The 144,179-nt window shown below is 42.6% G+C and overlaps 5 protein-coding genes, 1 long non-coding RNA gene and 1 other non-coding gene across 7 annotated transcripts; 4 read left to right on the forward strand and 3 right to left on the reverse strand.

Moving 5' to 3' along the window:
- Positions 1-4,081: 4,081 nt before the first annotated feature.
- On the reverse strand, positions 4,082-47,070 carry Rgsl1 (regulator of G protein signaling like 1). The gene is made up of 21 exons (XM_076872937.2): positions 47,058-47,070; positions 44,063-44,145; positions 41,743-41,817; positions 40,376-40,505; positions 36,317-36,421; positions 35,196-35,357; positions 32,791-33,755; positions 28,846-28,908; positions 28,180-28,402; positions 25,663-25,770; positions 23,460-23,565; positions 20,553-20,746; positions 19,074-19,191; positions 18,578-18,695; positions 16,539-16,668; positions 11,457-11,631; positions 10,951-11,089; positions 10,584-10,708; positions 8,372-8,481; positions 5,161-5,250; positions 4,082-4,152 (listed from the first exon to the last, which is right to left on the reverse strand). The coding sequence occupies exons 1-21, from the start codon at positions 47,068-47,070 to the stop codon at positions 4,082-4,084; spliced, it is 3,303 nt and encodes a 1,100-aa protein (XP_076729052.2).
- A 4,757-nt stretch (positions 47,071-51,827) lies between these two features.
- Positions 51,828-52,667, reverse strand: LOC143412140 (transmembrane epididymal protein 1-like). The gene has a single exon (XM_076872938.1). The coding sequence runs from the start codon at positions 52,608-52,610 to the stop codon at positions 51,828-51,830; it is 783 nt and encodes a 260-aa protein (XP_076729053.1). The 5' UTR covers positions 52,611-52,667.
- A 3,890-nt stretch (positions 52,668-56,557) lies between these two features.
- On the reverse strand, positions 56,558-86,262 carry LOC143379429 (uncharacterized). Its single transcript, XR_013088480.1, has 4 exons — positions 86,193-86,262; positions 59,734-59,814; positions 58,538-58,642; positions 56,558-56,724 (listed from the first exon to the last, which is right to left on the reverse strand). It is a non-coding gene; the product is annotated as an uncharacterized LOC143379429 (long non-coding RNA).
- Positions 68,402-68,534, forward strand: LOC143379733 (small nucleolar RNA SNORA51). Its single transcript, XR_013088518.1, has one exon. It is a non-coding gene; the product is annotated as a small nucleolar RNA SNORA51 (small nucleolar RNA).
- Positions 86,263-88,326: 2,064 nt separating the features above from the next.
- On the forward strand, positions 88,327-89,226 carry LOC143379608 (transmembrane epididymal protein 1-like). Its single transcript, XM_076832231.1, has one exon. It carries the CDS (start codon positions 88,327-88,329, stop codon positions 89,224-89,226), a length of 900 nt encoding a protein of 299 aa, XP_076688346.1.
- Positions 89,227-101,071: 11,845 nt separating this feature from the next.
- On the forward strand, positions 101,072-101,989 carry LOC143379611 (transmembrane epididymal protein 1A-like). Its single transcript, XM_076832233.1, has one exon. It carries the CDS (start codon positions 101,072-101,074, stop codon positions 101,987-101,989), a length of 918 nt encoding a protein of 305 aa, XP_076688348.1.
- Positions 101,990-108,876: 6,887 nt separating this feature from the next.
- Glul (glutamate-ammonia ligase) lies at positions 108,877-118,367 on the forward strand. The gene is made up of 7 exons (XM_076832025.1): positions 108,877-108,996; positions 111,791-111,969; positions 113,195-113,356; positions 114,962-115,108; positions 115,476-115,603; positions 115,818-116,017; positions 116,593-118,367. Exons 2-7 carry the CDS (start codon positions 111,804-111,806, stop codon positions 116,909-116,911), a joined length of 1,122 nt encoding a protein of 373 aa, XP_076688140.1. The 5' UTR covers positions 108,877-108,996; positions 111,791-111,803; the 3' UTR covers positions 116,912-118,367.
- The last annotated feature ends 25,812 nt before the right edge of the window (positions 118,368-144,179 follow it).

Below are 144,179 nucleotides of genomic sequence, written 5' to 3' on the forward strand. Positions count from 1 at the left end.
TCCTGCTCCTCCAGCTGAAGTGCAGGAGGCAAGGCTGAGGGACGGCTGAAGGAGATGCTTATGTTTTCTGTCTGGGGTTGAGAAAGGGGTGAAGGAGCCAAAACTAGTTTGGGATATATTAAATTTGCAGTGTCTCGTTATGTAATTGGAAATTTGGATTCTAAGCTTGGAGGAGAAACTGGGAGTAGGGGTTTCGATGCAGTGCATTGCAAGAAGATAAGCTCGAGAGTATAGCTGTGGGAGCCTGATATTCACAGAAGAAGCAGGGGAAGAGTCAGGGCGACTGAGAAAGGATAATCAGAAAGACATGGCAAGAAGACAAGGGTGCACCCAAGGTCTAGGAGGCAGGGATGGCCTTGGAGGCCGGATCTGAGTTTCCACATTCTTTTCTAGGAAGGTTACTCTCAGGACTGTAGGAGGCAGTCTTTGTTGTGGCCACACCTGATCCCTGGAACCTGTGAATACGCTATCGTACATGGAAAAAGGAATTTGGGATATGAAATCAAGGTTAAAGAACCTTAAAGCAGAGATTATCCTGGATTATCCAGGGGGGCTCTGACAAGGGGATTTGGGGGGCGGAGGAGGGGACTGGAGAGGTGTGATGGTGGGAGAGGTAGAGAAACTCAAAGTATGAGAGGAGTTTGTTTCACCATCGCCAACCCTAACGATGGGGGAGGAAGGAGGCCATGAGCTGAGAAATGCAGGTGGCTTCTGAGAGGCTGAGAATGGCTTCAGCTGCTGCCAGCAGGGGATCTCATGGCTGCTACTGCAAGGACTGGGTCTGGCCAGCAACCTGAATCAGCAAGGGAGAGGTTCTACCCTGGGACCTCCAGGAAGGAACACAGCAGCCCTACTGACACCCTGACATTAGCTCAGGGAGTCCCAGGTTGGGCTTTTCTTTCTTTTTTTTCCTTAGTAGAAGGTAGGCTGGTTGGCTGGCCAGAGCTGGCCGTCATGGTCCCCTTAGAGACTCAAGTTTACTCCCAAGTTTACACAGTCTCTACCACTCCCTGTTGCCTCTCATGGGCTGCTTTACTAGAGCCCGCACTCTCTAGGGGATTGCCTTTGTGGTAGCGGCTGAAACTGGCATTAGGACATGTTAGAACTAGAATCTCTCAAGTGAGGGCATGAGAAACCTGAAGAAGCAATCAGCACGACTCGATGAAGAGCAGATTCTTCGCCTATCTGGGTTGGTCCTCGCAAGTGTCACCAGCCCGTTTAAATAACATGCTTGGGAGTTCTTCCATACCTGCATCTGAGTATGCCCAGGTGAATGTGGAGAGGGAGGGAATTAGGAAATGGAAAGACTCAGTTTCATGTGGGTCAGCTAAACTCTTTTTTTCTTTCTTAAGTTGAATCTGCCTCCTGTCAACATTGGCTTCAGCCATGCCTGAGCCCCATACCTGAGGGCCTTTAGGCATGTGACCCTGGGTCAGCATTTTACTAGATCAGTCACCTTGTGGCACTAGCCTTACATTCTCTCTGGTCCAATGAGCATGGCTCTTGACTTGTTCCTTATTTTTTAGTGGGGGTGGGGTGGGGTGGGGCTGGGGTCCTGGGGGATTGAACTCAGGGGGTGCTTTTACCTACCAAGCCCCATCCCCAGCATTTAAATTTTTTTTTTTTTTTTGAGACACGGTCTCTTTAAGTTGCTGAGGTCTCACTAAATGGCAGATGCCAGCTTATAGGTCGGCTTTGAACCTGCAACCCTCCTGCCTCAGCTTCCAGAACCTCTGGGACTACAGGTGTGTACCACTGTGCCTAGTTGACTTATTCCTTTTTGACTGAGCTCTTTCCTGGTACCTCAGTTCCATAACTAGACTCTTCTCCTTTTCTTTCCTAGTTCCTTGTCTAAGTTTTGGCCTGATTTTTAGGTATTCTGCTTCATAACCACTTTTCCTTTGGTTAACTGAAGTCCTGCTTTGGAGATCTAACCTCATCACAGAGGAGGGTGAAGAATCTCATTTGCTGCTTCTGGAACTTCCTTCTGGATGCTTGCCTGGCTGGGCCTTCTTCCTGGGTCTGCGAGGCACCCCACAACTCGCTCGCCTACCTCACACCTCCTCAGTAGTCATGTCTGCCCACAGTTTTTCTGAACCTCCTGAAATCACAGCCCCACTGGATGATCTCAGTCCTTTTTGGACATCACAATATTTTCCATCCTTTGGAAAAGTCTAGGAAATAAAGGTCATACGCATAGCAGGGCACTTTGGCTGGAAAATTGAAAGGATTCTCCAAAAAGCTTTCTAGTTCTGCTGAATTCTGCAACCCATAGATACGTCAAGCCAATCTCTTCTCGGTCATCCCCGGTTCAGAGACTGTTCGGGGAACCCTGTCATTTTACATGTCACTCTTTTTAAAGGACAGAAAATGAGCCTAGTTACTCTAAAATTAAGACTAGTGTTTGAGTCTTTAGGTCAATAACTTTATGAAGAATCTGTTAGTCAGCAAATGAATGGAATTCCAGGGCAGAGCTATTCCTTTTGTGCATGAGAATTTGCATGGATGGCTACCACAGAACAAGAACAGGACAGGGTGTGCAGACTGCCATTTATCACCTAGTGATCTTGGAAAGTCACTCGCCTTCTCCATGCATGTTTGTTCTTCATCTCTGAAAATAAATGATTTCTGATATGGCTGCTCAGAGAGTTGTTGGGATGATTTTTCTGAGACAATAGATGCCTCATTGTGAAAATGGGAGATTCTAGCATTAAAAGACCCTGCTGTATTACTGCTGAGAATAACAGTACCTTGCTTCCCACAGTGTTCAGTGACACTTCCATCCATATGTCACGGGATTCTTCAACAACCCTGAACCAGAGTTTGCACAGGGCCACGCAGCTGCAGAGTGAGCCTCGGAGCCCAGGGACCCAGCTCACTGTGGGAAGACCATCTCCAACAGGACTCCCAGGCTCAGGGAGGCCAGGAACATTCTCTTATGCTCTCTGCCCACATCTTACCCACTACGGTCTGCTCCTGCCATGTCTGAGCTGTTGTCCTAGTCCCTTCTTGATTTTTCTAGGGGCAGATGGCATCAGGGCATTTTATTTCTGACCAGAAAAGGTTCTGACAGCATTGGGAGGCGTCTGAGAGATGATTTGCCTCAGTGGAGCCTGACTTGATTACTTCTTCTTTTTGGGTTGGAGCAATTTTTGTCTAAAGGAGAGAAAAGAATAGCCTGTTATCACCAGGGCAACAAGGCAACTGGAATTGCTCTGTTTTCTAGTTCACTCTTGACATTTATTTTATTTTATTTTATTTTTTTTTTAAGAAATAGCCATGGCCAGACCTAGAACTCCTTGCTTTGGGGACAGGGCTTCCCGAATGCTCATTCTCACCTTCCCATGGTTTTTAACCTCTGAAGCCATATGCATCTCTTTCCCAGTGTAAAGAGATTCAAAGTTACCCAGATGATTCCCAGGCACCACCACTGGCCAATGACACTCAGGAAGCTCCAAGTCCTTATTGGAGCTTGGAAGCTGGTCAGACAAGGTGGAATGGCTGGCAAGAAAACAGGCCTGCCATCCTCGGAGGCTGCTCTCTATAACCTTGAACTTCAAGCAACTCTTTGGCACTCTTCAGCGGTGGTTCCCATGACCCCTGGACGTCCTCCCAGAGCCCTAATTCAGCACCAGTTTCACTTTGATGCTTATGCAGAAGTGAGTTGGACTGAATTTGATTTTGATCAGCTCAAATCCTTTCTGTTCTTATTGCTGATGTCCTGTCAAGAGCACATCTTGCTTTCTTTCCTACCTTACACATCATACCCTAAAGAGCTAGGCCAAGTGGAAAGCTGGTAATGAGAGATCATCTGGAACACTCTTTGTCTCCAACCATAGTGTGTTCTGTTGAAAAGTGCGGCAGGGACTCCATATTCCTAAAAGTGCCTGTCCTAGTTCAAGATGAGCAAGGATCCCCCACAGAGGGGATCCCTGCCTAGCTGCCCCTGCCCCAGGTGCCCTCACCCCAGAAAGAAAGGTCAGCCTGGTTCTACATGCTGAACTGTCAGAATGTGGAGCTAGGTCTCTCCCATTGTAATCTTGGACAGAGCCCCTCAGAACTGAGGATTTCCAGCTCATGCCTACCCCAGGAAAGGACCCAGCTGCAAGGAAGATGGTACAGCTCTCGGTTGGGTAAGGTTTCCAGATGATGCTAGACAAATACAAAGAAAAACTTGATCAGAACTCATGTCTCAAACTCTACCACTTAGGGAATTGTATTCTAGGGAGGAGGATCCAGGAGAGCTTCCAGGAAACCCTCCAGGGAAGGTGTTGGGAAAGTTCCAGAGATGTTTGAGAGACATGGTTTGCATGCAGTATTATTTTCTGCCCCTGCTACATAGACCCAGGGAGGTAAAATAAGGAGGTTAAGCCAGATCAACTCTAGACTCACCAGATCTTAGGGCTGTTTGGACTCAGAGATCATAGCAGTGTTCCACAGTGGCCTCCCCCATTCAGCTACAACAGAACATACACAATGCAGCTCATTCCAGCTGGCATTTCATGACCATGAGAAGCAGAAAATCAGTATCCCCACCTTCTTCTCCGATTAAAAGCTGATAATTGGTATAGGAAGGAAAGGTTTATTGGGAGAGGCCATACGGAAAATAAGTAGGTCTACTGCTTCAGAGTGGGGTTGACTCCTTGTCAATAAAGCTGGGGGAAAAATATATGATATGCCCCCCCCCAACACAGAAGGCAAGGACCCTGGGGTTTGCTACAGGGATGAGAAGTCAGTAGCAAAAGCCTCCCATAAGAGGACATATAGGATGGAGGCACTGCCCAAGCCAGCAGGAGGTCTCGGTGTGAAGGGGAAGTAGCTGTGAGTGGTCTCTTAAGGCTTGCCTTTCACACTGAATTGGGCAGAAGAGTTAGCAGAGATAGAGAGAAGCTCAAGGCAGCTGCTTCAAGGGGCTAAAGAAGAATCAAAACGACACAATTATTCAGATAATAGCTGTGTATGGAGCCCTCAAAGTAGGCCAGGAAGAATTACTTTTCACCCCATCTCTGCCACTCACAAGCTGTGTGACCTTGAGCAAGTCACTTCCTATTGTGGGGTCTCAGTCTCCTCCTAGTCAGTAAGTGGGCAGGCCAAGCTGGCCTTAACCAACCTCTAATTGAGTAGTAGTGGACTCTTGAGAATAGTGGATTTCCAACTCACAATTTTGGATTGAACTTGCATCCCCCCGCTGTTGAGGCCCAAACCACTCCACACCTCTGAGCAGGGTGAATCTTAGGACGCCCTGGTCTCCTGGAGAAGGAGGAAAGCAGTGTGTTAAAAATCCTACGACACCTAAGAAGATGAATCTTCCGAAGCAAGCAAAAAGCCCTTCTCTAACATTTCTCACATTGCAGGTATTGATAAGTCCAGACCTTTGTATCTTAAGTCTGGCAGTGGGTGGAAAGAATGCTCAAGGTCCTTCAGCCCATGTGAGGGCTCTCTGGGCCTGGACCCCAATCCCTTCATTCTGGGCATTCCACTGCCTTCTCCTCCCTTTTAATACCAGAGAAGATTTAGGGATTTACTTCCCTGGAGCTCAGCTACAGGAAATATGCCAGAGGCTAGGAACTCTTCGGCTTCCACTATAGAGCACTTCTTCTCTGCCCAGGTTTGGATTACTTGCCCCGCCTATCTGCTTCTCTCTCCCTTTTTCCTCCTTTCTATTTCCTTCCTGGTCCTCCATCCACACTCCTGTTACCGCCTAAGGGTGTTGGTTTTTTTTTTTTGTCTCCATTCAGCAAAGAATTGAAGAACAGGACACAGAGATACAGGCAAGCAGCAGGTTTATTGCAAAAGTGACAGAGACTGACTTCTCCAAAGAGAAGGGGCCCCAGAGCTGGGAATCTGGTGGAGGAGTTTTGGCTTGTTCTTTTTATGGTCTCTGGAATTTCTTCCTTCCCTTATCTCCTCCCCTGTCCATGCTCTCCTCACTGTATTGATAGGTGCCCATCCATCCACACACCTGTTTCAGTTTTTCTATTGGATCCCCACTTAGAGCACAAGAAATGTCTGTCTGTTTGAGTCCCCTGCTTGTGTCTGTGAGCTCTTATTTTTTTCTTGGTACTGGGGATTGAACTCAGGGGCTCTCAACCACTGAGCCACATCCCCAGCCCTATTTTATTTAGAGACAGGGTCCGACTTTAGCCCCTTGAAGGTGCTTAGCACCTTGCTTTTGCTGAGATTGGCTTTGAACTCAAAATCCTCCTGCCTTAGCCTCCTGAGTCGCTGGGATCACAGGCCTGCCCAGCCTGTGAGCACTTTTGTCAACAGGATGTTGACCTCATTAGAAGACTCTCTCCATGTTCCTTTCTTCTGGCCCTGTCCCTAACTTCCTCACTCACCATCTTGCCCTTGCTGCCTAAGTCCTTCTACATCTCCCTACCCCCATCCTAAATAAGCCCTCTGGTCCATAAGGACACTTTGCCCCAAGTACTGGAGAGGTTCCTGATTTCCAGCTGCTGACCTATCATTTTGCAAGGCACAAGGCTGTTGAGTTAATGGTCATCATGCAGCTTCAGCTAGGGAGGTAGGTGATGTACTTCCTAGGGGTGAGATTGAAGGATAATGAAATTGATAAACCCCCAACACAGAGTGTGACCTGGGAGGAAGGAGGGAGAGAAAAGCCAAAGCTTTGATCTTTTCCATAACTCACTTCTCAGTGATATGACAGTGAAACTACACATTGAACTTGTTCCCATGGCAATACAATGACCCCTGGAGGTCAGATGAGCACTGGACTCTGAACCCGGAACCCTCTATCCCTGTCCTGTAAAAATACTGCTTAATTAAAAACTGTGCCCAGAAGGAAACAAGTTCCAAATATTTGCAAACTTTTGTCCATGTCCTGTCACAGTCTGCGAGAATTGAGACACCCCCCAATGTAACCTATATAGACCCATACCTCCCCCATAATCAGTACCATTTTCCACCCAAAAAGTGAGCCCTCCGCTGCCTGACTTCACTGTTGAATAAAGGCTTTGCTGGATTCATGAGGTGGGCACCCGTCTGGGTCACTTCTGTGCTTACAGAGATTCCTATCAGAGGAGCAGGAGTCAGGCCCTGCAGTGGGCCCAGGGCCGCTTCCCCAGCTGTTCCCAAGGGTCTTTGCTGGCACGCTAAGAAGCGGGTGGTATGTATGACATGAAAGCTGGCATGGGGACAGGGCTGGGTATCTGGGAAAATGGATGTGAGAATAAGGCAGGTTTCAGCCAAATCAAGAGAATGTTCTGCTCCACCATAGCGCCATGAGCTGCTGTTTTTAATATTCCTGTCCTATCTCTGGTTTTGTTCTGATGCTGGTCTTGTCCTTAAATTCACAGACTCTGATTTCCAGAACTTTCTACTGAGAGTAGACTGACCTGTCCCATGCTCCTCCCTTCATTAAAATTCCCTTTCACTAAAGTACTAATCTTAGTTGTATTTCCATATTAGGAAAGGGACTGGGTTTAATGGCTTTGTGCCAAGAAAATGTGTGTGTGTGTGTGTGTGTGTGTGTGTATACACACAATTACATATATATACAAATTATATATAATATACTTAATATAAATAAGTACACATGTATAAAAAAGGTATAGATATATACTTATTTATTTAAATAATAAATATCTTTTAAATATATACTTAAATATATATATACTTAAGTTATGCTTAAGTAAAAGTACATATGCTTATTTATATTTTAAATAAACATATTAATAATATATTTTAAATAATGTAACATATTATAATAAATATTAAATGTTATATATAATTTTAAATAGGCATATTAATAATACATGATTATATGATATATGTAGATTAATAACTATATTAATCCCTCACAATCACACCTCCCAGAGATAACTCAATTGACACTTTTATCTTTATTTCTAAGGTTTTTTCCTATGCTTTTATACAATTATATATATACACACACACACACACACACATACACACATATGTATGTATCACATTAAAACTATGCCATTAATCCAATTTAAATTTTTTTTCTCACTTAACTCTTTAAATCAAATGCTTTTCAAGTGGTAGGGTTTAATGGAAAGTTGGGGCAAGGAGCCTCTTAAACAGCAGTGAGGCAAGTTACTGCCTCCAGGCGCCACCAGGTGGACCGTGGCGCCAGGCCCCGAAGTCTCATGGGAGCTAGTGCTGGGGAGCAGTAATGAAGGAGGTATCCTTTCGATAATGCTGGAAGCCACAGATAAGATGTACTTTACCCTGAGTCCTCCCATTTCTCCAAGGACCAAGTTAAGGAGCTATCTACTATTCCAGCAAACATCCCCCTGTGCCCTGTGAGTCTGACAGTTGGCCCTCGGGCCCTTGCTCTCTCTTCTCAAGTCTCAGTTGCTGCAGGACGAGGATGAGTGCTTACCTCCACTTGAAGGAGGGTATTTGTATGCAGGTTTAGAAGCACATTTTCTGTCTTTCATCCCCTTTCCCATGTGTTGCAGGTAAGAGCGGGCTGCCTTCCAAGTACAAAACCTGTGGGAAGAAGGGCCTTCAGTCACAGGGAGAAAACCCCCTGTGGAGGGGCTAGAATAAAGAGGCCAGGGGAAACCGGAGAGGACCAGTCCTCAGAGAGCACGGGCATCCAACGGAGAAGAGAAGAGCATCATGGCCTCCAGTGTTGCTCTCAGAGGCCCTTCTTCTGAGGTCTCTTTTTTGTCCAGAACTGGCTTCAGCAAGGGCCTGGTCTGGGCAGTACAATGGAACTTTCTTCTGGAGCCACTAGTGAATGGAGTTGGTGAAGAATCTGCTGTGCCTGGTCCTGGAGCAGGGATAACTCTTGGGATGCTTGCTTTATTTAACCCCAGCTGATGCAGCTGGAATGTCCGCCCAGGTTTCCCTCCGCTCCTTCCTGAGGTCCTGGATCTCCTACCTTCTTCTCAGCAGGCCTTTCTCTGAAATAGCCAGTGGCTCCTGAATCACTGTGACCCGAGAACTTTGCTCCCTAGGGCCCCCCAGCACTCACCGTAGTATCCTCCCTGGCCCCCTAGCTCCTCGCTACCCTCTGCCAGTCCTGGGGTTGGACCGCTTGTTCCGTCTTGGCTAAGACTTTATTTATTCTCTATGCTCCCCTGGCTCTGGTGGTCTTGCCTGCTGCTGTCCTCTCCACTCCCCGAGGGGCAGCTCTTCTATCACCGTTGCTTTGTCCCACCCCACCTGCTGCACAGTGTCCCCTCCCCTGACTTTCCAATATGCCACAGGTGCATTACTTATGCTGGAAAGAGACCAAGAGAACTGGCTTCTAATCCTGGTTTTACCACTTACCAAGTGGTCCTAGGCAAGTCCCTTAACTACTCTGTGCCTCAGTTTCCTCTTCTGTAAAACAGGGATAATAATGCTTTGCATACCCACCTCATAGTGTTGTTGAGGGATTCTTTGAGATAATACACATGAACACAATTTGCACAACATAAATCTCTTTGCAAGTGTATAGGAAATCAAGTAAAGAACCAACAGCATGCGGATTAAGGATCAAAAACCCCCTGAAGCAACTGTAATCTTTCTTAAGACAGACTGGGAAGCAGAGCACTGAGTTGGACCAGGAGAAGCATATTTTTCAGAAATTTCTGATCCCTTAAAAGGTTCCAGGATGAGTTTTCTATTTAGTCCTGGTTAGGAGAGCTAAAATTAGATGCCATCAGATAGCAATTGATATTTAAAAGGTTAACTGCTTACAAATTAAGATTTTTGTATTTATGTAAACCTGTTTTAAATAATTTATTATCTTAGGGATTTTAAAATAAAGGTTGGTAAGCAGATTTTATAATTTTATTTCATTAAAGTCACATTTTAGATAGAGTCAAATCATGATCCCCATTAGTCTTGTTTGGGGAAATACCACAGTTGTCCTCTGGTCACTGCCACATACTATGTGGAAGACATGAAGTGGGACTGTGGCAGAACACAGGGGAACTGGGAGAATGGAGGCCAGTCTGCCAGCCCACTCCTTGGGGCTGGTTAGGAACCAGTGGGCACAGGTTGCCTTTGGTCTGTGGATATTTTGTTCCTTTTCACATTTTGGCCTTCACAGGCTCCTCACCACATTTTCATTTTGAATTAGTTGCCACATTTACCACTTTAACCTTGGAAGACGTGTCATAAAGTTCTGAATTTCTACTTCCTCTTGAAAATTGAAATATTTAGCAAATTATCACAGTGGCAATAATTTGGACGCAGCAGTAAAATGCTTCTCTGTGACTCTTTCCACGAGGCTCCCAAGCACAAGCAACTGTGTTGGTCAGCCTTGACACAAGTTCTCCCCAAGGAGCTATGATCCACTTCACCCTTAGGCGAGAAACCCAGGCCCAAGAAAACCTCACGCTGTCACTCCAGGCAAACCCAGGGAGAGCAGAGCCGAGGAGCCCCGTGTTCTGCCTCCCTGTTTCACTCCTCCTCCATCCTCTGATTCAGCCTTCAGTGTGAGGGACAGAGTGCATCGAGTAGGATAAGAACCACCATCGTATTCCCCACAAAAATGGAAATTAGGAACGAGAGGCCCCGAGGAAGACAGCAGTCTGTCCGGAAAGCTAAATGTGTTTTCCTGGCTTGGCAGTTGCTGGGTAAAGGGAGATGGTTACCTTTTCCAGAAGTACATAATGACGGGGAAGATGGACATGACAGCCCCGTGGAAGGTGGTCCGATCTAGGTGGCCCTCTGAAACTGCAGCAAGGATGGCCTCCTTCTGAGACTCAGAGATATTCACCTACCCACAGAGTGCGAGCCCGTTACCCGCAGAGCTTCCAGGAAAGGCGGGCCGTCTCTCCTAGTCCCTGGGACCCTCAAGACCACCCCATTCCAGAAGGCAGAGCTTTCTGTGGGCTTGCTGCTCTGCAGGACACTGAGTTGGTCCAAGACTCAGGACATGCCTGGCAATTAGCTTTCAGGGTTTTTAATGGGAGAATTACTTCTTGGTGAACGCCAAAGCGGAGTGGGAGTCCCCCTTACCCTCAGCTTTGGAGGGATGTCAGAATTCAGGAAGAGCCTTAGGATAATGTTGATTTTGGCCCGCAGCAGCAGTAGGTCATTCTCAGTGTATGTCCTGTTGACCTGCAGCATGTGAGCTGAACTCACCAAATCATTAAATCTGAAGAAGAGACATGATGCAAGAAATCACAAGGAGAAGATGAGAACAGTGAGTGTAGGGCACCAGACTTATTTCTGGCTTGAAAAAGGCAGGGCCAGCTCTGGGCCAGGTTGTGACTTCATTCAATCATAATTCACTCATTGACAAGTATTAATTGAGCACAGATCACATGCCAGATGATATGCTAAGTGCTCTTTCAATTGCATTTATTTTTAGGAGATTTTAGAGGAGTTTTTTTTTTTTTTTTTTTTAACTGCTTGGTGGGGCTGAATCACTATACTTCTTACATCAAGCCAATCTATGCCGGGAAGTTTTAAGGATGGAAAGTCAGGAAAGGAGGGAAAGTCAGGAGAGATAGGGAACTTACCTCTCAATTTCAGATAAGAAATATAAATCATTAATTGCAAAGTTGACAATGATGACCCTGTGACCATATATACGGCGCTTTAGAAGGGTCATCTCTCCATTCTCTGGGTCTGCACTCCGGATGTTGGTGGACAATGGGATTGGACGTACTGATAAACTGGGTGACCCAGGGAAATCTGGGGGAGAGAGGAAGTAATTATAATCTGGTGTGACGAAGTCACTCTGAAGTCTGAAGCTTTCAGCCTGGGCATAATTACAATGAAGAAAGGAGACAGGGACCCACCCTCTGAGCCTATTGAAATAGTCATTCTCTACCATTAGGCAAACAGCCCCTTAGACTTGAAGGGCTGCTGAAAAATCCATCTGCTCAGATTGTGTGACAAGGCACATACAAAAAAGCAAAAACTCAGTTGAGCACCAAAGGATATTTTCATGGTACTTGTCGGAGAGAGAGATAATCACAGTGTAGTTATGCTAAATCCGAAGGTTTCTGCAGAGACTGTGAAAACTGAACCAGCCAACTTGACTTTCTGCTTATCAAGGAAGCAATTTGGAGTAAATGGGGGAAAACAACACAAAGGAAAAGACAAAACGTAAAGGTTTACTAAAGAAACCGAGGGTGGAGAGCTACAGTAGTAAAGAGGTAAGAATAAATAAAGGGGCACATAGAAGCTTCTAGAAGATTTGGTTTCTTTCAGAAAGTTTCTAGACTAGAATAAATCCAAAGAGATCCATGCACAGGGATTCATGTCTGAGAAGAGAACAGTTTGAGGCTGGATCTGACAAGCAGATCCTGGTTAGTTACCCGGCTGGGATTAAGAAAATTGTCTATTCCATCTCTAGGGTTCATGCTTCTTTCTGTAAATACTTTATTCTGAGGTCCTTCAGGAGTGACTGATGGGGGTGTGATACAAGCAGGATTCCTTTTGGAATATGTAGGACAGGAGGGTGACTGCAACACCCAGCACTTGTTCTGTCCCAGGTAATGTGCTGGGTCCAGGGGTTACTGCTGCACTGGCTAAGACACCTGTTCCCCGACTTACTATTTTATAATCTCTCTTTATTAGACTTGACTTTAAAGAAAAAGAAAGTCTGGATAACAGTGGGAACTGAGTGAGGGTCACAGGTAGGAGGAAAAGAAGGCACTAATTTCACCCAGGAAACATAAAAGCTGTGTTATGCTTGTAAACTGGCTTTGGTGGTAGAAGGGAGAACTGATTTGTGTTATCTGCTGATTTCTATAGCAAATATTACCCCTGAAATTAATTTCAAGCAACTGATGGCATATCAATTGGCTCAAAAATTCACGAATATTTAATAATTATCTCTCACCCACCGATGTCAGCAGTTCCAACTTGCTGTTATCTGGGAGTCATAGTTGACTGCCTCCTCTTTCCACATCCAAAACTCAATTTACTCTGTTGCTTTCTAAACATATTTCAAATGTACCCACAATTTTGTCTTTGCTACAACTGCATTTTTCTAGCCATCATCGTTTCGTTGTCTTTCAGTTATTGTGAAAAACCACTTAACTGAGTTTTCTTAGGGTCCAGACTAGGTAAGGAGACTGAGGTGCCCAGAACACAGAACTGAAGGACACACCTTCACTTAATGTGGTACAAGTGTAGAGTAGGCCTTGTGTGACCCTGAGAGTCACAGCCTTCTTAACTTTTATGCCTTATATGGCCACTGGCCTCACCCTGGTCCTAGCCCTGACTGTTCTTCTTCTACTTTGCTTCCTTGTGGTATATTCTTTACATTATAGTCAGGGCAATCATTCTGAAAGACAAATTGTTAAATAGCTTGGAATTTTCTTATAAAGTTAACATACAGTTAACACATGACCCAGCAATTGTGCCCCTAGGTATTCACGTAAGAGAAATGACATATCCACACAAAGACTTCAACTTGAATATTTATAGCAGCTTTATTCATAGCAGCCCAAGAGTGGTCACAAGCCAAATGTCTATCCATTAGTGAACGGATAAGCAAGTTATGGTGTGGTACAATGGAATATGACTCAGAAATAAAAAGGAATGGACTACTGAGACACACAGTAGCACAGATGAATCTCAAAAGCCTTATGCTATGTGAAAGAAGCTAGCCTCATTCCATTTATAGCATATTCTAGAAAAGGCTAAACATAGTGAGAGAAAGCAGATCGATGGTTGCCAGACCAGACTGTGGTAGTAGAAGGGGGAGGATGCTGACAAAAAGGGGACATGAGGCAATTTTTTGTGGTGATGGAAATGTTCAATAACATGATGGCAGGAGTAGCTGCATTCGCCAAAGCTCATCCCCATTCACAACGGGTGAATTTTGCTATATGCAAATTGTAGTTTTAAAAAGTGACTTTTGAAAGTAGTCTAAAAATGAATGGGAAGAAAAGAAAAAATAAGTGCAGCCCAAATGCATAATTCTTGAGTTTTTGTTCAAAAGGGAAACAGACAAATATGCTAGATAGCTGGAGTGGAATATAGACCAGGGAGAAATTATTATTAATTTTTAGTTGAGAAGTACTATGCCATATTTGGTGCTGAGTAATTCAGAAACAACAACAAAGCAAAGCAAAACCAAAAAACCAAAAACCCCTAAACTTATGCAAGACAACAAACAAAACTGGCTCAGTTAGTGGCCTTGGGAAGACGTGAGTGGGCTCACTGAAGAGGAAGCAAGGCACTTCCTCCCGGTGACAAGAGCATTGAGTGCAGGGGGTGCTGAGCAGGCAATGTGGTGGAAGAAAGCTCCGGAAGTCTCTTCTGGTTGCTTCTGTTTTCTCGGGCAAAACAAAAAGCACAGAATGACCCAAGACAATCAGTAACAGGAATGGAGTGGAGGTTCCAAAGGGAATCAGAGACTTGTTTTAGTCAATACAGGGAGGGTATGGAAACACGTGCATTTTAAAAGACAATAATCAAACACTTATGTTCAAGAAAGAGGTTCCGTCTGTGGTGAGTGAAGGGAAGCCCAGAGTGTCATCTGATTTACCCATTTTTCTATTTCTTGGATTAAACAGGAGATATTCAGTTGTTTCTACTGTCACTTGTATGTATCTGTACTTTAAAATAAAAGATGTGAACCAGCGGCAGATTGAGTACCACCAGGCTCAGCGCTGCGTCTGAGGGGAAGTGGGGCCAGGTAGGCCTCCCATGGAGCGGAATAGGCGCTCTTGTTCCTAGGCCATCAGACAACGCTGGGAGGTGGGCATGAGGCCTTGAGCCGATTTTCATTTAAAAGAGAAAACAGAAGAGTTAGATTTATTCCTGAATCCTAATTTTTTCTTTTGGTGGTGCTGGGGATTGAATCCAGGGCCTTGTGCATGGCAGGCAAGCACTCTACCAACTGAGCTATATCCCCAGCCCCTTGAGTCCTAAACATTTGGTCGTAAAGCAGTTAGTGAAAGATACACATAAAAGTTTTTGCAAATTAAAAAATAATATTAAAATTTCTATAGGGGAAAAAAAAGACAAAGAACACATACAAAAAAAGTCCAAAAAGGAATACAAATGGTTAATAGATAAAAAGGCTTAATTACTAAAGAAATATAAATAAAAATGGTACATTATTTTTCATTTACAGGTTGGCAGTTTTCAAAAACATTTAATATTCCTTACTGGTGAGAATTTGAGGAATCAAGACACTAGATGATGCTGTTGATGAGAGTATACATTAGTGGTTTTGGAGGGCCAAAATTTAACTGTTTAACCCTGTACCTAGTACTAACATTTTAAGGAATTTATTTTAGAAAAATTCTCTCTCTCTCTCTCTCTCTCTGTGCCTCTCTCTCTCTTTGGTAATTTTAGGTGCATGTTATAACAACTCAAAAGTCCTTAAGAAAAATATAATTTGTCACTGTTGAAACTCTTGAGTCTCATCTCAGGGACTTTCCCCATTGCATTGATCTGGTTCAGCTGGTCTGATTGCAGTTCCTGATTTGCCACCCTCTTTGCATACTAGCAACCATTGCTTCCATTGTTCCCTCCTACCCAACCTGTCTAGCTTGATCATTCCTGAAAACTCAGCTTTCTGCTGTTTTCTGGGAGAAGTCTTCCCTGAGTACTCCCCCACTCTTCATCAGGGTCTCCCTGTAACAATCACTGGGATCACTCATCAAAATTATGTAATAATAGCAATATTCTGGTTAACCCTTTTAGAACACAATGCTATTGCCAATAGTTCTAAGATGCTTTAAATGTATTACCTTGCTTCATTGTCACAACAACTGTATAGGATAGGAATAATTATCCTATCCTATGGATTCTAACCTTCCCATGGATTGAGAAACTGAGGCATAAAGTCACTTTCCCAAGTCTTTGCAATAGAAAGTGGTAGATTTAAACCCAGGCAATCCAGCTCCAACATCTCTGGCTCATTTTTTCTATTTGAAAACTACAGGTGCCTCAAGAGCAGATTCCCTTGGTGCATGTTCACCCATGTGTCCCCAGCACCTGGAGTGTGTCAGAGTAAAGTCTCAAAAAGTATGAAAGAATGGATGAATGAAGCAGTTGGATAAATTCATACAAGGGACACTTTATGGCAGTTGAAAACAAGGCAGAGAGATGTATACTGACATCAAATAACATCTAAGATATGATGTTAAGCAAAACAAGCAAGTTATAAAATAGAGAGCACAAGGCATTTTGTTGGAAAAATATGTTAAGAGATACATAAAAAATAATCAGGGGGTAGATTTGTGAAGCTTTAACAATGTTATCTCTTGAAGGATTTTCACTTCTACACTATATATTCCTGTAATTTTTTAATTACTTCTTTATTAATATTATGTTAATTTTACAAGCAGAAAAATTTAAAAAAGATTTTTGAAAGATCAAATTAAAACAACACCAGGAAATCGTCTTATAAACGTTGAGACCTTGTTAGCCATCCTTCATATTCACTGGCTCCCTGAGCAGAGGATGCTGTCCAGGGAGGCCTGGGTGAGTCTCAACACTCAGGACCTGGGGCTCTTGCTAGACTCCAGGCTGACACAGTCGTGACACAAAGCAATAAGCTCTGTGCTTCTTATCAGGGCTAATTCTAATGGCTAAAATACGTCCAGTGGGTAAACAGAGAAGTAACTTACTGTCTTTGCTATTGCACATTTCCATGTGAAGATAGTCTATAAATTCCTGGCGCTTACTGGGATTTGAAATAAATTTGCGGTACTTGCAAAAGCTCTTGATAAAGCTGGTCATTTTCAGCCACCCTTTTTTCTGGGAAAAGAAAGAGAGGATGTTGCATTCATTAGCATAGCTGTTCACTGAGAGTCTACTGTGTGCCAGAAACTCGGCATTCATTATATCTAATCCAACATTTCTTAGGAATAATTTTTAGCTCTAACTTACATGTAAGGAAACTCAAGTCAAAGAGCTTGTTTAACCTGTCTCAAATCAAGCAGCTGGTGGGTGGAAGAGTCCAGTTTCCACCAGGTGTAGCTGGGGCCACTGCCCATTCTCTTTCTACCAGTCTTTCAACAATGACTCGAGGTGCCACTGGAGAGGGAGCATGAATGCTCAAACAGGAACAAACATGGGACATAGGTAAGGGCAGCTTACAAGAAAGGAATGATGGTTCAGGCAGATTTTGAAATGTTGAAGGAACACGGAAATGAGCAAAACCATTGCCAAACATTTAAAAGTGAAAACAAAAAATTGTATGCACCCACTAATATCTACCCATCACACCCATAAAACTGTACCCATAAATTTTATGTTTCTTCCTCTCTCTCTCTCCCTCTCTCCCTCTCTCTCCCTCTGGTGGCCCATATGGGGAGTGAATCTTCATCTCTTTTTAATGGGTACCTAGTGATCATTATCTAGTTTATTAACTCCTAGGTAAATGGATATTTATAGCCATAAAGAATCTCGCTGATTAACAACTAGCTCAATTGTCTCATTCTACCGAGAGGGGACCTCAGCGTAAGCCTGGTTTTAGACAGTCATAGTGAGGTCTGAAAAACACTGGTTTTGGCATTAGAAGCATTGAGTCTGGAGCCTCGTTTCTCCCTAATTATGTAATTTAGTTCAATTCCCTTGACCTGTACCCAAACGTCTCCATATGTAAGACAGAAACAATAGCCTTCAGTGTAGTGATGATGTGATGAAGTAGTAGTGTAGTGATGAAGCTTAGTGGTTATAAAGGTAAACCCTAACACAGGGCTTAGAAGATGCTGGTTTCCTTTAATCTTAACTAAGAGCAACTGGAAGATCTGAAATGAAAACAAGTGTCCTAGTTCTGAGTACAGAATTCTTTTAAACATCATATGTGATTGTTCACAATGCCCTGACAAAAAGGCAATCCAGATATAGAAGAAATACAAAGGAGAAAGGAGAGATCAACACTTTTTCACTTGTGGAGTTGTGGATCAATGGGCTTTGACACTATTTCCAGAGATACCTTAGCATGATCTTTGGCATTATACAGTTGGGCTCAAATTTTTATGGTTCTAACCAACGGTGAAACCCATTGAGCAAGTAATTATTGCTCAATGTGTCTTTTCTCAAACTGTATGAAGAGATTTTTCTGAGTAGCACTCTATCTAGTCTCTTCTTCCTTTTTTCCTTCCTGCTGTGAGAGATAAATAGGCTTAGACAACATGTGTGAGAAAAGGAAGTGGGCATGCACTGCATTCAGCCCTTGGCATGTGTCTCTGGAAGTTGCTCCTCTATTGATCACTTGTTTCAGGCCCACCCCTTGTTATACAGTTTGGGGCTCACCCTGTTCAGTGGAGGCTTAAGTTGTCTTGTTATGCCAGTGACTAAATGTGGAAGTTGGTCTAATTGGGGTTCAGAGAAGATTATAAAACCTCTTGGCTTCAGTTCCTCTAAAACAGCCTTCAGCAGTGAAAACCGGACCGTTTGATCCTGGGTGCCCAGCTCCTGGGTGCATCAATCAGCTGGTCTTGATCATAGGTGGAGAAGGGAGGGACTTTAGGTTGCCAGTGTAACCATTTCTCTGAGCCCCAGATTCCTCCTTTATAAAGTGGGCCTTTAAGAACCTAGCCCCAGGGGTCATTCTTTTGGTGGTTAAATGGGTGAGTGGTGGTAATCATGTGCAGCTGATGATGCCTAGACAGTGGCTTTCTTGTGTCCAGTGTCTGCTTTGCACTCTCTTCTCACTGACCTGGGATTCCTGCAGGTACATTGTTATCTTTGAGGGCTTCTTAGGCAGAGCTGGTGCTTCAGGCTCCACCTCCGGAGAAGGAGGAGGAAACGGGAATATATCTTGGTAATCCTTAAACCTGCCAGAAGGGAGACCAAGAATATTCAAAAAGGCAAAACCTGGTACATGAAAAATAAACAATTGAGGCAAACCTAGTTCAGCTTTTGGAGGGAGCTGCAGTGGGAGATGGATGGTGAATCACTCAAAAATACCCATCTCGACAGCATTTCAATCCTTTATGGGTGTCAGTCTACCTTTACTGATCAACATTGTTCCTCTTTAAGGCAACAGAGCAGAAACGGTGTGCGCGCGCGTGCGCGCAGGTAGACAGAGGGTTCAAGATAAGCTTGGCTTTTCTTTGCTTGGGGGTCTGGAGCAAGGAGCTGTGAGAAGGGATTGTGAGACCCTTGATTAATAAGGCTTTGGAAAGCCCAAGAATCTTTGCCTTCATACTCACCACTTTTCATCCAGAGATTTCATGACGTGGCTCTGGACCATTAGCAATGTGGTTGTGCTGACTTGACTCATTTCAGTGACTTCTTTGATGAGAGGGGCATCGCACTGCAGCATTTCTTCTAAAAAATGCAAGAAAGAAAAAAAAATGGCTGTCATCCTCATCTCCCAGCTCTGAGGTAAGGTTTGTTTTCACCTTAGGGACTCACAGTCCCCGATCAGTCTGGTTTAACTCTGAGCCTTCTACAATTTGAACATCTTTAACGCATATTTGGAATGGTATGTGCAAGTGTATTTGTGGATAAAATAGCAGTCCTGCTTTAGTTCCATTCTAATTCAAAGATGAGTGCTTAAGGGAAAATGAATTTTTTTATTTAAATTTTTTCCCCCATATTTTTTGGAAAATAAAATTTTAAAGGATTCATTTCTGCAGCTGGTGGGAAGTTTTCAATTTAAGGAGAGCACATACAAGTAAAGGACTAAAGTCTGGCAGGGCAGATGGGGAATCCAGGATTACCAATAGGCAGGTAATGTCAATTGGTGCTCCAGGGGCAGGAGACTGTGGTGCTGGTTAATGAGGCTCCAAGATGGATCAAGGACAGGATCTGAGTACTCTTTCTCTTCTGGTTCATTCAAAGCTATGTATAGAACTCAATATTCTGAGGCTCCACAAATAAGTATTTCTTACAAATAAAGACTTTTACCTCTTTTTCTATTTTTCTGTTTATGCCCTCTTCTTGGTTAACTGAAAACAAAATCTCCCCTAGACCCACTTCTGTTCATCTGTGCTTAAACAGGGAGCTCTGCCTTCATGATTTTTCTATAGATTTGATCACCTTCAGGATAGGAATGTGCTCCCCCCCACCCAGTCAATATTTTATTTGCAGCCTTTGCCTCTGGCCAAGGTAAATTTACATGGACCAGGTTTACCCTCCTGCCTTAGGTAAGAAAACAGGACAGCCACACACTTCTCCCTGGTACAACTGGAACAACTGTCTTCTCAATTCCCACGGGTGGGTCAAGGTGGCCCCGGAGGGTAACACTCCAGTGTGGCATACACAGCTTGCCTTGCCTCTGCATCTAACTCCAGCCTAGTTGACTTGATGATCGGATGACTTGGTGCTGAACTCAAGTTCTACCTAAACTGGGTTTTCAAACTGGTCAACTTTTCATCTTCATGTAGAAAATGCAGCAGATCATCCCGACCTCAGAGGGGGTTACAGGAAAGTCTGCTTTTAGGATTAAATAAAATCAAATGAGAGGATGTATGTGGAAGTATTTTACACTTGACTTCCTTTACTAGTATTACAACTTTGGATTTATTGATTCTTCTCTGCTTTCACTGCCTGTCTTGGTCTTTGTCTCAATTCTGTCCCCCTGTGGCCACTGCTCTGAGGGGCTCTCTCTGGGTTAGGTGAGACAGGCTATTTCTCTGGACATTAAAGGGAGAAGGAAACAGGACTCTGGAGAAAAAGATGCATACCAGGAGGGATTTTGCCGTGGAAGAAAGTCTGGATTATGTTTTCCAATGAAGACATGTAAGTCTTTTCATTGGCTTTCGCATTCATCCTCTGCACAGCCATCAGGAATAGTAATGGGCCTTCCGCGTTATGTTCTCTGAGGAACTCCCTGAAGAGCTCCAGGTATTGTGAATTTAGGAGGACTTCTGACAAGTTCCTGGAAGACAAGAGGAGCGTGGCTTATGGAGAAAGGATGATGACCCTGGGTTCTGCTCTCATTAGGGACGGGGAGGGCATCTCAGGCTGCAGAGCCTCTAGCCATGTGTGAAGAGCACGGCTGACAAAATGGTTAGCACTGTTTCCTTTGGAGGTTAACTTGGATTTTCATCTGCCCTTCTTAAACCTGGTCCAACTGACAACAGGTCGAAGAGGAGGGGAGGAATTTTGAAGGAAGGTAATTTTTTCCCGAGGGAACTCTATTTTCACATCATGGATTTAAAGCAGCTCCTCATTGGAGCGGTCATTTCTGTGAGACAGAGCATGACTGATCAGCAGTTTTTGGTCCATTATTTCAAAATTTCCTTTACTGATTCCCTCTTTCACTGCTCTTTAAATACAAGTGGCTTTAGTGTTTCATTTGCAGCCCTCTTTCTTTTTGACTTGTAGTTTTTTCTTTTTGTCTTGTAGAGTTTTTTTTCCCCTTAATAAGACTCCTTGTAGCACAAGAATTAAAATAAAGAATCAATAAATGGGATGGATTCAAACTAAAAAGCTTCTTCTCAGCAAAACAAAAACAAAAACAAACAGACAAACGAAGAAAAACAACCAGTGAGATGAATAGAGAGCCTGCAGAATGAGAGCAAATCTTTACCACAAGCACATCAGATAGAGCATTAATCTCTAGGATATATAAAGCCCTCAAAAACCTTAACACCAAAAAAACCAAATAACCCAGTTAATAAATGAGCCAAGGACCTGAACAGACACTTCTCAGAAGAGGATATACAATCAATCAACAAATATGTGAAAAAAATGTTCAATATCTCTAGCAATTAGAGAAATGCATATCAAAACCACTCTAAGATTTCATCTCACTCCAGTCAGAATGGCAGCTATAAAGAATACAAACAACAATAAGTGCTGGCGAGAATGTGGGGAAAAAGGTACACTCATATATTGCTGCAAATTGGTGCAGCCAATCTGGAAAGCAATATGGAGATTCCTTGGAAAATTGGGAATGGAACCACCATTTGGCCAGCTATCCCTATCCTTGGTCTATACCCAAAGGACTTAAAAACAGCATACTACAGGGACACAGCCACATCAATGTTCGTAGCAGCACAATTCACAATAGTTAAACTGTGGAACCAACCTAGATGCCCTTCAATAGATGAATGGACAAAGAAAATGTGGCATATATATACAATGGAATATTACTCAGCAATAAAAGAGAATAAAATCATGGCATTTGCAGGTAAATGGATGGAATTGGAGAATATAATGCTAAGTGAAGTTAACCAATCTCAAAAAACCAAATGCCAAATGTTTTCTCTGACATAAGGAGGCTGATTCATAGTGGGGTTGGGAGGGGGAGAATGGGAGGATTAGATGAACTCTAGATAGGGAAAAGGGGTGGGAAGAGAAGAGAGGGGCATGGGGGTAGAAAAGATGGTGAAATGAAATGGACATCATTACCCTAAGTACATGTATAAAGACATGAATGGTGTGAATATACTTTGTATACAACCAGAGATATGAAAAATTGTGCTCTATATGTGCAAATGAATTTTAATGCATTCTTATATATAGCAAAATGGAACAAAAATTAATTAATTAAAAAAATAATGAAGAGCACTAAAAAGTAGTACATGTTACATGCTTGGGATTATATTTCTGGGATGTAGGGTTTCAGAGAGGAAGAAAGTCTTAGCAGCCTTGGCACTTGGAGAAATTTTATGCATATGTATCACTTGCTGTAAGAGGAATGAAAGGTGAGTGGGAAGCTGTTAAAGAAAAGACCACAGAATCTTTGCCTAGCAGAAGCTCACTCTCCTATTGATTAGAAAGCAGAAGACATGAAGTAGGGAACCAGTTAGGAAGTTACAAGAGTAGTACATAATTCAGAAAAAAAATGGGTAAGGATAACATGTGCAGAAAATGCTTATAGTGGTACGATTTATAGCAATGAAAAATTAAAGACAGTGGAAATGTCTATGTTATGGTTTAGATCTGAAATGTCTCCCAGAAAAAAACTCATGTGTTTGGCATTGCAGCAATGTTCAGAGGCAAAAAGACTGGGTTAGAGCTGGAACCACATCAATGGATTAATCCATTTGATAGATTAATAATTTGAATGGACTGGGTGTTAACTACACACAGATGAGGTGTGGCTGGAGGAAGTGGATCACTGGGAGCTTGTGCTTGGGAACTTGGAGACTATATCCTATCCCTGGCTCCCTCCACCCCCACTTCCCAGATGCCATAAGCCAAGCAGCTTCTGCTGTCACAAACTTTCATCATGATATTCTGCCTTGGAGCTGGGAAACCATGGATTGAACCTCTGAAACCACAAGCCAAAATCAATCTTTCCTCCTCTAAGTGGTTCTGGTGAGGTATTTTTATCATAGTGGTAAAAAAGCTAACAACAGTCCATAAAAAGAGAATAGTTAAATAAATCACAAAACATCCATAATATGGAAGGATGTAGATCTATACATAGTCACTTAAAAGAATGTCCATGATAGTTTTAAGATAAAAAAAATTAGTGCATGATATATATTTCATGATGCCATTTTTAGAAAATAAAAATAATAATTTGAAATGCAAAGTTTGTTCATACTTGTAAGATACACGGGAAAGGGTCTGGAAACTTACATACAAAGGAAAAGTGGTGCTTGGATATATTACTATAGCCAGATCCTATATCTTACCTGGGTCTCACTGAGGGCTTCCTAGTACCAGATTTTTTGGAGAAGGATATTTTCCTTTGTGGGGCTGTAATTACCTTTGGTTCCTTGACAATTTGCACTTTAAAATCTAAGAAAAATCACAAAGTTGAGTAAAATCGCATTATAAGGAATGAAATAGACTCCTTCTGAAATTAAGGGAATCCCTCTAAAATTAAGGAGAACTTCCTTAGACTGAAAATAAAATCTCCAAACTGTTTTTAATTTCTGACTTCCTCACACAGAGAATAGGGAGGCTACCCAAGAGACATTTGCCAAAAGCATTTAAAGGCACAAGTACTGCCCACAGTAATGTGGGTTTAGGAACAGCAGTTGGAACAGAATTAGATCAAACGTTGAAGCCAAGAAAGATGAGGGTCAAAGCTGAATCAAAAAGATGAGGTTAGGAAAGAATATGAACAAGGTAATAAGGGTTGTTAAAACCCCTACACATACCAGAGATTCAAGAAGCCTGTGAACATGTCCAGATTTGGGTGTATGCCAAGAAAAGGCATTAAAAGGCACAAAGTTTCTGGAAATGCTTTGGAATAATCATAATACAAACTGCTGATGATGATTGAGAAAGTAATATGATCCAGACATTGTTAAAAACTCCCTCTGTGAGATCTCCTGGAAGCATCACGGAAGGCTAAGAGGGGACTATTACTGAGCTCATTGGAAGAGGAAGCAGATAGAAATGTTCCATTTATAATCAGTGACTTACCTAGAGAAATCTGTCATCCTCAAAACTTGAGTTTTTTTGGGTCTGAACTAGTGCTTTCCAATAGAAATATAATGTGAGCTACATATATGATTTAAATTTTCCAGTAGTCACATTAAAAAAAAAGCTTAAAGGAAAAGGGTGCAATTAATTTTAATACCATATTTTATTCAACACATTTTTTTCAGTCACATTTCAAAAACTCAATGACTACATGGGGTAGTGGCTCCTGTATATATGGTGTCAGGCTAGAGACTCTGGTTCCCTTCGAGGAAATGTTTCTAGAGGACACAGCAGGTGTCCATTCACTTTAAACTCTTCATGTCAAGACGCCAGCAGGCAACAAAGGAGTCATTATATTGATAGGATATATCCCTAATTATTGAGATCATGAGAATTCACTTGTCACCCATGCTACTCTCTAGCTCTATTCTGATAATAAATTGATGAAGGAAGCAGCCACAGCCCAAGATGTCATGATGACCAGGGGCTCAGAGACATCAGACATGAGAGCCACCCCCCTGCCCCCATCCCAAGACTAGTAGAGATACTGTTTGAGCAAAAGGAGAATATAGGATAGGAAGGAGAAGAGAAGTATTAGTATTAGAAACAGTGTAGTAGTGTAGGCCATCCTTTCTAGAATAAATTCCCAAGGAAAAGAAACCCACCCAATCCCTGGAGAAGCTATTCTGGGATGAGGTGAAATTACTATACAAAGCAAGTGGGGCAGCAGTAGGAGCTGCTGAGTGCTATCTACATCCTCTCTTTAGGACCAAAGCATTCATTCCCAGCTGCCTGGAGAGCTGGTTGCTGATGGCTCCCAGATGGGGCTCCTTCTGGGAGTTGCCCAGCCAAAGGAAATTGCCTGACTCAAAGTATGCCCTCCCATCTGGATCCCCGTGGAATTTCAAAGGCCCAGGTCTGTTGCTCCAGTGAGGGACAACTCTGGAGGGTCATCCTAGCTTTGGAGTTTTCTATGCTATTGCTAAGGCCTGTTGGGACTGCCTCATAGTTGGGCAGTCCACCTTGACCTCTGCCCAGTGCTGTTCTCCTCATTCCTTTAGAGGTGTCCTTCCCAAGAACACCCCTAACAAACATCCTTCCACAATCTCTGACTCCAGGAAGCTTGGCAGAACATGGATACACATTGTGTGAAACTCCAACTAGACATCATGAAATTAGGAATGAACAATCTTAATGATCTCTATGTTTGATAATTTATAATTACATCTCATTTTCCTAATACTCTTCTATAGCTCTGTAGAAGGCAAAAAAACAAAAAAACAAAAACAAAAAACAAAACAACAACAACAAAAAAACAACAGACAATCAATACCTTCTAACTACAACTCCATGACAAATAAGGTATGGTTCCTCTTTGGATTTTTGTCCCCTGAGTTTGGAAATTTTCTCTCAGATCTGAGGAAACCTAATTGCTTCAAATCTACCCCTGAATTTAACACTTGCCTATGAGAGGTGCTTTCTCACAGTATAACTTGTAGTCATCACTGATCTTCTTTATGGCCACCTTTGGATACTTAAAGCAGAGTTCCTCAAAAGTCAGGTTGTTTATATCTGTGAAGTAAAGGAAAGCAGAGAGTCTAGTTATCCACTCTAGGTTCAAATATTCCCTTACTTTTCTTGGGCATATGGTTTAAAGTGCCACTTAAATAGGACAATAGTGTTTTGGTGGAATGCTTACATAAAGAACATATAAGTTTTCTAAGCCAAATTAGAAAGAAAAGAAACATAGCCTTTCCTCCCCTCTAGAATGGGAGGATCCTGTCCTCTAGAAGGCTTGACCCACTGAGATTTTCTGCCTGATGTATGATGTATGATGTATGATGCAGACAGAGTTACTTACTGTTAATGCACACACAAGAAATATCTCATTCAGAGCCAGACGAGGTGGTGCACGCCTGTAATCCCAGTGGCTCATGAGTCTAAAACAGGAAGATCATGAGTTCAAAGCCAGCCTCAGCAAAAGTGAGGCACTAAGCAATTCATTGAGACCCTGTCTTTAAATAAAACACAAAATAGGGCTGGAGATATGTATGGCTCAGTGGCAGAGTGTCCTTGAATTCAATCCCCAGTACCCAAAAAATAAAACCCAAACCAACAACAACAAAAAAAGAAAAAAATATCTCACTCAAATGACTGGTGATCCATTCAAAGTAATCATCTTTTGTAAGGTGGGGTTAGGAATAAATCTCAGATATTTTGCTATAGCTTCAAAAATGATGAATTTAAGGATAGTACATGGCAAATAAAGTCTTGGCTTTGACTTCTGGAATTAATTTCAGAACGGACAGTTCATATATCCAAATAGCATCAATAATGGCAAATCCTTGTTCATTGGGGTGGATTTTTTTTCCCTAGAAGCAACCATGCATGATTTCTAGTAATGCATGGTGAATTGAGAGGTAACATCTTTGTATCAAAAATATTGTGGGACAATAAGGCTGAGCTACAAGGGAAATATTAGAATGTTCTGGGCTATAGAAAACAGAAAAGCAGCACTTTGTCTTCTACCAAGAGGAAAACGCTCCTTTGTGTTGACTTGTGGTGTTCACAGTTCATCTGTGGTGTGCACAGAGTTCTTCTGGACATATCTTACCTTCCAGAAGTACTCCTCTCCGGCCAGTACTTAATGCCACTGTCCTCCTGTGAGCATCATCGCTGTTATCCTCACCCTCACACCATCATCTGTCAGTCAGGACCATCCAGTGGTGGGAGCAGCTCGTTGTTTCTCAGTGAATCCAGGTTTCTAGGCCTGAGTCAACCCCTCCCTCACCAAGCAACCTTTGAAAAGTCTTTTCGCCTTCCTGGGACCCAGTTTGTCCATGTAAAAGGTGAGAGCTTTCTAGCTCGGGTGCTCTGTGAGTTTACAGTGCAGTTTACCAGGCCAGCTCGTGCTCCCAAAAGCAGTGGGAAAGGACCTGATGAAGTGCATGCCGAGGGAAGGAGAAGGAAGGAGCTGGGTCTCACTCTTCCTGGCCACACCTGGCTCTCCAGAGTCACCCAAGGAACGCCCTGCACCTAGCATGTTCACCAGCCATCCTTTCGTCCACTTTTGTCATTATTTCTGGGGGAAATTTTGGAAAGTTCTGGTTTTAGAGGGAAGGTGGAACCTCTAAGGTAAAAGGAGAGGGCTAGATTTAAATAATCGTGCCCAAGCATGGCTCCGAGGGGCAGTCATCCAGGGCATCTGTTTTGTACAGAGTGTCTGTTGAAGTTTTTAAAGAGTGTTCTTTTTTTTTTTTTTTTGATACTAGGGATTGAACTCAGGGGTGCTTAACCACTGAGCCACATCCCCATCCCTTTTTTTTATATATTTTATTTTGAGACAGGGTCTCACTTAGTTGCTTAGGGCCTCACTAAGTTTCTGAGGCTGGCTTTGAACTTGAAATCCTCCTGCTTCAGCCCTGAGAGTTGCTGGGATTACAGGTGAGTGCCACTGTGCCCAACTGAGCACCTGCTTTCTTTTAGTACCACTAATATTCTCAATGATCACTAAACCACAGGACTTTATCCCACTTCATAGCTGCATAAATGAAGTTCAGAAAGAGTAGTAACTTGCCCAAGCTCACCAGTGAGTGGCATTTACAAAAGCCTAAGGGTTCAATGGTAATAACAGCGGCGATGCTTGAAGGGGCAGGAGGCTGCCCACCTTGAGCACTTTGGCTTCCTCAAATCCACTAGGGGGCGCAGCAGTCTGTCAGAATTCAAATCTGGCCTCTGTCAGGAAGGTTGTGACCTTGGGGAGATCATCCTCTCTGGGCCTCATTACTTAGTAATTAACTGCCTACATTATTTTAAAGATCAAATGTGGTAATTTTTGTATCCCACAGTGCTGACACACAGGAAATAATCACTAAATGTTAAATAATTATAATTTTCCAGTTTCCTAGAAGGGTTTAAAAAAAACACAAACAAACAAACAAACAACAACAACAACAAACAAGCCCCATTGACATATCTTACCTTCCAGAAACACTGGAGACTGCAGTTCTACCTGGAGAGACCCAGCTTGGCGTAGGTTCTCAGTCGCTACGTTTGGCCACTGCATCGAGTCCATTTTCTCCATGTTAGCCAAGGCCTGGGTTAACTCCAGAGATTTCTGAATCCTCTTATAAAGAAGAATGTTCTCTTCTTTGCTTATAGATTTTCTTTTATGGCACCGGTTTTTGATGAACCGTGTCTGAGTCTAAGAGAGGGAGCAGGGGGTGGGGAGCAGGCAGCATTTTACATAGGAATTAGACCAGAAGCAGGAGTTTTGTAATAACTCAGTCCTCCTCATCTCCCTGTTACAGAGCCTTATGCTGATTGTCTTCAATACATTAAGAGCCAGTGCTCTTTTACACACTAACCCCCACCCTCTTTTAATCAAACCCATTTTTCCATAGGGAAAAGTTTCCAAATGAACGTGACTTCTTCAAAGTCAGCTTTGCACTGAATCTTTTTCCTTGAGTGGCTTATCTTTAGAATATCAGGGACTAAGCCAATCTCCAGTTGCCTCCAGGAATAAATCCTAATTTCATTTACTTTAACAAACAAGCCTTCTAAAACCACCTTCTCCTGTTCCTTAACCAAATAAGCCTCCTCTTTCCTCAATCCCACAATTCCTCCTCAACCCAAAGTCCCTCCTACTGTAAAAACGAGAAACCAGTAGTCCTCTTCACTCAGGAACTCATTATAGCAGGGGCTGAGTATCTGAAATCCAAACACCACACAGGTATTAGGAGGTGATGCTCAGCTTGCTGCCTCTTTCTGTTTTGTGTTCTCATGGAGCAAGTGTGCTGCAGATTCTCCAAGTCTCCAAATTAGAGATCTGAAAGCACTGCACATCGGCTATGACCAGCCAACGGGCATTCCTGTATTGTTCTGAACATAGCAGCTCTAATTTTAAGTCTCAAAGGATAGCAATAAATATACACTTAAAAAGTGATATAATCATGTAACAGTTCTGAGTTTTGGGGGAACTAAAGTATATTCCTGAGCAAACACAGCTCACTTATTGAATCCTGGCAACATATAATGTAATATAATGCCACTGGCTAATGAATAAGCTCTAAATATATATTGAATATGAATGGTGAAAGAGCATTGTGAAATGAATACTCTATTAATGATCCTTCCATTTTACAAGATTTCTGAGTATAATAACTAATGACTAAATCATCAAATTGGTTTAAGAAGTTATACTTAGTAGAGAATTTTTCATTGAAAAGATAATCATATATCCAGCAAAATTACATTAATGGATAATAACTATAATAAATAATAAGCACTATTTAAAACCTTATCATTGTTTCTTTTTTCTTTTTTTTTTTTATGGTACTGGGGATTGAACTCAGGGGTACTTGACCACTGAACCACATCCCTAGCCCTATTTTTTTTATCTTAGAGATAAGGTCTCACTGAGTTGCTTAGTGCCTCATTTTTTGCTGAGGCTGGCTTTGAACTCTCGATCCCCCTGTCTCAGTCTCCTGAGCTGCAGGAATTACAGGCGTGTGCCACTGCGCCCAGCTTTATCATTGTTTTTGTTATGATGTATTATAGTTTCTTTCATATTGAGCTTGTTCATCACTTGATAAACTTTCCTGGCCCCTCCTCAGAGCACTGTGTGATGTGTCAGACCAAGAAGCACTTTTTGTTTCAGGTGTTGTGGGCTCTCTGGTCTCTGTTGGAAGTACTCAGCTCTGCAGTTGTAGCACATGACAACATGTAAACAAATGGGCATAGTTGTGTTGCCATAAAACTTTATTTGTGGACGCTGAAATATGGTTGTTATATAATATCTGTCTGTCATGTTACATTTCTCTTTCAATATGTTTCAACCATTTAAAATATGTACAACCAATCTTGTAGTTTGCTGGCCATGCAAGTACAGATGGTAAACTGAACATGGCTTCTGGGTTACAGGTTGCTAACCTTGCAATAGACTGTGAGCAGGAGTTTGGTCACTGGCCCAGCACTGTCAGTACATCACAGAGAGGCCTTTGGTCTTGGTCTACTGTCTGTGTATAGAAAAGGAGGATGTGAGAACCTCACAAGGCCCTGTCTTGGTCTAAGTTTCTATGGGTCTGAAAAGGGGCTGGAAAAGAATAAATATTTGTGTCCATACTACTTGCTGGACACATTGTACACATAGTGTCTTTATTAAAGGGAGTCATATGACCCCTGATGTACTGATGAGAAAATCAAAGATCAGAAATGCACAGCAACCTCTACCTAAGACCAAATTTTGAAAGTGGAAATGTTACAATTGAAACTCTCCTCTGTCTGCCCCTTCTCATTAAGTCTTAGTGTTCTTTGTATCTTTAGTCTTGATTTCTTTAAAGTTTTTAAAATCATGGTAAAATATACATAACACAAAATTTGCCATATTAACTATTTGAAGTGTATGATTTAGTTACATTAATTATATGTACAATATATGTACAATCATTCCTTTTTCCCAAAATTTTTCATCACCCCTAACAGAAACTCTGTAACCTCTAAGAAGGTACTCCCTATTTTCCTCCTCAAATCTCTTAGTAACCTCTACATCTTTCTGTTAGATTCTGTCTTTTAAAAATTTTTTTAGTTGTATATGGACACAATACCTTAATTTTGTTTATTTATTTTTTATGTGGTGCTGAGGATCAAACCCAGTGCCTCACACATGCTAGGTGAGTGCTCTACCACTGAGCTACAACCCCAGCCCAGATTCTCTCTTTATCTAATTAAGAAACTTTTTGTTTAATTACTTGTCATCCTAATTGACTTCTCACATATCTCTGCCAGTGTCTATGGAATGCCTTACTCTGTTGCTGAGAATGAGCATTGTTCTAACAAGGGGAGGGAGGAGTGGTGGACTTCTGGATAGATTTTTAAGGCTGAGACAACAGGATTCACCAATCTGTTAGACTTGGGTGTGAAAGGAGAAAGTGGATCAAGGATGATATCAAGATTTTTAGTCTGAGAAACTGTGATAGTTCAACTTACCTATTTACCAATACCTTCAAATTTTTGCAGGGGGCTTTACAGTGAAAGTCTGCTAATCCAGGAAATATAGTCCTAATCTGATCCTCTGACCCTACTCTACAAAAGACAGGGAGGCTTCTAGTGTTTCCTTAACCAAGAACTGGGCTTAGGAAAGCTACAGTTGTGGATCTACTGGACTGCTCTGGCCTGATACTACCTGGCTGTCCATCCCAGGTAGTATCAGGAAATCAAGAAGGACATAAACACTAAGAACATCTGAGTTCTGATCCTGATTCATCTACTAGCCAGTCATGTACTAATTAGGCTAATTTACTTAGTACTAATAGGCTAATTACTTAGCCTTTCTGAGTCTCAGCTTCCTCACCTGTAGAACAAAGACAACAATACAATGCTGTCTGCCCTTGGAGTTGCTAAGACTCAGAAGGAGACAAGGTACATGCATGTGACTTATAAGGCAAATGCAGTAAAAGCACTAAATAATCACATGTTTATATTTATTTTTGCTTCTCCAGATCTACTCGCTACCCTTTATCCTGCTGTACCTTAGCAGATTAACCTGTTTGGATACCAGCAGGCTCTCTTATCCTCTGATTGAGTTCACCTCACGAGATGTCCTGGCAGGAAATAGGAAAGCAGAAGATTCCCTCTGCAGATCAGTGTGGACGGGCCACATCCCTTAATCACTACCTTAAAGGAGACACTGCTGTGTCCCACTCCATACAGTTGTTCCTTCCTGATTCTAGTAACCGCTCCCTCTCCTCAATTCTTCAGGCCTAGGAAAAATAAAGGTGCCCCATCCTTAACAACTTTGTGGAAGGTATTGTGCTGTCTCTGTGGTCTCCCCACCCCATCCACTGCTCTGTAAGCAGACCCTTTTATTTGGCTCTCATCTGTTATCCAATTGACTTCTCCAATTTGTTTTTTGCCAAGCATCTGATGACACAGTAATCATGGGCCTCACTTTTTTTATTCAGGATATTCCTTTGCTTTTTTTTTTTTTGGTACTGGGGATTGAACTCAGGGGCACTCAACCACATCTGCAGCCCTATTTTGTATTTTATTTAGAGATGGGGTCTCACTGAATTGCTTAGTGCCTCGCTTTTACTGAGGCTGGCTTTGAATTTGCAGTTCTCCTGTCTCAGACTCCTGGGCTTCTGGGATTACAGGTGTGTGCCACCACACCTGGCTATCCCTTTGCTTTTATGTAATGTTTAGCTAATAAGACATTCCTCCCAATTGGTTATCTCCTTGGTAGCTAGTTTAGGAAAGGAGGATCTTACTTTTCAATATATAACGTGCATAAGAGAGTTAGTAAAACTTATCTTTAAAATATCCTGATTTTCATGGTTTTGGAAGACTGAAAATAAGGAAGCAAAGGTGGATACTGACCACTCCCCCTCCCCGTTCCATTCTACTTGAGAGTTTTTTCTGGTTCATGGAAACTTGCAAAACTTGTGCCTTAAGAGGTTAAGCAGCTTTTCAATATATGCAGATTTATGTGGGTAGATATAATTAACTTAGCAAGTATAGATGACCAGGTAGGGAGTTTGGTCAGTCTTGACTTGATCTGCAGAAATTAACTCATTTCTTTGAGGCAAGGCTTACCTTGCAAATTTCCCTCTGGGCTTTGGGAATCCAGGGAGTCACTTCCCCGGAAGACAGGAGCTTTTTCAGGCCTTGAATGGTTTGAGATTTGAGTGGTAAGCATGGACCAAGCTGCTCATTCAAGTAGAGCTCACAGATCCTGTGACCCAGCATGTGACGAAAGATGGCATTTCCATTATTCCTGTTATTCATCAGAACACGCAGGAAATGGTGTAGGTCCTGCCACAGGTCCAGGAGTCGTCTCTCCACTTTCAATTTCATCTTCTTTAGGTAGTGCCGGAAGGGACTCCCTGCATGGATGTCAGCACACAGGGCCCAATATGTGTACCCCAAGGGCAGGCTTTTCCTCATGGCCCTGTGGATTGTCATCTGTGAAGAATAATTAATGATGGGGGTGGAAGTCCTCATTTGGGTGGAAAACTTTGTCTCAAAGAGGCCCTCCATGAGGAGGTGGCCCTTGGATTTCTTCATAGTGAACCTCTTAGCACAGGGATCATCATTTTCTAAGGAACTGATTATTGACTCCTTTGAAGAAGCCACTGTTGTCAGGGAAGACATCTGTGTCACCTTCTTCTGAGAACTCATCTCCTGTGTAGGCATAGTCCTGCTGTCTGGCTTGGAACTGGTTTCCAGAAAGCGAGAGTCCGTTTCTGCCATGTGCCACATCTTCCTCCTGGCCTTCTTGCTTGAGTACTGTTTTTGGCAATGGTAACTCTTCCTGATGCTCATGTTCAGAGGGAGTTCTCCCGCGTGGGTGTAGCAAACGCTGTACAGGCGAGTCTCATACTCCTGCATCAGGCCCTGGCATGCCTCCTCACTGGCCATTGCCACCTTGGCGTGGGTGTAGAAGTTGGGGAGCCAGTAGCTCTGGACTTTGAACAGAGCCACTTTCTGCATGTGGCTCAGGGTCTCCCTTCTGGTGGTTGACTGGTTGGGATGCCAGATGGAGAGGTTCAGGAGGGAGTCTGGAAAGAACATAGAGAGAAGAAGATGAAAGTGATGTGGTGGTGATGAGGGAGGTCTTTGTATTTAGCATTACATTGGTTCCTCACAGAATTCTGAAAGCTGGATAGGGAAGACACACAGTGGACCCATTTTTAGGTTTTTCTCAGTACACAGTGACCTTTTTCTCTGATTATCTTTCTTCTTTCCCATAGAAATGAGGCATATTATGAGATTTCTTGAATAATGTTTAGACTACTGAGTGTTACCGTAAAGAAAAGTGCCGCAGTCTGGCTGGGCACAAAATCACGAGCCACTCAAGCAGGAACAAACTTTATTTTTGAAACTGCCGCCAATGCCCCGTAAGCTCCGGGGGGGGGGGGGGGGGGGGGGGGGGGGGGCTGCCGACCACACACGTGACATTCTCCCGGACCCCAATAGGAAGTCCCTCCTCTGGAATTCCCTCCTACCGCACTTCCCCAACCAATGGGAACTCTCCAGGAGTTCCTTAGCAGGCCGAGGTGGACAGCAGGGGTCTAATATCCATAAGAATGCAGATCTTAACATAATCATATCATCTCAATGGCTTGCTGGTATCACCTTTCAACCAAAAATGCCATGCATCATATTATTTGGCTATGGCTCTTAGCAGAAAAGCAAAAAGGACAAGAAAAGATCATTAAGAACAATGATACACATATCTGAACATCATTCTTCAGGATCCGAGATGACCAATGGAAAGGGTTTGGATGGAATAATTTGAAAGAATCAAATCTTTCAAATAATAGCCCTCACTAGCCTGGACATTTTAATGTTATCAATTTTTCAATTATCTAGATGAATAGAAAAAAGTATGGCTAATCCGAAGCAGCAGATCTTCTAGAACACATTGATATTTCGATTTGAAATGCTTTCTTATTTAGCAAACAAATAAACATGGATGGATCTGATGTTCTAAAGAGAAGGTTGACGAACTTTTTATGTAGAGGGCCAGATAGTAAACATCTTGGGCTTTGTGAACCACATACAGTTTTGGTTGCATAATCATCTTCTTCTTTTTCAAAATCCTTTGAAAATTAAAAACATTCTTTGCCTATGGGCACATATACTGCTCTTTGGCCCATGGGCTGTAATTTGTTCTAGAGAATCCAAGGGAGAGCTGTGCGGGCTCAGAAGATATAGGGACTTTTCAATTACCCTGCTCCAATCCATCTTCACTCCTTCCACCCACCCTGCACTGACGGGTAATATCTCAGGAAGAGGCAAGCACCAGACTAAGCACCAGACTAACCCTTAACTTTCCCCAGTTAAGGGTTGGGGTTCCCACCACCATTCCTGATACCAAAGCAGATAGAGAGGGTGGCAGTCTGAAAAGCAAAAGATTAGGGGCTCCTAGACACTGGATTGGTTTTTTGTTTCCATCCTCCAAGAATTTCACTTCAAATATGCTTTATAATTCTTACTGATGTTCACGTTGCAGAGCTTTACTACCCTGGACCCCGACTGCAGATGGTTGGCCTTCAGCATGAGAAGGAGGGACAGGTAGTAGTCTCTCATTTTCAGGTCCATCTCATCTATGCTCAGGATCTTCTCAGCAAGGATCCAGAAATCCACCAACTCTTCACCTACAGATCAGACAGGATGGGCTTGGAGCTGCCTAATCTTGACCCTTTGGTAGTTGCTTCTGGGTGAAGCCACTTGTACCCCCGCCCCCCCCCCATCAGCCTGTTTGGCTGCATCATTAGTAATTCCTCAGGGTAAGACATCATCTCCAGAAAAGTCCTAGTGTGGGGGAGGATGGGAGCATGGGGAGAAGGGACTTAATGGGTAGTGGTCCTTTGTGACTTCTTCTTGGTATTGCTCTTACTAGAAAAACTATCACTTCGGGGAAAACTACAAGACTCAGAGTATGAATCATGAGATAGTTTTGCCCGAAAAATGAAGATCAGAGGGAAAAGAGCATTTCCTAGATCCTGGACACCTTGAACAGCCTGCAGAAAGATGCTGGGGTCAAAAGTCACCAAAGACCCACATTCCCTATTTTACAACTTTTCAAGAGCCAAACTGATTGGACAACGGAAAGATATAGCCTGTCCTACTTCTTCTTTACCTGGAGACCCAGGGTTTCACCCTGAAATCTAGGACCTGTTCCTAGTTTAACTTAGCCCTGATGAACTGGAGTGTCTGCTAGAGCAGACATTTCCAGCTTCCCAGCTCCTAGAAATCACCAGACACCCCAGAAGAGAAAGCAGAGGTTTCCCACAAGTTCACCTTTTGTTCCCCATTTCCCCACCCCAGTCGCAGTTTTATAAAGCCCCGCAGGGCTCTTATTCATCTTTAAATCCCAATCTACTAGCCCACAGGCTGCCACAAAACAATGCCCGATAAATAAATGTTAAGAGAATGAATGAATGAACGCAAGGAACCCTGCTGCTTTTACCTCTGCTATGGATCCCAGTTGTACTGGATTTTTACCCAAACTGTATTATTAAACACTTTTTATATTTACCATAGACACTCATAGCTGTCAATGGGAGATCCAGGACAACCAGAGAACTATTAAGAACGATCCAAGACAACCCACCTGCGCTGCCCTTGAGGTAGGAGCAGAAGCGCCACATCCCTCTGACTCCGCCAATGCATTTCTCCAGTAGCCACTGGTCTGCCGTCTTCCATCTCATCATCATGGCTGCCGGAAAAAGTCCATGGTAAGAGGGAGAATGAGCTCTTCCCCTGCCTCTCTCTCTCAGTCTTGCACACAGCAGACGCCCATTTGCTCAATGTGAGTAAAGAAAAATGGTGGCCAGTTAGAGAGTAGGGTCCTGACAATGGAGTGCTTTTGAAGTCAGGCATCATGCCATCTAGTCACATGGGTCAAGTGACATGTGGTTCCCACAGACAAGCGCACAGTCTACCCTCCACCCAAGGCACCTCCCTGTACAGTCTCCACCTGACCATGATCTTGCCCTCAGGGCACATTTTCATCCACCTTTACAAATGTCTATAATGAAAGGGTGGTTGAGTAGAGAGAGGGATTTGTTATAATGTTATAATGAAAGGGTGGTTGAGTAGAGAGGGGGATTTGTTATAATGTTTTCCTCCATGGATGCTCCTGGACCTTAACTTTGTCGTGGTAGCACATTGTTAATTTCCTTTGGTAAGTGAGTCAAAATTTACCAGTGTAACCCCAGATGGAAATTTTGTTCATTCATTCCTTCCACAAATATTCATTACATGCCTACTATGTGCCAGATACCATTCTAGGTGATTTAGATACAATAGCACAGAAAAAAATCCCAGGAGCTTATATTCTTGTGAAAAAGACAATAAGCAATAAGCATGATGAGTAAATGCTTTCTCTACTAAGATTAAAGGTTACAAGTGCCATAGGAAAGAAAGAGAGAGCAGGGCAAGGTAGAGGAGATTGGGAGTTCTGGGGGCACAGTTGGGATGATGGGAACGAGGTAGTATTACACAGGATCTATTGTCAGAGTAGCTTTTATTGAGGGGATAGATTTACATGGGCACATGAGGAGGTGACAGGGAGCCATGTGGACATCTGGAGGAGCATCCAGGTAGAGGGAACAGCCAGTGGAAAGGCTTGAAGTGGTAAGTGTCCTGCATGTTGGATAAACTGCAAGGAGGTCAACGTGGCTGGAATGGAGTGAATAGGGGTGGTGAGAATAGGAGGAGATGCAGTCAGAGGAAACGGAGCCAGGCCTCTAACACCCAGAAGGTCACTGAGACAGGAGCCACTGGTGGTATGTGTGGGGGAAAGTGCAGGCAGAGTGGAGGAGAAACGTAATTTGAATTACATTCCCTCTTCCCAATTTTTTATTATAGTAAAATACATCTAACATAAAATTTACCATTTTCACTCTTTTTAAATGTATGGTTCAATGTTATTAAGTGGATTCATAAAGTTGTGCAACCATCACCACCTCCCATCTCCAAAACACTCTTCTTCTTGTAAAACTGAAACTCTGCATCCATTAAACAATAACTCCTCATTTCCTCCTCCTCCCAGCACCTGACAATCATCATCCTCCTTCCTGTGTCTGATTTTGACGATTTTACATTCTTCATATAATGGAATCAAACAGTATTTGTCTTTTTGTGATTGGCTTATTTCTCAGCACAATGTCCTCACATTTCATCCATATTGTAGCATGTGTCAGAATTTTCTTTTTAAGGCAGCACAATATTCCATTGTATGTAGCATTTTTGCTTATCTATCTGTTGATGGATACATAGTTGTTTCCACATTTTTTGCTATGTAGAGAATGCTGCTATGAACATGGGTTTACAAATATCTCTGAGTTGGGCATAGTGGTGCATGCCTATAATCTCAGAGGCTCAGGAGACTGAGACAGAAGGAGGAACCCTGGTTCAAAGCCAGCCTCAGCAATTTAATGAGGCCCTAAGCAACTTAGTAAGACCCTGTCTCAAAATCAAAAATAGAAAGGGCTGGGGATGTGGCTCAGTGGTTAAGGTTAACTGCCCCTGGGTTAATTTACTGGTATCCCACACACAAAAAAAAAATCTTTGAAACCCTACTTTCAATTCTTTTGAGTTTATACCCAGGAGTTAAATTGCTCAATCATTTGGTTCACTTTTGAAGGACAGTTTTGCCAGACACAGAATTATTGACTACTTGGATTTTTCTTTTGGAAATTTAATATACAAGCTCACTTGCCTTTGGAGCTCCAAAGTTTCTGATTATAAATCTACTAATAATCATATGAAATCCCCATATAAATGACAAGTTATTCCTTCCTTTCTGCCTTTAAGATTCTCTCTTTGTTTTTGCCTTTCAAAATTTTATTATTATGTGTCTTGGTGTGAGTATCTTAGAGTTCATCTTTCTAAAAGTTAACTGAGCTTCTTGGATGTTTATACTCATGTTTTTCATCAAGTTGGGAAGTTTTCAGTTATTATTTTTTAAATATTATCTCTTCCTTCTTTTCTTGTCTAGAACACTTTAAATGCATATTCTGGTGTGCTAGATTGTGTCCCACGGGTCTCTGGGAGACTGTTCACTTTCTTTAGTATCTTTCCTTTTGTTCTTCTGATTTTATAATTTCCTCTGACCTATCTTCAGGTTTACTGATTCTTTCTTAAGTCTGTTCTAGTCCATTCTATTCACTGATTCCCTCTACTGAATTTTTCATTTCTGTTATTAAAATTTTAAACTCCAGTTTTTCTCTTTGGTTTCTTTTTAGCTTTTCTATCTTTTCATTGAAATTTCTGTTTTGTTTACATGTCATTTTCTGAACTTTTTCTATATTGTTCTTTAGTTCTTGGAGTAGCTTAAAGACAATTGTTTTAAAGTCTTTGTTTAGTATATCTGTCATCAGATCTTTTCACAGAACAGTTTCTTTTGTCTCATTTTTCCATGAAATGGATACTTTCCTGTTTCACTGTATGCCTTGTGACTTTTTGTAAAAATTTTGACATTTGAATCTAATAATGTGCAACTCTGGAAATCAGAATCTGCCCACCCCCACCCTTGCCCAGAGTTTTCTGGTTTTGTTATTTTACTTATATGAGAGAAAAATTAATTGCTGCAAGATATTTCTGTGTCAAGATAAGTTTGAGGTATAAACTTAGGTCTTCGTGTGTCTTTTTTGGACTAGTGCCTTTCCCTAGGTATCAATTGTTACTTTCTAATGAGTTTCTTTTGAATGTTCTAGTTCTTAATCTCTGACTCCAAAAAGGGGAAAAAATGAAAAATGAAAAATAAAAGAGGGACTAGACCCTCCAATGCTGAAATTACATCAGTAGATGGTGAAGGGCTTATAGCAATGGGGAGGTAAAACAGAAATGGCTGCTGGTGTCTGTGGACCTCTGTGATCCGAAGAAGCAAATAGCACACAGCTCCTGTCTATTTGGAGGTCTTCTCTGATTTTGCTGACCTCACAACCTGTGTCCAAGCCTCTCTGTGGGCTGAGACTGTGACAGCTGTCAGCCATGGAGCTGGTGCTTGGAGGTAGGCAGCTGCTACCATGCTAAGAGCTGTACAATTTACTGTCTGAGCCTTTCCCTGAAAGTTGCGAGCCTCAACAAACTCCAGAATAGGAACATCATATAGATTCTGTCAGTGTAATTCTTACCCAGGTATGGGAAGAGATTACCAGTGCTTCCCAATTAGCCATCTTCCTACAATCCTCACGCTCTTCCCCAAAATTATGCTTTAAAAGGCTTTCTCTGGTTGCTGTGAGCAGGAGAGCAAGAGTAAAGTTAAGGAGATTGAGATGATTCCAGTATCAGTTAAGAAATAATGATGGTGATTTAGAACAAATGATAATAATGAATGTGGTAAGATGTGTTTGATTCTGTACATATGTTAGGCAATTTTTTCATACTTTATGACCACTGTGTAGTTTTCTGGCTACAGTGAGATAAATAGACTATCCCACATGACTCCTGATTATTGCTCCAGGTACCAATTTTTCAGCCCAAGATTTCACCTCTTGCTACACATAGGTTGGACCACTCACATATTTACAAAATGTACAAAATGCAGCTGGTATTTTTATCTTACTGACAGGCATAGGATCATTATATAGTATGGCTTCCCATATTTCTACACCAACACACACACACACACACACACACACACACACACACACATTCTGTTTACCTCCTTCTTCAGACTTAATGAAACTGATTAATTCCTGACAGAGAATGTAATTGAAGCACAAGTTTGTTTTGCAGAAGAAAGGTAACCGATATTTTTCCAACCAGGTCAATAGTCCTTTGTATTTGGCAATCTAGAGAAAAATCAAAATAGCAACAGAAAGATAAATGAAACTTAATGGTTAAGAAATGCTGCTTAGCAAGTGGTGATAAATAACCTCACTCTTGGCAGTATCTGACTGGAAGTAGGGGTGTTGATTAAAAATCCTAAGTTCAGTGGAAACACAAGATGAAGCTCCTAAAGAAGCGTATGGACCCTAATGGACTAACAAGTTTGGTCTTTCTTCAAAAATTCTTCTGTATTTCTGGGTGAATTTCTTCCAGAAAAGATCTAAGTCTTGATTTACAGAAAAGAAACAGAAAAGGTCTCAGTTTGTGGTGTCAGGTCATAAACTCTTTTTAACTTACTCTACTTGTTTTGTAAACACACATTATTTCTTACAAGCCTCCACCCTTATCAATTGTACAACATGTACAAAACCACATGCAGACTCACACACGCCACCGTTTAGAGTACAGAAGGGATCCCTGAGTCATGGAACCGTTGGAGGAGGGAGGACAGATTTTAACAATTTAAGCTTCATAGTTATTTTAGGGAAACCAAATGTAAGAATCGGAGTAGGGTATCTTCTCTTAGTAACTCCAGAGAAAAACAAGGCTTATTATGAGCAGGGCTTAGAGTGACTTTTCTGATCCACAAACCACTGGTAATGCACACGGAAGCCACTGGCTGATCTAAGTCTTGGGAAGAAGAAAGGGGAAGCAAGGAGAAGAGAAAGGCAATCTAGAAGGAAAAGGAAAAGAAATATATGAAGAGAAAAAAGATGAAGAGGAAGAACTTGCCTCTGGAAGAGAGCTGCAGATTGGCACCTTACCTTGATCTGTATCTGATAATGTGTATCTGATCATACCTGTGTGGACTAGAGATGGCCACTGAGTATCCCACCCATGGCAGCCGTTGTCAATCAATTCCTGGGCTCTTTTTGCTTAAATGTGGCTCAAGGTTTTTCTCAGCATACTACTCCAAACATCTACTACCCCCAAATCACAGTAGACATGAGAGATGAATTCCAATTGCTAATAATGGACTAGAATATAAAGGAAAGGATTCACCAGAAACTGCTTGCCTGAGGTGAGAGTGTAAAATGTTTACCTGGTTTGGGGCTGTTTTTTCTACTCACCTGCTTTCTGGTTTCTTACACTTGTTCTTTAATCTCCTTCTTCCCTTCTCTCTCCCAATCCATGCTTCAAATACAACTCTCTCTCTCTTCCTTGGCCCCAAACCCTCTGCCATCCTGGGCTCCTACTCACCAAGTCACGAGGTATTTCTGGCCACAAGTTCCACTGTGATTTTTCAACAAGATAAAATGGGGTCTGACCAAAGACCTGTAAAAGAAAGCTAAGAAACAGCCAAAGAGCAAGAGCTTCTCTTCATATTCATGGCATGCTCCTGCGGCCACAGAGGAAGAGAGGCTCTGCTGTCTTCCTATTTGAAGGGACATTAATTCTTAAATTTGCTACACCGAATCAACGTACCCTGCACAAAAAGACTTCGAATAGAGAGAATTGCAATATTCATTCATCTTTTGACTGCATCCTGCCTGGGCCTGGGGGCTGTTGCTTATGTGCAAAGCCAAAAGCCCTTGATATGAGAACACGTTACACTGTGGGTTGCATCATCCCCTTCCTTCATGAACTTAGAGAGCTCAAGCCAAATTCTAAAACCTTTTCCTAATGAGAAGTAGCTTTGGGTTTACCTAAACTCTTGAACTGGAGAAAGTAGAGAGGACTGAAGATATGAGGAGGACTAGGGGTAAAAATTACATGCTGAGGCTTTGAGAGCATCAATTCTAAGCTACTATTCTCTGTTGTCGAGCATGGAGAAGGTTTTATCATCTAGGAACGGATGGGAAAAGGCTTCTATGCTTATATCACAGGGAAACCATGGGAATTAAATGGTAGACATGTTGACAGGAGTGTTTGACACAAAATACGACTGTCTCTCCGTACACCACAGCTGCCAAAATGGCCAGGACTTCATCTTACACTCTTGGGGGGAATGCCACCTTCCCACATCACTGTTTCTAGAAATTTGTCTTCATAAATTGGGTGATTAATGTGTCTTAAGATTACTTGGTCCCAGCAGCTCCAGAGCCTGGGGCAGGAGGATGGCAAGTTCAAGGCCGGCCTCAGTAACTCAGGCCCTAAGCAACTTCGTGAGACCCTGTCTCAAAATAAAAAATAAAAAGGGCTGGGATGTGACTCAGTGGTTAAGTGTCCCTGGGTTCAATCTCTGGTACAAAAAAAAAAATTACTCGGGAAAGTTTTCATTAAGACAGTGGCAAAGGGATCAGCGTGTGTGAGGACCACCTGAAAGTCCCGCTCAATGGAGATCCCTCTTCCTCCTCCCTCCTTTTCAAATCATGTTGGCTGCTGCCACCTTACTTTCTCTCCTCTGTCTGTCTGTGAGGCCTTTTCTTGCTACACAACCCCCTAGTCTTTTCCCCCACTTCTTTATCCATCCTTCCTGCTCCACCTTCTGCCCCTGGTGAGTTCTCAGATATCCACACTCCTAAGATTTGGCTTGGTCAGCTTCTCCTGACTCTTCAGGAAGAATGGCCTCCCCGCTCCATGTACTGCTCTCCCGCTGCCTCCTAAAAGTCTCCACTACGTCACTCGTATCTTAAATACTAGTCCCTCACTTTAGACTGGGAACTCCTTGAGGATAGGGATGGCGCATTAATATGTCCATCCCCAAAACTAATCCCAGTGGCTGGCACGGAGTAACCACTCGGTAACTGAGATAATACAGTGGTTTCTCCACTTGTCTGAAATTTCACCTTTTAACAGATGATATCCAGTGGGAAAGGGCGGGCATGCAATAAGATGAACCACAATTTATAAGATGCCAGCATTAAAATGTCATTAAAAATTTAATCCAAAAAAGATGTAGGATGAGCCCAGGTTTGGGTTTTAGTTGGATTTTGAGGTTTGTCTAAGTTACATAGCCTGAGGACATACAGTTTGGTTTTAGTCCACAACTTAAAGGCTGCATGCTAAACACCTGGTAAGGGGAGTAGAAGACAATGAATGACCCTTAGTCCTTGTCCTGAGGGAATTCACAGTCTCACACTCCAGTGGGACACAGACATGTGTACACATGCAACACAAATTGCAAATTGCCAAGGGGAACAGAGGCAGGAGAAGTTCCACCAGGAGGTCCCAGCTGTGAGGGCCTGGGAATTCCCTAAGAAGAATTTAAGAACAGAATTTAAGCTGAGATTGGAAGAGAGGTTTGGAGGTGGGGGATGGCGGGTGCACTCAGCCAGTGTAAAATGGTGGTCACTAGAGCACTGGGTATCTTCGGCTGATGTGAGGGGAGGTGACTCTGGGCAGTTAAGAGGCAGTTAAGGAGGCTGAGTCTTGAAAACTTGGTTGTATTAATATTAGGGAGCTCCCAGAGATTGTAAGGGGGGGGGGTCCTGGTTCATATTTATTGGCTCAAATTGGAAAAGTTTGCATGTGATAAGGAACTTAGTAAAAAACAAAATAACAAAAGGGCACTTAGCTCAGTGAGGTTTATTATTCAGCTGTCAATAAAACATTTGAACTTAAGTCTGACAATGCTTACCGGGAGAGAGAGAAATGTATTGAAAAAATCGGCAAAGATTTCATCCTCCAGCAGAATTATAAGATTTGTAGAACGGAGTATCTCTATAAGGGGAAAGAGAGAAAGAAAAAAAACCCATGACCAGGACTGCATTCATGTTGGGAAAACGAAGATAATTTCCCATGGCTGAATCTCAGCATGATGACCTCCGTTAGGGTCATCCACTCGGCTTCCCCTTCTCCAGGACTCTCCCATGTCACCTGCTTACATACTCCCAGCTGAGGGAGCGCACGGCCTCACAGGGCTGCCCATTCCATTTGTGAAGAGAGAAAACATTAGGAAGATTTTCCTTACAGTAAACTGCCTTCTATTTTGGGAAATTCTACAATTCATCTAAGTCCTCTCACGTAAGACAGCACTTCCAATCTTTATAAAGACACCACAGCCTCAGGCTTACCTTCAGCCTCTCTGGCTGATCACTAAGTTCTTCAGCCCGTTCCTCCTCCTGTGGCCTCCTTTCCATCAGGCTCCTCTCTCACGGGTGGGAATGGCACCCACAACCCAAGCCCTGCAGATGCTTCCCAGGGCAGAGGAGAAGTGAGCTATTGCCCATGTGGCATGTTGCATTAGTGTGGCCTGAAATGGGGCCAGCTTGGGAGCTCTCACACTGCACCATTAGCTCCACCATACTTTATTTAATAGAGTCACTGTCAGAAACCAGGGGCAGGTATTTACTTGTGCTGCAAATTTCAGCTGGTTAGTTTGGGCCCAGTGTTACAAGCTGGTAAGAGCTTTCCTGAATCTTGGTTTGGTCGTGCAATGTATTTATTAATCCTCTCAGGTTTGATTATTATTTTGTCGAAGTTAGTCAGAGGATATATTGAATGTCAAGAAAAACTAAACATGGAGACCCTAAGTGGACTAGGGACCTCTCTAAGTTTATTCCAATTCATTGTCTACACTCTTTAGAGCCCAATGTTCAACTAGTGAGTAATAAGATAATTGTCATCTAAAGGGCCATATCCATCATACCCAAAGTTCATAATTAAAGACTATAAAGCCAACAATCGAAATCTGGTACAGTAGACTAGTGCCACCCCCCACCGTCACTACAGTGCAGTTTTGATAATGTGAGAAGACCATTTACCTCCATCACCTTTCCTGATAACACCAAGTGATCGAGGCCTTTGAACAATAGAAATAGAAACCCAGACAATCAATCGCTACTATGAGCAGGAAGCTGGGGCCACTCTTGCTTTCTGTTCTACAAATAGTCTTTTTTTTTCCCCCCCGTCTAGTGCTGTCCACATTTTTGCCTTCCCCATTCCTTATTCTGTGTTTCCATTTTCTTCTGACCTGTGTTTCACATGCACTTTCTCGGGTCTCTCTCACCAGCTCTCTGCTCTTCTTTTAATGAGCATTCTCTGGCTGACTTAACCTATGACACATAAATGATTCCATAATTTGAGTTCTTGGCCCAGACTTCTCCCTTTGGCTCTAGTTATGAATATCCAACGAGCTGTGGGGACTTCTCTACATACACATCCATAGCCACTCCAAAGTGTTCAAATTGTCCAGGTTCCCAACATGCCCCCTTTCCTATATTCCCAGTCCCAGTTACTGTAATCATCACTTTGAAATTCAATCATCTACATCCAGAAAACCGAGATTCATCTTTTCTCCTCTCTCCTTCTCTCTTGCTCCGACTCTTCTCATTATCCCGATGGTGATCTGTTCCATGGTTTCTCCCCTGTATTTATTTCTGGAATCTGGTTCCATAGGGTCATTCTCTTATTTCAGATGTCTATCATCTCTCTCTCAGACTACTGCATCAGTCTTCTAAGTGGTTTCCCTGGTTCCAGTCTCTTCTTTCCTCATCCATGCACTGCCACCATAATATGTTGATGTTACCATTTTTAAAACTCTTCAAAGACCCTTCAATGTCCTAAGGTAAAGTCTAAGCGCCGGAGCTTCGCCCTGTCTGGCTTTTGCCTCCTAGGCTCATCTCCCACCACTGCACACCATGCCGCCTCTCGTTTCCAAGCCCAAACCGAGACATCGTTATTTCCTGAATATGGTAGGTACTCAAATTTCAAACTCCATGTCTTTGTTCCCGCCTTCCCATTGCCTAAAAATGTTCATTCAACTCCAGCCAGCTTCACAAATGACTAGATACCCATCAAGAACTGATTTACATATTATCTTGGTGACCAAGAATGGTAGAATCTACAGGATGACAATTGACAAGCCATGTTGTTTCATCCATTGACGTATCTTCTTCCTTTGAGTCTCTGAGAGGAGCAACTTTGTCTTCTCATCCTGCCCTAGGCACTTAAAATGTTCGCACATTATCCAAGTCTGTAAATGCTGAATGAATTATTCTTTCAAGAGTTGATCTTTAATCTTCTGGGATTTGTTTGTTTCTCTGTCATTTATAAAGCCTAATTTGCATTTCCTGAATAAGTAGATTATTGAGACTGTCGGCAAGCAGAACAGTGGGGTTTGGCAGAAATTTCCTCAATGGATGGTTTTCCTTATCTCCACACACTTCTGGATTCCACGGAGGCTTTAATGGTAGGGCTCACCACTCACAAAGTAGTCTTAACGAGGTAAGGGAACAAGGCTGCCCACATTTGCCTTCCCATTTTCTTCATTCCTTTTTTGCCATTTTCTTCTGTTCTGGATTCAGACTTCCTAATAATTGGAGAAGGGCTTTTGTGCTCATTCCAAATCATAATATTGACTTAGCACGAGAAATCACTGGATGATCCCAAACCCCATGCAATCCGTCTCCCTGGGGTAAGGCACATGGAGGGCCAAGCTATACTTGACTCTCTCCTCTAGGCTTAGTTGTCTCATGAACAAGGCCCTGTCCTATCCTTAACATCTAGTAGCAGAAGTAGGAAGGGACAGGAGAGAAAGAGGAGGAAAACAAAGATGCACTCCAATGAACTGGAGAGGCAAGTGGTTTGCCTCGAGGCTTACAATCTTGGAGACATCTCTCTCAGACACTCACCAGTGTTGCTCATGTTGCCTCGCTTTTCCTGCCACTGTGATTGGTTAGAAACAGAATTAGCCTGTAGTCAACAGCAACCCACCCCTTGTGAACACACAGTGACACTTCTGAGGAGTTCCAGATTCCATTGGCGGGGGCCTACTTATATCTGATGGAGACCACCATCTGAAGGTAAGTTTTTTTCTTACTTGATTTTCCTGATTCCTTTGAATGTACCAGAGTCATCCTGGACTTGGTCCATGCTCTTTTGTGTGCATTGACAGTGTGTGTGTCCAAGCCCTCTTCAGTAATCCATCCTTTCCTACCTTATGGTGATATTTTTGCCTGACTCACTTCAGTTCCCACGGACCTATAAACTGTTATACTAGAGGTAATTGTAATAAGGAATGTCTCCTGGATGTTCTGCACCCTTAAGACAACTTTCAAAGGACTTGACCTTCTTTGTCTCTAAAAGGTTTTGAGGCAGATGCTTGATCTTTTCATCCACTCTTTGTTTCTCTGGTCCTCTTCTGATAAAAGTGAAAAGACCATCAGCCCTATAAACCCTAATAATTTAGGCAGAAACTTTTTTTTTCTCCCAAACTTTTGAGAATGGAGTTGTTCAAGGTTAGACTTATGAGAGGACTTAAAGAACTCTAAAGTTCTAGAATTGTTGGGAAGCTTATATAATGTTTAAATCCTTGTTCCATGGCGGGGGGAGGGTTGAATAAGATTTTGGAAGTTGAAAGGAATGTTAATAATGAATTGCCAATAAAACATTACTTACATTTGAAAAGTTATTATATTTTCTTTAGTATATATAAAGATCAGATACTGTTAAGTTATTTCAAAAATGAGAAGAGATTCTTCTTGATGTTTTACTTGTTGCAGATGGGCTCATAGTCTACGGTATTTCTTCAATCTATTATCACCTTATCCATTAGTCATTGTAACACAAAGATCTTGAGGGAGTTCAGAGTAAAGCTCTGGTGGTTCTTAATATCAGCTTATTTCTTGGAATATCATCTCCTTTTGGAAAAGGCTCTCACAACCTCAGCAAAAGAAATAGAGTTGTGGTCTCTTCCAAAATGAATGGCGCACACACAGTAGCGATATGTACTGGTATTCTGTGAGGTGTTGTGCTCTCAGGCTGGTCTTCAGTTAAGCTGTGTGAAGCTACTCTCCAGCCCTAAGTGCTGCCCACCACCTTCCCTACAGCTCAAAAAGGCTGACTGTTGGGGACATTAACAACCAAATGATGGTCACACCAACAATGGTAAGGATGAGAAGAGGCTTGAAGTACATTATGAATGCATGTCCCCGTGACATTTTTAGGACCTTCTAGTTCCCAAAAGAAGGGCACCAGAAGTCTCCCAAACTTGTGTGATAATAAGAATTATGGGGGCACTTGTTAAAAACATAAATCACCAGGTCCTTCCCCTGGAAATTCTGTTGGAAGGACTAGGGTTGAGCTCAGGACTCTATGTGTTTCACAAGTACCCCAGATAATTATTGTTATCAGGAAAACATGGGAAGCAATGTTTTTAAAGTTAGATAGCCCTGACTTCACATCTCAGCTCTGAGATTTACTGGGTGTATCAGATTCAGGTTGAAATGATTTCCCAAAATGCTGAGGGTCTTCTTACTCCAGGAGTTACTTTGAAAATGGTAGCAGATCTCTTTGGCAAATATTAGGAGACTAACAGTAACACAAAAATATGACTTGTCTTCCTCATGGTAAACATGCTTTCTTTTTGAGAGCTTCTAGGGTCTTGACTCACATCTGCAAAATAGATACTGGACCTGATTCACTGTCACAATGGCTTCTTTCAGTTTCCTATTTGTTAATCAGTTCCCTATTTATTGAGCACTTCCCTGTATGACAGAAAATTTTCTAAATGTTTTGGATGTGTCCGTGAGTAAACCAGTCAAAAATACTTACCTTTATAGAGCTACTAAGCGTCCCATTTTCCTCCTCAAGATGAAAAGTTCTGCGTGGAGGGTCTGGTTGCTGGCCCTTACTACCAGGGCCAGGAGGGGGACTATCATACTCCCTGTGGCATCCACAGTAGGAGACAGTTCTTCTTGAAAGTCACACAATGATTTTTAAAATATCAAATAGAAAGGGTAGTCAGAGAGTGAGTGACCCAGAGGTTTTCACACACACACACACACACACACACACACTTCTATCTCATAGATTAAATTCTGTGCTTATTCATGTCTACACATTTGAGCTTAATAGGAAACAGATGCAGGTGATGTTTACTGATTGCTTATGTGCTTTTCCTGCTTTCCTCCCCATCCTCCATCACTTTCCTTAAATTGATATAATTCAATACCAAATGGAGACGAAGTACCCCTTCCAGTCTCATGTGGAAATGGCTCCCTCTGGTGGATGGTGGGGAAGACAACATCTTTCTCTCCAAAAACTACTCTAATTTGGAGACTTTGATTTTTGTTTTTCCCCAAGTTAATCTTCAGCTGTTTTTTCTTTCTCAAGTGTTTAGGATTAATCTCCAAGTGCTCATACCTAATTAACACAAAGCACACAGAAAAACCCTTATCGTCAGAACAGTAGGCCCACCTATTCTGCCTCTGTATCAGATGTTGGCTATGGTTCTTTGTGGCTTTGAGACCCCTGCTGATACTGCTGATATTTAGTATTTTTCCCTGAAGGTATGTGTTTTGAGACATAATAATATTTTGGGGCATCAATTTTCTACAAGCGATGAATTCATCAGTTATTTAAAAGAACTTCAAAAGCACTAAAAATGGGACAGTTCTGCAGCTTCTGTATCCCTTCAACTGTCATCTTCACAGGGAGATAAAATCTTGAAATACTAATATTATGTCCTTGCTTCTCATCCCCTGTATGTGGCTTTTCTCCATTAGTCAGAGATTTCACTTCATGAAGAGGTTGGGTTGTAATAGCAAGAGTCAATTTTTTAAAGTTTAAAAAAATCCAAAATATGCTCTTAAGATTTAAAGGGGGGGTGGGGAGGGAGGGAGGGAAGGAGACCTGAGTGGAGAAGAAAATAGAGTTTTTGTCATTTCAATAAGAAAGAAAGAAGAGGGGAAAAGCAGATCTCCTGTCGCCCCAGTTTCAAGGTACCAGAGGAGGATCAACCAGGCCAGAGAAGGGGAGCTATGAGGCTGGGCCAAGGCCTGGAGGATGTCCAAGGTGCGGGGGAACAAGGTATGGGAACCAGAGGTGACAGCCAGGAAGAGGGGCAGAGCCCCACTGGTTCCTAGGATGAGAGGGAAGCATAGAAGCTAACTTATGTTCTATTTCCACACCTGGGTCCTCTGTTAGTCTCCATTGGACAGGAATGTGGTTGCCTGATGATCCCACCGATGCAGGTATGAACCATCCACGGAGCTGGTCACACACCACATGTCCAGCACATGCTAAGACCTGGCTGAGTCTTATCTACAGATCCCAGATTCCTTCCCCCTCCACAATAACAGGCTGTTCACAGCCCCCAAACCACAGGGTGAAGGTCCTTCCCAACAACTCACTCCTTTTGCACCCTAATTTTTGAACAAGAAAATTAACCAGGAAGTGTAGGACCAGAACCAAAGGATACATCTAGTTCTCTCAGGAACCAGAAGAACAAAGGAAATGGGAAGGAGGATGGAATCCTTTCCCCTGCCCCAGCCCCAGCCCCACTTTGTCCTGACCAGATGCTTTACACTTAGCCACGAGTGAGGAAAACTTGATAAAGTCTTGATAGCCTATGGTTCCCAATAATTTGGGCTCTATCCTTCACAATTCCAGCCTCCCCGACACCCAGCAATGGCATTGTGTAACATAGAAAAATGTCTAGCTACCTGAAGCTACTTTCTTAAGTTTAGAAAACATTTTGAGTTTAGATAACATTCACCTACAAACTTCACTGACAGGAGAGTTGTGAGGATAAAAAAAAAAAAAAGCATCAAGAAGAAATAAGCCATTGGATTTTATTATATATGAGAATCAGAAAAGAGTGGGTCCTGGCGAATCTACTACTTGGAACTTGATTCCCAAGTGTACAAGAGCGCTGGGGTGACATGCCTGGAGGGAGAGTCTGACAGTACTAGAGGAGGCAGTGGGGGGGAGAACCCCTGGAGGCAGTCGAGCCCTTGGAGCCCTCTCTGTGAGTAGGGTGCAGCTCTGTTCTTCTGGACCTCACTGAGCAAGAAGCTGCAAAAGGGTCTGACTTTCTGCTTGATAAATCACAAAGTAATCAAAATAAAGAACTCAAAAAGAGTTCTGAATTCTATTTAGTCAAAACATGATTTCATAGTATCATCATGAAAGAGATCCAGAACCAGAAAGAATGAACGTGGTTATTATGTTGGGTAAATTATTATGTACTAAATTTGACTGTGGTGGATATTCTATGTGGTGGAGTGAGGGATATTTGTAAAAAGTTTCAAAAGCAGGATATAGAAAATTTCTTTAATGTTCTCATGGGAGGGGAGTGGGCGATACAGAGAGGTGCAGGGCAAGCAGGTACCGTAGCTGGAGCTGAGGAGGGAAATGCTTGGGGAGTTGAGAGAGGAGGTCTTAGTGACAGGACTCTTACTCTGTTCACCTTTCCTCTATGCACTGTTCAAACAAGGCTGAGAGAAGCCAGAAGGGAGAGGGTGCACGTCCATTCCAGCAGAGTCTTCGGTTTCAAGGTAGGACCCCCATGAAGGAAGGACACCAGGTTCTGCTTCCTGGCCGCTCACCTCTCACAGCTTCTCATCCAGACACCTTGGAGTGTGAAGGCCACAGGGCACCACCAGGGGGCGCATCCAGGTTCAATCTTTAATAAAAATGTAGCAATACCACAAAAAAGAGAAGCCATAGATCCAGATCATCAAACTGGCATTGAAGACCACATGCCAGCAGAAGAAAGTGGTGGCAAACGCTATGTCATTTTTGTCATCATCCATCCATTTATAGCCAGAAATTGGCTTGAACAACATAAAGCCTATCTGTACCAACCAAGAGCCTGTGATCATGTACAAAAAGGCCTTCATTGTCCATATCAGCATGGCATTGGGAGCCCAGAGCTCTGCAGTCACTACCACCGTTAGCAGGAACATGGCCTGGGTGAGCAGGATGTGAAACTGCAGTTCTACTCCTTCTGTGTCCTGCATGTGAGACACCATCAAGGGCAGAAACAGAAATATGCCCAGGGCTTGGGTGCCTTGCTCCAGAGCCACACACCTCTGGGGCATCAGGTTCTGGCTCACCATATCTGCACACCCCGTCAGGAAGAAGGTCAAATAGAGAGTGAGGTGCTGCCACTGTTTGCGGTACATAAAGTCTCTCTGGTGATACATCTTGCTGATAAGAACCAGCTGTCCATGAACGCTGTTCAACTCTTGGGCTACTAAAATGAAGGCACTTAGGATCTTCATCGGGCCAATGTAATATATCTGCCGTAGCTTTGCCCATCTTCCTCTGTCCCAAGGGCGACATGGTGGATACTGGACCCGGGAGTTGCAGATCAAGGCCCTAGAGACGAGCTGCGCCTGGTAAAGTCCATAGAGGAACAGAGACAGCCCTGGGTACAGATGACCCTCAAAGCCTCCCATGGAACTGAAGGCGGGTGAGCCCAGAGGCAGAAGCCAAATGTTCAGGGATGACCTTTCTCTCAGGGCCCTGGAGTGTGGAGGGAGCCGGGTGAAGCTTATATTGCCCACCCAGCCCACCACATCCACACACAGAAGGGAAGTGGTTGTGGAGGAGGGCCTAACTGTTGGGGTGGGTGTCTTGGTTTCCGTCCTGGCCTTCTGCTGTGGTTCACTGATAACCACCTAACCGTTGACAATGAAATGAGCACGTCCTCCAGCACAAGGCCTGGGCCTCTGCATGGCCGAATCCTCTGCAGAAGGGCCCTCCTTGCCTCTGCACCCGCTGTCCTTGATCCCAGTGCTACCTTCTTTACTCCCCTCCTCTTAAGTCTGTTCAGGCTACAAAATAATAGATACTATCAATGATACCAGTATCAAAATACCACAAACCATGTAGCTTATAAACCACAGAAGTTTATTTCTCACATTTCTGGAGGCTGGAAGTCCAAGATCAAGATGCCAGCAGATTTGGTGTCTGGGGAGGACCTGCTCCCTCACAGATGGCTCTTTCTGGCTGTGTCCTCACACTGTAGGAGAGACAAGCTGTTCACTGGGCTTTTTTATGAGGGCACTAATACCAGTCAAGGGGGTTCTGCCCTCGTGACCTAATAACCCCCGCTAAAGGTCCTCCTTCCCAAAACCATATCTGGGGGTAAGGATTTCAATAAATGAATTTTGGGGGACACAAAATTCTGATCACAGCACCTCCAAATTTACAGGACATAAGGAAGAACCCAAAGAGGGCACAGCAAACACAAAATGTAGGGCACAGTCCTTAAGATTCCTTCCATGTTGTTGTTAGATTATGTATTCTGTGCACGTATGAATGTGGAACAGAAAATCCCAGCAGTATCTACAACTATAATGCACCAATAAAAAACTGCAGGAAGAATAAAAGATTCTTTACCATATAACCTTGTACAAACATGATGTCCGCATGCAGTCCTCTAGATATAGACCTTTGTGAGAGCCACACATGAACCTATGGAGTGCCCAATTATCCTGATGTAATCTCAAGATTGCCAGAAAAATGTTCATTCCTAAGAATGTCTCTTTGCTGATCTCCAGAGAGAACTTGGATGCTACCATCTGAGATTCCTTCCTTTGGATTAAAGCAATGTTTTTCCAAGTTAAAATGCAGGTGGATGGGTTCTACTCAGAATTTCTGAGGGTGGTGTTCTGCAAAGAGCATTTCAGTAAGCACCTGAAGGTGATTCATCTGGAGACAACGTGTCCTACACGTTAGACACCACTGGGGACATCTACATTTTTCAGATGCACAGAGCAAAATGTTAAGCATTGGTGAGAAAGAAAGCTCATTAAACTAGTAACTTATTGTGAATTTGTTTTCAAATATTTCTCTTTTGAAATTTGCATTTATTTAGAATGTAATGGTCATATTATGTTTCATGACAGCCAACCAAGAATAGGGGATATCTCAAATTTTATTTCACATAGATCTTACATATTTCCATTTTTGTTGGTAAACTATGTTTTTATTTTTGCTGCTGTAAATAGATCTATTTTATTTTATAATTATTATTGATATAAAAACCTGTAATTTTGTATTGATCTTCATATTAGTCATTTTGTCAGGTTGTCATATTGTTCTAATTTTCAAATAACTTTATATAGTCATATCATCTGCCAAGAAAAACATTATCTCCTTTTAGATATGCTTTTGCCTTTCTTTTGTATTTTCTGTATGATCCTATATATAAAGTTCAAAACCACGCAAAACTAAATAACAAAAAGTGTGGAACTCAATCAAAATTCAGGAGAATGGTTACTTCTGAGAGGGGAAGATAAGAAAGACTTGAGAGGGACACAAAAAACATTGAAAATAATGAGAATGTTTTTCTGGTCTTGGAATTAGGGTGTACATAGGAGTATTGTGTCACAACTTATATGTGTCCTATAAATGCTATTATACACTCAATATTAAAATTTTAAATAAAAAAATAAAAGAACTAAGTAGCACTATGTGGGTGAGTGAGACTCAATATCCAACAAGTCTACTTTAAGGTGAAGAGTTTGGAAGATAACTGTAGAGGGGCTTCCTCAAATGCTAAAGTGATTTTTTTTTTGGTACCAGAGATTGAATTCACAGATATTTAAACATTGAGCCACATCCCCAGCCCTTTTTAATGTTTTATTTAGAGACAGGGTCTGGCTGAGTTGCTTAGGGCCTCGCTGAGTTGCTGAGGCTGGCTTTGAACTCACTATCCTCCTGCCTCAGCCTCCAGAGCCACGGGGAATACAGGCATGCACCACCTTGCCCAGCTAAAATTTTATCTAGATCATCAACTCCTATTATATGTATTATTCTATGACAAACTTTTATTTTTTCTCTGTCAGTCATATAATGTGTTGGAGAAAGAATTCTTTTGTAACATAGAGGTGCTTTTTATTTAAATTGTTTTCTTTATCCAGATCCTTATTGATAGACATATTAGTCTTTTTCTCCTTCAGGAACATTGGTGAGTGAATTTTCTTCTTAGGGTAGACAGCCATAAGTGAAATTTCCAGGTCATGGACTGTGTTAGGCAGCTCTCGTCACTATAACAAATACCGGAGTCCCACCAACTTCCAATAGTGCCACAGGCTGGGGACTAAGCCTTTAACACAGAGGCCTTGGGGAACATTCCAGATCCAAACTGCAGCATAAACTGTTCTGTTTGTGTTGATTTGTTTGAATAAATAGTGACAAATCTCCCCTCACAGTGGGATACTGGTTTTTCACTTGCCCTCGTGACCTTTAAATCAATAAGTTCTCTGGATTCTCCTTCCCCAGCAGATCTTCCAGGGGTTCCCTCCACTCCTACCCGCTTTCCTTGCTCAGGCATCAGCAATTCGGCCCTACTGAAAGTCTCCCATCAAGGTTCCAGTCCTCCTCGATTCCCACCCCACTGTAGCCAGATGAGCTTTGGGACAAGGGAACTAATCATTCCATTGGCTAATTTCAATTCTCCAGTGGAATCCCACTGCCTCAGAGGCAAGATTGGTGCCCTTAGTTTTGTGCTTTGGCCTGGTCTCATTCCAGCCCCTCTCTACAGGTACCAGAAGCTCTAGTTCGGCCTGGAATGGTCTTCCTGTTCCCCATCCATTCTCTACCTAGAAAACTTACTCTTCCTCATTTTTCCTTTGAGCCTCGGTTAAAGATGGCCCTCCTCTCCGCTGGGCAGGGTACTTTTCTGTACAAAATAAACACATCTCAATCATTGTATTTTCCAAGCCATGGTTTGTTTGCTAGAAATGTTTAAAGTCAGAGACTATATCTTACTATTTTTTTTTTTTTTAATTTAATCTATCCCTGGGCCTGGCAGTGCTCAATGCCTGTCTGATAGATGCGTGAGTAAATCAGTGCACTATCAGGTGAACACAAGGTCTCTACCATAAAAGACCTTCTAATCTAGTTATGAAGACAAAACAGACACATACAAAAGATGTCAGGTCACTAATGCTAAGTGCTAAGTGACAAACGAGTGGAACAAATGACTAGAGCCATGGGATTAAAAGAGAGATCTCATCCTAACCGTACAAGTCAGGGCAAATATGACCATTCACAGTTAATGGCTGGAGAAACTCTAACATGTAAATTCAGATCTTATCTTTGGTCCCATTGTCCATGGGCACAGAGAGGCAGAATGAAAGGGTGTGGTTGACCTGGCATAATTTTAACTTCTCAGCAGAAATACAGACATTCTTGCATAAACCAATGTTTCTCAACACTTTTTTCGTTTTTTTTTTAATTGTTGCATAATAATTGTACAGAATAGTGGATTCCACTGAGGCTTATTCATACACTTACATAACATAATTGCACTCCTAATTGGACTCCTCAATACCTCCCCTTGCCTTCCCCTCCTCCTTTTCCTAGACCCTTTCCTCTACCCTAATAGTCACCCTTTTGCTTTTGATGTCCTTCTGTTACTTATCCAAGTGTCACTTATTTTGCATAACATGATAATCTCCAGATCCATCCATTTTTCTGCAAATGGTACAATTTTGTTCTTCTTTATGAAGGAATTCAACTCCATTGCATATTTGTGCCACATTTTCTTTATCCAGTCATCTGTAGATGGACACATGGGATAATTCTATAACTTGGAAATGGTGAATTTTGCCATAATAAACATAGACATTTGTGTTTATGACTATGCTGACTTTAATTCTTATGGATAAATACTGAGGAGTGGTGGAACTGGGTCATGTGATAGTTTGATTTTTGGTTTTTTGAAGAAATTCCATATTGATTTCTGTAGTGGCTGTACTAATTTGCATTCACATCAACAGTGCATGAGTCGTCCCCCCCATATCCTTGCTAGCATTTGTTATTTGTGGTCTCAATGATTGCTGTCCTGACTGGAGTTAGATGGAATCTCATTGTAGTTGTGATTTGCATTTCCCTGATGCCAAAAGATGAGCACTTTTCCAAAAACTGTATTCCATTTGTACTTTTTTAAAAAGAAGTGTCTGCTTAGTTCATTTGCCTATTTATTAAATAGGTTATTTGTTTTTCTGATGTTGAATCTGAGTTCTTTTTACATTCAAATATTAATCCTCTGTTGGAAGAGTAGCTGGCAAAGATTTTCTCTCATTCTGAGGGCTGTTTCTTCACTATGTTAAAGATTTCCTTTGCTGTGCAGAAGCATTTTAATTTGATGCCATCCTATTTGTTGATTCTGAACTATGGAAGTCCTATTCAGAAAGTCAACACTTTTTACTTTTGTCTACCCTAAGGAGCGCTTCACCATGTTTTTCCTTATTAACTTCTCCCTATGAAAAGGTAATATCACTCTGCTTATTAGAAGCAAGGAGTTCTACTGATGGAGCCAGATGTATCACTGACACGTAAGATGAGCAAGTGCCAAACTGACTAAGTGATGTTCGGTGACCTCCATGTATGCTGCCACCTGAGACAACCTTGCAGGTACCCTCGTGGACACTTACCACTCTTCTGGATCACCACAGGGACAGGCCCTGGTGGGCACAGTATTATCTTGTTGAAGATTTTTTGAAAATAGGTTACAAGTCTCACCCAATCCTAGTGAAAATAGTCTCTGGGTTGGGGCCCATGCATCTGCACTGGAATCAAACCTTTCTTCTGCAGCGGTGCCTTAATCCAAAACAGGTCATTCCTCACCCTATGCTTGGGAAAGAAGCACTGGACTAAAAACTACCACCCAGTTATCAGTGTACCCCTGGACACCTTCTTTCTGCCATCACCAATCCAACAGAGTGGGGCAATGTGTTAGTCAGCTTTTCATTGCTGAAATAAAATACTTGAGACAATCAAAAGGAGGGGAGATTGACTTTGGCTCACGGGTTCAGAGGTTTCAGTCCACGGTTGGCCCAGTCACTCCTGGGTCTGTGGTGAGGCAATATATCATGGCCGTGGAAGCATGCAGCGGAGGAGGCTGCTCACCTCATGGTTGCCAGGAGGCAAAGGGAGAAAGAGGAAAGGGCCAGGGTCCCCAGGGGTACACTTCAAGGGCATGTCCACAATGACCTACTTCCCCCAACTGGCCACACTCTCCCAACAGCACTATCCTCTGGGGACCAGGCACTCAACACATGAGCTTTGGGGGCCCATCTAAGATCTAGACCACATCTTCATAAAAGCAGATCCCAGCCACGAGAGAGGCTGAGAGAGGCTGGCCCTTGGGTAAGGGGAACTGAGGAGGCAGGAGGCTCAGAGGGGGATGAATAGGGGATGGAGAGAAGGAGAGAGGGAGAAGGCAAGAAAACATGGAGAACTCAGAAAGAACAAAAGAGGGTGAAACAGCTCTGAGAGGAGAGGCAAGGAAGGGGGGAAGCCAGGGGCTGTGCTCTCCCTTGCAAAGATGGAGGTCAAAGTCCTCGGACTCAGACCTGGGAGACATTACCGCTTAGCAATTAAAGAAAAGTTTGATCTGTGTCTGAGGCCTCATTCAATCATTTGCTGCGTGGATGTTTTAAGACAATCTTTATCTTCTTTAAGATGAAATCTCCTAAAAAAAAAAAAAACTCAATCTCCTTATACGTAAATGTAGAATTATAAGGATTTCATGGAGCATTGTATTTTAAAGCGGGTTATAAATACAAATACTGTTATATCAAATTGTATATTATATTAAATATATTAAACAAACATTACATGATACTCTGAGGCTCATTTCTTTCAAATCTCCTTCTCTTTATACAGATGAAGAAACTGAAGCCCAGAAAAAGTGGCTCACGGGATACCACAGGATTATTGGGCTAGTGACAAAGTACACTCTGCGAGTCTCACAAGCCAATGGTGAACAGGAAGTGCAGGGACATCCCAGCTCAGCACCAGGCAAGAATGAAAGTGGGCCACAATCGTCCTTGTAGTGCACAAGAGCTGTCCTCCCCAGTGAGTGCCGTGGGCTCTGGTGCCCCAAATTCACAGGACAGCCCAGCACTCAGGCTGGTCCATGGGCTGGATCTGGATGTCTGTATCTTCAGTCCTACACTATCCACCCACTCAGTGGCACTGGCAGGAAGAGAGGCCAATCCTGGCCTCCTCTGATCCTAGAGGACAGGAGAGTCAGCTTTAGAGGAGAGCAACCATCTCTGCAAAAGTGCCCCACACTGAGACACCAATGCTACACGCCTGCCATTAAGAAGCCCCCTTCAGTGTACCCTCCAGCCTAGAACATAACTGGAAAAAGCTACAGGCAGCTCAGTTGTTTTGAAGGCAGAAAGGGAGGAGCTGGTCAGTTCAGAGTCCAGAAACACAGACACTTGAAAGCCAAGAACTGACTTCACCCAGTGCTACCCAAGGAGAAAGACTTCATTTAGGAGGCAGTAAGTACTCTATTCCAGAAGTGAAATCATCTAGAAGAAGAATATATTTAAGAATGTTTTTAAGAATATACATGGAAATATCTCAGCATGTCCTTTGTTACCTGCCAGCCCAATAACCATGTGATATCCTTGTTTTTATTTCAATTTTTTCATCCGTAAAAATGAAGGATTTGAAAGAAATGAGCATCATAGTCTTACACAGCATAAGGATTGATAACTTAAAATATTGATTTATTTAATGTTCTTAAAATATATTTGAGCTTTTCCCTACCTGCTGTATTTTCTCCACAAGTTCATCCAGTTAATCTGAGTTCTCTGTCAGTGTTCAGTGGGAGTACCAATTAAGTCATTCCTAGAGACAGCAGAGAAAATTACAACAAAATCAAAGATGTGAACGGACTTTTATTTGTGGTTTTAGAATCAGGTAGCATCTCACTCTACAAAACTGCTCTGATGAGCTGAGCCGAGGACACTGGCTTTACAGAAAGAAGAGGGCTAAAGGCAGCAGAAGCAGAAATCAAAAAGTGGATCTCCTGTCAAAGTTACTTCCCTGGTAAAGAGCAGCAGGGGCCACCCTATCATGTGATAAAAACTGGCCTACAGAGGGATGTGGCAGTTCTGATTTCTTGGAAGGTCAGATAACAATCTTGTTTCAACTTAGTGGCGTGGAACTTTGGTGTGAGTCAATGTTTCTGTTTGATCTGTTGGGTCTAGTGTAGTAGCTCAGATCAAACCAATGGCCTCCTATAAATTTAACAGTAGCAGCCCTGCAAAGGAGAGAAAATGTGGTTAGGCATGGGTGGGTGGGTAAGTGCATGGGGTGGGGGTGTCTTCTAAGCAGGCATGAGTATTTCAGCCACCACCATATCCTTTAATGCTAATGAAGAAACTGGGCTTCTGTTAACAATTATTTCAGCGTCTCTCAGTCCTTTGGAATCTAAATAGGAAGGTACAATTGAGTTTCTGGATCAGTAAGCTGCTGCCTTGGTTCTTCTCAGGATTCATCCTTGCCCCTGTGAGTCCCCCACACTCCCTCACCCCACTTTCTGCCATTTCATCTACGAGAATATTCTAACATTGACCAAATCATATATTTGCATTTAATCTTAACCCACTCCATTTTGATTTAGCAAATATATATATCAACCATGTACAATCAGCCAAATACTGTGCTAAAATCTGGTATTACAAAGATAAATAGGACATGTTGCCTGTCCTTAAGGAACACAAAAGCAGTACTTTATCACTCAAAGTGGTCTACAGGCCACCAGTGTTGGCATCATTTGGGAGCTTGAGAGAAACTGTGGCATTTCAGACCTCATGAATGGGAATCTATATTTTACCAAGATCACCAGTTGATTTGTGTACATAATAAGTTTGAAAAGCACTGGCCTAGTAGGAAATATTCAACTAAGCCATCTTGAGTTGAATTTTATGCTAGCAGTATAAAGGAAGTTGATGGGATTGTGGAGAAGAGTGTGGTTACTTCTGATAGGGGAGGGGTCAAGGTAACCCTTACGAAGCAGTGGACATTTACACTGAAATTTCAGTTGAAAGGTCCGGACAACATGGAGGGTAGGGAGAAGACGAGGGTGGGAACACTCTGTTGGGGTGGGAAGGAGGCCACCTTGGAAACTAGACTAGGACAGACTAGAACAAAGGTCTTTTAAGAGCTCCCAACTCTCACCCTGGGATGGCTGGTGCCACCCAGGCAGTAGGTGCCATGTTCTCCGTGGCACTGACCCAGATGACAAGTCCTTCACCACCTGACCTCCACCCTGGGAGCTGATGTGTGTGTGAACAGGGAGAGGCCTCTTCCCAGCTCCTTGCCCTCAGTGACCCCTCAGGGATGAGGGGCTGATGTTTGCAGTCAGCAAAGGATGCCGAATCTCAGATCTCATGCCAGGCCATCTGGCCCCTGGCAGCAACTCTGCAGAGCGACCTTGGTAAGAAGTGGATGCACGAATTCACACAGATTCCTGGCAGCCCAAACGGCCTCTGAGGAGAGCGTTTCCCCCGTTTTGGACTATAAGGGAAGTTGTTTCTGGAGAAAGTAGAAAAATAGTGAAAAGTAATGGAAAGGGATTGGGGCAGGAGTCCTGTCCTGGCCCCTTGCTGTGTCTCATCTCTAGCCCTGATAGAGCCTGTGATTCTGGCACCTTTTAGATAGTTTTAGAAAAGTCCGACACTCCCCACCTTTTCAAAAATAATCAGGTTCTCTTGGAATTCACTTCCCAGTGTCAAAATAAAGCACTCTTAACCGGGACATGATCTTTACCCAAATCTCAAGAGCGGTGTCTGTTGGGTGACATTTAGGGAAAAAACATACAAATAATAATGAAATAGTTATTAAACATCTACTGTGCTTTGGAGGGAGGGGGCAGCTGAGTAGGGCACTAAAGAAGCAGAATCTTGAGTTCTGGTCAAAAAGGTTCTCGGACATATATTTAGAGAAACATGACATATTTGTACAGAAGAAAGCAGTATATAATTCCATAATAAAGTGATCTATTAATGATAATTGTTAACAGCTGACAGTGCTAAACACTTTATAGGAATTATTTCATTTATTCCACACAAATCTATGAAGCAGTCATTTAGGAAATTTTGGCAATAAATAATAGAAAACACTGATGTCATTGGCTTAACCAACAACAACAACAAAAAATTCTTTCATTTAATGACAATGTTAGAGGAAGTGCAGTGCCTGAGCTGGTTAACTTGGTGGCTAAATGAAGTCATCAAGATCCAGTAATTTCTAGTTTTTCTCTCTGCCATCCTCATTGATCTCATCCTCATGTTAGCAACCACCATGGTTTCAAGATGGCGGCCATGCTTCAGGACACCATATCCTCACATGTGCAGACACAGAAAGGAGCTTTATTTTATATGTTTATAACATATCTATAGGGACCCATAGTACATTTTTTTCTATTGATCATATTTATGACAGGAGGGACTCACCCAGAGATTCTCCTGGAAACTACCCTTGAGTCTCCCTGACTGAGCCTGGATTTCATCCTGCACCTCAACCCATCACCAGCAAGGGAGCCACAAGGCTGGCTGAGCCCAAGCTGCTTCAGTCCTTGCAGCCACAGCTGGTGCTCATGCCCCTGCTCTCTGATGCACCTGAGAGGACGGAGGGTAGATACCGAAATAATAACAAAATAGCTAATTAAAAATGGGGTTCTATAAGAATAAAAGGCAGATGGCTATTAAGGCCAAATATTCCATTTTAGAGTTTAAGGAACAGATTCGGAGAGTGAAGTAGTTCAAGGTTACACAACACATAAACAACATTAAAAGAAAAATTCTTTCAACCAACAAAATTTAGTAGTTTATTTGAGCAGAGAAAAACAAAGACAAAACAATATAAACAAGTCATGAATTCTGCAGCCCCCGGAATCAAAACTGACAACTCTGACTAACAATGTGACAGCAGCATTTATAGACTGTGGGAGGGACACGCAGAGACAATTCATGACAGCTTACTTGGTTAACTGGTCAGAGCCTCCTGTAGGGAGCGAAAGCTCAGTGACTGTGATTAAGCTCTATTTTGGTTTGGTCAGCTGGGCCCAGTGGAGGAGCCTAGTCCACACTGATGGCCTCCTACAAATTTTATTTACTATCAGTAGAGTTGGAATTTAAAGTATGTCATATTCCCTGGCACACCCCAAATCAGGACCAATGTTGTGTTCCTGGCAGGCTTCCCTGCCTTCCTGGTCCCTGTCTCCCCACTGTTCCCCACTCTGGGGTCTCAGCCTCCCCTGCACCTCGATTCTATAGTGCACATCTTCTATTTGCCCCCACAGTCTCCTCTAGGGAGGAGACCAGGTGTCATTCATTGTTCTGTTTCCCTCCCTACACCCTACACTGTGCTTATTTACTTTTTAAAATCAATCTCTATTTACCATTCTCACTGGGCTGGATTTTCCTCCTCAGGTCAAAGTGTGTCTCCTTTCCTTTGCTTCTTCCTCAGCCTTACTAGAACACAGCCCTAACACCCAGGAAATATTCAGAATAAATAAGGGCTCAAACTTTAGGCTCTGACAGGCCAAGGTTTCAGTTCTGCCTTTGCCACGTATTAGCCATGTGACTAAGCAAATGGCTTACCTAAGCCATAATCTCCTTATATTCAAAACAAGGATATTAACACACAAGAATTGAATAAAATAATGTGGTTTTAGTATAAATGGGAATTATTATTTTTGATTAAAATAAAATGAAAAGTAATGTCAGTGCAGTGCATCAGTTTAATGCTAAGAGCTTGTTTGAACATTTTCTAGTCTGATCCTCACAACATTAGGTGAAGGATGTACCTTCCCTGTGACAGCTGAGGAAGCTGAGCAGAGTGAGCTCATATTTTCATATTGTTCTCTTACATTCTCGGAGAGCTAGTTTCCTCCCATATATATGCTGCCAGCGGACCCTCCTGGGGCATTGTCTCTATTATGGGTTGAATTTACACCCGAAAATTCATGCTAAAGCCTCCAGGACCTCAGAATAAAATCCCATTTGGGAAAAGGATCACTGCAGATATAATTTCTAAGTTAGGATGGGTCATACTAGAGCAGGCTGGGCCCCCATCTCAAGTATCTGATATCCTTATAAAAAGAGAAAATTTGGTTGCAGACACAAGAAAATCATGATATAAAATGAAGGCAAAGATCTGGGTGATGCCTCTGTAAGTCAAAATATGTCAAAGGTCGGCAGCAAACCAATCTAGGACAGAAGCTAGGACAGAGGCATGGACCACATCCCCCGACCCCTCACAGTCCCCAGAGGGAGTCAACCCTGCTGGCACCTTGATCTCAGAATCTGCCTCGAGAACCATGAACAATACCTTTCTGCTGTTTAAGCCACTCAGTTTGTGGTACTTTGTTACAGCAGCCCTAGAAAACTAATAACAGTCTCCGTAGGCAAAGGCTATGAATTTGACCATGAACCCACTTCGGTTGGGCTTGCTTTTTCCTTTGGGAGATTCCTTTGCTTCTTCTGGGCACCCCAAGAGTTTCACTAGTCCTGTGATAGGTTTCACATTAATAGCTTGGTTGGGATTCCTGCATCCCCTGAACCTGAGCAGTGTGGGCTGGGAGAGGTCTGGTTGTCACCGGAGCTTCATTTCATTCTCGACCCTCAACTCTCAGCAGAGAGCAGCTTCCTTACTCTTGTCTTTGCTGGTAGAAGTTTCAGCCTTCTTCACATTTAAGGGGCCACACTTACAAATCCAGTCTCTATGCAGGAATCTTGATTTAGTTCCCTAAAACTATCTCCTGTCCTCAGCAGCATAAATTCCCAACTGTTAGAACCTGTATCTGGGTCCTGTCCCATTCAGTTTGCTTCGGGGTCAACCCATGAGCTTGTTGACACCTGGAGGTTTGGGTTCTCTCCTTAGATCTTGGCTAAACACAAATATAAATTTTCCTGATTCCTCTTATTTTATCCAGCATGCCTTTTCCTGCAGGGGTGGGAGGTCAGAGATTAGATACATCAGTCTGCCGTGTTGCTACAAATGGAAATTCTTGGAGTAAGAAGTTCATCTTCAAGACAGAGCGAGGGTGTCTGTGTTGGGGCAGTTCTCACATCTAGATGGGCACTGGGCTTTTTTTCTCAGAACAGTGTTCAGCCAAGCCACTGTGTGCATATGGGTGTCCCACAGTCTCCTCCCATAGGTGGTCCTCAGTGGGAACCTTCTTCCTTCCCTGATCCATTCCAATCCGGAAACTTCATTACTCAGGAAAGAGAAAAAAACATTGCTGGACTGAAATTGAGTCCCAGGCCACCTGAAAAGAATCTCTAAATCTCCTTTCCTTGGGAGGAGAGACATAAGGAAGCCAAATACAGAAGATCAGGATTGGAGCCATCAGAAAGATCCCCCCCAAAAACCCATGATCCTTGTTAAAGGTCATGATTAGTAAGACCTGTCTGCTCTCGTTAGCATCATTTCCCTCACGAGATAAAGTCATCAAAACCATCATTTGCTTCGGGGTCAACCTATGAGCTTATTGAATATTGTAGTTTATCATCTGGAGGTTTGGGTTCTCTCCTTAGATCTTGGCTAAACACAAATATAAATTTCTCAGGTTGGGTAAACAGTGGTGGAGGGGTCTGTTACTTTTAGGTAACCTGAAGTTTCCTGAGCACATCAACAAGATTTGGTATGTAATGCTTCAGCCAACTAGTCACCAAAGATGTACCAGAATGGCCTCGTGTCACACCATACTGAAAATCAGGTCTGGGCCCCCATGTGCCTCTCAAAGAGGAAGCTTGAATCATGTGAGAATTCCCATTTTACTTGGAGCAAAAATTCCTAGTTATTTAGGTCATTCTAAAAGTTGACCCAGGAGCCAGGCACAGTGACACGCTCTCAGAATTCCAGTGACTTAGGAGTCTGAGACAGGAAAGTTGCAAGTTCAAGGCCAGCCTTGGCAACTTAGCAAGACTCTAAGCAACTTAGCAAAACTTTGTTTCAAAATAAAAAAAATAAGGACTGGGGGGGGTGTGGCTCAGTGGTTAAGCACCCTGGGTTCAATCCCCAGTACCAAAAAATAAAAAATAAAAGACCACTCAGGGGCATCATAATAGCTCCTATCACTTGAACAGCCATCAGAATCAATAGTGTGGGCTATCTGAACATCAGGCAAGAAAGGACATTTCCCTTTTTCCTGGTTTCCTACCTATGAAGATAAATAGTTTCATACTCTCTGGACAAAAATAGTGTCACTGACTTCTGAAATGAAAACAGAACTGGCTTCGTTCACCAGATTGTCAGCAAATGAACCCTTTGTCCTCCACTGCAACCCATTCCCCAACCCCTTCCTCCAAGAACCCAGAGCTAATAGTTACTGCAGTCCCATAAAATTTGTTGAATAGCCATTCTCAGAAAAGAAGAAGCATGAATAGTGCATTTACTGTTGTTGTATCAACGAGCTCCCCCAACCCCACTCACCTCTGCTCCGTGTCCCCCATCTTCCACAATGAACTAACTCCATGTCTCTCTCCTGCTGCAGCCCAGTAAAATGAAGAGGCTACCACAACCCTAGTCCCAGTTCCAGCCAGCAGGGGCTTTTGAAGGAGGAGAGGTCTCTGGGAAGCCAATTCATTCCATGCAACCTCAGACATTACCCAGGCCTGTTTCTCCCATTCAATCCTATCTGCCTCCTGCTGTACCCTGTGAGATTCTATTCCTAATCAAACCCACAGTCTCATGTTCTTTCCAACCCCTGGAATTTCTTCTAGGGCTGGACTGCCATTTACTTTTTAAGCCCTAAAGTCTAAAAGTTCAGTTTTGTCTCATCTTCTTCCCGAGTACCATAGGAAGGGCCTTCACTTTAGGAATAAAAAAAGCTGCGCACACTCCCAGGAGATTAGACAGAACCAGACTTTATGAACATAAAGAATAAAGAGTGTAGCCAGGACAATTCTTTCATTCTTTCTTGATGAGTCTCCATCTCCTAAGTAGAGAAAGGAGAACTTTTGTTACAGCAGGGACACGTGCGCGCACACGCGCGCACACAGACGCGCGCGCACACACACGCGCGCACATACACACGTTCAAAGTTATGTAGAGTTCTCTTGATACACTGAAACATGAAATTCAAGCTGTTTTTGTTGATTCACTCTATTACACCAGGAAATGAGGAACCATGAGTTTGAGATCTGACCTTTCTGCTAGTTTTCTAAGCTTGACAATGGCCAGGCACAAAGTTGTTTCTTAGTGGCAAGAAACTTCAGTTTATCTGCCATCAAATTGTTCAGGAAACTGGGAGTAGGGTGGTTTTTCTTTTCAGGTTTTAAACTGTTTTATTCACAAATATTGCTAAAATGTATTGGAACATCTCTGCCATCTTTTTAAAAAAATTTTTTTTATAGTTGTAGATGGACAGCATGCCTTTATTTTATTTATTTTTTTATGTGGTGCTGAGGATCGAACCCAGTGCCTCACACATGCTAGGCAAGTGCTCTGCCACTGAGCTACAGCCCCAGCCCCAGCCCCATCTCTGCCATCTTTAATAAAGTATTCTGAATTTAGTTTAACTTTTATTTTTGTGGCTCTCTTACTTGTCCTGTTCTGTTGTACAGGAACACCGTGAGTGACAGGAGTAGGGTGGAGGGTGATTATCTTACGAAACCCCAAATTACTAAGAACTTTCCGTTTTTGTTCTGCTTGTCAGAGTTAATTCTCTTGTCAGGCTGCCATCCAGCTTCTCCTGCCGTCAGTGTCAATTTTCTTCTTCATTTAAGATCTTATAATCTCCCATTACCTAGGGAAAGAATTAGTGGGGCAAACTGGTTAACACTGCGCCTTAAGAAGGAGCAAGTTGGCTGTGAGAGAGGTGGCTCTCTGCACCACTTTCACTTCTTAAAACATTTGACCATTGAAGTTTTTAAGAGTGACCTTTTGTCTTTTTTGAACATCTCAATATTCTGTAAGTTTCCTATGTATGATCTTTGAAAGATCAAAGGATAGTGGAGCATTAACCATGTATTCTCAGAGATTCTGCTATTTCATACCTAGTTCCATGCATGACAGTGTGGATTGGGGCACCCTTTCATTTTTCCTGGGTGCACACCACCTTCCAGCAAACATTGCCTGCCCCTTTCTCTCTAAGCATGTGTGCTTGGCAGTGTTTTGTAATGGATGAATATCAATTTCCAAAGTCGAATTCCTAATTTTTATTACTACATAAACTTGCAAAGTGACATGGCTGATCTGAACCTCAAAATCATTGTCTATTTTAATCAGATAGTATCATTATTATTAATTTATTTATTTTTGGAATTTGGAATTGAACCTGGGGCCTTGTGCATGGTAGGTGAGCCATACTCCCGCCCTCATTATCTATTTTAAAAGAGTGGTGATTCTTCTTAGTTACTAGGGCATTGTTAAAATTGAAAATGATAACGCTTATAGAAACATTTTCTAGAAATATTGTCATTGCCTCCTTGTTCAGACTGCAGGCTGTGTTTTCAGACTGACTGCACAGAAAGAGGAAGTGGAGAGACCCTACCCTATATACACCTCAGCCCAGTCCCTGTTCCTGGTCTGCACTGAGAATGGAGAGAGCATGGAGTTAAAAAATATATATTATCATTATCCAATGTAACATTTTCACCTGTCCTTATGGAAGAAACTTTTTTTTTTTAGTTCAATAGTGTTTATTATGAACATTCTGGTTCTAATCCCAGTTGTCATATAAGAACAGCATTATATAATAAATAGAGGTAATAATTACTTTTTTAAAAATTTGTCCTGATTAGTTATACATGATTATAGAATGCAATTTGACACATCATACATAAATGGAGTATAATTTCTCATTCTTCTGGTTATACATGATGTAGAGTTACACAGAACGGTAGTCATATATGCACATAGGGTAAATAAGGTCCAATTTATTCTACTATCCTTCCTATCCCTATACTCCCTCCTCTCCCTTCATTCCCCTCTGCTTAGTCCAAAGTTAACTCATGAAGAAAATTTTTGCACTGCATTGCTAAAACTTATTGAGAGTTACTCTGTATCAGTGAGGCTTTATGTTTTTTCTTATTTAATAATAACGATAATGCTAATGATTGTCCTCATTTTTAAAATGACAAAATAGAAACTTAAAAAGGTTAAGTAATTAGCCCAAGTTCATGCAGCTAACAAATGGTAGAGTCAAGGGTTAAGTTTACCTATAACCTCTGTGTTAATCCTCTAACACCATCATTTCTTCTAAAACTAAAAGAAAAAAACCCCTAGAAGACTTTCCTGAGTAGCCCCATCCTTATCAATTTATTAGCACCTTTTCAGGAGGCCAACATTTACTGAGCCTCCCATAGCTCATCACGCCCCTTTTCCTGAACTTTTTGAGCCCTTCCAACATGCTAAGCACTAGTGATTCACATACCACCCTATTTCTCTGCTCCCTGTGCAGAATATCTCTGCAAAGAAGTTGTTTATACTTCTGTCTCAATTCCTGTCCTCTCATGCTCTTTTGAACCAACTTCAAAGAGACTCTTACCCCACCTTTCCACTGAAATTGTTCTTTTCAAGGTCAGTAATGATTTCTATGCTGTTAATCCAGTGGTCAATTGTCAGTCCTCTTCACTAACCTCTCAACAGTATTTGATACAAACATCTGACTATATTGTAACTGTTTTAACAAAGAAAGTTTATTTAAGAGAGGTAAGGTATTAGTCAAGAAAATATTTTTTCTTCTATTTCACCTTATGAAATAAGCGCTGAATATATATACACATCCATAAATATATGCATAGGAGTGTATGTAATTATACACAAATGTCGTACCATATGAATATGGTGATTTAAACAACTGGTAATGCTGCTAGCAATTTGTTTCCCTACCTCCAATGGTGAACAAATTTCGAGCAGATTCTAAATGAAACAAAGTGGAAGGTTTCTTTGATTTAAATGATTTAATATTAAGTGTATGTTAAGCTGTACTAAGAATACTTTGCAATGTAAAGACAGGGTCTAGACTCCAATAAATATAGGTTGTTTTGTTGTTTTTATTTAAGTGAAGTTTTCACAGGACATTTAAAACTTGCGTGAGATATAAGATAATTCTTTTTACTTGATATTGTCTTATACATTGTAGAATATATCAGATTCTTGACTCTGGCCCATGAAATGACAGTAACATCCCCAATCACTGTGAAAAACAAAAATTTTCACAATGCTCTTTATCAGGGTGACACTGTGTTTGTAAATAATTCTCCATGGATTCCTCTCATTTCTACATGGCTTGTGAACAGAGACACTGACTGGCTTTCTTCTGGACTATCTTCTTAAGAACATTTGCATCACAAACAACTTTGGACACAGGGACAGCATCCCCTAAAAAGGATCAGCATGCTTCTTGTCCATTACAAAGGATTCAGGCTTCCTCAGCCCAGAGTTCCTTTCCTGTATTTCAACCACTGTGTTGCATCTTCCAGCATTCTTCTTGCTGCCTGGGGGGAACTGAGACTCAGGAACTGGGGCAGGAAAATGCAGATGCTCTGGATAGTGCTATTGATGCAGTAAAATCCTTTATCTGTGACCCAGGAGCCTACAGCAGGTCAACTTGTTAGGTTGTGAATAGGGTAAAATCTCAATTCCTTCACAGTCTTAACAACTACTCCACTGAAAATCCCCAACTGTATGCTAATCACCAAATTTATCTTTTTTGTCTTGACTTCACCCCAAACTCCATTTATAACCCATCATCATCAACAATTGAAATAAGACAGGTATCTCAAACTTAAAATGTCCCAAATGAACTCATGGTCTTTTCCTAAAATCCTATTAATCCCGAAACTCTCACCATATTAATAAAATGCAAATTCATCTTTCTAATCCCTTATGCTAAAAATCTTAAGTGTCAACCTTGATGTTGCTCTTTCTTCTGTACTGTACATCTAACTGATGTCTAAGTCCTCTTGATACTAACTTCAAAAAACATATGAAATGTGACCCCTTCTCTCCATCTTCATCTCTCACATCCTGGTCCATGCTTCCATTACCTTCCATCTGGATAATTGCCAGGACCCCTCAATTGGTCTCTTGCTTCCTTCTGAACTTCCAAACTTCATTTTCAACATGGTACTGGTACCCACAATAATCTTATTTAATCTTAGTTTTAATTAATTTACTTCTTGGCTCAAAATTCTTTAGTGACTTCCCATCTCAGAGCAAAAAGGCAAAGGCCCATGATATTCTTTAAAGTCCTTTGCAATCCAGGCCCCTCTGATGATCACTGTCCTGGTCTCCCACCAGAATCTCCCTGGCTCACTCTGCTTAGGAACACAGCTTCTTTCTGAACTCTAGACATGCACACACAACTGCCAACAAAACTCCCATTTAGATGTCTAATAGGCACCTTGAACTCAACATATCTAGAATTAGACTCCTGATCATCTCCCTAAACACAGTAAGCATGCTCCTGCCTTAGGGCCCTCATACCTACTATTCCCTCTTCCTTGACAACTCTTCACATTTATCTGTACAACTCATTAGCTCCCCTTTTTGAAGGTCTATGTGATAATGATGCATTTCTGCTCAAATGCCATCATTATCACATAGACCTTCACTGATGACCCTACTTCAAATTAGAGCTCCCACCCCCTCTTCCTGGCACATGCTGTTCCCTTTCTCTACTTCACCTTTCTCTCCCTCCTTCCCTGGCATCTAATATTATGTATTTGCATGTTGCTTATTCTTTATAGTTACCTTCTCCCACTGAAATAATAAACATTTGTTGAGTGAATGGATCAAACAATATAAACTTCATGACATGTCCTTATAACTCCCAAAGTAAAAATTTTGAAAGGTCCCTACCACTAAACTGCTCATAATATGTTTGGGGGATCCTGATAGATGCCATTAAATGACTAACAGGTAAAACCTGAAGCCAGGAAGTCTGGGTTCAGATCTTGGTTATGTCACTTTCTGGTTCTATATTTCTGGGTCACATAATAACCACTTATTCAATTTGTTAAACAAGTATCAAGAGGAAATCCCCTGCCCATCCCATGGGTTGTTTCCATTTTCAGTGAAATAGAAATATCCAAAAGAGCTTTGCAAACAGTGAACACTGTTTTCTTTGCTCTTATACCAAAATCTCAGCCACTAATATAATAAAGGCCCAGTCAGTACAGTCATCAAACTATGCTGGGCCCAGGGAAGAGAAGACTGGAGGAAAGGGTTAATTAATATCTTCTAACGCTGGCACGTTTGCCCATGTCCCCTGGGTGATCTCTCTCTGTGGCTTCCTCATGCATGAAGGCAGCTCCATGTCCACATCACCCCTTGTTCAGATGGCACCTCCTACTCCTCCTCTCAATCTCTAGGGCACCTTTCACTCTTCTTGGGCTTCTCTTAGAGGAGATCCCTTGAAAGAGACCCCAGTTCTTCTGACTTCCATGGGGTTCATGTGTGGACCCTACACACAAAAGCCTCTGTGCTTCTTCTGACAGTGGGCATAAGACTTTTCTCTTTTGCTTGAGGCAAGGGCAGCTCCAGGACAGCCTCTTGCAACTGGACTTCCCAAGTGAGAGTCAGACAGGGTCCCTCGGAACACCAATTCTGTAGCACACATATCCTGCTCTCCACACAACACCCTTGAGGCCAGCCCATTGCACTCAGCTGAAGGAGAAGGGAAAGGCACCCTTCACTGTCCAATGGGAAGCAGGGTACAGGAAATGCATGGGACACCGGTGCATCTCTCTCTGCAGGAAATGCCCACTTCCCATCTCTGAGCTCTGAGCAGCTTCAACTTCGCGGCCTGGAGCTGGGTAACAAATAAAGGCCACAACACTGACTCTAGGCCTCCCTTTTAAAAGTCCTGCAGTCTAGACACTAGCACATCCCCTAGGAGTGACAATCTGACTGTCCCGGGGACAGTTTATTGCTAGTCTTTGAAGCCTCTGCTGAAACTCAGACAAGAGGAGGAGTTGCAGTTAGATCCTGTTGAACTGAATAACACAAATGAAAACGCAATGTATGGCCCCAGAGGAGGTCCACCACTCCTGAGAATGTCCACAAGGTCAATGTGGCTACAAGCAGAGCACCGGATGAATTCTTAAGCTCCTTGCTGTGAAAGTCTTCAACCAGAAGATTGGGGCAGTAGGGAAGGAACTGTTCAGAGACAGGACATGTGGAAAAGATGACCATGTCACTCTGGAGTTTGTAACAAGGAAGACAACAGTGGGGGCAGTCAGAAGGTTTAGTCCAGAACTCATTCTACCCAGGGCATTGGGGTCCTTTTATGACAGGAGGGCACTACCTGTGGCAATCCTAAACGTCCTTCTTGAAATGTCAGCGTTGATCTTCAGCTCCTTTTTTGCACCCAAACTCCAAAATTTGTGGGAATCTGTTTTTTACCAGCTCAGGGACTAGAGAAAGGGGAAAACCAGAAACGGATCTGGGAGAAGCTAACCACCATTATTTGAGAGCATATAATGAACTAGACACCTTAATTATTACAATATGAATCATCTGATCTCCACAATGAATAAAGATAGACCTGGCCTCAATTTGCTTATGGGAAAACTGAGGCCCAAGCTGATTGAGAGATTTCTCTCATCAAAACACAGAGAATACTGGGTAGGTACAATTCATTGTTTCCAGAACATTCTCAGAACTTCTCTGCCAGTACTTACTCTCTGTGCTCCACCTAAAAAATACTACACTCCTGTTCAGATCCCACCACTCTTAAAAGGGAAATTCTCATCTAACTTTCTATATACAGCCATCTCAGTTCTCTCTAAGGTGAGAGGCTCACAGCTTTATTCAATAAACTTTATATCTCTTTCATGTGATATCAGTCCTCCCTCCTACTATGGCTAATTGTGCACATACAATTTCCTGTCCTAGAATATGAAATTCTTTTTTTTTTTTAAAGAGAGAGTGAGAGAGGGAGGGAGAGAGAGAATTTTTTAATATTTATTTTTTTTTATTTATCGGCAGACACAACATCTTTGTTTGTATGTGGTGCTGAGGATCGAACCCGGGCCGCACGCATGCCAGACGGGCGCGCTACCGCTTGAGCCACATCCCCAGCCCCAATATGAAATTCTTAAGGGCAGAGACAGTGTCTTGTTCACCAGACATTAACCCAAAGCATTTAAATCTCAGCATTAGGGCAAGCATCTTGCTTACAGCAGATGTTCAACACGTTTATTGAATGAGGCACACAGTGTGTGCATTGCAAAAGATGGAATCTCAGATATTCTGGTACCACAGCCCCTTGTTTGCATCCCAGATGAACAAGATCTGAGGGTTTGCTGTCATCAAAAAGCAAACGCTGGCTGATCGCCAGAGGGCATCTACCCCATCCTGGCTTCTGCTTCAAAGTTCCCCGAAGTTCCAGTGGCGGGCCTCTTGATCTTTCCTTGTTTGCTCATTAAAGTTAATTTGGGACATGAAAAGGTCCGGGACTGAATATTTCATTAAGGCCAGTTCTTCCTAATGCAACAACTGAGAATAGGTAAAAAATAGGGCAAAGGTTGCAAGGATGAGACCAGTGAATGTAGTACCTGCTTAAGCCTCAGGCCCCTGTTCATGGGCTGCCATCTTCAATCAGCTCTGGGTTATCAAGACAAGTGATGCCTCTCTGTAGAGAGTTATGTGCCTTCCAGAAACAAGGCTGTCCTTCCGTAGGGACTAAGGAAACAATAATTTATGTGAAAACAGTCTTGTCTACAGTCCTGTGTGTGGACTAAGTTACTTACTATTAATTACTAATAATATCAGCTATCCTTTCCAGAGTCCTTACTCTGTGCCCAGGATCTGCTGTATGATTTTACATAGATTGATCACCTCCTCTAATCCTTGGAGGTGATTCTATTGTCAACCTCACTTAACATTGAGGAAAACGGGACTTGGAGAGGTTATTGAGCTGAGGTCTCATAACTACCAAATGGCAGGAAATGTGACAAAATTGAAATTCCAGTAGCTTCAGGGTATTCCCAAACTCTGTACTCCTAACCACCTCACCCTGTTGCTTCTTAGGATGCTGCAGAATCTTCTGTTCTTTCTTGGTGGCAGAGAAGACCAACCGACTGCTTTGTTAGACGGTGCTGCTCCTGGGAGGTTCCAGCCAGGCAGTCTTGACTTTCATTAAATCTCAGATATAAAGTTCATTTACTTGAGGAACAAAAAATTAAGAACTAATTACTGGTGTCCTGAGAAGCCAAGAACAAATTTGCCTATTGGACATGTCATGATCTTAAGATTCAGGGGGATTGTTCGTAAGGTTTGATACAGTTGGAGCTGCAATGCTAAGGACAGTTGGAGAACATAAAAATGCAGTGATGTGCTACTAACCTCCAGTTCCTCCAGCCTTCTATTCAAACAGACCTAGCTTTGTTTTAGGGGAAATTTTTGTTCTAGTAAATGCTTAAGTTACTTTTATGGAACTTTTTTAGAAGAAAAAACTAGGGTCCAAAATACAATAGTAAGTCCAAATATATCAAGAGTCACAATAAGCTTAAATATCTTAAATCCCCCTATTCAAGGTAACACAGATTTTCAGAACAGGTTAAAATTCTAAGTCAAACTACATAGTATCCACAAGACATATGCTTAAAATGATGGGACACAAAAAGGTTAAAACACAGGCATCTCCACTAGAAAATTAATTTTTAAAAAGCAGATGCTGCTATGCTAGTATCAGACAAAAGAAAACTAAAGGTGAGACTCATTAACAATGACGAGGAACAAAGATGTTTTCTTCTTTCTATTATATTCAACTCACCAAGAAGATGTAATAATCATGAAGTATTGATAAGGTAGCATTAAATTTATGCATATATCATTAAACAAAACTTGATAGGAATAAAGAGAAAAATAAACACTCTGAACCAAATAACACTCATCTCAGATATAATCACATCATGTAAAAGATTAAAAGGAAGAGAGAAGTTTGAATACCACTTCAAAGAATGTTTATGAAGGAAAAATAATATAGAGAGCAGAAATAATATCAACATAAAAAATAGTAAAAGAAAAAAACCAATTTATTTGCAGGTTAAAAGAAGCTTTTCCAGATAACATTTGGGTTAAGGAGGGAAAAAAAATAGGAATAGAAAAGCTATTCAAAAGTGAAAGATAATAACCTCATATCAAGCCTGGAGGACTCAGCCAGGGTGGGCTCCGAAGACAAAGCAAGTCTCCTCCAAGTTCCACAGGGGTTACAATGAAGGGGTGTTGGAGCAGGTGGCCCTCATGTTCCTATTCTCCTGAGCTTGCCAACTCCTTTAACTAGAGTAGCACCACCTAATCTAGTAGCTACCAGAAATGTGTAAAATTTAAATTCATTAAAATGATATTAACTTTAAAATCCAGTTTCTTAGTTGCACTGACCAACCTTTTTTAAGTGCCCAAGAGCCACCGATGGCTAGAAGTCTTCATATTGGACAGCATGAATTCTAGAAAATCCCCACTGCTGCAGAAAATTCTATGTGCAAGTGCTTCTCTAGTTTGCCAGGGAAATTCCAGTACGTCAATCTCATTGAACATGGATCATGGTTGAGTCAGTTTTCCAACTGGCTGCCCCAGCACATGATTTATACCACTCCTAAATGTTCAAGTCCACATGTTAAATCCAGAATCTCAGGAAAGTAGCCGCATACTGTGATCCAATCAACTCTTCAACTCCACTTTACACCTGGAGCATTAGTTCCCATCGATGCTCACCATGTTCTGGCCAAACCTTGTTGGCGAGGACTTATAATAGTTTGGAGTACTGATTTCCTCTCCCACCTTAGACCAGGTCTGTGTATCCTTGCCTGGGCTTCACTGGGACCTCCTCTTGTTATGGACCTGGAGGTTATCAGAGTGCTGGGAGTGGGTCCTACAAAGATTGGTGTTCTCTGGTAATGGCATCCTTCCAGGTGAAGCTACTGAAAGGGGCACATGCAGAGGAAGGCTTTCTCTCTCTAGTGGGAGAAAGAGGTTCTTCAGTCAGTTAACAGCCTAGGGAACTGGGAAGTTCAAAGTTCTCAACCTCATCTGCTCTCTCTCTCTCTCTCTCTCAAACACATATATTCAGGGGCCTATTCCTTCCCCCACCTGCACCTTTGACTTAGCACTAGAGACTGGCATAGGAAGGCACTTAATTGGCTCTGGTACTCCCAGAAGATGGAAGGGTAGGGTTATCGTCCTTGCAGCTCTAAGAAATTAAGATTGGTAGAAATGCTTTTTTTTCACCCTCCCATCTTCTGAATTGAGCATTTGAAGACTTCAGTATTTTTCTCTCTTCACCCTATAAAACCTCTTGAGTGGCATTCGTCAACACAACTCCATGATGATGGAGTTTCTGTCTATGCTGTCCTACAATATGGCAATCACTAGTCACCTGTGACTACTGAGCATGTGAATATGATTAGAGAACCATATTCCAAATTCTATTTCACTTTAATTTTTATTTTAATGTAAATAGCCACATGTGGTTAATGGTTACCAAACTGGATAGTATAGCTCTAGGGCCTCCCAAAGAGTGAGCTGACCCCCATATTTTTAGAATCACTATTGTTATCATGTGATCAACTTCCCAAAGTCATTTTGTCTGCCAACTTTTGCCTTTCATCTGTACTTCAATCCATGCATTGGATTAGGTAACTGGGATGCTACTCTTGGCTGAAAGTTAAATGACCCCTTTTCCCTAGCAAGGAGGTCACTCATGCATTTCTCATATATATGAGCAAACTCATCCCAAATTCCCATCTTGAAGGTCTTTCCTGCCACTTTTGATATAAGTTACTGTATCTTTTACTGACCCAGAACTGCATACTTGAATGGGGTAAAATTATTAAGTCTGTTGATTAAAGGAACCACTTAAAGCAATGCTTACAGGAACGCTAAAAACACTCAAGGGTATGTGTCAGTCAAACTTTCATCACTATGACTAAAATACCTGACAATAACAACTTAAATGAGGAAAGATTTGTTTTGGTTCATGGTTTCAGAGGTTTCAGTCCATGGACAATGACTCCATTGCCTTGGGCCTGAGGTGAGGCAGAACATCGAGGTGGAAGGATGTGGTGGAGGAAAACTGCTCAACTCATGGCAGCCAGGAAAACAGAGCAGGGTGAAAGGGGGAACAGGGACAAGTGAATAGTCTCCAAGGGCACGTCCCCAGTGACCTACTTCCTCCAACCATGCCCCACCTGCAGACAGTCCCCACCTCCTCCCAGTAGTCCATTCAAATGATTAATCTATCAAATGTATGAATCCACTGATGAGGTCAGAGCCCCCATGATCCAATCACTTCCTGAATATCCCACCTCTGGGCATTGCTTCACTGGGGGCCAACTTTTCAACACATAAGCTTTTGAGAGATATTCCAGATCCAAACCATAACAGGTTAACATCAGTGAAGACCTGCTAACCACATCTAGCCCTGAAGGCCCAAGGAAGTGTGGTCACCAGACCCGGAGAGTGGCTTTATCTATAGGAGCGGTCTTTTGCGGGCCTTCCCTAGATGACGCAACCAACCTACCACAACCCATTAAGAGAGGGAAGTCAGAAATAAACACGTTGGACCCACCTCTTCCTTTTTCACCACCTCCTTCCCATGATGCCGTTCATTAGCAAACCTAACCAGAAGCCACAAGGGAAGAAGATCATTATTGCTGTCCATAAAGCACAGCCTCCTGAGGCATAGAGGAGGACACCTAGAGCGGAGAGGGTTCTAGAGTAGCAAACGGACTATCTTTCATATTCCGGTTTGTACTACTAGGAAAAGTCTGGCCAGATGAGGCTTAGACTATGGCCTGGTGCTGATTCCCCATAGATAGGCCACCTTTGAATCCCTGACTTAGACCCTGGCCACACAGCTGCTCTCCCCTCTCCTGGAGCCATTTCCCAATGAAACAAGATAAGTTACAAACATTGACAAAGATGAAGATGACAAGGACATAGACAATCAAAAAGAGACAGATTTAAAAGAGCTTCTGAAAGAACCTTACACTCCCCGCACCCACCCACAGTGACCTGCAGCTTAACCAACCAACCACAGCCTCTCCCATGACAACTCTGGCTCCTGGATCCTCTAGATTGCATTCTGCACAACACTCATGACATGCTCTAATTCTAAATAACTCTTTAACTAGTGATGTCTATTTGTATTTTTCATGCATGGGTATGTGTGTATATGTACACTATGCTTTTAGCTATTTTGTGGTCTCTGTGAGGACAGGCGTCTGGCATTGCAGTTAAAATTCATGTTTACTGAATTCCAGAGGACTTTCTCACTCACTCCAGCAACTCATGATGAACAAATGGCACTGGCTATTCCCAGGGACCCTCAGTAATGTGGGGGAGGCAGGTCTGAAGTGGGTGAAGAACCTCCACAGGCTCTTGTGGTCAAGCTGAGTTCCCCATGAAATAGCTGTCCCGGGCCTCCCCACCCACGGACTCTGGGGCAGTCTGGCAGTTCTGCTAATCATTCACCACACTTGGCTTCCCTCTCGACTACCGTGGGCTGTGTCTGGTTTGGGACGTGTGATTCCTATCTTTAAAGTCCTGAGATCAGGATGCTCAGAGTTTAATGAAGAACACGTAGCCTTGAGGCCTGGCCAAATGCAGCACTGAACATCACAGATGGGATGTTTTGTGGGACTACTTGTTCGGCGTATGTGCCACTTTCAACCTTGAACTTCAGGTGTTCCTTTGCTTGCTCTGCCCTCTTCCTCTAACTGTTGACACGACACCCCTGTCCCCGCCGCCAGGAATGGTCATGAGCGGAGGTAAATGTGGTGGTCAGGGGATGAGTGGTATTAGCTTGTCCCCCACATACACTGTGTCCCTAGATCAGAACCCCAAGGCACTAGAAGTGCCATTAGGAAGTGAATAAATGCAGTTCTTCCTTTTCCCCCAGTCTATTCGAGGTGGACCTGAGCTACTCAGAAACATGCCCCAGCTGCTGATCATGGGAAATACTCAGTGGAGCCATAGACCACAGCACCACTCTTACTAAAAGCAGCTCAGCCATTTCCCAGAGCAAAGGCAAGAACCCAAGAGAATACCAGGGATTTCTCTTCCTTGGTCTACTCCATTGCTGTCCCAACTCACAGCCTCCCTTTGTACCTCTTCTCTCTGGACAGTCAGCCCTTCAGAGTCTTCTCAGTGTTTTGACCACTAACTAAAGAGGAGAATGTGTAATAATACACTCCCTTCCATCTCATCCCTTGCTTAACTCCTCTCTCTCTCTCTCTGAGAACACGGATGTCAAAATGCCTTCCTTTCTCTAATAAAGAAACAGAGAGACTGCTAGTTAGGGAAAAAAAAATTGGGACTGGATCCTGCTCTCTCAATTTCCAGTCTTTTTTTTTCCCTTTCTTTCTATTTTTTAGTCACTTTTTTCTATTTTTCTTTTCTTTTTTTTTTTTTTTTTTACAGCCTTGCCTTCCTAAAGCTGGAATTCTACAACAAATGCTAACAGTGGTTATCATCAGATTATGGTATTTCAAGTACTTAACTTTTTTTCTCATTTTTTGCTTGTGTATTTGTCTAATTTTTTTCTGTAGAGGCTATGTATTATTTTTGCATTAGCATAAAGAAATGAAATGAGATTAATGACATAGGCATTGTGACACAGTGTAAGGGTTACTTGAACAAACACTGTGATACCATGACAGTCACTCTAATAACTGAGATGGCCACCAAGAGACTAATAGTCAGCTACATATAGTGTAAATACACTGGACAAAATAATGATTTATATCCTGGGCAGGACAGACCTGATGCCCAAGATTTCATCATGCTACTCAAATTGTATATGTCTTAAAACTAATAAATTGTTTGCTTTTAGAATTTTCCATTCAATATTTTTGGACCGTGATTTAATAAGGTAATGAAAACTGCAGAAAACAAAATTAAGCATAAAAAGGGATTACTGTATTAAGTCGGCGTAGAAAATACTCAGATGAGATGGGATTAAGTGGGAGATTCTTGCATGAGAGTTAAGATTCACAGGCAGTGAAGACTCTCCTACACTCCAGGAGCACTATCAGCATATCGATTCTGCCTCTTCGCTCCACAGCTTTGCATATATGAGGCAGGCACATGATTATGCAGAGGCATAAAGTCAGATGGTTCCTGTTCTATGAAAAACTTCCTCTTCCCTCAGTACAACTGCTGCACTCAGAAAAACTCCTAAGTACCCTCTGCAACAATCTCATAATCAGTTGTTTACCCGTGGATGCCTCACCTCATTCTCTATCATACCCTCTAAATAAAGACTGTGTACCTTTGGCTTTTAACCTTTTGTCGGATATATGATTTGCAAATATTCTTGCCCATTTTGTAGGTTGCCTTTTCACTTTGTCAATTTCTTTTTATTTTGTGAATAATATTCTTGAATGTAAATGGATTGTTTATCAATTAAAAGTTAGAGAATGATTAGTGGCTTGGGAGGCTAAGGCAGGAGGATCACAAGTTCACAGCCAGCCTCAACAACTTAGCAAGGCCCCAAGCAACCAAAATAAAAAAGCTAAAAAGGCTGGGGACAAGGCTCAGTGGTTAAGCACTCTGGATTCAATCCCTGGTACACACACAAACACACACACACACACACACACACACACACACACACACAACTAGACCCAATAATATGCTGCCTATAAGAAACTTACTTCACTAGTAAAGGCACACATTGATTGAAAGAACAAGAAACAGAATGAGAAAAAATAAACCATGAAAATGGAAACTAAAATAGGCATTAAGTCAAAATCTGTAAAATGAGACAAAAGAGGTCACTATATAGCAATAAGGGGATCAATTCAACAAAAGGAAAGAATAATTACAAATATATGTGCACCAACACTGGAGCACCAAATCATATAAAGTAAACATATTAGCTATACAAGGGGAGATAGATTAAAATAAATAACAATTGGAGACTTCAATGATGTACTTTCATCAATGGACAGCCCATCTAGTCCCCCCCCCACACACACATTAAAAAAAAAAAAAAAGGCTGTGAGGGGAAAGTGGGGGGGGGGACACAACAAGGGAGAGAACTGAACAACAACAGATGAGGTAGAGAGGGAAGATGGGAGGGGAGGGGAAGGGGGATAGTAGGGGATAGGAAAGGCAGCAAAATACAACAGTCACAAATATGGCATTATGTAAAAATGTGAATGTGTAACTGATGTGATTCTGCAATTTGTATTTGGGGTAAAAATGGGAGATCATAACTCACTTGAATCAAATGTATGAAAGGTGATATGTCATGAGCTTTGTAATGTTTTGAACAACCAATAAAAAAAAATGGTCTAAAAAAAAAAAGGCAACAGTGAAACACTTGAGTTAAATTTTGCTATTCATCCAGTAGACCCAATAGGTAATTACAGAATATTTCATTCAACTGCTGCAGAATACACATTTTTCTTATCAGCAAATGAAACATTCTCCAGGATAGACCATATGTTGGGCCACAAAATAAGACTCAAATTAAAAAGAAAAAAAAATGAAATCATAACATGCATCTTCTCTCCTCACAACAGAATATAACTAGAAATCAACCACAAAAGAAACTTCCAAAATTGTACAAATACATAAAAATTAAATCTCTTGAATTATTGATGGAATCAATGAAGAAATCAAAAGGAGATTTAGAAATTCATTGAAACAAATGAAAATGAAAACATAGCAGACCAAAGTCTATGTGATGCAGCAAAAATAGTAGTATGAAGGAAGTTTTCAGCAATAAGTGCCTATATTAAAAAAATAGAAGCCAGGTGTGATGGTGCACACCTCCAATTCCAGCTACTTGGGAGAATGAGGAAGAAAGATCACAAGTTCACGGCCAGCCTTGGCAACTTAGTGAGACCCAATCTCAAAATTTTAAAAAAATATTTTGAATAAATAACTTAGTGATACAATTCAAGGAACCAGAAGAGTAAAAGCAGACTAAACCCAAAATCAACAAAAGGAAGAAAATAACAAAAAACAGAGTAGAAATAGGAGAAAGAGAAACTAAAACAAAACATACAAACAAAAAAATCCCAATGGGAAAAAAAAAAGTTTTTGAAAAGTTAAAGTTGACAGACTTTTAACTAAACTAACCAAGAAACAAAGAGGTAAGACCCATATAAGTAAAATGAGGTATGAAAACAGACAGTACAACTGATATTGTTACCACCGTTTACCGGTGATGAGTTCTTGCTTCCCCAATGTCGAAGTGCAACACCAGAGAAGCACGCTGAGGCAAGTTTAGAGAGGAAAGTTGAAGCTTTATTAAAGGACAGCAGAAAAGACTTCTCCCGGAAGAAGGGGACCCAAGAGGCGGAATCCATGGAAGGGGGAGATCTTCCCTCTTTTATAACTAAGGTCTACTTTCAGCTTTCCCACATTCCTATCGCATTCCTGTCCTTTGTTCTGTTATCTTGTAGTGATGGAATGTAGGTAGGGAGGCCCAAAGGGTGGGGGACAGGTGGACTGAAGGAGTAACCTGGGCAGGAAGGGCTTTTGGATTAGCATCTCCACTTTTGCTGGGAGCTGCTTCATTAACATTTCCTTGGGATGGGCTCCGTCTTCCTCTTACTGGATATTAGACCCGATTTACCTAACTACACTAACTACCTATCTTTAAATCTGGCTTCAATACCACAGCAATAAAAAGGATCTTTAGGGACCATTATGAAAAACAACATGCCAATAAACCACAAAACTTGGAAGAAATGGATAAATTTCTAGATACATACAAATTACCAAAATTGACCATGAGGAAATAAACAACATGAGTGGACCAATAACAAGTAATGATATTAATATCCATAATAAAAAGTCCCCCAACAAAGAAAAGCCCAGGACCAAATGGCTTCACTGCTGAGTTTTGTGGAACTCTTAAAGAATTACCACTAATTCTTCTCAAACTAATCCAAAGAACTGGGAGGCAGGAACACTTCCAAACTCATTCTATGAGGCAAGCAGTACTTTTATGCCAAAGCCAGATAAGGACATAGAAAGAAAAATATAGGTCAATATGTCTAATAAATTGAGATGCAAAAATTCTCAACAAAATACAAGAAAATTGAATCCAACTGCACCTAAAAATGATTATATACCATGACCAAAGTGGGATTTATACCAGGAATGCAAGGATGGTTCATACAGGCAAACTGATAAACATAGTACATTGATCAATAGAATGAAGTTTGAAACTATATGAACATCCCCATAGATACAGAAAATGCATTTCCTAAAATTCCACATCACTTCATGATAAAAACTCTAAACAAATTTAGCTGTAGACAGAATATACCTCAACACAATAATATCTGCATATGGAAAATCTGCAACCTATATCATGTTGAATGGATGGGGTAAAACTAAAAATTTTCCTTCTAAGATCAGGAATAAGACAAGGATGTCTACTTTCATCATTTTTATTCAATACAGAATTGGTAGTAGGTGTGATGGTGTGCAACTGTAGTCCCAGCTAATCAGGAAGCTGAGTCACAAGGATTACTAGAGTCTAGGAGTTTGAGAACAGCCTGGATTACACAGTGAGATGCTGTCTTAAAATACACACACACACACACACACACGCACACACACACACACACATATACAGACACTATTGGAAGTCTTAGCCAGAGCAATAAGACAAGATAAATAAATAAAAAGAATTCAAATAGGAAAGGAGGAGGTCAAACAATCCCTGTTTTTAGATGATATAATGTCATGTATAGAAAAATCTGACTTCACCAAACAGTAGTTAGAACTGATAAACAAATTCAGAAAAGCTGCAGGATAGAAAATAAACATATTAAAAATTGTTAAGAAATCCCATTTGTAATAGCTACAAAATAGTACTTAGTAATAAGTATAACCAAGCAAGTAAAAAATTTCTGCAATGAAAATTACAAATACTAATGAAAGAAATCAAAGAGGACAAATGCACAAGATGGAAGATGTCCCATGTTCCTGGAAAGGAAGAATATTCTCAAAATGTCTGTACCATCCAAAGTAATCTGTGGATTTAATGCAATTCCTATCAAAACATCAAAGATATTCTTCATACGAATAAGAAAAAACTAGAATGTGTATGAAACCATAAATGACACTGAGTGGTCAATGGAATCCTGAAAGAGGGGGGAAAAAGACTGAAGACGTTATAATATATCACTTTAAAATATACTAAATGGCCATGATAACTAAAACAGTATGATATTGGCATAAAAACAGGCACACAGATCAACAGAAACAGAGAATCCAGAAATAAACCCACATATTTACTACCAACTGATCTTCCAAAAAGGCAGTAAAAAAAATACATTGAAGAAAATAAATGCTTAACATCACCCTTCCTCAGATATATGCAAATGAAAACCACAACGAGATATCATCTCATTGTTATAACTGTTATTAACAAAAAGAAAAAGAATTCTGGTGAGGATATACTATTGGTGAAAATGTAAATTTAGTTTAGCAATTGTGGAAAACAGTGTGAGTTTCCTTAAAAATCTGGACGTAGAACTAGCATACGATCCTGTGATTCTACTACTGGGCATATATATCCAAAGGAATTTAAATCAGTGTATCAAAGAGATATCTGCACTCTCTTGTTTATTGCAGCACTATTCATAATAGCCAAAACATAGAATTAACCTAGATTTCCATGGACAGATAAATGGAAAATAAAAATATGCACAATGGAATATTATTGAGTCATAGAAAAGAATAAAATCCATTATTTGCAGCAACATGGATGGAACAGAAGAACTTTATGCCAAGGGAAACAAGTCAGACATAGGAAGAAAGACACATTCAGAAGCTAAATTACCAGAGCTTGGTATCAGGATGGGTGGGTGGAGGGAGGGTGGTTAATGGGTTTAGAGGGTAAACAGGTAAGGTTAGATAAGAATAACTTCTAGTGTTCTATAGCACTGTAGGATCACTATGATTGACAATATTTAATTGAATATTTCAAAACAGCTAGTATAGAGGAATTTTAAATGTCTGAGCTGATAGATATGCCAATTACCCTGGTCTGATCATTATACCTGTATACATGTATTAAAATGGCACATTGTACCCAATGAATGTATACAGTTACTATGTGTCAATTAGAAATAAAAATATATTTAAAAATGAAGTGGGATATTCATAAGGGTGATTAAGTCATGAGGTGTATTTAACCACCTTATAAAAGGGCTGGAGGGAATTAGTGTTCCTCTCCTTTTGCACTTCCATCTTTTGCCATGTGAGGATAAAGTAACAAGGCAACTTACCTAGAAACAGAGAGAGCAGCCCTTACCAGGCATGGAATCTGCTGACACCTTGATCTTGGAATTCCTGACATCCAGATCTGTGAGAAATAAATTTCTATTATTTATGAAAAAAAAAAAAAAAACGGGTAAAGAACCTGCACAGATCTTTTTCCAAAGCAGACATCAAGTAGCCAACAGGTATATGAAAAGGTGCTCAACAGGGAAATGCAAATAAAAATCACAATGAGATATTACCCCCCATACATTAGGATGACTCTTATAAAAAAAGACAGGTCAAGCATGGTGGTGCACACCTCTAATCTCAGCTACTGGGAAGGCTGCGGATCACAAGTTCGAGGCCAGCCTGGGCAACTTAGCAAGACCCTGTCTCAAAAATTTAAAAGGGTGGGGAATGTAGGTCAGTGGTACAGCACCCCTGAGTTCAGTCTCCAGTACAACAAAACAAAGCAATAACAACAAAATAAATAATAAATAAATAAGACAAAAAATAATGAATGTTGGGGGTAATGTAGGAAAGGAAATGACTGTACACTGTTGGTGGAAATGTTGGAGAAGCAAGTATGAAAAACAGTATGAAAGTTTCTCCAAAAGATCAAAAATAGAATTACCATATAACCTAGCAATTCTACTTCTCCATATATATCCAGAACAAAATCAGCAGACAATTTATCTGCACTCCCAGCTTGACTGGCACATTATTTGTAACAGCCAAAATACAGAAGCAACCTGACCATCAACAGAGCCTGGAACAGAAAATTACTACACTGTATTATTCAGCCTTCATACAGGAAATTTTGTCATTTGTGACAACATGGATCAAGGTGAGGGCACTATTGTTAAGTGACATAAGCTTAAAAAGAAAGAAAATACATTGATTGCATGATCTCACTTATGCATGGACTCTAAAAATTTGAATTTATAGAAGCAGAGAGTAACAAATGGTGATTATCAGAAGCAGAAATGGAAGTTGTGAAAAGAAGGGATCTTGACCAAGAAGTACAAGGTTACAGTCATATAAAATGAATAAGTTTTAGAGAGCTAATAGATAGCACAATGACTGAGATTAATAATGAGGCATTATATACTTGAAATTTGCGGACAGAATAGATCTTAAATGTTCTCACCACAAAAAAGTAATTATATAAGGTGACAGGTATGTTATGGCTTGACTGTACTCATTTCACAATGTATATGAAAACAATACATTATTTACCATAATTATAAACAATTTTTATTTAAAAAAAATTCTTGCCTTGGATGCATTCCCTCATATGAAGCTGGCTGTTATATAATGCCCAGGACTTTTTACCTGTAAATATTAGACAAAGAGAATAAAGTTGAGGCATTAATTCACTTTAAAATATAAGCAGTTCACTGGATCTACTTGCCTCACATACCTGTATATGCATTGTAATAATAAATTGCACCATAACACTCTAAAATTGATCTCAGAAGATTTTTTTTTTTAGGTTCATTTATTATCCAGCGGAGAGAGACAGGGGGAGAGCAAGAAGCTTTCTTGGTGGTCTCTAAAATCTCTCTGTTAACAGAAGAATGATAAGACCAAGAAGGAACTCAGTATCTGCATATGTGAACACAAACCCACATGTTAATAACTTTTATTCCATAAAGAATATATCTTTCTTCAGTATATGACCCAAGATATGAATAAGAGGTCTTGCAGGATGCACAAAAATTTGTACATAACCCAATCCTCTGGATAATCTCCATGATCGGGTACCTTTCCTATCTGAGAACTGGGCATAAGCAGAAGGAAACAAGCCATGAATTGTTATCAGAAGCTCCTAAAGGGCCCCTAGGTAGCAATCCTGAGAGTATACATCCCTGCAGGTGCACACTTAGAATTATTCACCTTCCCTCTGTGGCAGAAGTCAGTCTGTTCCCAGTGTTCCAGAATGGAATGGAACAAAAAGACTCCTTTCACACAGAGTGTAGGCTCCTGTTCAGAACTTTCCATTCTGTGGGAGAGTGCAGTGGGCAGAGGGAGGTAATAAAAGTAGAAAGAAGTAAGTTCTGCATAGCACTAGAAACTTGAGGGGCCCATGAGGGAAAGGAGAACAGAGAAGTCCTGAATTTTCTTCTTACCTCCTTAGTCAAATAGACCAGTAATTTCATGGGGAAATTCCATGGTCATGCTTACCCAGGGCTATTTCTTTTCTGTAATGGATTGTATCAGGCCATAGTGATATTCAGTGACTCACTCCAATCTTTGTGCCCTCCCAAGAAGAAAGGGAGATGGGCCAGGCTATGGAAAATATCCTATGAAGGTTTGCTGAAGATAGTGGCTGGCTCTCTCTTAGTGGTTTATGTCAACAACTGCATTGAAGGAGGATTAATACTGATGGACAGGGAGCTGCCACCAAGGTTTCTGTACTCCAAAGAGTGGCAGCACCTCACCATGTTCACCCTCCTCATACTCAACGGCTGTGTAGATGTCATGAGCAAGAACTTGCTCCCTCAGAGGTGTGTGGTCCTAGAAAAAGGTGCCCTGGCCCTGTCCTTCTATGAGCTCCTGCTACTGATGGTGTCACATGCTAAGGGGTCATCAGGGATTGAGCTGCAAGTTCATTCTCTGCTCATCTTGGTGGTGTTCCTGCTGTTGCTGGTGTTAACTGTGGAACTCTGGGCTCCTGAGATGTTTCAACTCTGGATGATGGAGACTTTGCTGATTCTGGTCCTGGGCTCCTGGCTGATACAGGCAGGCTTTATTCTGTACAGACCAGTCTCTGGCTACCCATGGGACGATGATGACATGAATGACCTCATGTTTGTCACTACTTTCTTCTGCTGGCATGTGATGTGTGACGCCTTGTGCCTGTTTGCAATCTATGGCTTCTCTTACTTTTGGCATCGTTGTTGCTACCCCAGCTTGAAGATGATGGGGTCTAAAGAAGCTCCCTATCACAAGAGCATTCCAGAACCCCTCTGCAGGCTGTTGCAGGAAATAGAGCAGCCAGAGAAGGAAGACCAGGCTCCTCTGCTTGCAAAGAGCTCACCTCGAGACACAGCCTAGAGTGCCTGGCACATACTTCACCCCATCTTCCCTGCAATGGATCCTCTCAGCCACATGTATGGCACATTTGTTGCTCCCCAATGAAGGTAATGGCCCCAAAGACCAACAGTTGATCCCAACAATTGCCCTGTCATTGAGCCTCTAGTTACTGAGGACATAGGAAGAGAATGGCATGGAGAAGTAACAGATGGGATACTATGAGTGAGGGGAAGAGGAAGAGGAATAAGAGAATCGAGAGCAGGGAAGCATGTAAGAAATAACCATGGTAGGAAGAGAACAACCAGAGGCCTCTGAAAAGAGCAGAGCCGAGTGCAGCAGGAATGCCATCACTAGCTGCTTCTCAAGGTTCCAACTAAGGAACAAAGAGCAAATTGGAACTGCAATGATGGGTATTTCGGCTGATCAACTAATTGATTCAAATGCAATGTCATAAGCAGATTCAGCTCAACTCACACCACCTGGATGAAATTATCGGAATCATATATGTGTGTATATATGTTCTGATTTGGGTGGATTAGCATGGTTTCAAATTTATATATCAAGTCAGAATTAACACTTTCATATTTGTCTCAAAGTTGCTTTCAAGTTGTCTCAAAGCAAACATTCACTGAATGCCACTTTCTCATTCCTGTCCTCTCATCCAGTCAAAGCAAAGTGCTCAGCTACTTAATTGCCTACCATCAGCCCCACCAGAATAGACTAGATCATTTACTATATCCTGGACTCAAGTCCGCCAGATAGTACTCTGGACAAAACCCACTGCCAGTCACATTTTCCCTATGCATTGTAATTTCATGCCACCGTTAAGTCCCCTTATAGAGCCACCAACAAGAGGTCTACCACCCTGAAAATTCTCCCATATTCCTTAAATCTGAATTCATCAGCAATTTCTCCAAATCTGTTGTCATTTTACCCAGGCTGCAAATATCCTTTTTGTCCTGTGTGTCATATTGTTTCTCTTGGGAAGGTCTTGCCTCACTATCTGAGAGTTAGGCTCTCTAAGAGCAAGGCATTTATCTCTAGTTTCCTCTGCAGATTCCAGAATATCAGTTGCCTCTACAAAACAGATTATTAATAAAGTCTTATTTACTTCCAATTAGGTTTCCCTTTCTGTCTCAGGAGGTATCAGCAGTCTAAAGCATGAATCGTATAGATAGCATGCCCACTCTCTTTCAGGTCCATGTGTACAATAAACTTCACCAACCTGACTAGAATTGTTATTCTGTACATCACTGCTTACCATAACTTCATGAGGTATGCTATGTTGACTTTCCGTTTTACATATGAAAATCCAAAGACTCTAAAGGGGAATTCGACCAAAGACTCATGGCTGGTCAGAGACAGAACAAAGACTTAAGTTTGTAGGTCAGAGAGTCAAAACTCTGCTTTGTTCCCTGGGCTCCAAAGACTTCTCTGCAAAGAATGGGAATGTGACTGATTTAGAAAAAATGGGTAGAAAGCAGGGGATGGATACCTGATATGCATGAAGAACAGTGCAATTGTTTCCAGTCCTTCTAAAGAGGGAGGGCTTCACACCTTGATCCGTACCCCAGGGTGGGATGATGGTTCTCCACACTCCTGACTGCAGCTTACATTGTGAGTGCAAGTCAGAGTGAAACCTGGGACAAAATGCTTCTAATCTTTCTCTCTTCTCCCATGACATGTAGATCCTATGCTCTCCCCCATCATTTTTCATCTGTGATCCCATATTTTTATTGCCATCTTGAATACTGTCATGGGAGTGATGAAGAAACTCAGAATTCACTTCTTTGTTGCTTTAACAAGTAATTTGTACTCTACTTCTAAACTGCTAAATAAGCCCCTGATATTTAGTGAAATTCTTCCAACATAGTATCTCATAAACTTTTCCACAAAACATACTTGCATTTTCATATATAATGTATATATAATATGCCCATTAAAAATTTCCAATATAATCTTTACAGAATTCAGCAAACCTATTCTAAAATATATCTGAAAAAGAAATATAAAAAAAAGAGACCTGGACTTGTTTTCTCCCAGAAGGTTTTGCACTTCTAGCTTTCACAGTACATTACGAAATTAATTCAAGAATTAAACAGCATGATATAGGATTCAAGCAACTACCATTCATCCCAAACCAACATAGTGTAATATAATCGAAACTCCAGAAAGAGAAATATAGAATATGAGAATGAAGCATGTGTTAAAGACAAACTCTTCAATTAATCTGAGGAATAATGGGCTCCCCACAGAGAAAAAAATAAAAACTTACACAATAAAAAGTGAGCAATGCACAAAATAAATAATAAATGGGTTAAAGGGTTAAATTGAGCAATATGACTCTAAAATGTTTTGAAAATGATAAATATAATGCTAAATAAGCCTCTGATATTTAGTGAAATTCTTCCAACATAGTATCTCATAATTTTTTCCACAAAACATATAATGAAGAACATGAAAAGCTTTCTTGAGCAAAAAAAGTTCTGAAAAGATTACACATTTCATTTATGTTTTTTTATAACTAAAAGTCATAATTAAAAGGATAAAAGAGACGCCATGAAAGAAATATTTTCCCCATATGTAACAGGCAAAAAAATCAATAACCAGATATATAAAGGTGTTCAAATATTAACAGGACAGCAGAAATAAGTCTAACATAAGGAGAAAGGATATAAATAGGTCTTAGAATTCAAGATCTTAAGGTCAAAAATCTCAGCCCATTTTGAAGAAAAGCGGATTTCCATAAAGTAAGATCTCCCAACAGATTATCCAAATTGTCAAAAGCATTTAAAAATAATATCTACTGTGGGACAAGATGTAGAGACAATGGAATTGTAAATTATAGACAGTGCTATAAATTGGTCTACATTGTTTGGCAGTCAGTTCAACACTTGTCAAACAATCCCACTTCTTGACCTACAGTGGACATCTGTCATAAGGGCCTAAAAATGTCTTGAAAAACATCCTCCCAACATTTTGATCAGGTCCATATTGTCAGGTCCACCTTCCTGGAAGACTTTTATTTTTAAGCCCAGCTTCCTTTTGCAGATAGCTCGAGTACCAGCACATGACCAATTAAACAGGCTAGAAGTCTACACATATACACAAAGGGGTGTGCACCAGAATGGTCATGGTAGCACTGTTTGCATGGGAAGTTCAAATGACAAATGTTCATCAATCAAGCAGTGTTTAAATAAATTAAAGAGTATTGTGCAGGGTTAAAACAAACAAGGGAGGTCAGTGTGCCTGATGTAAGAATCTCCATGATGAAGGGAAAATAGCTAAATGCAGAAATTATGGGGCATATGATACAGTAAGGTATGTTCCTGTTCAGTGTTTTCAAAAGGTTTGAAGTTGTCTTATACCTGTCAACAATGTCTAGGACCATAGGGCAATCAGGAGAGGTAATTTGTCTGGCTCACCATATCCTACAGAACTTCCACCTCCATTTGAATGAAGATCTACTTGGATGTGGACCTATTACTAAATTGACCCTCTAATTAACCAAGTCTGAGTGAGGATGAAAAGGGGCAAAATTAATTCTTTTTAACATGGGAACTGGGACAACAGGTAAAAGCCAAACCTGTTCCAGATAAATGAGGATTTATGGGCACCCTATCTATAACTGAAAAAGAGATGTGCCATGTATCCTCTGTCCCTCCTAAGCCTCCCCAACAGGCTGGCTCGCTCTCTCTCTCTCTCTCCCAGGAAGCTGACCTCGTCTCTAGCACATCAGTGAGCTACCTGATCCTCTGATTCCTGGCAGGGTGTGGCCAATGATGAACCCCAGTAGGGGCCCAGAGGTGAGGGGAAGAGCGAGGTCAGGGTTTTACTCTGAGCTCCTGGGATGGGGCTCCCCAGGCTGTCCATATACTGTTCTGCCACCATGACACCTGTATTGGTGTCCCAAGGCACCATTTACTATTAACCTAGAGGCCAAAATAATAGAAATGCAGAGCTCCACAGTGCTGGATGCCATAAGTCTGAAATCAAGGCTCTGAGGGAGAGTCTGCTCCATGTCTGTCTCCTAGCTTCTGGTGGCTGCTAGCCATCTTTGGTATTCCTTGTCTTGTAGATCTGCCTCCATCTTCACATTATCTTCTCTTCTGTGTGTCTTTGGGTCTTAAATTTCCATCAGCCTTTTTTTTTAGGAGGACACCTGTCATTAGATTTAGGGCTTACCCTAAAAACAGGATAATCTCATTTTGAGATGCTTAATTATAACTGCAAAGTTCCTTTTTCTCAATAAGGTTGAATGCACAGAATCTGGGGTAAGGACTTAGACCTGTTTGGGGGGTTGGGGCACCACTCAACCCACTACATAATCCTTACACCTAACAGGAAATTCTTCCATCCCATGCCCCACATCCCTTGGAGCCTGGAGGTAGTAAGGGCACAACTGTTACCCAACCTTTGCCAGTGATGTCTCTATAACTTACCCCTATCTACATGAGAGGTATCTTTGTATCAGCTGGAGTTTCCACGTATTTCCCACTGGACCCCTACCTGAAAGAGCACCAGAGGCACTGCACAGCTGGCGAGGTCCTTAAACAGATTCACTACCAGAGATCAAAACAATGGCAAGAAAAAAAATACGTTTCACAACTGAGTTTCACAAAAAATGAAAACACAATGAAGAAGACTAATATGTAAACATGGCTAATAAATTAAAAGGATCTTCCACATTCAATCCAGACAACCATGGGATTAATTAATCCATTATCAAAAACCCTAAAGAGCTGTTTTCCAGATACTGTGCAAGGATTGACAGTACCATAATGAGAAAGACACAAAGATGTACAATTATGTTGCAATTTCTGATAATGAACACAAAGAAGAAGGGAATGCTGTGGCAAGCAAAACTCCAAGATGAGCTGGAAGATTTTGCCCCAGCACACAGGCCCTGTATGATCCTCTCTCCTTGAGTGCAGGTGGAGCCAGAGAATGTAATGGAATATCACTCCTATGAGTAGTCCCTGATCAGCTGACTTAGAATTGATCCATAGGGAGTTTCCCTGAGTGGGTCTGACTTAGTCAGGTGAACCCTTTAAAAGAAGGTGCATTGTCAAGGATTTGCTCCCACTGGCAGGAGGAAAATGACCTGTCGTATATGGGAATCCATGGCAGGGAACTGACAGCCCCTTCAAGTTGCTTTAGAGAGAAGCTCCCGGCTAACCACCAGTAAGAAAACAAGAGCCTCAGACTTAGAACTGCAAAGAACTCAAATTTTCCACCAGCTAGTGAAACTCAGATGAGGTTCAGACCCCTGACTGACACCTTGAAATCGGTTTGGTGACTCTGGGCAAAGGACTCAGTTAACCCACACACGAACTGCGGACACACGGAACCTGGGATAATATATTAGGGTTGCCCGAGCTCCTGAATTTGTGATTTATTGCCTGGCAATAGAAAAACCAATATAAGAGACTTTAATTTTTAGGGAAGGTTTATCCTGGTCAGTGACAGGAAACACTGTATCACGTTGAGAAATGAGGCCCTGGGACCTGAACACCCAGGGATCCCGACAGGAGAGTCAGTGTTGCTGACTCCGATGCTGTGGGCAGTGAGAGCTCTCAAGTACTGAGAGCAGGCCTATCCCTATATTCATGTCCCTGAAGTTGCTCAGAAGGAAGCCCTTGCAAGTTTAGTTTTCTGGGCGCCAGGAAGCCTTTGTATTAGATAGGGCACCTAGGTATTCCAGATATGAGAAAGTGAAGATAAAGGAGGAGATGCAGTGGGATTAGTCAAGCAGTTTGACAAATCAAAGTTGATGTCCAGGGATTGAATTTTCATGAGCTCCTACACTCCTCTTAGTATAGGGAGATATAGTGGTCGGCATATAGTAACCGACTTAAAACCGATAAATGCTTAAGCCTTATTGGCTTAACACAGCCTAAGGTCCCATTTCTCCCACATACTTAAAAGTCAAACGCAGGCATCCTGTTTGGCAGGCACTCCTCCATGTGGTCTTTCAGAAGTCAGACGCTTCCCATCTTTCAGTCCTGCCCTTCTGTAGGGCCTCAAGTTCCCTATCTAGCCAGCAGAAGTTAAACAGGAAAGGTGAGGAATGGGAGGGAAGTTCTTAACGGCCATGTTGTAGGTGGTGTACGTCTTCTCGAAACACCTTCTTCTGATGGCCCTAACTCAGCCACCAGGAAGCGGGAGAGGTAGTCCCTGCCTGGGCCCCTCCCTCCCACAAGCACCTCTACACTGTGGGAGTGGAGTGAGCACAGATGTATTTCTCACATGGAATTCGAAATTTGGAGATGAGTTCCCCAACTACACAATTAAGAATCTCGAACAAGTTCTCGGGCCTCTTAAGTGGTGATCCAGGAAATCCAGGATCAGGAAATGCAGTTTGTTGAGCCAAGTCGGCAGTTTGTAAAGGACTCAATTTGTCTGGTGAAAAAAAAAAATGGCACCAATTCCAGAAGATTGCCATGGAAACAGCAATAGAATCCTCTACAATGGGATTCTCTGACTCCTTTGTGTAATTGATCCAAATCCCTAGTAATGCCATCTTCATTGGTGGCTGAATGCCTTTTGATAGTATGTGTTTCATCCTGGGGTCTACTGAGCCAGTGATGGCTCTGAGAATCTCACGGAGTAAAAATTTGCCCTTGTATATTTTGTTTTTCTTTTCCTCCCAAGATATGTGTGTGTGTGTGTGTATTTTGGGGGTGGGTGGGGGGTGGGGAGGTATACCAGGGATTGAACTCAACCACTGAGCCACATCCCCAGCCCAATTTTGTATTTTTTAAAATTAGAGACAGGGTCTCACTGAGTTGCTTAGTGTTTCACTACTATTGCTGAGGCTGGCTTTGAACTTTCTATCCTCCTGTCTCAGCCTCATGAGCTGCTGGGGGACCTGGGGTTACAGGTGTGCACCTCTGCACCCGGCCAAGATATTTTATATTATTAAATACAAATAATTTCAAATTTAAACAAAAAGAAAGAATCCTGAAGAAAAGGAACAAAGGATAAATCTCAACGTCCAACTATATATGTGGTTTGGAAGAGAAATAATCTCTGGGTGTGAGAAAACATCACAGTCCTAGTGTTGATAGAGGTATAGCAGGGTAGGATGATTACATGCTTCTCTCTTGCCAAAAGCTTCCAGGAGAAAAAGAAACTTGCAGCTGCTGAAATGTGATAGTTGTAAAGAACACGATATCAACAAGGTGAGTGGTGAAATCCAAGTCATGATTTTGCAATGAAGTATAAAGCTTACATTATAGGAAATTTTCAGGAGGAAATTTTTGAGCTGATGTGCCAGGAAAGACCAAAGATATATTTCCTTTTGAATTAAGAAATTAGAATGTGTTTCCCATGTGTTGTGAAACTTGTTTTTGTAAGTCAATCCCAAAGTAGCCCCTACTTGAAATATCATGAGAGCTTGGAGCATGGACAGAGGGGATGTCTCTGACCTTGTGCTGTCTCCATGGAACCATTTTCTGGGGATTCTCGCAAGCCTCTGGCCCCTGGCCTCCTCTCTCCGTGGTGCATTTCTGCTTTGCAGGATGGTGAGTTGCAGTCACTTTTTGATGATAACGATGTCCCTCTTGAAGAGAAAGGAGTTAAAGTTTGCTTCTGGAAACCACCTATGTTAAAATCCCATCGCCATTAAGAAGTTCATAGTGTAGCTCTGGAGGTGCCATTTCCAACCAGATGTCTACATCTGCAGTGGAATATTCCTTTAAGAAAGCTTTACCACATGTACTTCACTCAACACGTCATTCTACACTGTCTAAATCTATGCAATCCAGTGTGATCGCCACTGGTTCCATGTGACTATTGAGTACTTGTGATCTGGCTTGTCTTAATTGAAACGTACACTGGAGTTTGAAGATTTAGCATGAGATAGGGAAGTTCACAAATTTATGTGAATTAGTTGTTGAAATAATATCTTGAAGATATTAAATATGATATATCATTGATTTTGCTTTTTTATTATTTTATGCAGTTGTCAGAAAATATAAAATCAGGGAATTGAGGACGTAGCTCAGCAGCAGAATTCTGTAGCACGTGTGAGGTTGGATCCCCACCACGAAGAAAACATTTAAATTACCTAAGTGACATTTGATATCTATGGAGCAGAGGTCTAAACCATTCTCTAGTGTATATGTGGTATGTGTGTTGAGATGTGGTGACTTTCACTGAATTTTACCTGCTCTTTGTTATCATGTCCTCTGTGTATGCCCTGGGACACTCAGCAGGCTCCGTCACATCAGTGAGTAAATTCATGTTGAATGAATTTCTGGCTCCTTCTTACTCTGTCATTTCATGAAGCAGAGAAAATGACACTAGCCATTTGTGGGACCCTCAGGAATGTGGAGACCCTCTGGCAGGGGAGGCAGGTCTGGAGAGTCTACTGTGGAGCAGCCAGGCCATGAAGACCCTCCACAGGTTCCTGTGGTCAAGCCAGCTTCCCCATTAAACACCCATAAACCACTTGGCAGGTACCTGGTGTCCACAGACTTGCGGGCAGTCTGGCAGTTCTGCTAATCATTCACCCCGCTTGGCTTCCTTCTCCACTACTGTGGGCAGATTCTGCTTTTTGTGGAAGATTCCTATCTTCAAAGTCCTGAGATCAGGATGCTCAGGTGTTAATGAACAACATAACATGTATCCTTGATGCCTGGCCAAGGCAGGGGCCTGAGCATTCCAGAGGGGACCTTAGTGGGTCTACTTGTCTGCACTTGCAACCTCCCATTGCTGTTGGGTCAGTGCTGCTGTTCTCTCCTCCTTTCTGACCACAGATGGCCTGCACATAGTGGCCAGGCACAGCTGGGGGAATGATTGTGGGACAGAGGCAGCTCTTTAGCCTGCAAGCCACAGGTTCCCTGGTCTGGCCCTGATGATACTTGGGTCCTATGATTTTACCAGAGCAAACCCAAGAACCAAGGAGAGCACCTGGGGTTGTCTCCTCCCTGATTAACATAGCAACTGTCACAGGCAGATTTTCCCCTTGAACTGCCTCCCTCTGAGCACTGGACTCTACAGTACTTTCTAAGGGTTTGGAAAATTCACCAAAGGTAGGAAGGATAAAGATGATGAATGTTTCCCTCCACGTAACAACATCCATGCCAAATCAAGTCCAATATACTTTTTTTTTTCTTTGTTTGTTGAGGTAAGGATATGATTTTCAGCAAATCAGGAGAGAACTGGAACTAGAATCCAAATGTATTTCCACTTCCTCATATCCTTGTTAAAACCGTCTTTCTGCCTCACTAACAGCAAGGGTCACTGCCAGGCTGTGGGGTAAGAAGTAGTTTTGAGTGTACCTTTTTCCAGTATCGTTCACCTGCTGCTTTTCCAACAGTGACTATACACTAAATAGAAACATCTAAAATTTAAAATTTAATGAGCAAAGTAGATCCCTTCAGAAGGCAGAACAAAGCTTTTTTTCAGATGTGTTCACATTCAATTCTCCAGTCCCACCAAATTTCTCAGTGGCAGAGGCAATCTGAATTATTGCCATACTTAAGGGGAGACAGAGAAGTTTAAGTTTCCTGGCATTAAGCACACTTCAGAAAGAATAGGTGGAGACAGTTCCTGACTATGATGGTTCAACCCATACTTTTCAACTTCATGATATTGCAAAAGCAACATGCATTTAGTAGAAACTGAACAACAGATTCTGCATTTTGATGGTTCCCTGGGCTACTGACATGTATGGTGATTCTGCCTCAGATGCTGGATGGGGCCACAGCTCACAGTCAATTTCACAATCACAAGTGCAAACAACACTCTACAGTACACTTGCTGTCATGGTCAGTAGGTAGGTGGTATCAACTGCATTTTCTACTTAATTTGTTTTCATCTCTGATGGGTTCATTAGGATATAACCCTGTCCTAAGTTAAGAAATACCTACACTGGATAGGCTTGAGAGGTCAGGCAGTGTTGGGCATTCTGGTCTGTAAGTATGTACTACATAGGAGTAAACCCTCCTTCTTCCCACTGGGGCGCCCACAGTATGCAGTGCCTCAGCTCTGCCTACAACAGTGCTTGTAGTGAGGATATTGGTTTATTCAGGAGCTTGAAGTCAGCATGGTTCACCATCTGATGGCCTTCCTGTTTCCTCAGGATCCCTACCACTCCCAGACACACTCCTATTCCCTGCACACTCAGCAACAAGCCCAGAACTATTAAGGTACCCTATGAAGGCTTCACATGCTCTTGTACCAGGTTCTCCACCATCCCTTCTACCTGTGCTCACTGCCGGTTTCCCAATATCCACGACTATTCCTAGGTACATTAAACATTAGTTAACTAGAAAAATGAAGCTGATGATGGGTGAGTTCACATTAAAATATCAACAGCCAGTTTCTAGTTACATTGGTATCTACAGTTAAAGAACTATACCTTAATTTCTTGTGTTAGTTAAGGATGAATGGTAGACTATGAAGTGAGTGATACAGCACATAGATGATTTAAGAAAGGTACAGCTGCTTGGCACTGTGTGCACACCTTTAATCCCAGCTACTCGGGAAGCTGAGGCGGATGGATTGCAAATTTGAGACCAGCCTATGAAACTTAGGGAGACACTATCTCCCAATACAATATACAATGAGCTCATCAATAGAGCATCCCTAGGTTCAGTCCCCAGTATTGCAAAAACAAAACAAACAAACAAAAAACCCCACAAAAAAGTAGATCTTCCCTATCTGTGGAAGCTGGTGACAAAGTCTGTGGAAGACTGTTGCTGTGGAAGGTTGAGTGGATTGAGTGGTGGGCCTGACGTCATTTCAAGTAACAACAGTAAGGAAGAATACGACTTTATGTGTGAAGTACAACAAGCAAGGACAAACGGAAATGTAAGACCAAGACAAACTGGAGCCATCTGTCTCTCACGACCTCGGTGGCAGGCAACCTGCACATGAATCAGGTGCTCTTCACGCCAAGAAGAAGCTGAGGGGAGCGATAAGCCTGGGTGCTGCTCACACCTGGGGGCCCCCAGCAGGATCGTTAGAGAATGCATGGGCTACAGTGGTGTCCTGCACTCCCCACCTTCAGGGTGTACTTGAGCTGCTGGCCTCACTTCCACTCCCAGGTTCTCAGGAACATTTCCCTTGGAGTCAACCCCAACGTGAAGCCATCCAGGGAAGGGCATTCTGGGAATCATGTTTTAAGTTATGACGACACACTACAAAACCACCATAGCCCCTAAGATCAATTTCAAAGGGTGGTTTTGGAGGTTCATTTACAGGCCAGTACACCTGTTAAAGTGATGGGGGGGGGGCGTGTATCTGAAGGTAAGGAGAGGAGGTGAAGGGAGCATTCATTGTGGTCTGCAAGATGTGGCTGTCACAGAAGAATAGAAACGCCAGGGAGAGGCTAAGATGTACTACATGGCCACATAGCCAAATGACTATAAATGTGTCCACAAAAATATTTGACTTTATGTTGGGGCAAAAGCCATGTCTCAGAAGTCCTGAAGGATCCTCAGGAGTTGCTGAGTGCCCAGGCTTTCTCTGGATACCCCAACCTGACCCCACTCCATTTCCCTCTGCCCTTCTTCTCTGAGCACCAGGGAGGACAAAAGTAAGGAAGACGTGGGGGACAGGAACCCATACCACTAGCAGCTCCTCAAGGGCTGTGGAGGGGAGCCTCTGAATGCCCATTTCACAGCTTCCTTCTTTGGTAGAAGCCAGGTTGTTCCCAATGTACCAGAGTGGGATGGAATAATGAGACCATATTCCACAAATGTGTAGGTCTGTCTCAAGAAATGTTTCCTCTCTGTGGGGAAGCAGAAGGTGGAATGAGATGATAAAAGCAGGTGGAAGGCAATTCTTTCCAAAGCCCAGGACCTGAAGTGGCCCCACCAGGTGTGGCAGGCCTGAGTTCTGAGTCTGTACCTCAATGGGAACCTTTATTGGTCATGTATGTCCAGGTCTGTTTCTGGTTTTGTATGGACTGTATCAAGCAATAGTGGTCTCCAGAGCTGTGATATTCAACGACTCTCTCCTGTATCCTTTGTGGTCTCCTAAGAATAAAGGGAGATGGGCCAGGCTATGGAAAATATCCTATGAAGGTTTGTTGAAGATAGTGGCTGGCTCCCTCTTAGTGATTTATGAGATCAGCTGCACTAATGGAGCGTTGAAACTGATGAACAGGGAGCTTCCACCAAGGTTTCTGTACCCAAAAGAGTGGCAGCACCTCACCATGTTCACCCTCCTCATACTCAACGGCTGTGTCGATGTCATGAGCAAGAACATGCTCCCTCAGAGGTGTGTGGCCCTAGAAAAAGGTGCCCTGGTTCTGTCTTTTTATGAGCTCCTGCTACTGATGGTGTCACATGTTAAGGAGTCATCGGGGATTGAGCTGCAAGTTCATTATCTGCTCATCTTGGTGGTGTTCCTGCTGTTGCTGGTGTTAACTGTAGAACTCTGGGCTCCTGAGATGTTTCAACTCTGGATGATGGAGACTTTGCTGATTCTGATCATGGGCTCCTGGCTGATACAGGCAGGCTTTATTCTGTACAGACCAGTCTCTGGCTACCCATGGGACGATGATGACATGAATGACCTCATGTTTGTCACCACCTTCTTCTGCTGGCATGTGATGTGTGACGCCTTGTGCCTGTTTGCAATCTATGGCTTCTCTTACTTTTGGCATCGTTGTTGCTACCCCAGCTTGAAGATGATGGGGTCTAAAGAAGCTCCCTATCATAAGAGCACTCCAGAACCCCTCTACAGGCTGTTGCAGGAAACAGAGCAGCCAGAGAAGGAAGACCAGGCTCCTCTGCTTGCAAAGAGCTCACCTCGAGACACAGCCTAGAGTGCCTGGCACATACTTCACCCCATCTCTTCCCCCATGGGTCCTCTCAGCCTCATGTGTGACATCCTTTTTTTTGTTCCCCAATAAAGGTAACAGCCATAGAAGACAGCAGTTGGTGTATTTGCTGTCTCTGAGATACCACTGCTGAGATAAGGAGAGTCCTAAGAAAGGGATGCTTATGGAATTTGGGGAGAGGGAGGAAGAGGATCAGGGGAATAAATCAGCATGCAAGCAGAGCCACAAAAGAAGAGAATGCAACAGAAGGGCTTTGAAGGGAGGAGTCTCTGCAGAGGGCGCATTAGAGTCCCCCAGGTATTCCATCGCTGCTGCTTCTCAGGCACCTGTGACTGCTTTTACCTGAGGGAATAAAGATTGATTCTGATAATTCGAAACTGGAATCATCCAAGCCTCATCCTGTTTCAGTGGGTATTGTGTGTGCTCACCAATGGGATTTATAATGAATGTACACAGTTTGAAATTATGCCCTTTTTGCCTCCCCCCCACACACCCCACTTTTAAAGGTTTGGTACATTTCAGAATTTTATGCATAAAGTGATTTTAAAAGAATAACCTGAATTTGCACAATTCAAGTTTTAATAGCATTTAAATGCTCAGTACTTCTTCAACTTCATTTTTTATTACTCTGTCGCCAAAGTTTATCTCTTTCACCATTGCCACCCTTGTACATGTAATGTATTGGACACAATTTTTAGGTCTTCACGAATTTCCATCCCTTGCATCTCATAGAAAGTTACAGAAAGTCATACCTGGTCACAGTTTTACCATCTGATTAGATATTCAGCATAAACCCCACCTGCACCTTCACCCCTCTGAACATCTCCAAGGTGGCCTTCTCCAAGAACTCTTGAATTCTCAGGCACTTTCATCTAATCCACCTTGATATTTTCCCCATACATCTGATTCACCTTGTTTTGTTCTGTTTGGGGAAATCATTTCCCTTGGGGAGGTTTTTCCTCACTGACACATGTGCAGGTTCCTAAAGAGTAGAAACTTTGCTATATTTGGGTTACAGAATGTCCTAAAGTTTATACCAACTATGAGACAGCGATGCTTACTAAAGGCTAATTTGTTCCAGAACATCCCCGTGTGCCTTCTAGATCTGTTCCAGACAGGTCAGAGGGTTCGTCAACCTCTGGGCCACACCAGCAGTCCTAAATCTTGAGTCATCGCCTTAGTAATGGACTGACTTTCTTCCTGGCTCTTGGGGATAGTAAAATCTAGTAACCTGTTTCCAAACTGTTTACTTTGATTGATTTAAAAAAAAAATTCTCACAACCGTTTCTATTGATTTGCTCTAGTCTCAGAGCTGCCACGAGGCTGGACAGGAGTTCAAACGCAGGTGTGCTAGACCCAATTCTGTGACTGTGTCCCTCAGGCCATAGTGACTTTGACAAGGGAAATGGAGAAGGAAGTAATCCTCAAAATGAAATAAGGAGAGAGGGAGGAAAGGAAGAAGAAAGGAAGGGTAGGGGGCAGTTCAACCAGAAGGCCCAGGTGGAGGAAGCAGCACGGTGTACATGCGCTGGACACCCCTGAAGGGGGTGCTTATGTTACACTTGCTGTCCCACCCTCACCATGGCCCCTCGCCTCTGGGAATGAGAATCTGGCCTACTCTCAACCTTTGGCTCAGTGTTAGATCTCTGTGTTCAGATCCAGGTGAGGGCAGAGACCTGTTTGTGACTAAGCCTTCCAGCCATTGCACTTCCCTTTTATTTTCACTTCCCAGACTCTGATCAACTGCCTTTCTTTGGGGTCCTCCTTTCTCTTCACCTCTCTTACACATTGATGATAGAGGATGAACAAGCACAAATGCTGTTAACTGCCCAGTTCCAGGCACTTGAAGTCTCATTTTATAAGGATAAACCTCTTATAATCATGCAAAAATCCCAACATAATCTTTCTTAGAGTCAATAAGTACTGCACTTGTGTATTATTAATTTACTGTACATAATATGTAACAGAAAAAGCCCTCCCCTTGGACAGTTAAGAAAAAACTTGCCACTCATGCTTGGGGAACAAGTTTGTAATCCTCACAAAATTCCACCAGAGGGCACTATGTTCCCATAGCCTGGGGACAAGCAATCAGTTCTTCAATCCCAGTACACAAGTCTCCTAAGAACCAGTTTAGAAGTGGGAGAGGGCCAGGTGCACAGGTCACACCTGTAATCCCAATCTCTAGGGAGGCTGAGGCAGGAGCATCCCAAGTTCAAAGGCAGCTTCAGCAATTTAGCAAGGCCCAAAGCACCTTAGTCTTAGTGAGACCCTATTTTAAAATAGAAAATTAAAAGGGCTGGGATGTGTCTCAGTGGTTAAGCACCCTGGGTTCAGTCCCTGGTACCAAAGAAAAAAAAAAAAGAAAGAAAAAAGTGAGAGGCAAAAGGAGGGCAGGAAAAGTACAGAAGCAGACTAAATATTGCCCAAGCATCCAAGAAACACCCTAGGGCTATTTCCCATTAAAATTTGGCACACAAAGGTGAAATAAACAGGGACCCAAATCAATTAATGGGGTTAGGGGTGAGGCAGGAAAGACTGGATCCAGTTGAGGATTTCTTTGGGAAAAGTACCAACTAAAGGGCATTCTGACCCAAATAAGTTTTTGATCAGAGTGCCAAATTCTCTAAACATTTTTTTTTCTTTTTCTCTTTCCACAGTTTTTATGGGTGCATTATAGTTGTACTTAATGATGAGATTTGTTGTTACATATTTGTACATGCACAGACAACAATATAATTGGGCTATAATTTCCTAGACTTTTAAAAAGCTTCAGTCAATCTAGAGAACAAAGAGATCCACATATGCATTGAGAATAGGAAACAAAAAGTATCTAGGAAAATCCCAGATTCTCAAAATGAAACTGAGGAAAGATTATTATACGTGACTAATAATCTCCAAAGATTACTTTACCCTACTGACTTGTGTCCGTCCACCTGTGTGTTTGTGTGTGTGTGTGTGTGTGTGTGTTTTGCTGGCAGTGGAACGCAGGGCCTTGAGCACATTAAGCATGTTCTCTACCACAGAGCTATACTCTAGCCCCTCCAAAGATCCCTTCAAAGAGAACCGGCTACATAGCACCTATTTTCTCATATCTTAGTTATTCACAAAGAAAATGTACACAGAATGGTCACTATTCCGAAGTCACTGGATAAGCTGTAATATAAGACTTTGGGGTAAACTGATCGGTCCCTGTATTCTGTACTTTCTTCAGTGGTTTGGTAGGAATTTCATTATCTTAGAAGTGGTGGCCCAGGAACTCCACCCACAGGCTAAGGACACTGAAAGAAGGGGACCAGAGAAATGTGCTCAAAGGAATGGCACCTTGGAAGTACACTAGGTTGTGGAATGCTGTCCTAACCTGACTTCAGCAAGTTACAAGTTACCTAGGCCTCAGTTTCTCCTCTTTAGGATAAAAAGGCATGAAAATCTAATGCCAGAACTGTATGGCTTTAATTTTCTCTATAAGACTTATTTCCCATGTTGTAAGGTAAGATGAACTTGACTTTTCCCAATTTTCCAAGCAGCTTCCTAATAAAGACAAGACTTAGAATAGAGCTCAAACAGACCCAAGCCTTCCATCCTAATGCACAGTGTGGCAAGTAGAGTGTTCCCTAAATTGAAATGATTTCAGTGAGTGTTCGACAAAGACTCAAATCAGGCTTAGGAGACATAGCTGAGGTTCAAATCTCAAATTTCCTTTTCTCAATTGAAGAGTATCAAATAATCAAGATACATAAAGAATAATTCTTGTGCGCTCAGTGGTTGGTTACTAAATTGAAGTATAATCTGGTCCTTCCTTCTGTAATTGTGGAGAGTGAAGTTTGTAAGGTCACCCACCTATACCTTCTTCCCAAAATATGGTTTAAAAGTAATGCTATTAACTTTTTATTTTTGTCTTATTATTTTCTTTTAAGATTCAATTATGGTCTATTCTTTTGAAAAGAACTGATGTTGGTTTATTAAACAAGTAAAGAAAAAGTTGACAATGCAGGTCAGATTTTTAAGGGTGTCCCCAATCCTGACTTTCAGTTGTGCCCCCCTTTTCACTGATTACCTTTGAACAACAACACAGGCCCTGGAAAAGCCCTCTCAGAGCACTGGATTGAAGGCTTCAGACCTACAAAGTGAGAAGAATCCTTTTAAGTGAGAAAGAAGTTGTGAGGAGAACTCAGGTAAAGCCCACCCAAGACAAGGCCTTCATTTCAGGCAGTAGAGCAACAGTGAAGAAATGTGCTTAGTCCTGGGCTATGCCTGCAGATTTGGAATAAAATCTTCTGTAATATTGCTCTCCCACTCCACCCACCCCTGGGACAGAACAACTCAAAGAGAGAGAACCTAGCTTCAAAGCACATGCCCTAAGAACCCCCTTCTCAGCTTTGAAACTGTGCACCCAGAGACTGAAAAGTTCATGAGTCCAAGAATCCTAATGTTCTTTTTATGGAGGGGTAGAAAATGGGGGCGGTGGCAATTTATGGAAGAAGGGGAAGAAAATCAAAGGTCAGCAGATACAGCGATCAAAGTGGGTGAAACAGGGTGTTCTACTTTTTTACTTCTCTAAGAAGTACAGTCTGGTTTTCTGGGGGTGAACCAACTGAAGCACTTTCTTTTGCTTTTTCTTCTATCGCACACTCTAGAAAATTCCCTGCTCAGTCCTTGGACTTATCTAGGTTCTAATTTGGTTGATTTAAGCAAGTGTGGGACTGACGTAGGAGGCCTCTTGCTCACTCCTGAAAGAGTCAGTGGTCATGTATTATGTTCCTAACTGCCACAAGGCAGGCCCCTGGTCACAGGAAAGGATCAAAGCAAATCCATTTCCATTCTCGGAAAAGCAGCTCAAAGCACATGTTCTCTTGATGATGCCGCTGTCATTTCTGTGTGGTCAACAAACGTTTACTGAACACTCCCTCTGGACACTACTGGGGGATATGGAGATGACAGAGCTGCTCTTGGAGGTTAACATAGCAAGGGAAGTAGACACTCAGAAATGCATAAATGCCACAAGATTAGAAAATTACGTTTGTGCCTTCCTATTCCACTTTCCATTATGTTTTCCATCCCCATCTCAGGTGCTAGTAATGCCACAGAAAGCTCTGGTTTACGCTTCGGCAGTTTGGCATCTGGAGACCAACATCTCGTAAAACAAGAACATCACTTTTCCCTTCCTCTGCTCCCTTCCCAACCAGTTCTGAAGATTTGGTAGAGTTAGAATGAGAACAGCTCACTTTGTTACCAGGTCTAAGCCCACCTTCCTTAAACCAAAGATGGAGCATTATACTAAATCAGAAAGTTGATTTAAGTCTCCTTAAATGGGAAAAGAAATACTCTAATCCCTTCACATTATTCTGGCCTATCATATATAATGTTTTCCAAACCTTTATTATGTTCCTGGCCCTAATCTCTTTTGTTAATGCTATCACAATTAATCCCGACAATTTATAGGTAGCTATTATTTTCCCATTTCATAGGCAAGAAAACCCAGGCTCTGTGTGGCTAAGTAACTTGGCCAATACAAAGGTGGTAAGAGGTCAAGTTCAGGTTTGAACCTAGATTTGTCGGATCTGATGCCCTGCCTTTAACTACCATACCATAATGTTTCAACATGCAGCACTAAAATCTAACAAGGAATTTGCTATGTGAGGTGCCTTACCTAGTCCAAATATATCAGAAACCTGTGTTAGAGATGAATAGTGCATCTATCACTTGAAAGTGCTACAGTGTTCCACACACTTAAAGGGAAGGGATGGTGACCAAAGAAGCCAAGTAATGTGTGTGTGGTCACAAGCAACATTTCTTTTTCATATTTGTGGTACAAAACATAACCAGAAGAACAAACATTTTCCCTTCCTTTTCTAAGGGCACTGGAAGCATGAATTCTTGGTCTTTAAACAGAAAATCACAGTTTCAAATAGTGGGGCTCCTGAAACACACAGTAAAGACCAGACATGACAGGTGGATTTCAGCCACTAAAAAAGAAGCCACAATCAATTAATTGGAAAGCAAAATCAGGGAGAATTCCTTTAAGGAATCCTAAATTTCTGATGAATTTTGACTTCCGAAGGGGGAGCAAAGACTTGGAAGGGGGCCTGGGAAGAGCTGGAAAACCTGCTGCTTTCCTTTAGCTGCCCTTAGGGTAGTCTGCAAGCAGAAATTTCACATCAGGTGGGTGGCACTAAAGGCCATTCTTGGAACCACTTCATTTCCCAGATATGGAAACTTGGGCCCAGAGAGGCTGCGACTTGCCCAGGGTCTCACTGAGGCAGTACTGGACAGGTCTCCTTTGTGGAGCCCTCCAGAATCCTCTCTGGAGTACAGAAACACAGCACTTCAGGGGAAAATAGGAAATCACAGGGTTCAGTTCACTTTCCCAAGCCCACGACGGGAGCAGGGACGAGTACTCTTCCAAGGCTTGAGAGCCCGGTCTCTGCTGGCCGAGGGCCTCCCGCCCTGGCTGGGGCTTGCCCCCAGTGCTCCGCGTCCAACTTCACCCGAGCGCGCGCGGAGGGCGGGAGGGCGGCTCTCTCACAACAAAGGGCGAAATTCGGTTTCTGTGATTCTGGGCTCACGGAACTTGCACGGAGGAGGCAGCCAGGGAGGAGGCCCGGGCGGCCCTCGGGGCTGGCGGGTGGGCAGCGAGGACTGGGTCCCCGGGCAGGCCCGGCCCTCCGCGCCGCGGCCGCGCTCCCCTCCCCCACGCCCCTTTCTCTTTCTTTCTTCCCAGCTCCCTCGCCCCACCCGGCGGCGCCCGCTCGGCTCCTCGCCCAATGGCCGCGGGGCCCCGGCGCGCATCAGCTGATGGGCCCCGGTCCCGGCCGCGGCGAGCCAATCAGGGCGCCGGGGGCGGCCCTGGGCGGCCGATAAAGGGTGCGGGGTTGCAGGCGGCCCGACAGAGCCGAGAATGGGAGAAGAGCGGAGCTGCTGAGCGCCCCGGCGAACTCCTCCTCTCCTCACCTCGCTCTCACGGCCCGCCCGCCCGCCACCTGCTCGCCGCCCAGGTAAGCACGCGGCCGGCCCCGCGGGCCCTGAGTGACGCGCGGCGCCCGGGCCTGGGTTTCGGCCCGGCCCGGCCGCCTCCCACCTGCTGTCTCCAGCTCCGCATTTCGGTCACGGCCGCGGGCTTCTCACGCTCCCGCTTCCCGCGTGCTTGGGCCGCCGGCGGCTCCGAGTCCGCCCCGTCCGGTTGGCGACGGCGGGGCGCGCCCTCGACCGGGCTCCGAGCGGGACGGTGGGGGAGGGTGTTGTTTTGATCCTCCTTTCGCTACTTGCGGCCCGAAGCGCCGCCCCCGGAGGCGCGCGCCCTGGGTGGCTTGTGCGGTGTGGACCGAGTGGCCGCAGGGTCCCCTTCGCGAGGGCGGGCGCAGGCGCCCCGCGGCTCCTTCCGCGGTGGCGCGTCCTTGCAGTCCTGGTGGCACCGGGCTCTTAGACGCCCGGGTTGAGGTGGGGAGCCGTGAGCGTTGTTTGCGCGGCCAGCTCCCGCTGCGGGGTCCCCCGGCTCCTGTAGTGTGACCGAACAATGGAGGGCCGGGGTCGCGTCGTGGAGAGCGGACATCGCAGTGGAGACACCCGGCCGGCTCCAGGCAGCAGACGCGCACCGTCCCTCCAGCCGACGCCGGCTCGACCCTCCCCGGCCTCTACCCCCGCGGGGCATGGCTGGTTCGGCGAGGCCCTGAGGTCAACGCGGGCCGGAGGGGCGGGGCGCCCATTTTCAGGACCTTAAGTGGGAGGGGGCTGCTCTCAAGGTGGCTTATCCCAACTCCCCCGGGGGCGGGAAGCGGAGATCCACTTCCAGCCGCAAATTCTCAAAGAAGATCACAAATGAAGATGACGATGACCTGGAGTCTCAGGCCTCCGAGACGACCCCCACCAACTCCTGCGACTTCGTGGCCTACTCCAAATCCGGGGAGAAACCATGGGTCAAGGCTAAGACCTTAAACCAACTCCACCAGCAGCCTGTCTATTCCAATGCCCCTCGGCAGGACCGCTCCGTGTCTTTGTCCCTCTCCCCTACTCCATCACCGTCACCCTCACCCAGAAAGCTTCGTTGCTTGGACCCGCGAGAGATCCCCAGTGAAGAGAAGCATGAGCACAACAGTAAAAAGAGGAGGGCTAGAGAGGTCAATCCCAGCAGTCCCTTAGACCTTCTCTGGCAGGGGTGAGTGAGGGGGCAGGGAGGAGGACACTGCGAAGGGGGCATCTGCAGACACCACCCTGAACTTCAGAACCCGTTCTCCCACGTGAACTTGGCACCATGTAGGCACCAGCTGCTGGCATCCAACTGGTCTCACCAAAGAACAGGAGATCTGGAACCTAGGCTTAGAGACAGTGGTCTGATGTTGGAGAGGAAAGCTGAGACTGGGTTGTAGCTTTCAGAAGTTGTCCTGGCCTTCCACGGCAGGGGTGGGATGTGGGATTTGATGACCTGTCTTCTAGACTCTGTAGGTAAAGATGGTGTTGATTCTGTAATAGGACTGGACAGGCGAGGTCCTCCTCTTCCCCAGGGGAAGGGTGAGGCAGTTGGAGGGAGAAGCAGTTTTCAGCTGGGCAAACATGGACGGTTGCCCATAGAAACTTTTGCCACTGTACTTCAGAAAGTTGCCCAAGTCATTGGAGGAGAACAGTGTGTTCCCTTTCCAGCCACCCTGGGCTAGGGAGGGAGGGGGGAACATTTCCTCTTGTATGGAGGCTGGTTTTGTGGCTTCAGAGATGTCTTCTTTTGGAGGCTTTGTGGTCATGGCTTGCAATCATGCCTTGGAGCTTTTTGAAATCCCAGATCTTTTTGATTAGAAATGGAAATTTTCTACTTGTAAAGAGTCTTTAGTAAAATCCCCAGAATATTGTCATTCTCACATTTAAATCTGAGGCCTGTCTTCTGAAGTGAGAATTTTACATCACACCAATGAAAAATTATGCAGCATGCACAGTGGAGTCTGATTCAGAACAGAAACCACAGCAACCAGGTCTCTAGCTGGATTTTACTTGAATTGGAAGATGGTAAACATTCTGTCTCTAAACTTTGTATTGTCATTTAAAAAAATAAAATAATCTCTAATTTGTTATATATGACAGCAGAATGCATTTCAATTCATAGGACACATATAAAGCACAATTTTTTATGTCTCTGGTAGACAGTAGACTCTACCAAGTAGAGTCACATCATTAGTGTCTTCATACGTGTACTTGGGGTAATGATATCCAATTATTCCACCGTCTTTCCTACCCCTTGCCCACTCCCTTCTCTTCCCTCCCCTTTGCCCTATCTAAAGTTCCTCCATTTGTATTATCATTTTTGTTTCCTCCTAGTCACTTATTTCAAAAAGTTACCTACCTTAGCCACACTGAGGGAATAAAACTTTGCACTAGACTAATGGAATTTTAGAATTGAAAACATAGATTCTAGCTTGGAAGCTTCAGATCTGTAGTATCTGAAACTATTCAACCTCTGAGCCCCAAGATGCCAAGAGATGTCAGTTAATACCAAGGCCTTGGTCTAGCAAGTTTTTTGTTTTGCTATATAAGTACTGTGTCACTGAGCTTCGTACCCAGCCCCAAGTATCTGCTTTAATTGCTTCAAAAGGTGATGATCAGATTTTTACACCATACTCTTATGTTACTTTTGTGTAATATGAAGTTTTGAACTCTCTGAAGGCAGAGCAAATAATTGTTACTTTAGTTGTGTTCTAAAGGGGCGGGCTCTCCACTACCACTCTTAATTCAATTGTGTCCCTTAAGCCATTCCTAGAGGGAATCTGTTTGGAGTGGGTGTTGATAAAATTACTTTTTTCTCTTCAGAACATCTTCCATCATGGCCACCTCAGCAAGTTCCCACTTGAACAAAGGCATCAAGCAGGTGTATATGTCCCTGCCTCAGGGTGAGAAAGTCCAAGCTATGTATATCTGGATTGATGGTACTGGAGAAGGACTTCGCTGCAAGACTCGCACCCTGGACTCTGAGCCCAAGAGTGTAGAAGGTGAGATTGGGCACAAATGGGGTACTTGCCTAGGGTGGGGGCAGTGTGGGGGTGGGCAGCAAACACCAAGGCTTTTCAAACTTCAATCAGTGTTAAGCTTCTGCATAGCCTTAAAGCACAGCAACAATGGAAGCCCTTTATTTAAATGGACTTGTGTGTAAACCAATATATTGAAGAGAGAAGGTTTGACTGTAATTTGTAGAGGATAAGGGGCTGGAGACTTTCCTGACTTGACCATCCTACTTAACTGGCTCTAAGGCACCCCTGGGAACCCAGTTTGAAAACCACTGCTCTTAACTGAATATGCCAAGTAATTTGCACACTGCTGAAGTCTGCGTTTAGTAGTCATATCACTGGACTTCTGCATGCCAAGTACATCCTCTAAAGTGGTTTATAACGGGGGGGACTCACCATTTGTTTTTTGTTGGAGCCACTTTTAGAAATTTTAAATGATCTGGTTACATGTCCCTTGAGGAGTTACTATATTAGATTTGTGATCTTCATTTTTTTAGTCTAGAACAAGTTGTAGCCCTTGCCCTTCTGGGAATGGGCCAGGGGAAAAACTGTCACCTCCTGCCTACATTAGAATAGCTTATTCTTCTGCTTATATGCACATTTGGATTGATTGAATGAAGGACCGTAATATGGAGCATATGAAGTGCTATGTGGCAGGTGTTGAACAGGCCTCTGCCATCTGAGAACTCAGTCAATAGGAGATATGAAGGAACTGACCTCTAAAACAGTGAGAAAAGTGAACTAGTGGTATGGGAGCATCAGTCTGTTTTCTTTATCTGCAAAATAAGGACACGTTGGTTAGGACAGTCAGTGAAAGTAGGGGATGAGAGAAGGAAGCAACACAGATGGCCTAATGAAAGAACCAGAATCTTTCCCCTGTCTCTTAAATGACGGATTCACTAATTGTAATAACAAAGTACCTCATTGTCTGCTGGTGTAGAGTAGACTTATGTAAGTAGGAAATGTCTGTCAACCTTTGGTGGCTCTTGTGACTTAATTCTTTTAAGGAAGTGAGGGTACAATGATCTTACTTGGAATGCAGGTACGTAAGTAGAGATGTTGTTTTACACAAGGATGCGTTCATGCCACACTTTCTGGGAATGACAAAGTAAATCTTTAGAAATGGAAAGGTGAACGAGGGGCTGGATATACTTCTTGCCTGAGAAGCCTTCCTATACATTTTTAATTTTCCCTTCTCTTTTTGATTCAGAGTTGCCTGAGTGGAATTTTGATGGCTCTAGTACTTTTCAGTCTGAAGGCTCCAATAGTGACATGTATCTTGTACCTGCTGCCATGTTTCGGGACCCCTTCCGCAAGGATCCCAACAAGCTGGTGTTCTGTGAAGTTTTCAAGTACAACCGAAAACCTGCAGGTATGTATAAGATGGGTTTGGATGGCCCCACCTCAGTCCAGCAATTCTGTAAGGGGAGGAGACATTCTGGAATCAATATTAGGAAGACTAGACTATAAGCACTGTTTAAGAATTTGGAGGATTGGGGGTCTATCTCTCCACCTTCCATGGTCCCCTTTACTAGTTGTGTACAATGATGAATTTTTAATGTTTTTGCTGCTAAGACTCCCCAGTGACAGAGCTACCTGTTTGCCTGGAAATTTTTAAGAACCTGGATTCAGAATCTTGTTTGAATCCTGAACTGCTATTTTGCTGATTTAAAAATTGAGAAAATAATAAAATTCACCTGAAAGTTGGTAAGATTAAATTATTTAATATATGCAAATCTTTTGGAGCAATTGTACATCAAATATTGGTTGCTGTTTCACTAAACAGTATAGTTTATCCACTGACAAACATGAGCATCTTGGTTCCCAGATAACATACATTTGCCCTGAGGTTTGCTATAACTGCACCTTAGGGTCCCTATTTGCAGACAGGTCTTTCGCAGTTGTCAGTCAATGAGACTTAGTGACTCTAAACCTTCTTTGCCTTTGCATGGGGCATTATTGTTGGTAAAGGGCGTGGGCTCTGAAGCCAAGGCAACCTTGGGTTTCCTGGCTCTGTGGCTTGCCCCAAAGTGTGAGCAAGTTATCTAACAACACTTTTGAGCCTCCAAAACTGGGTGCAGTGGCCATGCTTATAATCCCCACAACTCGAGAGGCTAAGGTAGGAAGATCACAAGTTTGAGTCCAACCTCTGCATTTAGTGAGATACCTTGTCTCAAAAAAGTTCTTCTAATGCCCACCTCAGGGTTGTTATTCAGATGAATATTTTTTGTTTTGAAGTTCTGTTCTAGCTTGGAAATTGTTTCCAGTTGAGCTCATCTCATTTTTGTTTTTCTTTTGCACCAGCCAATGCTATATAATTTAGCACTTAAGCTCACCTGGAATGTAAGCCTCCTACAGGACAAACTATTCTCAATAAAAATTAGACTTGGCTGGGACAGTGGTGCATGCCTGTAATCCCAGCTACTTGGAGAATAAGGCAGAAGGATTACAAGTTTAAGGCCAGCCTGGCAACTTCGTGAGACTCTGTCTCAAAATTTAAAATAAGGGGGCGGGGCCTGGAGATATAGCTCCGTGCAAGGCCCCTGGATTCCATCCCCAAAACCGTGCAAAAAAATAATTACAGCTTTGGCTCTAAGTGCCTGAGAAATTAAAGGATAAATTTGACAACTACAAGCAGCTGTCTTATGAATAGAGGGTGGAAGTGCCTGGCATTTGGTGCTTGGGAGGTGGCCAGCATGCAGATAAGGTGAACACTTGCTCTGTTTTGAATCCACTGCCATGTGACTTGGTTGTAACTGAGTTTAATTATAACTAACTAAAGTCTTTCAGAGGATCTCCTGCAGATGTGATGTGTAAATGCAGCTTTTCCCATTTTCCTGACTTGGTGATGGGACACAAAGGTTTTCCCTAGGTCAATTCATGATCATCTCAGCTGTGTAGAGTAGGAAGACTGTTTGCATATCAGCATCCAGGCCCAGTATATGTGTCCCTAATAACATGTTGACTCACTTTCTAGAGACCAATTTAAGGCACACCTGTAAACGGATAATGGAAATGGTGAGCAACCAGCATCCCTGGTTTGGAATGGAACAGGAATACACTCTCATGGGCACAGATGGTCATCCCTTTGGTTGGCCTTCTAATGGCTTTCCAGGTCCCCAAGGTAAGTCCTTTTGGGTAAAAGGCAAACTAATCCTCCCCCAGGTGCTTAGTCCAGGAAAGCCCTTCTCTCCAGAGATAGGAACAACTCTCAAAAAAAAGTTGAGACCCGCTGAAAATAACAGTAGAGACATGCCTTCTTGTTACCCAAATCCAGAGATGGATGTAAATGTATAAAGTGAGAAGGGGCTGAGGTGGAAGGGTTCACGAGGCTGTGGCAAAGAGGAACCCCCTAATTTCTTCATTCCCCACCTGTAGGTGAAGACAGGGATTGGGGATTCAGGAGAACAACTAGTCCAGGACTTGAGATTTCTGATTTGGGGATTTGGGGGATTTCCCCCACTTTTACCACATTGTCTTGAAACCTACAGGTCCATATTACTGTGGCGTGGGAGCAGACAAAGCCTATGGCAGGGACATTGTAGAAGCTCATTACCGGGCCTGCTTGTATGCTGGAGTCATGATTACAGGGACAAATGCTGAGGTCATGCCTGCCCAGGTAAAGGCTCTGGTCTGTCAGCTTCCTGCCCTCTGAAGATGTCGGGGTAGGTAGGCAAATGGGGGCTTGGGCTAGCAAGGGCTGCTGATGCACCAGTCACTAACCCACAATTTCAGAGTGGGTTGGAGTCGAGGTGGGAAGAAAGCAGGCTTGAGCTTGAGTTCAGATGAGCAGCTGGCTTTATTGTAAAGGCCAACCTTCTCATTCTTTCTAGTGGGAATTCCAAATAGGACCTTGTGAAGGAATCCACATGGGAGATCATCTCTGGGTGGCCCGTTTCATCTTGCATCGCGTATGTGAAGACTTTGGAGTGATAGCTACCTTTGATCCCAAGCCCATTCCTGGAAACTGGAATGGTGCCGGCTGCCACACCAACTTTAGTACCAAGGCCATGAGGGAGGAGAATGGTCTGAAGTGAGTGTCTGCTGTGGGGTGGGGGGGAGTCATGTTTATTCTCAAATGAAAAAGGCTTGGGAAGGGAATATCAATCTCTTTACGTCTCTTTGTGTTTTGCCAAGTGTTTGTATAGGGGACAGGTAAGCTGAACTTCAGGCTACAAATGCCTTAGCTCTTGACAATTGGCTTATTTTTTTCTAATTCTGTCGTTTTGTTCTCATTTAGAAAGTACCAAATAATACTCAAGGAATAGAATTAAAGATGGTGATAGGGAAAGTTTAAAAGTATTTAATAAGAACTAATTTAGTAACAGTACAAGCACATAGATTGGTGCTTATGGGTGGGAGAAAGTCTTTCAGCACCTAATGCCTTGGTGCTACATGTCAGGCATTCTGAGCACTGGGGTACATAGTAACAAGGCGGTCACTGGTGTGAGTCATGGAGTACTGGTTGTGCTGGCCCTATACTTTGGTGAACGTCAGTCCTGGATGATGCCTACCTGTTCTTGTCCTTGAAGGGAGGATTTTTTTTTTTTTTTTTGGTGATAAGGTTAACCCTCATCTTGTTTTTTTTTTTTTTTTCTTTTTTTTAAGGTACATTGAGGAGGCCATTGAGAAACTAAGCAAGCGGCACCAGTACCACATTCGTGCCTATGATCCCAAGGGGGGCCTGGACAATGCCCGGCGCCTAACTGGATTCCACGAAACCTCCAACATCAACGACTTTTCTGCTGGCGTGGCCAACCGTAGTGCCAGCATCCGCATTCCCCGGACTGTCGGCCAGGAGAGGAGGGGTTACTTTGAAGACCGTCGCCCCTCTGCCAACTGTGACCCCTATTCAGTGACAGAAGCCCTCATCCGCACGTGTCTTCTCAATGAAACCGGAGATGAACCCTTCCAATACAAAAACTAAATGGACTAGACCTCAGCCTTCAAGCCCCTCCTAGTTCTGCCTCCCACTCCAACTCTTCACCCTCTGTGTTGTCCTGCTTGTCCTGATTGTAACTCAAAGGGTGGAATATCAAGGTCTTTTTTTATTCCTCATGCCCAGTTAATCTTGCTTTCTTTGGCCAGGATAGAGGTGTTACGTTTTTAATCTCTTCACCCCCAGCCCCTTTTTCTTGTTAATGAGGCTTTTTTTTAATGCGCTAGTGGGAAGGGGTGCCTGTCAGGCATGGCTGTGGGTTGCAGCATGTTCTGGGGGAGCAGGGAGGTACATTTTCTTCAAGGTTGCTGAAAGAGGAGGCCTGGTGAGGTTAGGTTAGAATTCCCCCTCGTGTGGAAAGCTTTATTTCTTAAGCTAAAACTATAGAGAAGGTGGGGTGGCGGTCAGCCAGGGAAATGCCCTGGTCTCCTACTGCAGCACTTCCCTTGCTTGGGGCTGCATTCCCTTCCATGGACACAAAGCTGGGTAAACTGATAGAAAGCCCTGTCTTAAAGAAAAAGATCTTAGTGCTTGGTCCTTCATTTATAACACAAAGCAGAGTAGTATTTTTATATTTAAATATAAAAACAAAAAAATTATGGGTGTGTGGGTATGTGTTTTTCTAAGGGAGGAAACCAGTCCTGGTCACTGGGTGCTAAGTTTGAAGCAAATACTTTGGTTTAGAAATAAAGGAGATCCTTTGGAGCAGGGGTCGGGAGTGTAGTACTGGGAAAGTTGGTTACTAGGGGCGCTTAGTCTTCATTACCACTTAAGGGTTGCCCTGCCCTGTCCACCCTTCTTAAGGAGGTGGACCCTGGACGGTTGCCAGGTGAATGACATTACTGGTGGTCACCTGAGCCCAGTGGTGAGGTTTAAGACCCACATAATTGTCCATGGGTTTCTGGGAGCGAGTTGGCTGGCCCACATGAGAGCGTTCCTGCAGAAGGCATTGGGTTATTTTTTGGTGAAACTAGCATGTCACTAAAGCAGGCCTTTTGATACATTAAATTTTTTAAAAGCAAAACAGAAGTTTAGATTTTAATCAAATTTGTAGGATTTCTAAGTCTAATTTTTCAAAATTGTCTGCTTCAACCATCTCTTTCCACTCTCCTCTTGGGAGGAGTTGGGGACAGGGCTGGAGTAAAAATACTTGTAATGTTGTATCCTAGTGTCTTTCTTCCCAGTGCAAAATATTCCTTTCTTTGTTAAGATTCCTAAGGAGTTATTCCTTTTTTCTTTTATAATAAACAAGCCCCCTCTCCGTTTGAATTTCCCCTACTGTTCCTGGTTTTTGTGCTGGCCACAGCAGGCCAGCTGTGGTTTTCTCTTGCCATGACAACTTCTAATTGCCATGTACAGTATGTTAGAATTAGATAACTCCTTGTTGTAAACAAACTGTAACTGCCCAGAGCAGCGCTTATAAATCAACCTAACATAAGAACGATCTCTTCTGACTTGTTTCTTTGTGGTTGTTTTAAAAAAAACTTATGTGCCATTTCATTTCTGTATTTCCTAACCAAAAAAAGTGGGGGGCAGTGTTTTGTTTTGGGAGGCAAAATAAGCTCAGGTCTCTCAGCTCTTTGAATTTTTAAAACTGTGGAGTCACATTGCTGATGAGCTTTTTCCTTGTGCCTCTAACTTGGGGTATTTGGGATCCCAGGGGTTGTCCTCACTGGGACTGTTGGGTCACACCACTTTGACATTTCCTAGCCTTCCACTTCTCCCCTTTCTGCGAGCCAGAGTTGGGTTTTGACTAGCACTGCTGTGACATGGTTTCCAACAGTCCTGGCTTATTTTAAAATAACAGCTCAAAGTATGTAATGTGTGATTAACTGGTTATATTAGTCCTGTTCTTCCCGTGTTCATTCTCTGCCCAGCTGCCAGTGATTAAATAGCAAACACTGACCATGTTGCTACCCTGGGCAAAATTGTCCAAGGCTGGCATAAACTTGTCCTTAGTTCTTAACCCAAGGTGCGCTCAGCAGGCTCCACGTTGATGCCTCTGTGTCCTTGATCTTGGTCCCTGGAGGTTCCACTTATTCTGGCCTATTCCTACTTTAGTGTGTTCCTTACTTAGTTGGATAGAAGCAACCTCCTCCTCCCATGGTGCTGAGCATACACCTGACAAAAAACAGGTGAGTTCAAACATGCAGTACTGTTGAGATTGGTGGGCAGAGTGATTGTTTAAAAGTGATTGGTGTGTACTATCAGTTTGGAGGCAGCTGGGGCCTGTTAAATGGCAGTTGTTAGAGATGACAATTTTCTTCATGCAAGTGTCTCTTGTTCTAGCTTTGTATAATCCTAGGTATGCATGACTTCCTAGGAACATCGACCCATAATGACATAATTTTCAAGTAGGGGCATCCTACCTAGTGGTTTGCTGAGCGTGGTCTTGGTTTATACCTATTGCTCTAGCGTGATTGTATGCCCTATCAGCACTTTTCCTGGTTTGATGTATATGCAGTTAGTCTCATTTCAACTGAGCCTCTGCTTCTACCTCCCCAGCTGGATTGCTTCCCTTCACTGGGTCACTCCTACAAGTAGACAGAAGAGGCAATGGCCAGCCCCAGCACAGTGGGTTTTTATTCATTGTAATCAATTCACAGACAAGATCACATGAAAAGGAAACCTGTTTATTGTAAAATCACAATTTAGGTGGAAACAAACATTTTTTTCTTGACTCTCAGCTAGAATTGGTTTTGATCTACAGGTCACAGAGCAATTCCCTTGTGTTTCTAAGCTGTTTCTTATAGCTCATTTAGCAGACACCAAGTTACATGGTAACTTTTATCAGTGATAGATTAAACAGGTTGATGAGACAGATTAAACAACATGGCCCATGCCTTCAGCCTTAAAGATACAGGCCAGTGTTCACCAAAGGTTCTCCATATACCCCATAAACATGAGTTCCCCCTTTCCAATTACAGAGTAAGAGCTAATAGAGGAATTCCTTTGATAGATGCTTCCTAGGGCCATTTTAAAAGATCTATATTATTGCTGACAGAATGCTATATTAGTGGTTAAAAGGAGTTCTTGAACCACTGCGTCCTGCCTGGGCTCCAAATAGCTCACTCAGCTTCATAGCTAACTCCAGCTACCAATAAGGTGCAATGTCTAGAAAGCAGCTTGTTGTCCCAAAGAAAGCAGAAGTCCCATCACTCAACAGGACTTTTCAATTGTAAACCATGAGCTGGGCATGGTAACACACACCTGTAATCCCAGTAACTACTGAGGCTGAGGCAGGAGGATCACAAGTTAGAAGCCAGCTTCAGCAACTTAGCAAGGCCCTAACCAACTTAGTAAGGCCCTGTCTCAAAAAGGGCTGAGGATGTAGCTGGGCTCAATCCGTAAAACCAAAAATAAATAAAAGGCAACTATAATAAACTATGAATTCAGTGATCCTGCTTTTCTTCTTACCACTGTATTCCCAGACCTGTCTCATTGCCAGCATTACTTGTTTAATGAGTTGTTTGATTGTTGGTACTGGGGATTGAGCTGAGGGGCACTGAACCACTGAGCCACATCCCCAGCCCTCTTTACTTTTTGAGACAGGGTCTTGCTGAGGATGGTCTTGAACCTGTGATCCTCCTGCTTCAGCCTCTTAAGTCTCTGGGATTACAGGTGTGCACCACTGAGCTATTAAGCATCAGTTTTCTGAGCTTTAAGCCTACAGCTCTGCTTACTAGATGTTGTCAAACCTGTGAAGTCTGGATTGCTATAACTCTAGCAGTGGCACTAAGGTGAAGTTTTCTGTTACTGAGTTTAAAAATAACTGAACCATGTGTTGATTGTTTTTCACTACAAAACACAGCCCCACAAAAGCTTCTGAAGTGTGTAATGGGAAAGAACCAGTGCTTGCTCCGTTAATTCTGTTTGGAATCGGGCTGCCAAGAGCCTCATGTTGCTTTATGTTATAACTAATATAAAGTGGCAATTCATATAACTCCAAAGGCTTCAGACAATTACTCCTGTAAACAAAGTGGGCTGATTAGAGCTTTGCCATTTTATAGCCCTTAGCTCAATCACCAACCGTAAAAATGTGTAAAAGAGTATAATGTATAAAAAATTTCACACTTGAACTGGGGGTGTAGTTCAAGGGATGCCTAACATGAGCAAAGCCCTGGGTTTAATCCCCAGTACTGCAAAAACAAAGTTTTCATTCTTGTTTTCACAAAATGCAATATACACATATATGATATAAGCATACATATTTGTGAGGACGTGCATATGCATATGATTTGAATAAACAATAGATCTTATGTAGCACTCCCCCACCCCAATATATAATATCTTAAAGAGACAGAGACTCTTTCTTCCAGAAAAAAATACACAGGAGATTTTGCTGAGCTGAAAAGGCTGTCGCTGGGTATAGGAAGATGAGATGTGAAAACTATGATCATTCTTAAAGCAGATTCCTGCCGTCAGCTCTTTCTAATGAGCTCCCCCTTCCTCTGTACTTTATGGACAAGAGTTTCTCAGGTTCTGTCAACCAGTAAGTAGGTTGACTGCACGGAGCCCCACTAATAAAGGAGAGGAGTGGCCTTGTCCAGTGTTATGGAGGAAGTGTCCAGGCAGTTCCTATTGTTATTCAGTGAATTGCTTTTCAGGGGCCTTGGACCTCAGCAAATTACTTGCATTGTTTTGAAATCTCAACTTGTCTCAGCGTGGTCAGCTCCTCCACCATATGGCACAGTCAGCAGATCTGCTGACTTAACTCCAGTGGGCACTCAACCGCCAAATCTAAATTGTTGAAGCCTTTTTGCACTTGCCTCTCAATAAAGGTTTAGAATAACTCCCCCCTTGTGACTCTGTCACACAACTCTATTGATGTTCAATTGGAGAGTCATTCAAGATCCTGCCCACAAATGAATAAATAAAATGGAGGCCAAATGGACACAATGTTGGTGTTTTGGTGTGAGCAAATGAATAAGTGCAAGGAAATTCTTCTGTTTCCTCTTCTCTGTCTTCATACCCCACCTCCTCTGAAAGCTAATGGGTTTTACTGGCCTTACAAATAGTATGGGATTTCTGGGACTATGCTATACGGCTTATCCTCAAATGATTTTATGAACTATTTTGATAACTCTACTCAAGTAATGGTATCGAATAAAGTTTAGAACCACATTGGGGGAGGGGAGACAGAAGGATGTTTTGGGAGAAGTAAACATGTCTCATCTCTGGAAAGGAACTCTAATTGAGAGCCAAGTTTAGAAAGAATACAGTAGAAGGATCCACTGTCTCAGAACTTCTATTAGAGGAGAGGTCCTGTCTCCTCAAGCTACTACCAGATTCATTCCTAGGTGAGTTTAGGATCTAGAAACTGCCAATCTAGTAACATTTTTACATAAACACATCTCTGGCCTAGCTGCTTAGGTAAGCAGACTTTCAATACATGTTTGTTGAATTTAAATGGTCTGAGAGAGGTCACTACCAGAAGAGTGACTAACAAGAGTGGGCAAGTGGGTAGAAGTCAGAAGGCGGCACTTTATCCTTAACTATTAATCTCAGATGTTAATGGTTTGTGTACAAGCTCCTAGAGTTAATCTTCCATCCAAGTATCAACCAGGTCTGACCTGCTTAGCTTCCAAGATTGGGTGTGGTCCAGGTGATAGGACCAGAGAACCCACAGATAATCGTAGATTATCTGATCCAGAAATATTCTCCTCTCCCTAATCCCAAATGCAGGACCTTTGGGGATGATCATCACAATTTGCTATAATTTGAAGGCAGCTAAATCTTTCAAGCACCTCCCTTCCCATGGGAGGGGAGAATTGGGAACATGCTTAGTCTCTCTGTGGCTTTAAATGGTTCACTTCTAGAGAAATTGACATCATTCTTACAGAATCAGCCTTAGATAAGCCAGGGACATCCCCTAAATTCCTTCTATATTTCTAATTCTAGCCTGAACCATCAAAGCTGCTCTGGGCTGAACTTGCTATCTTGGAATTCTTGAATTTTTTTTTTTTTTTTTTTTTTTTTGAGGGGAGGAATACCGGGGATTGAACCAACCACTGAGCAACATCCCCAGCCCTATTTTGTATTTTACTTAAAGACAGGGTCTCACTGAGTTGCTTAGCACCTCACCATTGCTGAGGCTGACTTTGAACTCATGATCATCCTGCCTCAGCCTCCCAAGCCACTGGGATTACAAGTGTGTGCCACTACACCCAGCCTCTTTAAACTTTTGATTAGTTATTGCATATAAAGGTTCATAGCATGTCTTTGGGGGAAAATTCATGAGAAAACGTTTAATATTAGTAGTAACAGGAATATTTGACCATAAATATTGTAGTGATATTAGTAATAGGAATATTTAACCACTCCTTTCAGGGAGAACTCTGGAGTTCTAAAGCTGGGTGACAGTCACGCTCAGGTAGTTCAGTCCAACATCCCTGAGGGTTATATGCCATTGGAAAAGATCACAGTGTGTTGTCAGCTGCTGAATAACAAATTGCCCCCAAATGTAGCAACTTAAAATAGCAAGCATTTATTATCTCACAGATTTTTGCCAAGGGTGGGGAACCTGGGGGTGTTTAACTGCATGGTTCTACCTATGGGCTGCAGTCTTTGAAGATTGACTAGGTTCAGTGCTTTGTCACATGGGTCTCTCCATAGTGTTGCCTGTGACGAGTCTTTCCCCAAAGTGAGTGGTATAAGGGAGAAAATGAGAGGGGCTGAATTCCTTCCCACTGAAGGGGAAGCGGGAGCTCCACCTCTGCAGGGAAGGACTGGTTCAGGTTACAATGTTACCCTGGGGAGAAAGGCCTTCATTTAAGGTTTCTGGTTTCCTTTGACTCCTTTAATTCCTTTAGTCTTGTAAATTCTTTAAATTATGCCCTCTTGTCTGTCAGAGAGTGATATTGGGGTCTGTAGTTCAGGGGTTGAGATGTAGAAAGCTTGCCTAAGCATGCCCTGGTTCCATCCCATATTAGGGAAAAAAACAAACAAAAAAAGGATTTCCATCAGGGCGTGGTGATGCACAGCCCATAATTCCAGCAACTTGGGAGGCTGAGGCAGGAGAATCACAAATTCAAGCAATTTATTCTTAGCAATTTAGTGAGACCCTCAATAGCTTAGTGGAACCCTGTCTCAAAAATTAAAAAATAAGCAGGACCGTGGGGCGGGGCGGGGTGGGGGGTGAGCTCAGTGATAAAGTGCCCCAGATTTCCCTAGGACCCAAAGTAAATAAATACATAAAGGATTTCCGGTTCAGTTTCTGGGAAGAGAAAGGGGGTGTTGATTCTTTCCTTCTCTTTATCCCAAACAGAAGGCGGGCTCTCTAGGAGCCACTCAGGAAACCTGGAACAGCAAAGAAGAAAGAGGCAGTCTCCACAGGGCCATAAAACCTCCAAACTGCTTAGTTTATGTAAACAGTAAAGGGAATTTCTAGACTGGACTCCTGTAGGCCTTCCAAAGCCAGTTGTAATTTCTTCATCCACATTAGCCCCACTACAAACCCAAACCTGTGTGCTCCTTCCTGAAGCATCTTCCCATCAAAGACTCTTGATTCTTGTAAACATGTTACACCTGAATTAAAATATTTGGGGAAGACATACAACACAATCTGATCAATTTCCTTTTCACCCTAGGCCAAGTTTTCTTCGGTCCTAAAAAATGACTTTATGGATCAGCTCTTCTAGAGCTTGCGGAGGGGGGTGGGGGTGGGGGGAGACAATTCCTAAGCAGAAAAACACAAAACCGGAAACCCTGAACATACTTTTGTGTTCTTACTGCAGCGTGCTCAGAAAGAATCCTGAGGGGGCCTTACTAATATTTCTGTTTTAATAATCAGGATCCAGGAGTCATGGACATCCTTCAGGGAACATAGTTACCGTAAGTCATTTCTGGGAACTTGAAATTATTGGTAAGTCCTTTCCATTTTGTCTAGACAACTAATGAAAAAGACCAAGAGGAGCTGGGACTGTGGCTCAGAGCACTTGCCTAGCATGTGTGAGGCACTGGGTTTGATTCTCAGCACCACATAAATAAATAAAGGACCATCAACAACTAATAAAATGCTTGAAAAAAAAAAAAAAAAGAAAAAGACCAAGACACACTTCCAGAAGCTACTCTTAACTCACATGGACTCGGCAAAGTTTTTAGAAGATATGCTGACTGGGAATCTCAGAGCTGGAGACAGAAGATAGAAAGAGTAGAAGACTCTTGACCTGTTCCTTACATTATTTAATCACTGAGTTGGTTTACCACTTTCCCACTCACCCCAAACTCCCTTGTCTCTGACAAACTCTTGCTCTGCCCTTTGAGACTGAAGAGCTCCAAGATCTGGCTGAATTAGTGCACCGGAGAGATTTAAAGTCCGGTGCACGTGAAACATGTAAGCCCTGTCTGGCTGATTTTCCTTGTAGATAGTCAAAAATAGCCCAGAAGTGCCAAGTTTGGGTGCTTTCTTTTCACCCCGGGTTTCCACCCAGTCTAGCATGGCAGGCAGCAGGTTATTTTGCTTGCATAAGTCATGTTATGTAATGAACATCTTGAACAGTGGCACGGAGCCAACTGGGAGGTCACAGCAGGAGGAGAAGGGCAAAGAGAATAATAAATAAAATGGAGAGAGAATGAGGAAGGAGAACAAGCAGGGAGAAGAAGAAGGAAGAACAAAATGGGAGGGGAGACAGGGCAAGACTGTTGAATACTTACTTCCTGCTCTTATATTCTTGGTCCCAGGAACAGGGTGTGCTCCCCTAAGTTCTTCTCCCTGCATTTTAGCTGGGTGTTAGATCTTCTTTAGCTCATTCTGTGGATGACTGAGCTGAGTGGCAGCAGGAGTCACTTCTGGGCCCTTCGGCATCCCAATTGGAGGCAGCAGCAGGCTGGCATGGTGTAGTATTGGTGGTTCTTGATGGAAAACAAACAGGCAAGACATTGTCTCCATCGACCCAGGCTCCACCACAATTTTGACTCTCTGAGTCTGGAGGCTAGTGAACGGGGAAGCATGAAGTGTCAGAGATGTGAGGCGTTTCTCCTCTCCTGTATGTCAGACTGCAGCCCACTACTTAATATCCCAAATATCTAAGGAGTCGTCTTTTCTCACCAGTCCGTGTCCAGTGGAAACTCTATTGACTTGTGCACAAAGATATTGGTGCAGGAATTTGATGCCTAGAGTCCCAGAACTGAAAGTCATCCTAATCCTTATTTTGACATTCTGGTGAAGACATAAAAATGAAGATCCTTAAGAATTTTCTACCCTCAACTATGCTTTAAATAGAAGCTGTATATGTTCAAAATGTTCCTGAAATTTGGCCCAAGATTCTGGTGAAGAGCCCCTCCCTGAAGGTACTTTGTCCAGCCTCCCATGTGTAAGAACCCTTTCTAAAGCCTCAATTATATAGTCACTGAACAAAGGCTCAGACCCTCTGGGAAAGGAAGGTTGTTAAGTCATAAGGAGGCCCTTTCTATTGACAAACAGCTTTATGCTTTTCTTTATGATGAAGCAAAATTTGCCTTCTGTGTAGCTTTTTGCAGTATCCTCATTCTGCCTCTTGAAACTACAGGCCAAAGCTAATTTCTCTTTCATACAACAATCTTTGACAGATTTGAACACAGGCTGCACATCTCCACAGAGTCTTTTCTTTTTCATATTCAACATTTTCAGTGACTTCTGTTCCATCATGACTTCTAGATCTTTCACGAGCCTGTTCTCATTCTTCTAGAAATCCTCTGGATGGTCATCTGTTCAGTTCTAAAATGCCAGTTCTGTAGGAGAGCTCTGATGGGTGTGATTTCAGAATGGTTTCTACTTCTTCCTTCTTCTAGACACCAAATTTCTAATTACTCTCCCCCCCCAATATTTCACAAACATTTTGGAAATCTTATACCTGTCACTTTGCTCTCTTAAAATTCTGAGGGACAAGATGTTTCCTAGGCTTGAAGTGTTGAGAGACTGCTGTTGGCCAATCACAGGGCTAACATGAAATTGTTTTCCCCTTTCTGCACGGTGCTAAAGATTGGATGTGACACTTTGAGTTCATGGGATACATGTTCTGCCTCGGAGCTTTACTTCCAGACTAGTTAAGAGACAACACATATTGCTCTGCACATAATCCAACCCTGCTCAAATACCTTAACACAAAGAATAGGAGAGACAAAAATCCAAGTTTATGACCAGGCCCCAAATAGGCATGGTGTGGTGATACAGGACCGAAGAACTGCTCCTGAATATCCACTCCTTACAGCAATAGCAATGTCAGAGAAACAGCATAGACTATGGACACCATACCTGCAAGGGACATCAGCATGTTAGTTGCTCCCATACCCTTTAAGAATGCATAGTGCTAATATGACTAGAAAGTAGTCACAGAGGTATACCCCATGTACCCCATCAACTGTACTGCCTAAAACACAATCACTTGGTCTGCTAGAAGAGACCCACTCTTGTAAGACTTTCAGAAAAAGTGGGATCCTCAGACCCCAACAGAGTACACAGTTTCAAAGCATACTAATCACTTCCAAAACAGTTGGGAAACCACATTTCAAAACCCATTTAGAAATATATGGTCAACACTTCACAACAACCTTATGTTGTCCTGCAACACATCATCCCGAAAAAGATTATGTCCTAAGAAGCCTTATACAAAAGTGGAAGAGAAATCCAGCCCAACAGATGTGCAAATATGAAATACTAACAAAAAAGCGGGGGGAGACATGATTCCTTCTAGGTTTTATAATCCTCTAGTAACTGACCCCCCAAATACTGAAGTAGATATCAAGTAAAGAATTTAAAAGAATTATTAAAAAAGGTCAGTGAATTCCAAGAGGACACAGAAAAACAGTTGATTGAATTAAGGAAGACAATGTCAGGATACAAATGAGAAATTCAATAAAGAGAGAAAGATTTCAAAAAAAGCAGCAAACAGAAATCTTGGAAATGAAAAGCTCAATAAGTCAAATAAACCAATGGAAATACTAATCAATAGACTACATCAAGCAGAAGACAGGATTTTAGGGCTTGAAAACAAGGTGGGTTGTTGAGAGCCACAGCCGAAGGGGCCCCAGCAAACTTTCAGACTGCCAGCTGATGATTGGCTCACAGTGGCCCCAGCAACATCTAGCTGATTGACTCCTCTGCGGTGAAGCTCATTGGGCTGTTTCCCTGCCCTTTCACGGAGCTGCTCATTGGGGGACTTTTTGGCTCCACTCATGCGACCCAGCCAATCGGCCTCAAGAGGAAGAGGATTGTGGGAGGTGTGGAGGCTGGTGGTTGGGGAGTGTGGCTGGTGGGAAGCCGGTGGTGGCAGTTGGGCTCTGAGGGTTTTTTCCTGAGGAGCTGTTTTGTTTGGCTTGTGTGGTTCTAAAAATAAAGTTAGTTTCTTTTGACAAGTGGCTCCTGAATTGTGCCCAGCCAGACTGTGGCAGTGGGTGAACTTTAACATTCAGACACTAAAAAAGAAATAATTTTTAAAAACTCACTATGAACAGAATATACAAGATCTCTAGGACAGCATTCGAAGATCTAACTGAAGACTCACGGGTCCTGGGGAAGGAGTAGAGATACAGACTAGTGGCATAGAAAGCCTCTTCAGAGAAATAATTAGAGAGAATTTCCCAGATGTTGGAAATGAGATGGACACTTGGGTACTGGGAGGCACTTAAAACCCCAAATAGTCAAGACCAAAAGAGAATATTTCCATGACATATTATTGCTAAAATGCCAAACATTAAGAATAAGGAAAGAATATTAAAAGCTGTAAGAGAGAAGTGCCAAGTCACTTGTACTGGAAAATCTTTTAGAATAACAGCAGATTTCTCAACAGAAACTCTAAAGGTCAAGAAGACATGGATTGATGGAAAACAATTGTCAACACAGATTGCCATATGCAACAAAGCTATCCTTTGGAATAGAAGAAGAAAATAAAGAACTTCCCAAATAAGCATAAAATGAGGGCATACATGATCCCTCAAAGTATGGTTCAACAAAAGCAAATCACCAAGCTAGCATTATAGAAGATACTTAAAGTAATCCTATATACAGAAGAAAAAGATAAATACGATCACAGGAGCAAAAGAAAGAATACATCTCACTACAGAATACTGAAGAAAGAAACTAAAGAAGACACTAAAGTTGGAAAGACCTCCCATATTCATGGATCAACAGAATTAATATTGTTTAAATAACTGTATTACTGAAAGCAATCTACAGATTGAACGCAATCCCCATGAAAATACCAATAACATTCTTCACAGAACTAGGAAAAACAATTGTAACATTTATATGAAAGCAAAAAAAGACTCCAAATAGCCAAAACAATCCTGACTGGGAAGAGCAATACTGGAGGCATCATGCCATCCACTTTAAAAATACTACAGAGCCATAGTAACGAAAACAGCACAATACTGGCCTTAAGACAGATACGTAGATGGATGGAAGAAAACACAAGGCACAGAGACAAACCCTTGCAGCTGTAGCCATCTGATTCTTGACAAAGGTGCCAAAAACATACATTGGAGAAAAGACAGTCTCTTTAACAAATGGTTCTGGGGAAACTGCCTGGATATTCACATGTATAAAATTGAAACTAGATTCCTATCTCTCTGTACAAAAACAAGTCAAAATGGATGAAGACTTAAAGGTAGGAGTAAAACTTTGAAACTGATAGAAGAAAATCTAGGGGAAGCACTTCAAGACTTTAGCTCACAGTCAATGACTTACTGACTAGTACTCTGGAAATAACACCAGAAATCGACAAAGGATGATATCAAACTAGAAAGCTCTTGCACAGCAAGGCAAACAACTAACTGGGTTTAGAGAGAGTGCATAGCATGGGAGAAAGTCCTTGCCAGCTACTCTTCCTGCAGAGGATTAATATACAGAATATGCAAAAAACACAAGAAACAACAATGCCAAAGAAACAAGCAATGGATAAATGGGCAGATGAAATGAAGAGAAGTACCTTCATTACAAAAGAAGTACAAATGGCCAATGATTATGTGGGAAACTGTTTCACAATTTTAGCATCAGGGAAATGCATGTCAAAATTACATTGAGATTCTATCTCACCTGGGTCAGAATGGCCATCATCAAGAATACATAAAATAAAAAACTAAAACAATAAATGCTGGTGAGGATGTAGGGGGACGGAATCCATATATTCTATTAATGGGATTGTAAATTCATATAGCCACTATGGAAATTAGTATGGAGCTTCCTCAAAAACCTGAAAACAGAGCTACCATGTGATCCAGCTCTACCACTCCTCAGTATGAACCTGAAAGAATTAAAGTCAGCATACTATAGAGACACCTGAATGCCAATGCTTCTCACAGTCCAATTCTCAATAGTCAAGTTATGGAATAGCCTAGGTATCCATCAGTAATGAACGGGTAAAGAAAATGGTGTAGGCACAATGCACTAATTTTACAAAAAGAAAGAAATTAAAAGAAACCCAAGAGAGGGGATACATTGCTCTTAAACATAACATAAACGTGTACTTTTTATTTGGGGGCACACTAAAGATGCAAATTTTATTTTCCCGTGTTTCATCTTGATAACTTTGGTACGACTTTTTCAGGTCACTGAATCTTTTTGAATGTCCCTCTGTTCTCTCAGAGTCACTGATGAAAAAAATAATTGTGCATTATTACACGTTCTTCCAGTAAACATCAAAAGGTGGATTGGGGGAAACGGAGTATTCTGCTGCAAAACTCTGAAAGGTTTCCTTTCGGATGGAATCCAGCCATCAGTGCTTTATGATATTGATCCTTCCATCAGATACAATCCAGCTAACTTTCCTTTAAGTCCTGTACATTTTTTTTCAGTTTGTTTATAAATTTTTTTTCCAAATATCTTACTGAAGTCAAGACATAGTATGTAAAGAAAAAAAAAAGGGGAGGGGGAGGGAATTTTTAACAAAGGAAAGAAGAGAAAATGTAAGGAAAGGAAACCTGCCTGGGTTGTCACCATTTCTCCCTTCATTGACCACTCGTTCAGCTCATCATGATAAGAACTTTTGATTTTGGTTACCACTGGATGCTTGCCTAAAATAATCTTTCTAAAATTTTGTCAATGGTACAAATCTCACCAATCTTATTACCAAACTTTATTTGGATGGCACACACCAAAGGCACCTGGCCACCTTCTGCATGCTTTGTTTTACAAGTTACTGTAAATGGCCCCAGGATCACGTTGGCAGGTACCCTCTCTCCCTCTCCCACAGCTCAGCCCTCCTCCTGAGCCGGTGGTTAGGGAGCTTGTGTTTCTTCGCCTCAGAGGAGAGCTGGGTTGCCGGCTGGAAACTGGAGCCCACCCCCCCTCCACCACCACCAAGCCACTTGTCCAACAGTTCCTGGAGAAAGCTCAAACACTTTGGATCTTATGGAGAAGGGGGCCTCTGAGGGGCTTTGAAGGGAAGCTTTCCCAAGATGGAAAGGACTCTTATGGTTTTGGGGAGGGGGATGAAAAAAATCACAGGACTCCCTAGGGGAGGCTGAAGAGGCTGGACGGGAACATTGGGCAGGCTACCCGCTACCAAGAGGCAGAGAGAACTTTGACAAGACAGCCACTCGTTTTCTTTCCCTCTCTTTTTGAGAACCATGTAGATCTCTGACTTTTTTCCCAGCTCTGAGCAGGGCTAGGGACCTCAGTAATGTCAAGGTTGGTGGGATGGAGGTCATAGCTCAGGGAGAGATCTGACTTTTAAAAAGACACATGGCAGCACACAAAGCAAAACCACAGATGAGGGGCACTTCTCCACGTGGGGGTGTAGGCATATGACCACGTGTAGGCGTCACGCATATAATACAGATGCTCATGTTCACAGGGGTCCTGGGACATCTGTAATTACTGATAGAAGTCATTTACTTTAGGGAGGGAACTTAGAGACCGGGGTAGGAAAGAATTGCTTGTTTGTGGTTTTTCTCTACCGAGTGGAGTTTTTAGAATCATGCATGGATGATCATTTCAAGAAACACATTCACCAGAGGTGACACTGGGTTGGTGAAGGAGCACTGCCCAGTCCTCTTCTCTTGGGTAAGTCACTTAACCTTGCTGAGATTTGGTTTCATCACCTATGAAGTGGTTATAGTGATATACAGCCCTGGGAACTAAGTAAGGCCACCGCAAAGATGTGCCAAAACACTCTGTAGGGGACATAGAAGATGTCTGACAAATGCATGTTGGTCTCCTTTTCTGTCCTTCCCCGCCCCACCCCCAGAGGTGGTAGATCCATTGGTGCAACATCTCACATGGCTCTGGTTTCCTTTCTTAGGCCAGGAAAGTTGCAGCAGAGGCCGCAGCTATTTAAATCAACTGACCTTTCTTGCTAAGGCTCCAGGACACCTCTATCTTAGGCTGGTGGTGACGAAGGTTTCTGGTGACGAGGTTGCTGGGGGTGTGTTGGGAGGTGGGGCAGGGGTGGGGCCCTGCCTTTGGCAGCGCATGTGACCCACAAGCTCTCAGGGAAATTTCTCCTGATACAGATGCCTGCTGGCTGATTGGTAATCTTGGAGAGGATAGAAATAGCAGGGCTCTTGGTTCCAAGTCCCTCTGCTCGCTGGCCGGAAGTCTTTCTCTGGTGCTGCAGGAGCCATGGCTTCTTTTATCAACCTGGCCACCTTGAGTCTCCTTCTGAGGGTCATGGAACCTTGTTAGGTTGGGCTGGCAGGTCTTCCAGAGGATGGGATCTAGAGAAGACAAGGACCCTTTGCCATCTCCATAAGAGGCACTATCAGGCAGTCATTAACCCACCCGGGGATTTTCAAGTCCAGGCACACCACTGACTCCTCAGTCCCATCTCTTGACAATTTAAATAACAACAGTGTGCTTGTCCACATGTATGACCACAGCAGGCTGGACAGCTGAATGGTTTCTACCAGGCTTTGGGAAAGTATTGGTATGATAAGAGAAGCAACTGATACAAAGTTTCACTTGCTCTTCGTAGATTTTATTTATGAAAAGTTTTTACAAAAATGTGCTGGGCAAATTTTATCTATCAATGTGGCTGGGCCACGGTGCCTACACAGTTGAGGGATTGTTTCTCTGGATGTTTCTTTCAGGCTTTGTTTTTTGGGGGGGCGATGAGATTAACATTTAAATGGGTAAACTTTGAGTAAAGCAGTTTTTCCTCCCTTATGTGGGTGGGCCTCATCTAATCAGTCTTAGAACAAAAGGCTTCCCCTGAGCAAGAAGGAATTCTGCCAGCAATTCTGACCTTGGAGTTGAACCACAAGTCATCTCTGAATCTCCAGCCTGATGGCCTACCCTATCAGATTTTGAACATGCTCCACAATTGTATGAGCAAGTTCCATTCTCTCTCTCTCTCTCTCTCTCTCTCTCTCACACACACACACACACACACACACACACACACACACACACACATTCTTCCTATTGGTTTAGTTTCTCTGGGGAACCCTGACTAATGCACAACGAATTTGCATTATTCTATGATCAAGTAAAAACTGGATTTAAAAAAATCCACATCTTACTAAAGTGAAAACAAAACAACAACAACAACAAAAAAAAACATGCGTTGATACAGCTAAAAAAAAAAAATTAATGGCAGAACTGATTTTTCCTGTTTTCTAAATATTTAATAATGAGAAGGCATTAGTTTACAATGAAAGCATTTAGACTTAATTATTTAATAGGAAGTTTTATGACAAAATAGCATTTTTTAAGTAAATAGAAACTTCAAAGTAAATAAGAAAACAACCACAAAAGTGTGCTTTCTACGCAAATACAACCCAAATCACATCCCCAGGCTTTCCTTTCAACCCGCAGCTACCAGTGAAACCCTTTGCCTCAGGTTTTGCTGTGGAGCAGCAGCATTGTCTGAGAGCAAGGGCTGCCTGTCTTCCCAGATTCAGAGGTGACCCACAGCCCACCAGGGCTAGCAAGTGCACCTCTCTGGCTAGATGCCCTCACTCTCAGCTGGTTTTCATCTGATTCCTGCATCTCTGACGGGCAGGTTATCCTTACTCAACATGTGAAGAAACTCAGGACATTAATGGCTGCTCATCCAGGCTGACTTCCATGGGATCCCAGGAGGCTGGGGAAAGGGCAGCGTCAAGAGACTGGTTCATGATAGATCAGCATTTATCTTGGATGGGGTGCAATGTGGAAAAAAAGCTCATGATCCAAACATTGTATCCCATTTCCTAGTCTCATCCTCCTCACCTCACTAAATATTCATGAACGTCACATTATACTTTCTGCTCAGACTAAGAGAAAGGGAGGTGAGGCCAGTTTACCCTTGAACTCAACAGAGATTGTTCCTTAGCCCCTTCCTGGTTTCTGTGAGGGTCACATAGCAATTCCCATCTCCCTTTCGATTTTTTTTTTTCCTGTCCTTTGTTCACACCAAAGAAAACCATCTTTTTAAACTGTTCCCATCAGCGTACAGGAGCAAGGCAGAGACGACCATTGATGCGAAGAGCAGGTGGCTGTGTGGGTGGAGTGGTGAAGCAGGAGGGTAGCTTGGGACAGTGGAGGAAACGTCGCTGAGCAAATAAGTAGTGGTCAAGAGCACAGAGTCTAAAGTCAGGTGGTGTGGGCTCAAATCCGGCTCTACCCCAGTGTCCGTATGACCACCGGTGAATTACTTAGCCTGTCAGAGTGTCTGTCTCATAGGGTTGATGTTAAAAATAAAATGAATTAATGATGGGAGTGGTAAAGTTCCTGGCACATGCATTGTCCCCGCTTTTATAATCCCCCCAAAAGCTCTGTGAATTGGGCACCTCACTTCCTCTGTCTGACCTTCAGTTTTCTCATTTATAAAGCAATGGGGTTGGAAAAATTTCTTTGCAACTTTTTCAGGTTTGGGCTTCTGGCCTCTTAGTGACTGGAAACTACTCTCTAGTTACTCCCGAGCGCTGCCTTGAAATGGTCACATCATCTGGCCACTGGGTATACACCGTTCAACTTTATGTCTTTGAATATGGTGCACGGTTTCAATATTTCAAGAGTGTCCAACTGAAGTTCATCTTCTCTGGACCCTAAAACCAAAAAGGATTGAAAGGCCCTGAGAGTGAAAAGGAGGCAGCAGGCTCCCAGGGAGGTGAAGGGGCAGAGGGTAGGCTGGGGATGTCACAACCTAAAATCGCCTCTGCATTTGTCCTACCTGGTGTTTTCTTTGCCTGCACCGGCCTACCTTCCTTCAGTCTTTATCTTTACCATTTGTTGCGCTACTTCCATGTTTTTTCCCTCCTGATCACTGCAAGGAAGGCGATAGCCCACCTACCTCCACCATATGGTCAGCAAGTTTCCATGGGCCCTGCCTCTCTCCTAGGGCTTCACACAGCGCCGTCTCCAAATGCTCTTCCTCTCTAGTGCTTGCGACTGGGGCCTCTTGTCTCTTCCTCTGTTTCCATTTGACTTTCAAACAGCCTCTCACTCTAGCCTAGCTGACTCTCAGCCAAGTGCAGGCCTAAAGGGTGGCCCAGGGAAACAATTAAAGTGCAAGGTGGCCCACCTGAACCCCCCAAGATGGCCCTGGGAAAATGGGAGGCATTGCTAGGAACGTAGACATTGCTATTTCATTTCCAGGTTTGCCCATTCTTCTTTCCTTCTCCCAGCTCCATTGAACCACCCACCCACCCGACTCTCCCCTTTCCTTGTTTGCTTTTTAAACAAATGTTCGGGGAGCTGCCACAGCAGGTCCCAACTAGCAGCTGCCAAGAGCACCACTCCCTCCCGCTGCACTTCGGTGCTGTACGTAGAAGGGGATCTGCAGCCCTCCCCGCTGGGGCTCAGTGGCCCACACTCAGCCCTCCAGCGAGCTGCCCTTCTGCCCTGGGCTTCTGCTTAGGGGGATCTGAAACCCCACGGATCCCCAGCTCCGTTCCACATTTCCCTGTGTGTTTGAGGCTCTGCCCGGTGCCTGGGTGTGGCTGGCCCATGCTCTGGGCTGGGTGATCCCAGGGGAACTTGGAATAGGGCAACAACTCCTTTCTGTTTTCAAAGCCAGGCGAGGCCAAGGCCTTCCAGGCATCTCTGTGCTTTCCCGAGCAGGGGGCTGTATACACCTTGATGTGTTCCTGAAGCTGCATTTGTCAATATGATACTTGACCTGACTGTGGGCTTAAGGAAATCAGGTTTTCCCAAGCCTGTGCTCCATCGGTCCCCAGGTGGAGATGGCTTTGCGTCTCCCAGCACCATGCCAGCATTCTAGGCAAGAAAAACTGAAGAATGGTCAGGGGAAAAGGACACAGCCTGCTGTGTTTGCCCCTTTAACCAGCTTTTCTGGAAGCACCCTCTGCATCTGGGCCAGAACCTTGTTGCCTGGCTGCCCCTAAGTGTACAAGGAACTGAGGAGTTTCTCTTAGGGACTTGGCCACTTAGCACCGAGTCAGTAATGAGAAAGGGTAAAGCAATACTTAGAAGGCAGTTAGCCCTTTCTGCTAGAAAGGGGGCTCTTCCCACAGCTCCCCCAACCAAGTGCACAAGCAGTTGCAAGTCCTGACTCCACCAGTGTGTAGACCATTGATGCGCTCTGTAGTTGGACAATGCAGCACTGCATCGGGCCCAGTCTCTGGAGTTAGAAATACGCATGTTCAAATCCCTCTTCTCCCCCCAACCAGCTTCATGGGCTTAATCAAGTCACACAAGGCCTCAGTTTTCATACCTTTAAAGTGGGCATAATAATGGTTCCTACTTGTGAGGATTGTGGTCAGGATGGAATGATTTAACCAATATTTAGCTCACGGTGGACTACAAGAACTCAATACAAGTTAGTCATGATTATTGAACTGCTGTACAAGCCACGCTGAATTATATTTGAACACTTCTCATGTAAAAGATCAAAAGCTCCTCGAGCAAGGACACCCACCTTCCTCTCCTCCTTAGCTGCTTCTAAGCATCAAAAACAGCCATTTCCACTAAACAGGTGGCTCACAAATTCAATCACCTTGTGAAGAAGTAGAATCTTCCAGAGAAGGCTGCAGTCCACTTTGACAGCCCTGCGAGGTAAACCTTATTATTGCTTGGTTATCTGTTTTTTTTTTTTTCTGCAGGACTTTTCTTATACATTGAATATATTACATATATGTACCCATGGGGTACAATTTTATTTGTATGGTATTATGTGGATCAACCTTCAACTTCCTTTTTCAAAATTCAACCCTATATTTTTACTACCTATGTTTCATTAAATGTAGCTTTTCCAAATTTTCTTTTCTTTTTTTCCCCCCAATTCTGGGAATGGAATCCAGGGTCTCATGCATGCTGGGCAAACACTCTACCATTGAGCTACATCTCCAGCATCCCCCCAACCCCCCAACATTTTTTAAAATATTTATTTTTTAGTTATAGGTGGTCACAATGTCTTTATTTTATTTTTATGTGGTGCTGAGGATCGAGCCCAGTGCCTCATGCATGCTAGGCGAGTGCTCTACTTCTGAGCCACAACCCCAGGCCTCCCCCACCATTGTTTTTTAGTTTTATTTTGAGGAAAGATCTCATAACTTTGCCCCGCATGGCTTGAGTTTGCAATCCTCCTGCCTCAGCCTCTGAGTAGCTGGGATTACAGATGTGCACCACTATACCCAGCCCGAGTTTTCTTTAGCTTTTCTAAGACTTGACTTTACTGCCTTTTGATATTTCCTACTATCAAAATGTTAGAGTTTATTTGACCAATCCCCTATTCTTTGGTGTAGAGATCATTTCCAATTTATACTATTACAAAATAATTGTTCAAGGATTATCCTTACACACGTGCCTCTGTTCCCGAAGTAGATACCACAAGATAAAATTTCTAGGTTTGGATTCGAGCATTTTCCATCTTTAAAGATAATGTCAACTAATCCTCCCTTTTCCCTCAGAGACACCTGTCTCTACGAATGTTGTCTGCATTCTGTACTTGGATCTACCTTTGGGTCCAGCACAGTGTAACCTCAGTTACATGTTTGTTACATTGCACAGCCTGCCAAGATTTTTTTTTTTTTTTTTTTTGGAGATCATACAGAAAATTCTTACATGCTGAGGCCTCCTTGGACTGTTTTCTGTGTTAGAAAATTCTTTCTGTTGAGTCTAACACTATCTCCCTGTAACGTTATGCTTTGGTCCTTTTCTACCCCTGGGAACCAGGGAGAACAAATCTGATCCTGTTTCACATGGTGTGACCGGCCTGGAACAGACTGAAATGCCTGCTTCCTCCCCGACCTCCCTCATTTTTAATTTTTAAGGTTTTTGTGAAGATAAGGAGTGAAGAACTATCATAAAAAGTTCTTTTCAAGAGTGGAATGTAAGTACAGCAACACTATGTTCCAGTGTTTCAGGGCAGATTAGTTTCTTTATGATAAGCTTTCATTTAGTTTTTGAATATATAATATTTTCTCATGGTTAAAATATTTAAAAACACAAAAAGGAATACGTTGAGGGCCTGGGGTTGTAGATCAGTGGTAGAGCGCTTGCCTAGCATGTTTGAGGCACTGGGTTCTATTCTCAGCCCTGCATATAAATAAATAAATTAAAGGTCCATTGATAACTAAAAATATTTTTTTAAAAAAAGTATACATTGACAAACAATTATATGAAAAAATGGTCAATATTACTCATCATTAGGGAAATCAAATCAAAACCATAAAGATATCTCACTCCAGTTAGAACAACTAGTATCACGAAGACAAAAAAATATCAAATGATGACAAGGATATAGAGATAAGTAGGGTTCTTACAAAGGGGAATGTAAATTAGTACAGTTATTATGGTAAGCAATATGGAGGTTCCTCAAAAAAACAAAAATAGAACTATCATATGATCCAGCAATCCCATTATTGGTTATATATCCAAAAGCAATGCAATCACTATGTCAAAGACACATTTGTATTCCATTTTTATTGCAGCTCTACACACACTAGCCAAGATATGGAAACAACCAAAGTGTCCAATGATGGATGAATGGATAGAGAAAATGTGGACTATATACACAAGGGAATATTATTCAGCCATAAAAAAGAATGAAATCCTGACATTTGTGGCAATAGGAATAGAACTAGAGGACATTATACTAAAGGAAATAAGTCAGGCACTGAAAAATTGACTGCAAATAGAAGGTAAAAAATTGATCTCATAGGAGTAGAGAGTAGAATAGTGGGTGAAGAGGGTGGGGGAGATAGAAAAGGGTTAGTATATTTTTGGAACAGAAATATAGTCAGGAGGCTGAAGTTCTAGTGATCTGTGTAGCACAATAGAGGACTATAGTTAACAATATTTGATTAGGTAATTTCAAAACAGAAGCTTGAAGAGAGGATTATGTATGTTCTCAATACAAAGAAATGATAAATGAGGTAATGGAAATACTAATTACTCTTACATGCATCAACATATCACTCTGTGCCTCATATACACATACAGTTATTACCTATTAACTTTAAAAAGACTGCAAAGTTGAAAAAATTAGAAAAAGATATGCATTGAAAATTCTTGCTTCACATATGGTGCAACTCTACATTGTATACCACCAGAGAAATGAAAGGCTGCACTCCATTTGTGTATAGTGAACCGAAATGCATTCCGCTGTCATGTAGAACTAATTAGAACAAATGAAAAAAAAAAAAAGTAAAGTTAAGTCTTACTTCCACACTTATTCCCTATCCTTTCAGTTCCTGGCTCCTCTACTTGTGCCCAGGAAACCACTTTAGTTAATTTCTGGACTATCAATTTCTTGTTCTTTTTTATATGTTGAATGAATCTTGAAACTTTATTCTAGTGAAAGTAGCAACACATAACACATTTTGTTACAGTCTGAGAAAGTCAAGATCCTAGAGACAGAAAATCACATCGGTGATCACCAGGGCTGTGGACAGGCGTGGGACATTGACTATGACGAGGTGGTGGAGAGCTTCTGGAGATGATGACAACGTTCTATATCTTGATTACAATAGTGTCACACAACTGTATACATTTGTCACGGATCATTTTAAAAGATAAATTTTACTGTGTGTAATTTTTACTTTCAATAAATCTGACTTTGAAAATAAACTTTCTAGTCTGGCTGAGGTAGGAGGGCCACTTGATCCCATGAGGCCAGCCTGAGCAACACAGCGAGACCTCATCTCAAAAATAAATAGTAAAGGGGCTGGGGACACAGCTCAGTTGGTAGCGTGCTTGCCTCACATGCACAAGTCCCTGGGTTCAATCTCCAGCACCACAAATAAATAAAATAAAATAAATAGTAAAAAAAAAAAATGTAAATGTCCAGACTATGTTCTTCCTCCACAAACCCCTTTCCCCGTGAATGCCACCCAGTGTATCCGATCCTGAAGGTCACCCACAAGTCCCCTGGACCTCCTCAATTCCCATTTCCAGTCATTAAACCTCAGATTCAACTACTTAGTACTTTTCCTCTTCTTCTCCTGCTCCTTCTTCATTTCTACTCCTTCGTCAAGTCTTACTGGTCTGGCTCTCCCCAGCCCCGCTGCCTGTGGTACCCTGCCCTCATCTCCCCCCCCCGCCCCACCCTCTGCCTACCGTGCACATTCCAAGCCCCTTTGGCTATCATTGTAGAATTTCATATATCCTCATTAAGTACTGATATATGGAAATACTTATGCTCTCCACTGAGTTCCACTGCCATTCTGATCCTTGTTTATTTATTTCATATTGTAACTCTAAAGATATTTCCATTTGAGAACAGAAAGCTTACTTATTATTGCTTTTAACTTTTCTATTATGGAAAATTAAAATCTTTATATATAGGAATGTTGACCCTATCCACCCAGCTTCATCCATTTTCAAGCATTTTTCAACTTAAAAATCTATTTTTCTTTTCTTTTTTTTTTTTGTTTGTGTGTGTGTGGGGGGGACCACTGGGGATTGAACTCAGGAGGCTGACCACCAAGCCACATCCCCAGCCTTTTTTCATTTTTTGCACAAAGTCTCACTAAGACGCTGAAGATTTCTAAATTGCTGAAGCTGGCCTTGAACTTGCAATCCTCCTGCCTCAGCCTTCCCAAATTGCTGGGATTACAGGCATGGGCCACCATGCCTGGCTATTTTTCTACTTTTGACAGTTGTATTTTGTAGTGTTTCAAAGCAAATTTGACTACATATCACTTCATCAGTAAATCTTTCAATATACTTTTCTTTCTTTTTTAGAGGATATAGAGGAACTCTGATATAAAGATATATGCCATAATTAATTTTACCAGTTCTCCACTGTCAGATCCATAAGTTATTTTCACAATCTAATTTTTGCCAATAATTGGGAATTGCTGTAGATGGGTATACTTACACACACATACATTTGTACACGGCATTGTTTTTACAGTTTAAAATGTTTATACAAATAATTTTACTAATCATAAAAGGAAATCAAAGTTTCAATTTGGAGTTGATACAATCTAATCTGTATGGGCAGGACAGTAGCAGCCCCTGGGGACTGATCTGGGAAACGAACCACAGCCCCCTTCCCTTGGCTCTTTTCGAATTACTGTAGGAACTTCAATTTGTAGTACCTGACTGTATTAAAACCCTTCTCACGTTTTCATGCTTAAGAACGTTATCGATTTTCTAAATCCTACCTCCTTTCTTCCCTTTGCAAGTTCTTTCTCAACTTACCCAGACTCCATTTCAGGATTCCTGACCTCAGTAATGTTGTCATGTTAGGGCAGATGAGTCTGGGCTCTGGGGAGGTTGGGGGCGGTGGGTACTATCCTGGGTCTTGTAGGATGGGTAGCAGCATCTCTGGCCTCCAGCCGCTGGACGCCAGTAGCCCTCCCCTCCCCCATGGCCATTTCAACAACCAAAAATTATCCCCGTCCCCACCTTAAGGACTACTGTTGCCAAAGAAGAAAAATAGAAAGTCCTCTTGGTCTTGTAGCCAATATGCAAGCAAGAAGAGCAATCAGACTGCATAAAGGTTCTGTTCCATGTTCCACTCCAGAGCCACAGCTTATTTGTTTATTTAACCAAAGAAGCTCTAACTAGTTTAAACAAGGTTAGAGAAGAAAGAGGAAAGCAGAAGGACAGCGAATGAATTTGTTAGTTCTCCACTGCAGCCAATGACCTTGGTTGATATTTCTTAGCCATGACTTATCTGGAGCACTGTTTATCTTTTACCTGTGATAAGTCATCTAGTATGTATGTATTTTGTGACTCAAGACCTTGTTTTCCATTAAATGTCTCAAAGTTCACTTAATGAGGCTGAAACATTTTTATATGTGATGAATTTTTAGCTACATCCTGCATAATTATTGCATCAAAAGTTCTGTTTTCATCTCAATGACTCTCCCCGTCTGTGTTCAGTTTTAGAATTGGCCACTGGCTTCAGATGAGAAAGTGAAAGAGGAACATGAAGGAGTCTCCTTTGTCCTTTTTGAGGAACAAGTTGTTTTTTTCAGAAGGAACAGTGGAACAGAATTTTCCCAATCTGGAATATAAACATGCTGACAGGTGCCTGAAAATCCAAGGGCAGTTCATTTGCCTACTTTCCTATGAGGTTCCTGGACCTGCTAAGGAAAACCAGGCTTTCTCATCCTTTCTCTTCTCACAGTGTTTTAAAACCCTCCCTGATATCATGACGAAGCAGGGATACCTGTCCTCCTTTAACTTGTCACCTCATCTTGCTATGAGGACCCGTTGGTGCGAACTCATTTATCTGAAATCCCTGATGGAACTGGTCATGTACTGATTGCTAAATAAATGCCATTTTAGTCTGGGTTGGTTTAATAATTGAACCTTTTCTTCCCAAACCTTGTGACTGTTTTTAGAAATACTGTTTATTGCTTATCCTTTGTGGAGTTTGTGACTTTGGAATATTCCCTCTATGCCTAGGGATTAGCATTGCTGGGTTATATTCAGTAAAAGATGAACTTCATCATCACCATCAGCAGCATCACTATCATCATCATCATCATCAATCATTGTCACCATTATCAGCATCTTTGTAAGTGTCTCTTATGTGTCAGACACAGCACACACAATTTCATCTGATATTTTGCAATTATGCCTCAAAATAGGCATTCTTGAACCCACTTCTCACATGAGTTAGAAAGTCAATGCTTGGAGAGGTTAAGTAACAAGTGGGTAAGCTAAAATACAAGCTCAGATCTCTGATTTCTAAATGTCTACTCTTTCCCCTGTATCATCCCACTATACCATACAGGGGAGTCTTGGAGTAAGCTCCAATGTAGACCAAAACTTTCTTTTCTAATAGGGTATTTCAAACCTTGGTGGTGATGGTCTCTTAAATTTCTCCTTGACAGGAGAGAATCCTGGGCCTGAAAGGACTGGAAAGAGAATTAATTTGTTTGCAGCAATAGAGGAACCTATTAGAAAGTTCACCTCAGGTGATAAGAACCCTCCAGCACAGAACACCTTCACTGGCCCTAGTTCTGCAGGTCATAGCTCTGGCATTGTGTAAGGAAAGGTCTGAGTAGTTTGGAAAGGAACATCTGAGGCAAAGCCGAGGAGAAGTTGGGGTGGGGCAAGCCCAGAGAACATCAGGGAGCTTGCCAGGCTTTATTTGTGCCGACTGCTGAGTGAGCTCTTGAGCAATTATTTTTGTATTTTTTTCCACTCTTTTGCTCCTGGTCTATATTGGGAGGGTGACTTCGTAATTTATTGTCCAAACAAATACTTTTTTGAGACAGGCGTTTACTATGCTGCTCAGCCTGGTCTCCAGCCCATGGTTTTAAATGATTTTCCTGCCTCAGCCTCCTGAGTAGCTGCGACTATTGGGGTGTTCACCGCCCACGTCTGGCTTCACACTAAGACAGTTCTGAGAACAGGGCACCATTGATAATGACACTGGGATATTGGATGTCAACCATAGCTCTCCGAGGGAAACAGGATGCATGGTCTCTTATTGTGGAAGTCCGGTTTCCATGACATCTCAGAAGCTCAGAGAAGGGATGTCTCTGAGGCGCTTGAACACACAGCTTCTATAAAGACTAGACAGAAGACTTCACGAGGCAGCAAACATGGGTGGGGTCATTTCCCAGCTGGATGATCTTGGATAACTACCCAGCCTCACTGAACTTAGTTTCCTCAGCTATAAGATGGGTACAATGGTATTTATCTCACGGGGTTCCCATGGAACAACTCAGAGAGCCTACAGACCACATCTAGAAGGTAATAAATAGACTCTTTCTCAGGTCTATTGAGCACCATGGTGGTTGATGGTGGGAAGTGAGGACCACTAAATATTTAGTTCAGGTTTAGGAAAACTCTAGAAACCTTGAAATTTGATCTGAGTTTCAGGTTCCTGGGAGTCTGGGACTCCTGGCCTTCTCTTATTGGGTGAACATGGGGCCCACTCATTTTGACTGCTCAAGGGATGTCCATTCACCCTCTAGGCATAAGGAG

The sequence above is a fragment of the Callospermophilus lateralis genome, chromosome 13 (genome assembly GCF_048772815.1).
Source record: "Callospermophilus lateralis isolate mCalLat2 chromosome 13, mCalLat2.hap1, whole genome shotgun sequence".
Taxonomy (NCBI): domain Eukaryota; kingdom Metazoa; phylum Chordata; class Mammalia; order Rodentia; family Sciuridae; genus Callospermophilus; species Callospermophilus lateralis.

Excerpts from the sequence above, each read along its gene's own strand:
- Rgsl1 (XM_076872937.2), bottom strand. Across the intron at positions 40,506-41,742 it reads CAGAAATACCTCGTGACTTG|ATTGCCAAATACAAAGGACT; the intron begins GTGAGTAGGAGC and ends ATTTTTCTCTAG. Across the intron at positions 36,422-40,375 it reads CATTAAGTCTGAAGAAGGAG|CCATGATGATGAGATGGAAG; the intron begins GTAAACAGAATG and ends TTTTTCCGGCAG.
- LOC143412140 (XM_076872938.1), bottom strand. The coding sequence starts at position 52,610 with ATGGGAGGCTTTGAGGGTCATCTGTACCCAGGGCTGTCTCTGTTCCTC.
- LOC143379611 (XM_076832233.1), top strand. The coding sequence starts at position 101,072 with ATGGGAACCTTTATTGGTCATGTATGTCCAGGTCTGTTTCTGGTTTTG.
- Glul (XM_076832025.1), top strand. The coding sequence starts at position 111,804 with ATGGCCACCTCAGCAAGTTCCCACTTGAACAAAGGCATCAAGCAGGTG. Across the intron at positions 111,970-113,194 it reads TGAGCCCAAGAGTGTAGAAG|AGTTGCCTGAGTGGAATTTT; the intron begins GTGAGATTGGGC and ends TTTTTGATTCAG. Across the intron at positions 115,109-115,475 it reads TGGCTTTCCAGGTCCCCAAG|GTCCATATTACTGTGGCGTG; the intron begins GTAAGTCCTTTT and ends TGAAACCTACAG.
- LOC143379608 (XM_076832231.1), top strand. The coding sequence starts at position 88,327 with ATGGGGAAATTCCATGGTCATGCTTACCCAGGGCTATTTCTTTTCTGT.